Raw genomic sequence first — 144,179 nt, forward strand, 5'->3', positions numbered from 1 at the left:
TAACAGATATGACTGATTAGTTGCTGTTGTATTGGGACTTTACTTTGATAGCATTTACATAAGGTATAAGAAGGCCTTCCAACATCATTATATTCTATGTCAGTGTTGGGATTAGTAGGCCAGTGTGTTCCTAAACTCCGCTTACAGTATTTCCCCAATTCCTACTTTGAAATCAACAAAGACTCAGATGTCTGCAGAAAACTGAACCTAGGCTATGAACTTCTACAAGTTGCTGAGTTTATCCAACGGAACCCACAGAAGATGAGCAGTGGAACAGCTTGGGCAGGAGCAGGGAGGTATGAACAAGAACACTTCCCTTTTGGTGCTGATGAGCTATTAGGTTGGCTTACCACACTCTGAGCCTGCTGGTAACCTGTATATAAGGTTGCAAGCTGACACAGCATGGTTGCAAATAAAACATAGCTGTGCTGAGAACTAATTCAGGTAGTACAAAACTGTCCTGATTCTCCTTCACTGTATCTGAGAAAATTAAATCAATGTTGTTGAAGATTTAACAGCCTTTCAGCAGAAGGGGGCATACTGAGTATGTTACTTAATGTTAAAATAATCAAATCTAGTACAGTGTTTCTTCAGTTCTCCCAAAGACTGTAGTTGATCTTTTTTCCATTTTTACATTACTTTGCTGTAATGCAGCAAGAAGTAGTAGCATGGCTTTATCTTAGTCAGATAACTGTCACCTCTTTGTCTTGGGAAGAAAAAATTAACCTTTGTTTTCTTTGTTTCTTCTTTTTTCCCCTTGACTGAGAATTTGTTTATGCTGTTAAATACCACCAGTGAGCACAGTATCTGCTTCCTGTTCATTTTTGGTACCTTCCTCATCTCATAATATAGTTGTTTGTAAAAAAAAAAAAAAAACAAGTTTCATCTCTAACTTAACTTTCTCAAATCATGCTTTCACTTGAGAAAGCATTTTACCATTTTTACCTCTTAATATTTAAGCAATGTTTTGTTTACAGAAACATTGAAACAGCTTTGCTTATAGTAAATGATCTCTTTCCCTATCTCACTGACTCTCCTGCCCTTTTATTTTTCCTTGCTTCTCTAGATGATGTCTTCCAGTGTTGCAACACAATATGCTTCTGGTCCCATTCCACCATAGCTGTGTTCCTAGCAGAACTCATTCAGCTTTGGCAGTAGCTTTGGCTTCATATTCTGTGATACTCTACAAGGCTTGAACTGTAATTTTCTGCCACTTTCTCTTTCCCCAGATTACCTTGTCACTTTAACTTTAGTAGTAGCATGACACTTGGCTGCATATGTGGTATGTTTGCTTTCTTTATGTTTTTAGCAAGTCAAAAAACATCAGTTAAATGACCATTAAATCTGCAGGAAAGTTATCCTGAAATAACCTCTTTTGCCTCCTTTTTCAATGCCTACTTTCTATGTGTGTTGAGTCTTTAATGTTGAGGTTGTGCTGACCTTCAACATCCTCTCTGTAACCTCTATTATCCAGTGTTTATTTGATCAGAGCTGCTCCCTAATACTTAATTTGTTGAAAAAAATTATTTCTCACTTTGTTATGGAAGTGATTTAAATCAGACAGTTAACCCATTGCAGGACAGAGAATGTTTCATACTGAAAAGAGGAAAGTGGTAGTAGAATTGGGAGCATAGGAGCCCTAGATCTCCTTTTGAACACCAGAGCCCACTGTTGATGAAGTAAAGAAGGAAATGTACTTTCCTAAGTACATACAGTATGCCTAGTAAATATGTAGCTGAACAACCTCTTAAATCATGAAATATGAATTGACTGTATGACCTTTGATTGATTCTGCAGTAGATAGGGGGATGCCTTTCACAGCTGTAATGCCAGAGTCCCCAGAGCTCTATATATTCATGTAGAAATGGGCATGAAAGGATTCTCTTAGCCTCTAAAAGATAACTGCTGCTTGGGCACCCTTTGAGGAGAAGAAAAAAATGGCTGCTGTCAAAGAACCATTCTTCAGTCATCCTAAGCAGTCCACTCAGGAGAAGGAAATCTAATTTTAACCCAAGCACATTGTACCCCATAAAGAATATGATTATATAAATGGCAGAGAATGCAGACTGCTGCCCTCAGCCACGTACCATGAAATGCCAACATGTAACTATAAAAGACAACACTGGCTGCTAGGAAAATGAGGAATTGTATGTATTGGCACTAGATGTCAATTCTGCATATGGACAATTGAATTGGAAGGTATTTAAACTCATCTGACAAGATTTTCCATGGGTATATTTTGGAGATAGCATTCCTTCCTGTAATGATATCAGATACATATTTGCTCTGTGTAAGTAAGGAATGGAGTGACAGTTAATGACAATTTGCATATAGCACTCTATACAAAATGCGAATCAACCATTTGGAAATACCGCATGAAGAGAGTAAAGCATGTAAGAGTTTACTGAGTCACAAAAATGTATTTTGTATACTGCTACTAGCTACTGTTCTGGTTAAGAGAATGTCATTTTATACATGCTCACATTGCACCACTCTTCTGGACTTCATTTTCTAGTGTCAGCTAGATCACCACTCTTTATTTAAGACAAGAACACAGCCAGGATGCTGAAGTGCATCCAGCTTTAATTAATACTGACTGGTCTGGCAGTGAAATCTGGAGAGATGCAGGTGGCCCTGAAGAATGATCTGACCAAAGCTTGGAAAAATGCACGTTTCAGAGGACCCCCGATCTCTTTGAAGGGGAGATTTTAATGAGAATTACGCTTATTTTTTTCTTATGTGTGAATTGTGATGCAGGAGTCCTTAACAGGCAGTAGGTGGTGAAGAGGGGGAGGCAGGGGCAGCAGTCTGCCTTCCAGGACACATGGGAAAACTGCCTACACCGAATGTGTACAAAAGTTGTCAAAAGCTGAGAGCACATCTGAGGTAGTAAGATTAATAAAATAAAGAAATATTTCTGCATTGATATGTAAAAATATTTTGCTTCAAAGGCTCTAAAAATGCATACCAAACTACCACAGTTGGGGAATGAAAAGAGGGAAGGGATGGCTCCAGATACAATGAAAGTGCGAGTGAAGCCATTGCTGCATTTACATTAGCCTTTGTAGTGGGCAGAGGTAAGAAACAATTTGTAAGGAGAAAAGAAAACCACCATAAACGGGCCCCCAAAGCCCGGGGGGCTGGCGGGGAGGCTACTACCTCTTTGAAGAGAGGCGATAGGAGGCGCTTAAGCAAAGCTGTCAGTTTTGGAAAGGAGAGGCAAACTGATCCCTCCCTCCAAAAAGGGATGGGGAAGAATCGTTCCCCAAAGGGAGTCTGAGGTACCCCCAAGCTTCACACGCGTGCAGTGTTGATGGCACAGTAGTTGGGGGAACCGACCTCCCCGCATCAGTCTGGGCTGCAGCAGCCAGAAGCTACGAGATCTGCTTTAAGTAGCACATAGGAGCAGTCAAAAAAACAATTAACGGATCACGGTGCAAAAACACTGTATTGGTAACAGCAGGATCGCTGCTGTGAGTGGCTGCAGAGAGCAGCCTCACGGACCTGCTACTCTGTTCTTACATAACCCACAAGAACGGTACTTCTGGTGTAGGACTTGAAAATAAACTTGTTCTGCTGATCAAGTTATTTACAAAATACAGCAGTTCAGCAGAAGAAGAGGTTCTGTAGCTAAACGTTGTAGCGGTTAACGGCCAGCCAGAGAATGCGCAACGCAGGGTGCTTTAAAAGAGCACACAGCTGAAGACTGGGGTCCACAGCCCGCAAGACCTGCTCCACCTCCCCAGATCACCACGAGAAGCCGCCAGCCGCAGGCCCGACTGCGCCGGGGCTCGGGAGCGGGCCAAGGCAGCGGCGGCGGTGCCCTCGACCCGCGCCTCCCCCCGCCGGGGTCGCGTCCCCCCCCCCCCCCCCCAACGGCCGCGCCGCGCCGCGCGTTCCAAACCCCTGTGACGCCTCCCTACCTCACAAGGCGGCCCCGCCTACCGCGCTCATCACCAACCGCCTCCCTCGCATAATCCTTCCGCGCTCGGGCCTGCCGCACCTCTACCGGGCGTCTTCTGCTCTCCCCTCCCTCCCCCGCGCCCCTTTGCCCCGCCGCCGTCCCCAGACGCTACCAGCGGCGACCCGCGCAGCCCCTCTCACCGCGGCCCACGGCCCCCTGACGCCCGAGGCGGGGACTACTTTTCCCTCCGCCCTCCCCCGGGCGCGCCCGGCGCAGGTGGCAGTTCTCAGCGCCGTGGCAGGTCGCTGAGCGGCTATGGCGGCGGCGCCGAGGCTGCGCTAGCGCCCGTGCAGGGGGAGGGGAGCCGGAGCGCGAGCGAGGCGTCCGGCGGGGGGCGGGGGCGGCTCGCTCCCGCGCGCGGAGGGGGAGAGGGAAGGGAGGGGGGGCGGTTGGCTGGTGGGGCGCGTGGAGGAGGGGCGGCGCTGACAGGGCTATGCCGAGCCGGGCCCTGCCCGCGCCAGACGCTGCCGGAGCCCTAATCCCTGCTTTGGCAGCAGCGGCCGCCGCGAACAGCAGTTGTGCCGAGTGAGCGAACAAGCGAGCGAGCTCTAGCCGCCGGGCCGGGGCCGCCATGGCTGAGTCCTCGGCCTCTTCCAACTCCGGCGGCGGCGTGTCCCTGTCGCTCATTGAATCAGGTAAAACCGCCAGGGCGCGAGCGGCCGCGGGCCGGAGCGAGAGCAACTGCCGGTGCCGCCGCTCCCTGCCGCCATCTTCCTGATCATGATTATGAATTACAGTCACCTCGGGGGCTCCCCCCCCCCCCCGCTTTGCCCAGCCAGCCCCAGACTCATCCCCCTCTCTCTGCGTGTCTCTTGCAGAGCTCTACTTCCTCATAGCTCGGTTCCTGACCACCGGGCCCTGCAAGAGAGCACTGGAGGTGAGTACAGGGGCCCCGCACACTCACCTGGGTGCACACTCGCACACTTGGACCCCTTGGCTGCTGCAAAGCGGATTGAAGGGGAGGTGTGAACAGCCGTTGGCCCCCCCCCCCGCCGCCTTCCCTCCCCTCCTCCTCCTCCTCCCCAGCGCTCTTGCAGCAGCCGCCGCTTGAGAAGAAGCGAGAGGCTTGGTTGTCCCTAACTCTGTGTATTTTTTTTTCCTTTCCCTTGCAGGTGCTGGTGCAGGAGATGGAGCAGCACCAGGTCTGTGCGTGCGTGGACTCTCTGATGATTTCACCTCTCTTACTGTAGTCGGAAGTTTTCTTTTACTGCTTAAGTCATTCAAGTTTCTTCCACTCTCATGTCTCAACTTCTCTCCCTCAACACACATTGTTTTGGATATGATCTTTTCCTCCCTCCCCTTTAATCACTCACTTTTTTTTTCTTTCTCGATTTAGTTGCTTCCTAAAAGGTTGGATTGGGAAGGAAATGAGCATTGTAGAAGTTATGAAGAATTGGTGAGATTTTTTTTAAAAAAAATTTTTAATTAGGATGATAATGTTGATTTTAGACCGTTTAACTTTAAAACTAGGCCCAAAGCTTTAACTCCCAGTTCTATTCCGGGTCTAGTAAGAGGTAGGAATTATTTTTTGGAAAGGACCTTTAATTTCTTTACATTAGACTAACAAAAACACAAGTGGTGTCTTAAATTGAGGATATTGTTTACATAGCAGAGGTGGAGCTTGGCGTTGTGCATTGGTACTTGCCACTGCCTACATATAGGGAAGAACCAATCTGAAGCAAGGTTTCATTTCAGAGTTTTGTGAGCAAGTTTGTTAAGCACGTTTTGATTTGACAGTATTTATTTTCTGGTTGGCTTCCTTCATCAGTTCCCTTCAACAGATTAGGAAATGAAATCGCTGTTTCAGAAATCAAGGGTTGGCAATTGTGGTGCCTATGCGCGCTCTCTCTCTCTGGGTACTTACTGGTTATAGCTTGGTCTCTAAATGATAGAAGGATGCGAGTGATCTCTGAATGGTGTGGACTTGAGGACTTGTGCCACTGATACTAGCTGAACTAAATGTATTCCTTCACTTCTGGCCATCTCAGAATGGAAAGCTGTTTTTTTTTTCCTTGATGTTTTATTTTACTGCTTCTTAAGAACTGCAAAATATATTTGGCGGTTGAATCTTGTGAAGTGATGGCTTCTGGTGGTGTTTACCAAATTTGCTGATGTGCTACATTATTGTCATTATTGTTCTTGATCTCATTTTCTTTAAAGAATTGTTTGTTTTTGTTGAGTCTGCAGGGTTTTTTATTTTTTATTTTTATTTATTTATTTATTTATAAGCTTGAGGCATTCCAAGTTACCTGACTGAGTTTTCTCTTACCTGTCAGTTTGCACATTGTTGTAGTCAAGTCGTACACAAGCAAGATGAGGGGATTTTCAAATTTCAAAGTAGTATTTGCGTAGAGGAGAAAGAATGAAATTTTATTTAAAACATTTTCTTAATTATTTAAGTGCTGCTTAAAATGATAAATTGAATTCCATTTCTCTTACTTTTTGCTTGTTGGTAACTTGTTAGTATGGTCAGTTGAGCAAATGAGTTTTTAAATTAATGCTTTCAGTCAGTAGATGGAAAGTCAAGTCTTGCTGAACAGGAATTCTTTCAAGCTCTGACTTGAATTTAGTGAACAAGAGTGGTATTAAGTTTTAAAGTTTTCTTGTTTGTTTGGGTTTTTTTTTTTTTTTTTTTTGACCCCAGTTCTTCTGGAAAACAGTTGACTGTTGGGAGATGTCATGCATGGATTCTTCTGACTACAGTGCATTTTTTTTTTTCTGTGTTCATGTGTATAATGTTGTCAGATGAAGTCGGACATGTGTCTCTTCTCCCTCTTTTCCCAACATCATTTAAAAGAAATTCCTATGCATGATGCTAATATTTCAGAATATTCATAATTTATCTTCTAAAGATTATTTTTCCCCCTTTGAGGGGCTTTGGGAACTTCTTGTTGTCCAGCTGGTCTCACTTTTTTGTTTAATTTGCCAAGATTGCTGACCAGTACAATCATGTGGTGCAATTATTTCTTTTTGTTCATCACAGAATTGGAGCATGAGTTTAAAATAATTGCTTCTTCTAAAATAGTGAAACTACTTAAAAAGAATTGCTAGGTTTTGTAAACGTGCTGCCATCAAGGACTGGATTTGGAATGTGTACTTCCTGATGATAGCACACAAACAAAATGGCTTATAATACTTGATGTTGCATGTGCTGAACTCTCTGTCCTGAATGTCTTGGCTGGTACTACAGTAGGCCATTTCAAGTAGCAAGCTTTTTAAAAAGAAATGATGAAAAAATACAATCTTTAGACTACTATGAAGTATATTTTCTCATACTTAATCAGCTTAAACATCTACTCATCTGATTTATTTAAATATGTTTGGCTCTGTGGTAATATTAACTGTTTTACTGCTATAACAAAAAAACCCATCCCTCTGCACCCTCTAAGCTTTATGTACATTACTTGGTCTTCAGCTTGAATTTTTACTATTAAAACAAGCATTAGGTTCTGCATTAAATTATACTGTTCTCAGTATTCAGTGTTTTTAAACCATTTTGGCTGGAGAGGAATAGAAATTATCCTTGAGCTTTTAAGTTCCTGAGCAGTCATCAAAAGTTTTTACTTGCGTAGTTATAGCTTATATCAGCATACATTTGGGCAACTTCTTGTTGGACAGATCTTACTTGACAACATGTAGAATTTTCATTCCTACTATTCCTATTATGAGACCAACCTTATCAGGAATTTATTTGTTTAAATTCAATCAGTACACTAAGGGAATAGCATCATAAGCATGAGCTTGTTCTGCCTGTATTCCAAACTTGATGAGCAGAGGGTCACGTACCTGCGTTGATGTGACCTCTCTCTCTTGGATGCATTGGCTGGAGAGCAACTTCTTTGCTAATATAGCAATATGGCTTCTGAGTCAAACTGGCTTACATGTGTCCAGATCAGGCAGTCGGATAAGCATGGGTCTGCTTGTACCTGCTTGATTTAGACCTTCCCAGTAGTTTAAATTTATGCTGCTGATGATTTGTTTTACTTAAATCTGTGTGAACTCTACTTTGTGAATTTGAATTCTCCCTTATTGTGTCTGATAGTGTAGTTAGATAAGGATTTTTTCCATCCAACTTCCAGAAAGGAAGATGCTGAGGAATAAAACACACATCTGGTTTTGATGGAGGCATCTGAGTGTGTGGGGGTGTATTTTTTAGATTGTTACATGTAGATATTATGGAATCCTTCCTGAATGGACAGATGACTGTCTTGATCCCATTGATTTAAGGAAGTAGGGTAATCTTTTGCTATGTAGTAGTGGTTCTTCAAGGAAACTCTTTCCAAGAGGGATTGTGTGCTTATTCAAACCTATTAGACTTGAGTTTACTGAACAAGTAATGGGCAACTGAATTACTAGTTTCATAAATTCTTACGCTCGACTGCAGCAAAATTTTCCATGACATTGAGTTGTGAGAGAATGATTATTTGTTTTATGTTTTTTAATTAAAAAAAAATGGGGTGCATTGGGCAAAGACAGTGATTGTAGCATGCCATTCAGAAATGGATGCCATATGTTTGAATACTGCAGATTTTCAGTAGTAAAATGCTGGTGTTCAATAAGCAATTTTGATACAGTGCTGCCATTGTGGGAGTGTGTTCACTGCGTTCAGTAGATAAGAGCTTTATAGAATTGATTTTGGTCTGTAAGTTGAACTTAAGTATATTAAACATGTTTAAATATTGGTATGAATATTGATGCTTTTAGGCTCATCTGTTCTGAAGGTACCATATATGTGTTTAAAACTTAAATTTCTGTCAGGTGCTATCCAACAAACATGTGGCTCCAGATCATTTATTACAAATTTGCAAGCGTATTGGCCCTATCCTGGATAAGGAGATACCATCCAGCATTTTGAGAGTGAATTCCTTACTTGGTGCAGGGAGGCAGTCATTGTTACGTACAGCAAAAGGTATGAATTGTTTATTATTTGAAATGGGTATGATACATTTTAATAAGCGTGTAGTAAAGACTTTTGGAATATTGAATGGCAGTGAGCTTTCACTGAAAGTGGCCCACGCTTCTGTACTATCTTTAATCAACCAAGACACCAGTGATCTGTATTAATAGTATAACTCTATACTGATTCTTGTGAAAATGAAGTCTTAAGTTACATAGCACAAATTGTTGTTATTGTGAGTGCTGAAGTCTCCAAATGTTGCTAGTTTTTAGTATTATTACAATATAATGAACCTTTAGGACAAAAGTGCTACTTTTCTGACATCTCCTGACACTCCCAACAGTCTGAAATCAGCCCATTTTTTCTTTGAATGGGGTAGCTGTTTTACTCTATTCGATCCAAATGGCAGACAGTAGCACCAGTTTTCTGATTGGTTTTTTTGGTTAATGCAGATGGCATCAAAATTAGTACATATGAATTGTGTACTTATGCAGAAACAAAGCCTTTGTGCATAATCTGAGGTGAATGGCTACAAATTTGTAGGCACATAATTTGTTATTTGATATTTGAGTAGACTTTAGCTTTAGACTTTCCTTTTCAGTGAATTTTTTTTTAAATGTGTTTGTATGGAGTTCTGTTAGGTAGCTAGATGCCATGATATAAGACTGGTTTAGTGGATACTGCTTTTTTGGGCTGGGGGATGGGGGGTGGGGTTCCAATTATCTGTCCTATCTGTTTGAAAAAGATGCACACTGAATGATGCAGTGACTGCAATATCCTCAAAATCAGGCTTGCGCCCCCCCCCCCCCCCAATCATTCATGAAAAGTTTGGGGGCTTGTTGAGGTTCTGATTTTTCAGCTGTTAGGTTCTCATACACAATATTGAAACTTTATCAGATACCTTTGTTGCTGTGTTTTTGAACAGTAGCTAGCTTGGCATTTTTAAAAATGTACTTATGACTAACTTCAACTAATTGATTTTAAAGATTGCAGGAAGACTGTTTGGAAGGGCTCTGCTTTTGCTGCTCTTCATAGAGGAAGACCTCCTGAAATTCCTGTGAACTATGGCACGCCACCGAATTTTGGTGAGCGTGTAATGCATATCTTGATACTGATCTTGCCTATGCCACTGATAATTGCACCTCAGAACTTGGTCTGGAGGCTTGTCTGGAGAACTTCATATGAATTTGGTGGGGTTATGCACGGGTATGAAGGTCTGCTCACTGCATTAGTGACATAGCCTCTAGATTACATCTTTGTCTTTTACAAAGCCTGTGTATTAAGTAAATAAACTTACAGGAAATACAAATCAGTGGCCTTTAAATAGAAGGGCTCTTCTATGACTTAATGTATAGAAGGCCATGGGAAAATAAAGACAACATTTACCACATCATATTTACAGAAGGAAGTTTTGGTTGGAGCAAGTTTAAAATACTGTCCTGCTTCTATGTGTGCAAAAATTGCAAGTTTAAAAAAGCACAATTATCTTTATGAAATCTGAAAGTCACTTTTAGTAAATCTCTAAGTAATATATTACAGGAAGTTAGATGAAATGATGATTTATAATACACTTGTTTTACACAACAATGTGTTCATTCTTTGATCTCTTTGTGTTCTAGTGGAAGCGTATCAAGCAAAACAACTAATTGGATATGCAAAGTTTAGTACTTCATTTCCAGGAAGTATGTATCAACATATAAAGATGCACAAACGGATTCTTGGCCATCTTTCTGCTGTATATTGTGTTGCATTCGATAGGACTGGACATAGAATATTTACTGTGAGTTGATACATCTAAATATGAAAATAATTCTAGCTGGATACAGGGAAAATAACTTCAAAATGCACATTATGCTAAAACCTTTCACAGGTGGATACCAATAAAGTGTTAAAATATAGCTGATTAGCTCCATCACAGTGCTTAAGTGAAACAATTTGATGTATTTAAAGGTGAGAAGCATGTAAGACATTGTACTTGATAATAATGTCTGGTTGCATATTGTCATTGATGTAGGAATTTTCTGTAGTGATGTGGTTCTGTGTTCAGTATGTTACATATTCTTTATGAAGTGGTAGAGGAGAGGTTGCTTTTATGGCACAGTGCTTTTATTTAGCTGCCAGTACTGTAAGGAACCCTGCCAAATTTTATGCAGGTTTTCTGCATTATATGGTGTAGATTTGTGATGATTGTAGTGTAATCCTGAACTGTGATTGGACGCTTCTTTTTATTATTGGTCATATGATTTACTTTCTGCCAGCTTAAATAACATGCATAGTTTTAAATAGATGTGTCATTTGCCAAGCGTTGGAAAAAAAAACATAGCTGGGTTCTTTAAAGGAAACCTGAAACGTGGTATCCTGAATGTTTTATGAGCTCTTTGAGTTTAACACATATTTCTCTTTAGGGCTCAGATGACTGCTTGGTAAAAATTTGGTCAACTCATAATGGTCGGTTATTTGCCACATTACGAGGACATTCCGCAGAGATTTCAGATATGGCTGTCAATTATGAAAACACTATGATTGCAGCTGGAAGTTGTGATAAAATAATCAGAGTGTGGTGTCTCAGAACTTGTGCACCGGTTGCTGTCCTCCATGGACACTCAGGGTCCATTACCTCATTGCAGGTATGTTTTGAATTAATGCTTGCATCTTGCAGTCATGAGATATCTTATATACTATTAGAGGTTGTATTAAGCAGGCAGTACTTACCTTCTTTTTTTACTTTTAATATCTCATTTGCTACATAAGAAGAAAATAAAATTGCAGTCTTTAGAACTGATAATGTATGTGACTAATGTTATTTCTGTCAGAATAAGTACTTTAAGTTCCATAAATAAAAATCAGTACTTGCAGAAAATGCAAGAATGGTGAATGTGTGGAAAGAGCAGTTTATAGTGAAGCAAATTTAATAGCAGTCTGTTTCAGTAGTACAGAAGGTGAAACTTTCAACTCTGACTTAATCTATAATTTTGGTGTTTTGCACCTCTCACCGCCCCCAAAGCATGAAGAATGGAGATGCATTGTAAGAAGAAGCCAATCCCTGAAAGTTGAAAATCATAAAGTTTCACTGACAGTATGGTGTGGAAGGTTTGAAGATGTTTGATTAAAAACTGTAGAAAACATGAAATAATCTGGGTGAAAAAAGATGCTGTTGCACCCGATTTGGAAAGTTAAGAGCCAGCTTTAAATAGTGAGACTTAGGGTGATGGGATGCCCTCAGGTTAGCTGGCTATCATACTGGTGGGGAAATAACTAATTTTCTTGGTTGCTTACTGAAGTTGGAAAACAGTTAAATGAAAGCTCTAGATAAATAGTGCCTTCTGTCCTTGTGTTATAACTTCTTGAAAATGAAAATTAGTTACTTGTTTTCTGCTTGTGGAGAAAAGTACTTTGTGGTTGGTGTTACTAGGTTGAGAAGTCACTTTCCAAGTGTACATCTTACTTTTTGATGTACAAATGCAAGGAATTGATATTCTGTTTTCTGTGAAGGCTGACATGTGAACAGCAAGTAATTGTCATTGTTTATGTCACAGGTTTTCAGATGACTAAGATTTTTATGTCACTGTCTGCATATATATAAGATCATATCTATAAGATCAAAATATTTAAGTACAGGTGCTAAAAGCGAAAAACAATAGGAGAAACCAACTTACAGAAAAAGTTCCTTGCCTTCCCCAAACTCCTGAATAGTTGACTGAAGATAACGAAAGGAATTCTTTTTCCCTTTTAAAAAAAAATAGACAAATAAAAGATGATAGTACTGAAGTCCAGAAATTTTAATCTTTAATTTCAGAGGAAATACATTAACACTGAGAAACATGTCAAAATAATTAGTCAAGGTATTTTTCTTAAGAGATAGTGTGCTTGGTGGTTGCTTGGAAACAGCTATCTGTAGTTTTGAGCTGTTGGACCTGGAGAGAATTTCTGGGTGATGTTGTGCCCTCCAGTTTATTGTTGGAGATACTATGAGGTAGCCTAAGTGGGCTGGTGTTCTGATCCAGCATGTCAGTCCTTACAACTTTTGCTGTATGGGTAGGTATTTTAATCTCAAAAATATAAGTTATTTCAAAAGTGCAAAGATGTGTTTGGCATATTATGTTATGTATTTAAATTAGAAAGTATTGTGATATTATTGTGTGTGTCATTGATAGTCCTTTGGATTCAGTCCTTTGTAATTCCTTATTTAACAAATCAACTAGCAGCTCATTATCCAGACTTGCTGTGTTTGCCACTGAGTCAAACAGTCTTATATTTGAAGGGGTGAAGACTGGCTTCCTGCCAGGTTGTGCAGTTCAATACAAAAAATTTCTTAGATGCAGTTCTTTTCTCAAAAACTGCTTTCAGGAGTATTCTTCATATTTGCGGAGTTACTTTGGTATCTGTTACATTTTTCTTTTCCTGGCAAAACAGGGTTTTTTTGTTTTGTTTTGTTTTTTTTAAGATAGTGTGGTGAATTTGTCTTTATAGCCTTTAAATATTTCCATTATAGCTTTACTAAGGTTTATGGCTGATTGAGGTGGTAGTAGTAGTAATTGGAGAACGGTTTGATCACCTTAAGTCCTCTGTAGTTTTCTGAAGGAGCAGCTCCGTGCGTAGCAAGCCATCAACATCTTAAAGAAGCATGTGTGAGGAATTCCTATAAATTAGTAATTGATGCTGGGTTACACTTTTTCAAGCTACCTCATAACTGATGCTCTGTTTAAGAATTCAAAAAGTGAGCCTGTCTAGTGAAACTTCCTTCCTTTTTTTCTTCAATGCTCTGTTATGCTTGTTACTTCACTTATTGACAGTTTTCAGTGAATGATGCTTCTGAAGTTAAGACTTAAAAAAACACAGCAGTGAAAGAATTTGACATTTCTCAGCAACTGCTTTTATCTGTTTTAATGAAAATGTCCAAAATAATTCAAGATTTTATGTTAACATTTTTATAAGTTCCTACACAGATTTTAAATATCTTTTTATGCATGTGTTTGATTTTACTTCCTTTTTTCCCCCCCCAATATTTAGTTTAGTCCAATGGCTAAAGGATCCATGCGATACATGGCCTCTACTGGCGCAGATGGAACTGTTTGCTTTTGGCAGTGGGATACAGGTTCCATGAAATTCAAGTATGTAACTGGGTTGTTGATTAACTCTTTCTATGCCATACTCTTCTTGATTGAAATAAGCTGAATGTTTGGGAGAATGTATACTGAATTAACTAAAAAAATATATATATATATATTTTGTGTGATAATAAACACTGTGGAAATAATCTTATTCTGGAATTATTTTTAAGCAGCATCATTAATTGCAGTCTTCTCAAAATAATGCAGCTGGATATAAAATAATCCATTTTATATTAGAACAACTTTTTTGAAAATTTCATTACTTTAGAGGGCAGAAGATTTTATTTTTAATTCACACATGATTTTAAAAGTAATAGAATTGCAACAAAAAACATAAGAGAGAGAGTTTCATCTGAAGAACCTTTAGGGATATATGTTACAGGAAGAGAGTATTTAAATTGTATTCCTAATTATTCTCTGTATGAAATGAAGCTAGAGCACTATGAGATGCAAACACTGTTTGAATAAGTTTGTCTGGACTTAATCATCAGTAGTTCTCAATACAAAATTCTCATGATCTGAATTTCTGTACCTTCTATCATACAAACATAGATGAGAAATCATTCTTCTACTGAAATTCTAAACATTTCCTTTGGTAAACAGAAAACACTAGAATTGAAAAGCAGAAGAGTAATGAATAGAAACCTACAATACTTTTAAATGGCACAGGGTGTGCTGGATTTTCTCCCTAGTGTAGTTCTTATTCTTAAGTAGCTACTTTATATAAGATTCTAGTATGTACTCTTCCAGCTGACGTGACATCATTTTCAGAACAGGCAACCAGTCTTTTAAATCACCATTTGCACAGTGTTCTAAAACTTGTATTTAATTTTCTGCACTGCAAAATTTTACAGATTTCCAAAGCATTCTGTAATATGGTATCCAGTAGACCTTATTTTCTGTACCGTTGGAGTTTTACGATGTGAGGGTACTAGTTCTGCACTTGTGGATATGTTATGGAGGTAGTAAATCATGCTGAAGTATGAGAGAGAATACACATTCTTTAATGTGTCATGTTATCCTTGCTAGGTAATAGCAGCTTATGACTTTTTCTGCAAAATGCTGTGTATGTGAGCTTTAAATATCACTTGTGTGTGCATACACACTCATTTTGAAAAGAGGTAAACTTTACATTTGTCATCTCCCATACAAGATGTACAGATGTTACTGTATGTATTTAAGAAGTGGCTGTTATGTAAATGTTTTTGAAGAAACATACCGTTATGTTCTAAAAGGTTGATAAAAGCTAAGTTTTGTGTGGCATGTCCTGTTTCAAGCAACTTCTCTTTTTAAGCAATCGGCCAGTGAAATTCACAGAGAAACCTAGACCAGGGGTCCAGATGCTTTGTTCTTCGTTCAGTGTAGGTAAGTCATATACAAACTGATTTTTAGCATTGTGATTTCTCCTCCTTCCCCGTGAAGAGTCTATGTAACAGTCTGGTAATGGCAGCTTAAAAATATGCAAAAAACAGCCAGTGTATAGTATGTAATTGTATATATGTGAGTTGTTAGCCTATGACAAATTTAAGATAATGTGACTTGACTTAGTTTAGCCATCTTTCACTGTAAGCTAAGTGATACTATTTTCCATTTGCATTGGCTGCTTTACAGAAGTAAAAATCACCTGATGCTTGTTTACTTTTTAGCCCTCTTTACTGGATTTTTATATTTGTTTAACCCCATAGTATAATGTTACGGTTTTCCTTAGCATAACATTTAGGGTTTCCCAGAATTTATTCTCTAATATACCACAGTCAACAGGAGTGGCAGTGGCTACCAAAAATAGTTCCTGATTCTATGCCAGACTGTATACAGGAATAGTCATAAAGATACCTTCTTACTGAAAAATCTATAAATGAATCTATAAATATGCCTTTTTTTTTTAAAGTGATTTGCCTGCCACAAATAACATGTATGCTACAGTAAAAGGATCGTCTAGATAACAATGACTAGCCATATTCTCTGTAATTGCTCCTGTGCACAATTAATAATGTTAAGTGTTTCAGCATTCCCCTAATTGTGTATTTTTACATCTTTGTAACTTTGAATGTGACTCTGCATTTTTAGTATGTCTGAGAAAGCTTTTGGGAAGGAGAGAAGGGGATTTCATTCCACATCAGTATAGCAGTGGAAGACCATAAGAAATTTGACAGTCTTCAGACTTTTTTTTTTGTCTAGGTATCTGAGAAATGTTGATGATCTGTTTTAATTTCATATGTATTAGCTTAATTGCGCTTGATTTTTAGGTGGTATGTTTTTAGCAACTGGCAGTACTGACCATGTCATCAGGATGTATTTTTTTGGCTCTGAAATACCTGAGAAAATAGCTGAATTGGAAAGTCATGCTGTAAGTAAGACTGTTAACTCCAGTAGTTAGTTGCTCAAAGTAGTGTTGAAGTTGCAAGTTAATATCATTAGTGGATTTGTAATAATGTTCTTTTATTGAATATTTTTAAAACTTGTACAGAATCTTAGCCAGTAGACTCAAAATGTGACTTGGCCATTTTAATAGATGGAAGGTATTGAGGACATTTAGAATTACACTGTTTTAACTTGATATCATATACCTCTAAATTTAAGCATGTCACTTGTACAGTTGCTTTCATTTATGGCACAAGTGCATATAGCTACTTATTATATCATGTATACAGAAAGTACATATTCTGAGAAGATGGATTTTATTACTCAGATGTTTCCATTTCGACACGTTTTGTGTTAAATCTTAAATGGGAATTGAATTTCCAGAATTGTACTTCTGTTCATCTTGGCCTTTATTGAAAGTGTTCAGATAGTTGACAGTGCAAGCTACTTTATACTTTCTAAGTAGTAAGTCACCTTGCTGGTTTAGTGTCTTTCTCCCATATGCATTATGGTAATGTGTGGTATCTCTCTTTACTTGCTCTCTTGATATAACAGATACCTATTAGGGAGAGAACTTCTTAGCTAAACTACTGTCATCTTTGGGTTTTGTACCTTAGTCTAGCAGATTCTGTCTTTTTAAAAAGCTAAAGTAAACTTGGCTTATATTCATGTGCTGAAGTTTGTCACAATTTTTTCAGCATTTGATGCACAAAGTCTTTTAGGGGCGATCCTAACACATCTTTTATGCATTCAGAACAGTACAGTGAATCTTCCTGTAAATATGATCTGGGTCCTTATGTTTGCGTAATTTCGTGTTTGTTTTTTTTCCCCTGTAACTTGTCAGTTTAACTTTCTCTTACAATTTTTCTTATCACTGTATTTGGTAATGTGATATAATCTTGCTCTGAATAGTAATTTTTATCATTTAGTGAACCAGTTCTCTGCCCTCTGTATTTAGTAACGTCAGAGAACTTAAGCCAGGAAGCATACTCTTTCTTAATTTGCTGTGCTATGCAAGATTTCATTGAGTGGTACAGTAGAGTATAGAGATGATACAGGTTTGAGTTAGGGAGGGTCACACAACTAGGATACAGAAAACTGATACCTGAATGCGAGGTACGAAGTTTGTATCATGTAATGACAAAATTTAAGACCTCTGTTCATCCCTCACCTAGGGGATAACTCTTTTGATGCAGTGAATCTAGCTGTACGGCTTCTGTGGAATAGACGGCCAGTCAGATAAACATATGATTTCTAAATTCATAAATCATAGTTTTAAATTTTAAAGGTTGGACCTCTTCTAAAATTAGAGAGAAGTGTGTACTGAAGAGTGGTGTTTGTGCTTTCAGATGAAAAATCAAAGCACATAAAGTTACTTTTTGTAGGGGTCTTAGGTTACTGGATAACATACCTTATGTCTGTTACTATTGCTCTGGTCATAGGCCAGTGTGGTTTGGGGAGATGATTCCTTATATGGTATGTAAAGGCAGTTTTTCTGCCAGGTGTATATTTTTAACACAAGACTGCTTAAAGTTCTCCAGAATTTTATACTATTAGGTTGTCTTTGTTATATTGTACAGGGGCTGTCAGAGCCCTCCCCCGCTTTTTAGTTTTACTACAGAGAATTTAGATTTAAATGATTCCTTAAAGCTCTTTCAAGGGCAGCTCTTCAAACGCTCACCTTGTTTCTTAATTTTGTTTGCCTTAATACATTTTCTCTAATGTTTTCTCTCACTTTAACCATTCATGTTATAGAGTATGTATTGATTAAGCCATATCATTGTCTGTGGAGAGAACTTTCAGCACTAGATAATCTAAGCTGGGTGTGCTGTCTACTTTTCCTAGTGTTTTTACTGTGATAAAAATGAATAACTAATTGTGTATTTAAGGACTGTATAAGTAGGAGTAGGAGAAACATTCTTCTAGATTATAGTTGGCTTAAAATATTGGAAGTACGCATTCAATTAGATTCAAAAAGTAGTTAATTGCCAAGTTATTAGTAAACAGTTATTTTATCTCTCAGTACATCATGTTTAAGTGGGACGTTGTTTAAAACTTGCATTTTAAATGTGTTATTAAAGGTTAGTGAATTCTGGTAAGGCTTTGGGCTTGGTTCATCCTGCAGTTAAAACTGCTAGAAGTTACAAATTTCTTTTTCATCCTCTCGGATTTGTCAGAAACATATTTCCTGTTTAAAAATCTAAATTCTAACATGTTTTACCTTCTTCTTACAGGACAAAGTTGACAGCATTCAGTTTTCTAATAATGGTAATAGGTATGTTGAAAGATACTCAACGTAAACAAACAAATTTTGGGGGGAGTTAAGAATGTATTATTGTTCTCACCTGGAGATTTCCAGTAAGCAAAATCTACTTATGCAGACTTTTACTTATGTGGAACTCGGACTAATCCAGGAGAGTATAGTTAAATTTCAGCTGTATGCCGCAGCTTTCTATTAATCTTTGTTAGATAATCTCTTTCAACTAAGTGGCTTTTTACTATATGGAGGAATATTACCACTTTCTTTTTTATTAAAAATAGACCTGTCTTGTTAGTGGCTTCATAAACCTCCTTTTTCCCCCTCCTTCCCTCTCATTTTCAGCAAGTATTAGATCAAAAAGTGAAGCAGGAAAATCCAACACAAATGGTCTGAAATAAGTTCTAATCTTTCTTCATTTTTTAGCATACTTTATTTTATTTTTTTAAGCAAATGGATTTAACAACATTGTGCAGCTGATTTGGGGAAAAAAATAAGTGTTTGCTGTGTAGATTCATTTAAAAATCTTGACCCATACTTGAAATGCAGCCATAAGCTACAGCTTTATTTTTATTGGGTCCTTTTTTTTTTTTTTTTTTTGAAAGCAAGATAGTCATGACTGAGAACACTAACCTGTTTGGTTTGGAAGTTATAGGTGTCTTCCCTTTAAATATGTTTTTCTACAATTATACTTGTGTTTGACACCATTGTGTTGTGCTGATCCATCACGCTTGCATGGATTACCTTTTAAAGATTGTGTGAAAAATGAGCAAAACACGTCTGCACTTTTGCTTGGTAACACTTTCTATGGAAGATATTTAGGATTTTAAATTATTACTAAAATGAATCATAACAAAATCAGAGCATAGTCATGACATATCCAGCATACAACTTTTTTCTGTGGAAGGTATGTCAGCTGTATGACTGAGGATTGTGATTTGTGGACAAGGGAGACTTATCTTTGGATGTCTGATAGTATTTCAGTTCCTTTCTTAAGGAGTTTCCATTCTGTTGTACTGATAGTTCAGCAGTTTATGAAATGGAACCTGAGCCACTGTGATTTACAGCTTGTTATCTTAACAAAAACCCCTACTGGTGGTCTTTTCTATGCCCTGCTGTGGGTGGGAACCTGTCAAGCTTTACTAACCTGAGCTGTCCTTGATACTACATATGAATGATCAGTATCTGATAATCTACAATCTCAGAATGGGTTGCTTAAAAACCTTAATTAAAATATTGTAATTGAAAAAGAGTTGGTGATAAAGTTCTTGTGAAATGAGTTTAACTTTGAGACTTGCTTCTCTGATTTACCTGTTGACAACTGTGTTCAGCTTCAGTTCAGAGAAATTCCCTCTAGGCTTCTGGAAAGAAGGTTAAGCACAGGGCACTGTAAAGAACCCTCTCTTAAGCACAGATTGAAGATTTCATGTTTATCAGTCTTTCGTTGTAATGTTTTAAATTGTGTGTTTATGTATGTGTGATTGAAAATTCTTTAAAATAGAAATTCTTTTGAAGAACCTGTAACTATTTTTTTTTAATTTCTTCAAGGTTCATAAGTGGCAGCAGAGATGGAACAGCTCGAATCTGGCGTTTTGAACAAGCAGAATGGAGGAGTATTTTGTTGGATATGGCTGATCAGTTACCAGGGTAGATGAACTGTTGTCTTTTTGTCTGTTGCATAAAGTCAGAAAGTTTGAAAAAGTCATCAAGCACACTTTCTTACAATCAAATTGGAATGAGTCTTCACAATATTATGATTAAGTGGTGTGATCTTTACTTTAGGGAGAAAGAATGATGTTCCAATGATAATAATAGCTTCTTAAATTTTTGCCTGTGCTTGAATAAATATATCAGTAATACTTATTTAGCTTTCAAATGTACATTTTGCCAAATTAACTACATTATCTGTCTCTGTCAAGGAAAAAGTTAACAGAAAATGCAGTAGCTCTTCTCTATCTGGACTTTTGTAAGGCAGCTGATGTGATGTTAGAAGAGAAACTTTTTGGGTTAGCAAAAATAAGGTAGATGATAGGCTCTTTCCAGGAGAGATGATGACAGGTAATCAGTGGATTTCACCAAGGGCTGATCTTGCAAACTATTTTTATTGATTCTTTTGCACTTTTAAAAAGTATGCTAATAAAATATGCTGGTGGCATGCAGTATGAACAGTGTCATTACAGATGAAGATCGGGATTTTATATCGCACTGGATAAACATGAATGCTGGGTGAGATTCAGTAATACAAAATGCTTGGTCGTCTTTGTGGAGACTAAGCAGAAACTTTGTTATGAATTTGGAGTTGATTAGATACCTAAAAACTCATACTTAGTTGTACTAGTTGATCAGAAGATGATTGCAAGCTATTAGTGTGGTGCACCTGTGGAAAAAAACAGATGTGTTTTTAATAGAAATAAGAAAGTATAAATACTTGAAACTTTACTGTGACATCTCTCTGGGATAATATGTACAATTATAATAGTGTATACCTCAGCAAGATTCAGTGTAGAAGAGAGTACTAATTGACATGGGAAATAGTGTTACGTGAAGGCATATCTCAAAGCCTGATTCCTTTAGTTGACTAAAATGCTGAGAGGGAGTGATATGGTATCCTACAAATGTATTTTTGGGAGAGAAACAAGAGGAAATAGATTAAGGTTAATAAAAAATATTGTCATAGTATTAATGCATTTATTTTGAGAATCACAAAAAATGCCTAGGTATTGTAGAGATTAGCTTCTGAAACAGAATTATTTGGAAAGCTGTTGGCTTTAAAAAGTCCAGATTTAAGAAGGAATTATATTGTGATGCTCATTGTAGGAAGAGACAAGAATCCATGAAAAAAAGAAATACTTTTTGTCCTACATTTCAAATGGGCAGGAGGCTACAATGTCCTTTGAAATAAGTACACTAGAAATCTTCAATTCTGGATTTTTCACTTAAATTGATATTCTTGCCCCAAGTTTCTTGAGCTTCTTGGGATCAGACTTCTGGGAGTTTCAGCTTTCCTAAAGTCTAGGCTATTGATATTCTTTGAGCTGATTCCTGAGGGAAATATATTCTGTGCACTTTTGCATAGCTGACCAATTTTAGAAAAATAAAGTAGGATATCCTATTGTAGAAGTGCTTGCATAAGTATTAATTCTGTGATAGCATCATTATTCCCTTAATAATATTTTTGATGAATTTTGTTTCTTTCTAAACTATTCCTCTTTCAAAAATTGTATGTATAAATTATTCAAACCCAAGAAGTACAGATTTGCGCTATAGTTAATTATTCAAAAAAATGAAATTAATGGACAAAAGTTTCAGTGTAAATTTAATTCCTAATGTCCCTTCCTTTCGTCTGATCTTAATCCTGGAAAACAGGTTGTTTTTCTGTATTTGAGATTGAAATGGGTTAATTCAAAATATCTCATACCTGTACAACTCTTTTAAAGTAGTGATTCATCTTCGGAAGAAGACAAATTTATGAAGCCTAAAGTAACCATGATAGCTTGGAACCAGAATGATAACTATGTTGTTACGGCTGTGAATAATCATCTGCTCAAAGTTTGGAATTCCTGTACAGGGCAGTTGCTTCATCATTTGGTGGTATGTAATTTTATGTGCTTTTTAAAGTAGATAGTCTTCCTTGAATTGCAGTGACATGTGCATGCTGAGTTGATCATTAGATTTGATTTGTCTTGAAAGCTCTATGTGAATGGTAAAGTGAGTGTAGAATTTGTTTGTTTTTTTGTTTTTTTTTTGTTTTGTTTGTTTTTTTTAAACCAAAACTAACTGCTTCCTTCTGTTTTTTTTTAACAAACCTTCCCTAGATGCTGTGTTGAACTTGCCTCTCCTGAAACAAAAGTTTCATATTGCTGTAGAATAATAATACTCACCAATTTAGTAGTTTATTGTCATTTGGAAGAAAAAAAAAAAGGTCCAAATTTACAAAGTTGTTTATCTCCTTGTTTGAATCTAGGAAGTGATTAAATTTAGAATGATATGGTCTCTCTGGCTGCCTGGATTTTCACCCTACCTGTTCTGTGGCACTCTAACTGTAAAGGTAGCAATCCAGATAAATATGCTATGGAAAGCTGTGGAGTTTCTGAAAGTCCTTAGATTTTTGGAGGCAGCTTATAGGGGTCTTATTTTCCAAAAGTCTTGAGAGCGAGGAGAGGATGGTACAGTGCTTTAGGACTCTAGTGTAAATGCCCTGTTAATTTGGATTTCTCCTCTGTTTGCATGTGAATTGCAACTTTGAATTTTAGGGGCATGCAGATGAAGTATTTGTCTTGGAGACCCATCCTTTTGATTCCAGGATTATGTTGTCTGCGGGTCATGATGGCAACATCTTTATATGGGACATTACAAAAGGCACGAAAACAGAGCATTATTTTAACATGGTAAGACTACTTTCTTTTTTTTGGTAACTCTTCACTTTTTCTCAAGATGCAGCAGTATGTTCAGGTACTAGTTTAAATAATTATGATATTACTGTGTCACCAAGTGTGTATCTTTCCCTCGCCTCCTCACCCAGAAAATTTGACCAAAACCAGCAAGAGTCATGAGTTCAAAGGTAAAAGCTCAACAGACAGACTGAATTTCTTGGTTATAACAACTGTAGTTGCAGCTTAACCATGAGAGTTTAACAGCTTAGTGCTACAGAAAAAGGGGGTTCTGCTTCCCTTGTCTGCTCCCAGCCGCCTGCTTCCATACTGTGCCTTGAATCAGGTGTGTCTCACTGGACCCTTTATGAAGCTGAATCAGTTCACTAACCTGACAGAAGAGTATTTCCCCATCCTCCCATGGCTAGTTTTCTCCTGGGCTGGTGAGTCAAATCAGTTCAGCATGGTCTGATGAGCTTCTGAGACAAGGAAGATGAGTTGTGAGAGTCTGTAGTCAGGTAATGAAGAATGGGAGGGATGAAGGAAGAAAGCAGGACTTTCCTTTTGTTGTGGTCAGTATTTGAGCTAGTCTGACTTCACCTGTTGATCCAGTCTTTTTGCTGCTAAAGGCTGTTTTTTTTTTCTGCACCTAATTCATAGTAATTGTTTTTTCTTAACTGAGGTGAGGTACCAGCTAAAAAGATTGAAAGGTCCTGTTTTAGACCGTCATTTCAAGAGTCATATGGAACAGTATTTATATTCTCGAAAGTCTTAAAAATGGAAATGTTATTACAGTAAGCATTAGTGGTGTGGGGTGGTTCTTGTGGAGAGCTCCTGTATGACATTCACTCCATTTGATAGCTTATCATTTGCACTTTTAAATATAGTCAGCAGGGAAGTGATTTTTGTTTGGTTTTAAGATTCCCTGTGCTTTTTGTTTAAGGTAGTTAACAAAATCAGTATATGGTGGTTAGTGTACTGCTTAAAAGTAAATTGTGACATCTTAAAAAAAAAAAAGCCTCTTTTTTAAGTAGGTTTCCATAACCATCATAACCATTAGTGCATCTTTTAAAATCGTATGATCCAGGCCTTACATTAACATATCAAGAGAAATGAAATGAACTAAAATAATAGAAAGTACTCCAGTTAAAGCACAAAGAGGTGCATGAGTAATTAATTTTTGATGTTGCTGTATTGTTGTTTGCTCAAAAAAGTCTGAAAAAGTCATCTTGAGTTTCTTTCCTTCAATCTAGATTGAAGGCCAAGGACACGGTGCTGTTTTTGACTGTAAATTTTCACCAGATGGGCAGCATTTTGCATGTACAGATTCTCATGGGCATCTGCTGATATTTGGTTTTGGCTGTAGCCATCCTTATGAAAAGGTAAGTTCAACTTTCTATTAGAACTGTTAAAGTTTCTAAGTGAAGTTGTTAGATTAATTCACTTTGTTCCTCTAATATGTCAGGTAAAAAAGAGTTTTCTCTGAGGGAGGGGATCTAAATAAAGCTGACTTTTTGATGTTTGTGAGTTCTCTTACGCTCATGGTTCTGGCGTGGCAGGAAAAAGTGTCATAAAATTCCCCTGGGAATAGCTCGCAAGAGCTCTTCTGTAACACATTTTCATCTTCCAGCAGCTAACTTGCATGTTAATTGTTTAACCTTGTGATAAGTGACCTAATATTTAGTTTGAGATTCCCCACTCTACTAGGCTAGCATGAACTGATTTGTTTTACATTTTAATAACATATTTTAATGTCATCTGTACTAACTCTTGCAATCATTAAAGCTTTAAGACTCTAAATACATCTTTTAAAAACCTTTTCAGTGCATCAAAGTTGCTTTTATTCCTAACTTCTCAAAGTAGTTTAATGTCTTAAGATTGGAATGTATCATGAAGTTCATTGCTCTGCTACTGAATTAGCAAAAATCAGACAGTTTCTGTGTTAATAATTTGCTGTGTTTTATTTTCATTATCAGAACTTGCAGTTCTTTAGGCCTTTGCTTTTTCAAACTCAAATTCACTGTGACAGTCTTATTAAAATAAGCAAAAGTAAATATGCATACAACACTACTGATTTCAAAATGTATGGGATGTGTTTTTTTTTTTTTTTTTTTTTTTTGAATGTAGCAGCCTGTGTTTCCTTTCTGTTTAGATAAATATATGTATTTGTATGTTCTTGAAATAACTCTCAAAAGTGCAGTTCTGGTCTATGCTCTTTACTTCTCCCAGTTTTCTTTCAAGTTGCAATGGTAACTACATGTTTATTATTTTAAAGTATTTGTTTTGTTTTGTTTTGTTTTTGCCTTTTTCCTTACTAGATTCTCAGCCTAAATTGAAACTCATTCTCTTCATTTTGCTCGGCGTTGCCAGGAGCAAAGATTCTGACTATGATCTAATACTTGTGCAACACTGTTTTTCTTCGGTTGCATGGATTTAACAAATTGTTTCAGTTGCAGGAAAATTTATTTCTGATGAACATTACATAATTAAGAAAGAAATCAACTTTGAGAACTTATGTTGAACTTTAGAAATTGATTTCCTTGCATGGAAACAAAACAAATTTGCTTAATTGCATGGAAATAAGAGTAGGATGTAAAATATTCTAGTGAATTTTAAGTATAGAACAATGCTTCTGCGTTAAGTTACCTCGGTTTATTGTTTTCCAAAAACATTTGTTGCCTGATAAAAGGTCTCTCAAAGATGAGTATTCCAACACACCTACAGGTTTAGAGTAGTTACATCTCTTTCCAGTGAGAGCTTAAGCTTTCTTTTACCTTTTAAGGTGATTTCAGATACATGAATTAGTGTAACCTTTTCTTTCATGTTCTTTAGCATATTCTTTTTTTCAAGTTGACAACATACAAGCTTCATTTCTTTCTAGATTCCTGATCAGATGTTCTTCCACACTGACTATCGACCACTTATTCGAGACTCTAACAACTATGTCCTAGATGAGCAGACTCAACAGGCTCCTCATCTCATGCCCCCTCCCTTCTTAGTAGATGTGGATGGAAACCCTCATCCAACCAAATATCAAAGATTGGTGCCAGGAAGAGAGAATTTTGCAGATGAACATTTGATTCCTCAACTTGGATATGTAGCAACAAGTAAGAACAGTATCGCTAAAGACCTACATCTAGAAGTTAAAATTACTGTGGTAATTCTGAATGGGAAGACATAACTGATTTAAAACTGCCATTGTTTTCTTGTATGCTTACAGCTTTAATGCATATCTATGTCCATTAAAGATGCTGAAAGGTCACAAAGTAAATACTACTTAAACAAGAAAAAAAAAAAAAGGTGATTCAAATGAGGTGTCTTAATTTTTATTTTTTTTCTGCTGGAGCTGATATGCATAGGCTATGTTTATAGTTTTTAGACTCTGTGTCTCATTAGTAATAAGTAATTTCAGTCATTTCCAGAATTGTTCTCATTTTGTTTAATTTTTGAACACATTTCAATGTGATGAGATTGATGAGATTAAATCATTTCCTGTAGTCGATTAGATAACTTAAACCCACTCATTTTATTTGTGATTTGTATTACACTTGCAAGGTGATGGAGAAGTGGTTGAACAAGTTATAGGCCAACAGGTAATTGATCATGATGAACAAGGCTTGGAGCCTCTCATTCTTGATGGTGTGATTCAGTTACAAGAAGAAGAAGACCAAAGAACTGGAGCAGATCAAGAACCTTCTTCAAGTGGTCTACAAAATGGAGAAGGAACACCTAGAAGAGGTTAATATTTCCCAATAAATACCTTGGTGTTTATTTTATCTTGATTTTTGTTACATGGTATGAAATATTTTAAACAGGTTTTAACTCGAATGTTGTTTTGGACACTAAGATGCCCTTAAAATGGGGATGTCTGGTTAAGATTTTTTTTCTTGGTTAAAAACTGCTACTCCTGTGATTAAATTACAAAATAAACTCCTCCACTCTTTCTTTTCAAAAGCATTAATTAAATTTATTTTAGACTGCTATATATTTAAGAGTAAATGCACATTATTCAAAAATCAATGTGGTTCTTATAAATGTTATTTCTCTAAAGTCTGCAAAAATAAATATTTACCATTATTAAAACTAGGGTCCCATCTCCCTTACGGATTTAAGTCAGACACTCTTCTAGTCTGTGTCTTTGCAGTTTTGATTACATAAGCACAACTCCAGGAAAAGTGCTTTTATAACTTGATTAGCTTCAGAACTGCCTGAAAAAAATTCAGAGAAGCACCCATGATTCTATGTGTGCTTTCAGTATATTAAGGTAGCAATAGAAATAACCATTTTAAAAACATACCTGTAGTCCCAGTCTGTTTATTACAAGACAGATCATTTCCTGAATGCGATTACTGGACACATGTTTATGAACGTGAGGATAAAAATATGGAAAATTGTTACTTTTTTATTTCTCATAAGAACAAAGTTCCTGTTCTGTGTAGTCTGTTTAAAAAAAAAAACAACAACCCCCCCCCACCTTTTGTATATTTTAGGTTCTTTTAGAAGACCAAATTTAGAAGTCCAGTCTCCTCCAAATATTGGTCTGCGGCGTAGTGGGCAAGTTGAAGGTGTGCGTCAGATGCATCAGAATGCTCCACGAAGTCAGATGGCTACTGAGCGAGACCTTCAAGCTTGGAGGCGAAGAGTTGTTGTACCAGAAATACCACCAACCTTGCTAAGGTGTGTAGACAACTTATTAGATTGCAGGTAATACTACAGAGAACATATCTTACTGTTATTTTTAAAACCAGTCTTATCACACTTGAACTAAAATAGATATGTGGTACAAGTTGAAAAATAATTCACTTTATTTCAGCTGTTCTTAAAACTTAATTGAAAAGTTCATTCAACAAACATGGATGGAATGTTAGTTTAGCAGAGAGCTATTCTCACGTATTTCAGTATTCTGAGTTACCTTAAGAGAGCTAAATTCCTTAGATTCTCACTTATTCCAGAATAAAGGGATATAGGTTAAATTCATTTACATGAGGTCAGAAAGATTATGCTTTTGTGAGACTTTGTTGTGAGCTACTTCTGATTCGTTATGACCGGAAGCAACATTGAGTACTTGATAGGCTGAAGCCAAGAACTGTACTGTGAATTTGAGAACAGCAGAGGTTCTTCAGTGCAGAAGCAGTCAGCTGCTTTCAGAAGTATTATCACTACGCACCTGTTAAAAGGAGAAGCAATATGGATAGGTAAATATTTCATTTTGATCATACAGCCGTATGTGCTGCCATGTCTATGAAAAAGTTTTTACACAGCTTTCCCAGTGTTGAATTCTTGGAGGTAGAATGATTACAAAAGGAAAAATATGAATTTAAAATGTTGTTGAAAAAGTTTATTATATTCTGATGTTTGCCTGTCTTGTGAGGAAAGCCTTTTCTTTAATATTCAGCTTCTTCACTCTATCTGGAAATGAGAAGCCTTCTTTTGAATTAGTTTGTTAGGATTTTTTTATAAAGAGCTTTTAAAGAGAACAGATCTGTGGCTATTCAGTTGAACTTAAGTATCATCTAAATAGATGCAGAATTAGATTTTCATAATTTGCTTGTAGGAAGCAGGAAGAATATCGAATTGCAAAAGGAGAAGAGGAGCAAGATCTTTATGCAGCAGAGAAGAAAGGAAAGTCATTCCAGTCATCAGAAAAGGTATGTGGCAACTTCTACGAAAAGGTGAATTCTCTGCCTGTGATAGGAACAAATCATGCCTGTAAGAATCAGAACACTCTTCTGAGGATATTATCTTCAGGGGTTCTTGCTGGTTCTGCTTCTACTTCTTAGTGCAGGACAAGGTTAGATTTTTATGAATACTTGGAGTTTCAGGGAGCCTTGGCTCCTTCCATCTAAGATACTTGGTAGAACTGTTGAAGGCAGGGTCGGTTTCAGGCCATTCGGGCTCTACTGCACTGTAAGAGGTAGTTAAGGTATCAAGGACACTTTTTGAAGGTACGTGCTAAAGAATTGAGACAAGTGAAACTGTTCAAGATCCTATGTTTGAAGAAGGAAAGTTATAGGTTATTTTGCTTTTCTCTTGCACCTTCAGATGAGAATGTTTTGTGTATAGTTAACTTTTTCAGGATTGTCCCATTTTGAGTACTTCTTCCATTTTCTGTTTTTGGAAAAGATAAATTCAAAAACAAAAAATTGGATGTTGTACTGTTTATAGATAATGACCTGACTCACTCTATCTTGCAGTATAGAACAACTCAATGCAAAAACTATACTGGATGATACCCTTAACTGGGAGAAGTCAAGGACTTCAGGCCCTCTCAGAATTACATTTGTGGGCAGTTTCCTTTCATATCTTGATTCGTTAAATATTTAGTATTCGTCAGGTAATTTGAATGGACCTGTCATTAATAGTTGTTCTAAGAAATTGCTCTTCATACACTACTATTAAATCTTAAATTAGGAAATTGAAATTTAAAGCTAATGGCTTACAGTAAAATTATTTATTGTGAAAAGGAACTATGTGATAAGGCCATTTCAGTTTTTACGTTCAGCAGTGCTTTTAGACACCCTTCCACCCCTACAAAAAGAAGTTTGCTATGTGTGTATTTTTCTGTAACATTTTACTTTCGCTTTTTGTATAAATTAGAGTGACTCCGAGTCTTCATTAATACAATCTACGCGTAGACGGCGTAGACGCAAATATCCAAACTACCGAACACGGAATAACATTGAACAGCTTGATTCATCTGTTGAGGAAAGAGATGACTGCTTTGGCTTGATAGAGCAAGTAAGTTCTCTTTGAATTCTGTATTTAGAACTCAAGTTCCTGGAAAAAGTGAAGCTTCATAAAAATGTGCCTTTTCTCTTTCTCTCTCTCAAAAAAAAAAATTCTTAGCAGAGAAAGTATTTCTATAAACATCATTATTATTAGCGTAAATTGAGACACTTCTGAGACCTAGTTATCAGTAGCTTTAGTAATGACAGCAAATCTTTCCTGTCACTTTAGCAATGGCTAAACGATAGTCTGAGGCAAAAATCTAATGTACGATTGTAAAGTTAGCTTAAATGAAAATTTGAATTTTAGATGCTTTTTGTTGTTCTTTGCAAAACACTTCCAAATCTTCCTGCACACATACCTGAAATTGTGGAAAATTTGCAAATGCTTGATAAAACACTGTTACAGTCTGGTAATGCAGTTCTTTTAACAGTCTGTTTATACTGGCCTAGCCCTGGCTCAGAATTTCACAGATGAAACTTCTGCTGTGGGTATCAGGACATTTTGCCTGCTTTGGTGTCAGATGCTGTAATAGATGTGAGTGATAGGACTGCCCTGCACTTGTGTTTCTTTGCCTTGGATGCAAGGGAAGAGAGTGTCAAACTGGGAAAGGAGGAAAGGAGTGGAAGAGGTTGGGAAGGTTGCCATACATTCAGATGGGCCTGTGTATGGAAGAGGGCTTTTGTCTGTCAGACTTGTCTTTTATTTTGGTAAATAAGAATGAAGAATGCTGAATAAAATGGGAGATTTTCAAGAGTTGAGAAGGTAGTTCTGTAAGACAGTTGAAGAATGATATTCTGTGGAACTGGACTTTTTCCTCCTAGCCTCTTAATAAAGAATTTTTGCGTGTTTTTTTAAAAAAAAAAAAAAAACTTAAGAAAAAATTAATGAAAAGTTTATTTCGGGAATAGGGTGGAAGGGGAGTTGTCAGGAGACTTTTGGCACCTGACAGAAATTCAAAGCACTCAAACTGCAGTTAAGCTACGCACAGTGTCATGTAATTACTACATGTGCTTAAATAGTTTTGAAGAAGTGATTTCAGATCTTCTGACATCCATCCTTCTGTGCTTTAATTTCCCCATTTGTAATACGAGTATTATACCAGCTTCTCATGTCAGAGGAACTATAGAAATCAATTTGTGAAATTTTTTGTATCTTATGAAGGTGAGGTCCATAAAGAACAAGAAAACTAATAAGGCTGTAAGAAGTCAGGGTTTGGTGGTAAATGTAAGAAAAAAGATGCTTGGGGGGTGGAGGGGGTGTTAATCCTAAAAATGGTAATATATTAAAAAAAAAAAAAAAAAGACCTAATGAATACTGTCCATCCAATGTGCTGTATGAACAGGATGATTTGACGAGGAGGAATAGCACACAATTATTCTTAGTCAAGCTGTTAAGTTTATCAGTTTGCCAGAGTAAGTTAGTTATCAGGAGGATTAATTCAAACGGTATCAAACTTCAGGTTGCAAGCCAAATACTGTTTCATTTTAATTTTGTTTGTTTGTTTGTTTGTTTATTTGACAACATGGAACCTGAGACGTGAGCAATGTATTATATTCAGTGACTTCTTTTATGGAAAACAGGTTTTAAACATGAAGTTTAAATGAGTTGTTCAGCAACTCATTTAATGTAAATGAGTTGTAAATGTAAATGAGTTGTTCAGCAACAGCCAGGAGGAAACTAAGTTGTAATATATTTTGATATCTTGACTGCTTATTTACTTAGCTTTACATTTAAATACATGCTTGAAAATACCCAGTTACTACTTGGCCAATCAGTTGATACTAAAATCAGAAAAATTATCATATCCTCACTTGTATAAATAGTTAATGAAAATAAAAATTTGCAAAGTGTTAATTCTGTAACAGGATATACCCATGTGGGTGCACATGGAAGATGTGATAGTTTTCTTTAAATTGTTCCTTTTAGAACTTTTAGTTCTTCCTTTGCGTTCTGGTGAGCTAGGTTTTACTGTATGTTCTACGTGACTTAATCAGAGCATCATAAGTCTGCAATTCGAAGCAGTCATAAAATCACCAGTCAGTTTGTTCTGGCAAAGAATGTGAATTTAGATTAGTGAAAAACAGCACCCCCATATGATGGGGCAGGGACTGTTGCTTTGTTGACTAATAGTGCACTCCTGAAGTTAATACTAGATAAGTTGAAATCATTTACAAAAAAGAGCTAATTTGATTTTTATTTTAAAAACTTTTTTTAACCAGACAAATTTCTTCCTAACCTTGTAATATGCAGGCATGAAAAATAATGTGTTTTATGTTTAAAAATCATTAAAACTTTTATGAAAAACTTCAGGGTTGATACTGAATTATGCTTTTTAAATTCAGGAAGCTGAAGAAAGTGAAGGCTCTGGCTCACTGGATGAAGAGGAAGAATGGAAAAGTGACAAGAAAAGCAACAGGAATAGTTCTAGGTAAAGAAAAAAATGCAACTTCTGTTGTCACGAGTTTTGCTTGAATTTTGGTAAATGAAAGATATAAAGAAGTTCTAACATGATTCATAAGTAATAATATACTGTAGGTTATTTGAAAAAATCTATACTGTCACATTGCTTCATTTTAGTGTTCCATTTCACAAAAATGCTGCTGTCTTTTAATGTAGTTTTAAATACTTTATTTATTGATAGGTGACAAGGAAAAAGAAGATAGAAAATGTTTTTGGTACTGGTTTTTATTCTGTTTGTTTTTTTCTGAAGAACCCAGCAACAGTCAGTTGTTTGCCTTTATGAAAATGTTTTGATCTTAAACAGAAAAACATCTTAATTTTGATGAATAGCATTGTCTTTTTATTTAAAAATGAAGTTATAGTTAAATTTTTATAGTTTTTCAATATAGCTTTCTAGATATTTTTTCTAAAACTCCAATAGTAGAACTAATAAATACTACTAGGTAGTAGAACTAGTAAATACTACTAGGTATAAGCAAAAATGTGCCTATGAGATTTGTATAGCTGTTTTTAAAGACTTTACGTCACATGTGGCTTGTGTGTCCTTTAAGGAAGACGCCTAATTGGCCCCAAAACTTGTTGGTATAAAACATTCTTCAATAAAATTGGTGATTTTAGAATTCACTAGACTTGACTTTTCTTGGAAAAACATATACTTTGCATTATTTTGTTCTTAAAAAAGCTAGGATAAACATCAGGTGAAGTAATTGTTACAACAATTCAAAATAATTTTCCTTCTTTTGATACTTTTTTCAACAATAACCTGCAAATATTTGCCTAAGATAACTTAACATTCTGAAATATCCACAATGACCACTTGATTCCATGGTTTGTATTTTTCTTTTCTGTCTGCTTTCCCCACCACATGGACAGTGATTCTTCAAGTAAGTACTCTGACTGGATCGCTGATGCAGGGATTAATCTACAGCCTCCTGTACGGACTTCTCGAAGGAAAGCTATCAGATATTGCAGTACTTCAGAAGATGAGGTATCAGCAGAGAAATCATCTCCTCCAAGGCGAAGAAGAAGAAAAAGAAGAAAAAAGCCAAAACCAAAAAAGCAGGAGGAGGTATTATATAGTTGATTCCTTCTACTCACTTATTCCTTATAGAGTTCTCTCTAAGGCTTCAGACCTCTTTAGTGGAAACTCTTATAAACCAGTGGGCTTTGCCTTTTATTGGATAAGGATGTTGGTTTCTCTAATAATAGTTGTCATAAAATAAACCACAGGTTTCAGCTTCTTCAAAATTCCCATGTTCTGTTGATGTTTGATTTGCTAGTATTAGTCTATAGATTCTGCTTTTCCACAAATAATGTAAGATTTCTTGCTGTTTTTTTGCCTTCTTGATAGCTATTAATATACAAAAATATTTTTAACTTAGTTTAGACAATAGTTCTACTGTTTTTTATAGTTATGTAGTAGTGTTGGTAAAGAAATCTTACAAGCAAATAGATTAATTGTTATTTAATATCATCTCTACAGAGCTTTGAAAGTACAAATCTATCCAAATATAGGACTCAGTAGTTTAGCGCTCTCTTTAAATACCTCTTAGAAAACTCAGCATGCTCTGTACACCATTTGGCAGCATATTCAAAGCAACAGCAAATCTTAGTTTGGCTGAATTGTTTTGAGACTTACTTTACATACAGTGTGCCTTTATTTAATCTGAGAAGATTCCAAATCCAAGATACCTACTGATTTGTATGGAAGGATCTACACTCCCAATGAAGGCCTTTTCCATTTTCAAATAAAAAGGGTTCAAAAAGCTGTTGTTTTTGAAGGAAGAAACTTGATTATTAAATAAATGTACAGAGCATCAGACTAAAACCTTGTTATCTGGTTTTAAATAATGTATTTTTTCTGAAGACTTGTGGAATGTAATCACTGTATTTTATGATGTACGTTGATACTTGGGTTGAATTTTGTTCTTAGATCATTTAGTAAAATAAATAAAAATATTCTTGGCTGTCTTGTACCATAACTATAGACAAACAGAATGTTTTTGAGTGCTTCAGATAATTTTTGTATTTGTTTTCTCTCCACCCCACTTTCTTCCAGATATTTCATAAAACAATAGATTTGGAATTGTTTTAATATGGCTATTTACTGAAGAAGTACTTGGATTATTTGATTATGTTACCACTTTGATATTATGTTAATGTTGCTTCAAAAGAGTTTGGTTGTATCTCTATTTTAAGATGCTCTGGATGGGCAGGATTAACTTGTCTGCCTCCAGAATGGAGTGAAATGAGGATGTATGTTGTCAAGTACTTCATTTCTTAATGTGCATAATGACTATGCAATATCTTTCATAACTTTTCATCTTCAAATAGCTTCTTGCAGCTCGTTAGATTTTTAATTAGTCACTGAGAATACCGTCTAAACTCTAAGCTTTGGTTCTTGTGATCTGCATAATAGTTACCTTGCTTGCTCAGATCTTCATATGGGAAAAGAATACTTCATGTGGGTACTACAAATATAGTTAGAACCAAAACAAAGTCTTAGACGAATTTTGGTAATAGGTTTTGGAAATGTACATTAGTCTTTCATAACTTTAAATTTGTCTGGCCAATTAAAACTGAACAAGTTGTTTTGATGTCATGCCAAGAATATGTCTGATCTAATTTTACTGTTTATTAAATATGAAGGCTGATGCTCCAACACAGCCAATAAACTCGGAATTGTCATATGACTGGCATCCTCCTGTTTGGATAACAGACACAGCTCTTAGAAGATCTCCATTTGTACCTCAGATGGGCGATGAGGTAAAAATATTTATTAAATCTCTTTTAAAAGCTTGTTACTTGCACATTAGCATAGTTATTTAATACAGGAAAACATTTAAACATTTTCCTTTTTTTGTTGTTGTTTTTTTGCTTTTAAAGGTAATATATTTTCGACAAGGGCATGAAGCTTACATTGAAGCTGTTAGAAGAAATAACATTTATGAACTGAATCCACACAAGGAGCCGTGGAGAAAAGTAGTCCTTAGGGTAAGACTGCCTTGAAGACATTGTGAGTTCAATATTAGTAGTCTTCATTTACCTGTGGGAAGCCTGAATATAAATAGCTGTCTTAAAATTGCTGAGTTTGAAAGGCTGTCTTCTATTGAAATCTTGCATACGGTTTTAATATTTTTGACTTTTTGGATGTGGGTGCAATTTATGTGAAATTAAGAGTTTTGTGCATAACACAGGAGATAATACTTTCATGAAACTATTCATTTTTACCTGTAGGATCAGGAGTTGGTAAAAATTGTTGGAATTAGATATGAAGTTGGTCCTCCCACACTGTGTTGCCTCAAGCTTGCTTTTATAGATCATGCCACTGGAAAACATACGGACAAATCATTTTCCATCAAGTATGTGAATCTTTATTTTCCTGAAAAAGTATTCAGAAATGCATTCCTTTAGGGCTTTAGAAGAAGCTTTTAAAGTTACATGCATGAAAGCAATTTCTTTTTATCTAGATACCACGATATGCCGGATGTTATCGATTTCCTTATATTGCGTCAGTTCTATGATGAAGCACGGCAAAGAAACTGGCAAGCTTGTAAGTCAGTTTTCTATTCTAAGTATTTGACTAAACAATTTTGAAATCAAAAAATTGTCCTTGGCTAGTTGCTGAATATACTAAATGCTAGATGATTGTAATTTTGAAGGGCCCTCTGTTAGGTATGATCCCTTTGCCTGTTTGAAAGTTGAAACTACCAATTGCTGTACTGGGCATTTAGGAGGGATTTCCATAGATTCAAGATACAGCCTTTGAAATAGATGTTGCAATTCTAGTCTTTTCTTGTTTTATAGTTGAAGGAGCAAGCATATTTAGATTCTAGCATTTGTGGTTTTAACTTGTGGGTTTTGGGGGATTTTTGGTTTGTTTTTGCATCGTAGGTTGTCTCATATTTTATTGAATGTTAGTATTTTTAGAACTTTAAACTGAAATATCCTGATCATAAGTTTTCTGATTACATGCATAAGAAGCATAGTTACATAGCTCTTATTAGTAAAATATATGAGCGGGCTTTTTTTTGCTGTAGCTGACAGGTTCCGATCCATTATTGATGATGCGTGGTGGTTTGGAACAGTGTTGGGTCAAGAACCGTATCAGCCTCAATATCCAGATAGTCACTTTCAGTGTTACAGTGTTAAGTAAGTATAAAAGGATTTTACACTTCTAAAATTAGTAATGTGGCTAAAATTACAAATTTGGATTGTCTCTTGTACAGCTGGGCTGTTGGTATAAGAATGCTTAAGTTGTTCAAATGTTTTTATTGGTTGTAACATCACTTTCTGTTTCCAAGTCACTAATCAAGCACAATGTGAATATGTAATATTTTGAGGCAAGTTTTCAATGAATAGTAATGTAACAAAACAAATTACTGAATTTTTTTACAATCATGAATTATTTTTTTTAATTTCCATTGGTAAATCTCTTTCATGAAGCAAACAGTGCAATGAAATATACAGCTTGGTTACTATAAGCAATTTCCAGTGTATGTAAATTACTCTTCATTGGTAATTGTTTTTGGTTTGGGCATGCTGAATCTCTTCTGTTTTGTTGAGATCGTGATCCTTTTTATGCTTAAGTTTTACAATCCTGTCTTTCACATTTTTCACAGGAGCAAGCATACCTATAACATGATTGCATACAGTCACTTGAGACTCGACTAGAGGATGTTTTTTAGACCTTGCTCTCCTTTCGTGCTTGACACATGAAAGGTGAAAGCAGAACTTCAGTCTCTTAATGGCCTGGTGTAGTGTTCTGCCAGATTCTCTGTTAGGTAGATCCTGCTTGCAGTTTCACCTTCTCATTTTCTCTTTGGGTGGTATTTAGCTAAATAACTGTATTAGTCCTATGTTACCTGTGAGAGAAAAATTCCTTTGACCAGTCTACCTGTCAAATCCTGATCTTACTGCCTAGATGAAGGCATATAGTAGCAGAATGTCAATTTGCCATTTGTTTTGAACAGTGCAACTAAGGATATTAGAGTAGAAAAAAATAACTGCTTAAACAGGAAAGGCCAGGAACATTGAAGTCAAATTGACAAAAGCATGGTTGGACCCATACCTTCTTGATCCAAGGCATGTACTAACAAATGACTCACTACTATCCTTCCATGGCAGTCTGGCATTAGTACTGTTCCTGTGCATGTTCTTTCGTGTGGACAGAGATCCTTCACACAAAGGAAAGCAAAGGTAAACAAAGGTAACTCTGGACCTCTATCTTCAGAATCAGGATATTGTCCTTGTCCTGCCCTGTCCAAGCTGTCTGGGATGGCTCTGGTGTCTTTGGATGCCCTCAGCAAGGGAGGACTGCCAGGAGAATAATCAGTGAATACATAATTTTCTTATTTCTGTCATGACCAGAGATTCTTCATGTGTCTTTTACAGTATTTTTGATGTTCAGAGTTCCATTGTGTGGAGTTCTCTATCTATTTCCACTCAGAGGCTTTTGAACCTGTCATTCAACCAACAGTAAGAAGGTACTTGCAGTTAATAGACAGTTTTGGGAGACTGCCAAGATAGTCATGTATTTTTGATTCCTTGTCTCATCTGCCTTACTTGTCATCTATCCGGTTCCATTTTCCTTAAGCACAGTGGGAAAATATAAGTAATATCCAGGTAGAAATACATATTCTTGCTTTTAGCAAGTGAATTTTCACTTCTGCCTTTACAGCTGTGATTAGCAAATTAGCACTCTTGATGTGCCATAAGCGTAAGTGGCATCAAACATTGGACCTCCACAACAGGTATTCTGTCTGTGAAGGACTTCACATTCCTGATGGAGATACAACTAAGGCTGCTCTTCACAGAATCACAGAATCGCTGAGGTTGGAAGGGACCTCTGGAGATCTAGTCCAACCCCCCTGCTCAAGCAGGGTCACCTAGAGCACATTGCACAGGATTGCATCCAGGCGGGTTTTGAATATCTCCAGAGAAGGAGACTCCACCACCTCTCTGGGCAACCTGGTCCAGTGCTCTGTCACCCTCACAGTGAAAAAGTTTTTCCTCATGTTCAGATGGAAGTGTCTGTGTTTCAGTTTGTGCCCATTTCCTCGCGTCCTGTCGCTGGGCACCACTGAAAAGAGTCTGGCCCCATCCTCTTGACACCCTCCCTTCAGATACTTGTACACATTGATAAGATCTCCTCTCAGCCTTCTCTTCTCCAAGCTAAACAGGCCCAGCTCTCTCAGCCTTTCCTCATAAGAGAGATGCTCCAGTGCCCTAATCATCTTTGTAGCCCTTCGCTGGACTTGCTCCAGTAGTGCCACATCCCTCTTGTACACGTATCAGCATATGCAAATACTTGCTTTCTCTTTGGCAAACTGCTGTTTGTAGCCATCTGGTGTTGAGGAACTTTCTTTCAGTGGCTTATTCCAGTTGAATTCAAAAATGGACCAAGTTATATGTTTCAGAGGTAGGTTTAGATCCTTCTCAGAAAGAGTCTGCAGGGTGCTCCTCAGTTCCCCAGAATTGTCTCAAGCTCAAGCAGAAAAATGCAAGCTGACAGTTGTTGTAGCCACAGACCCCCCCCCCCCCCCCCAATCTGTATCCTTGGTTCACTTAGGGATGCAACTGATTCCTGAGAAATAGGAACCTCTTCAGGTTGTTGCTTCTTCACCCATTTTGAAGCAGTGTAGCTGTCTTCCATCAGATAAGGTAATAATTACTTTCCAGGCAGATACCATTCCTCTGAATGGGTCTGTGAAAGTAGGAAGAAAGAAGTAAGTTGCTTTCCATCCTGCTGGAGAGGATTCCCTGTTTTACTGTAGGTTGACTTGTCAGATGCTTCTTTTGGACAGGTATGCAGCTCAGAAGGTGTTGGCCTTCTAATGAATAGAGGTCCACGAGTACCATAATTCAGAACCACACAGAATGCCTGCTAGCACTGTTTGCTGTCTCTAGAGTTGACATCTGGTATTGCCAGAGAATGCCACTAAGTTTATAATTATGTACTAAAGAACCGTGAGCTCCCTAAACTTTCTCAGGAAGCAGGTGATACTAAGAACTGATGCTTGAAAGAACACATGATCTTTTTGGCCATCACTCTGAATTCATGGAAAATCAAGCTGTTTTATACTGTTGGGCCATTAATGAGAGAGTCATTTCACAGCTTGTGTTTTGGGAATAGTCATCCTAGCAATATGTCAGGTGTTGCCCCCCCCCCCCCCAAAAAAAAAAAAGAAAAAGAAAAAGTGTAAGACTTGCTGTTTTGAGCTTGAGATTATCCTAGGTCTCTGTGAGATGCATTCCTAGTCTAATGGCCAAACAATTTTTCTCCCAGTCCTTCTGATACTGAGGTTTCCTAAGGGTTGAGAGGAAGGATTTGTGATGATCAGTTCACTCTAATCTGGCTGAGCAGTTTTAGTGTGAAGGTCTGCAACATGTTCATATGGAGTCCAAGATTCCTGTCTGTTCTTCTAATGCAAAATGTGTGCGGTAATCTCATTTCTACAAGATATTTTGCTGGCAAAATGGATCAGGTTCTCAGCTTAGTGTTTCCCAAAGTGTTCTCTTGCCTAGGCTTCAGCCTCAGTCATTCTGGACTGCTTACTGTTTAGTCCAACTTTGAAATTGGTCAGAATTGACTTAGTCAGGTGCTGTCAGGCACTAGTCTTTTGTGAATGAATTCTTTGCATTCTTGTGAGACTGGCTTGCTTATATTGACCTATTAAGAACCTAACACTAGAACAGGATTTAAACCTTGCAGTCAAGCTGTCGTGACACTGCCTTTTGTGCTTTTAATGCACTGTGTATTGCATCACCTTTCTGTCTTGGTGTCATTCTTGGTTACTGTTACTTCTCCTGGGAGGATGTCCTTCTGGTCAAAGACAGGTTTTCCTTTCCCCCCCTCCCCTTCCCTTCCCTCTTCGTCTTATTTTTGGATAGCTTTTCTTGGTTCCTTTTTTCAAAATATTTTCCAAGTTCTGCTCCTATTAAGAAACTGGGTAAGTTGATTTCCCCTCACCCTTCCATCTTTCTTATTCATGAGCTGAGACTGTCCTTCACATTTTTGGCATGGAGGGTTTTTTCCTAACAGTATTTAATTACTGATGAGTGGATTATGTTGAAGCTTATACAACTGCTATGATGAAGCGACCTTCTGCTATCAGTTGTGGTATGTTTTTAAATCAGAGGTGCATTTCTATTGGGTGCTCCCTCTTTGAGTGTCTCCACCTCTAACTTAGGCCAAATAACTATCTGGAGTTCTAGCCATATCTTCACTGAGCACTATGCAATCCCAGGGGCATTCAGGGGTGATTCAGTAAGTACTGGGGTCCTGCAGTTATTGTTTTCTGTGAAAGGTTCAGTGATTCTGAATGTGTAGGGTTTGATGGAAGTGAGAATGTGTACGTGGACTATCAACTGAAACAAAGACTACCAATATTTTAATTTCTTGCCCTCACTCCATTCTCCCTCAGAATCTTCTCTTACCTAAAGAGAGAATCCTGACAAACTCAAATGGTACTGGGTGCTTACTGAGATCTTACTCATGTGCCAAGCATGAGTGAGGGTATACTTGGAACATATCTTCTGCAGGTGATGTAGGAGTAAACATACTCATGCCGAATGGTAACATGCGCGTGCTTACAATGCGTACTACATGCTTTGAACTGCAGTTACTGGCTAGTATCTTTTCCTTTGTTATGTAAAATGATACACTGAGTAAACATCCACTGAGTCCAGATATCACTATCAAAATAATATTAGAATTAAATCTTATTTCAGAGCACTTAGCTCAAATCCTTTTGTAAAAGATTTAAATTATCTTTATTTATGTTGCTGTAGGTAATGTATCATCCATATGTTATATCTTTCATGTGTTTCCATGTATTACCACTGTTATTCCGTAGAGTAAGTGTAGATGGGGTTTTTGGTTTCTTTCTTCGTCACTTCAGAATGACATTTTTGGTATATGGAAAAGAGCCTCTAACTTAATTTCCTACACGCCTTTTATCTGTGAATGCTAAAGGATATTTCAGTATCTTTACTACACCAACTTTTAAGAGAGGAAAGTCCAGAGCTGCTTTGAAATTAGCTTAATAGTTGAATAGATAAGGAATGCAATACTCTTAAAGGAGTGCTTTCCAGTGAGATCTTCTTAAAGATCTGTGCTGCTTATGGAGAGAATGTGAATCTGTTTCATCTCTGCTCATGAACAACTTTTCTATTGATTTCCAAGATTTCTGCATAGATTCTGTAAACTTCGTTATGTGACAGAGAGTGAAACTTTCAATTTTAAGGATTCTGAAGCATGAGATGCAAGATCTTTGAGGATTTCCAAAATATATAGGATGTAATTGCCCCTCAACTAGGTCCCTGAAATACTGTTGTCTCCCAGCTCTCATTTCATTCTCAATAGTCATCTGTTCAGAGGAAAAGAAATGCAAGTGTATGACAGTGGCTGGACTGTTTTGCAGGTATAGTTAGGTTTTGTGACTTGGCCTGGTCATTGGCTCTTTTTATAAATGTGATCCTTTGTTCAAGAATTTTAAGATTGGTTGACCCAAGTATCTTGCTGTGGAACAATGAAAGTTGCTTTTTAATTTGCATTCGTATGCTTTATAAACTGGATGCAAAGAGATATTTTTAAATTCACAATTTGTATCTCTTTAAATTAAAGAAAACAAGAAACCTAAACAAAAGTTTTTGTGACTTTGTCTTGGAAAAAACTGCAAAAAGCTACCTCTATTCTTCCGTCAGGATCTAGGTTATGGTGCTCTGTTAGATGGTATAATCCTGCTAATCCAGCTGAGTTTGGGCATCTGCAGTTGTTCTTTGTTTGTGAGACAAAGAGCTTTCTTAGAATTGAAGTGTTGCTTATTTTATAGTGGAAACAACCTTTGAAAGATGGCTTCAAAACAATAGATGGAGAGTGTTAGAAGCCTAATTTGAATGAAATGAAGGGGAATAATTGCTCCATAATTGTTAATTGCTGACTTTTCTGAGATATTCCTTTCAATACATTAAAAACCTTCTCAGTAACCAGGTCGTCGCACAATCAGAAATTGTCTCAAATTAGCACTACCACTGTTGTGTAGATAATAAATAGATGGAAGCTGTATAAGCTGAATGTTTTACCTATTTTAGGCCAACCAAAACATTATTTGTGTAGAAGCAGCTTTATGTATTGTGTAAGTTACGTTATCTGGATAAATGGAGCTTAAGCTTAACTAAACTATGTTGATATAATTCTCCCCATAGTATTATGAAATAGTGTATACATTTATTAATATCAGTAACTTCTAAGGTATTATATATTGACTGGGGAAGAAAACTCTTGGTAGACAATCCTTCAGAAACATGTAAGTTCATAAACATCAAACAGGCAGAGTATGGATTGAGCAAAGTCTTCCTGAATTTACAGGTAGTTCAAAATAATTGAGAGGTGCTCTTACCTAAGCAGTGTTTCAGTTATAAAATATTACAAGGAGGATTATTGAATTTCCAGTTTGTTTGAAGTAAATACATAGGAAGTATGAGACCAAATATGTAAATTTGGATGTATGAAGTCACAAGAACTGGATGACATTCACCCAGCAGTTTGAAGAAAACAGATTTGAAACTGCCGACAAAGTTGCAACATATCCTACAGTGGGACCCAGTACCAGATGACTGGCAGGCTGCTTTTGTACTTCTGCATACAGACAGGGCTCTAGAGGGAAACCTGTGAACTGTAGACTGATGTATCTGACTTCCATATCTGGTAAAATGTCTATAATAAAGAATAATACCATTGAGCATATGGATAAACACAGCTGTAGGAAAGAGCCAGCATTACTTCTGTACAGGGAAATTCTGCCTCACTAGCCTTTTGAAGTTCTGTGACATTGCTAGTAAGCGTATGGATAAAGTGAACAGCGTATATGTATGTATATGTGTATATATGTGTGTGTATACACACACACACACACACACACACACACGTATATACATATCCGTACATAGATATATGTATATATTTTTCAAGAAGCCCTTGACAGGGTTTCTTTCCAAGAGATGTTAAAGGAGCTAAGATGTCACAGGATTGGAGGACTCTTTAGGTATTGAAAGTTGGTTAAAGGATAAGAAACAAAAGAGTATTTCTTAACAACCATATTTCAGGCTAGAGTAATGCACTCTCCTAGGAATCGGTGCTGTGACCAGCTTTACTCAGTGTCTTTCTAAGCATCTTGGAGAGCAGGCATAGTGAAATATCCAAGTCTGCAAATGTTGTAAATCATTTCAGGTAGTCAAATGTCACTCTAAAGGCGAAGAGTTCCAGAAAACCTCATAAAACTGAAAGAGCAGGTAAAAAAAAAAAAAGTTGCAGATAAATTTCAGTGTAGGTAAATATAAGGTAGCACATGGGGGTGCAATAATCTAAATTATGCTTATGTGGAATTGAGCTTGGTGGTGGTTAACAGCTGAAGAAAGATCTTGAAGTAGTCATTGACAGTTCTCAGATCATTTCCTGTGTGCAGTGGCAGCTGTAAAAACCAACAATATGTTGGGCACTACGAGGAAGGATATCAAAAACAAAACAGCATTGTTGATGGCTCTATAGTCAGCAATATAGCAATGTACTGCTGTCTTGATGCAACTCTGGTTCCTGCATCTAAGGAAGATTTAGTGAATTTGGAAAAGGTGCAGAGAAGGGCAACTAAAAGAATTAAGCCACAAGGCGCTGGTGCATCCTCTTAAGACTAAAAAGGCTGCGATTCCTGAGTTTGAAGGAGGAAAGGGGTGTAGTTGTAGTTCACAAAATCACAAAGGTGGTGGACAAAGTTAATAGAGAATTATTATTCACCAAATCCTTCTATGTTAGAACTGGAAACAATTGTTGAAATTTGTAGGGGATTGGTTTAAAAGAAGCTTGCTTTTTTTTTTTTTTTTTTTTTTTTTAATAAACACTGCTGGAAGTGAACTTTGTAGAGATGTTCACACAGGAGTCTGGAGACTGACAATATTAGCAGACTCAGAAAGATATTAGTCAAATTCAAGGACAGCAGGCTCTTAAACAGATACGAAAGGAAATAGGCTGGGATTCATTCACTAACATCCCTAACGCAGTGATTGTCAGTATTGGGAGTATGAGTAGAATGGACTAGAACCAGGTTCATAAGGTTTCCCTAAGTCGCATTTTCTACTGATACTGTCAAAGACAGATTACTGGTCTAGCTGGACCACTAAGCTGATCCAGTAGGGCACTTTTTATGTTTGAAATACCGTAATTGATTGTTTTGCTGTTGATAAAAACACACAAAAATCAACTGAAATCTGTTGGGATTTGGAGAGATGCCACTGTTAGAGTATCCTCTAGGTTGCTGTTGTTTCCTCTAGGTTCTTACTTACCTTTAGCGTCTACATTTTATACTTATTCTTTCCTTTGTCCTAATGTGGTGTCCTCATAAAATGAAATGTTATCTACCAAATACTTCAGTTTTTGTTCTTTCTTTCTTTGAAACTTTCCATTTTTTGCTCAACAAAAAATTGTCTCCCAAATGTTTTTCTTGTATCTTGCCTTTCATGTTGGTGTCTCATTCTTCCAAGTGTCTAGCTTATTTTTCTTCTTCACCTTGATACAGGCTTTGCTTTAAAAAAAAAAAAAAAAAAAAAAAAGGTCATTTGCATATAGCCAAAATCAGGAGCATAATTTTAATTAGAAATTTATTAAGAATGGTTGCTTTATGCATTGTGACGGTCTGATAGCCGACTAATAATGCTCTTATTTATGTGCTTTCATATGGTATATTTCATTAGTGCTTAAAAATAGCTGTGATGAAGAATTGTGAAAATTTGTTTTAAATAAGCTTGAAGGAAATGCTTCCAAGTTAAGCTAACTGTAACCTTTTTTTTTCTTCCTTGGTAAATCAGATGGGACAATGGTGAAAATGAAAAGCTTAGTCCGTGGGACATGGAGCCAGTCCCTGATAATGGTATGTGGAAATTCACTTGATAAAACAGTTAATATGCTTCTCACTCTTCAGATAATTTGTTTCATGCAGCCAGTGGACCTTAAATGATTCTTCTCTGTTGTAATCCTGATCTTCTGAGCACAATATTCATTGTATATATCTACTTAACAAGTAGAATTGATATGGCAATAGTTACCTTCAAATTTAAGAGAATGTCAGCTACTCAGCTTGATGGGTTGGGTTTCTTTTTTCCTTTGTAAGCAAGAATGTTCTCTACTGTGGTCTCCCTTCTGATTTGGCAAAATACCTTAGATATCCCTATATTTTTTCCTGTTAAGTTTTCCATCCTCTAAAGCAGTTTTGAAGGAAATACCCAAAATGTGTAGCTCAAGCTTGTACAATAAAGCCTGCTTCTTCCAAATGTCATTTCTTACATTCTTGTATATTATTATAACAAAAACTAGGTTGTTCTAATACAGTACAAGGGGGGAAAATATATGTTTTTTATGCACAGACATACACGTGCAGACATACACATGCACTTAAAAAATTATTCCCAATCAGCAAATCCTTACTGCATATACTTTAAAAGCAGAACTTTATAAGGTTTATGGTCAAATTCAGATGAGCTGTAAATGAAACAATTCGATTCCTAGTTTGTCTCATTCGGTTCAGTTTTCCATCATGTGTCAGTACCTGTTGGAGGGAGGGAGGGAGGCAGATTTGCAAAATACTGAAGAGTAGTTATTGAATAATCTGTCAAAAGAATACTTATTTTCCTAATCACCTGTTAGGAGTTAGCTTGCTTCTCAAACTCCAGAAGGGCTTTTTCTTTTTTCTTTTTTCCTTAAATACCAGTATGTTGCACGCATGTGGATGTTCTCAGTAGCTGCATGACTGTCTCATCTTTGAAGTATTAGCTGGCTGCTTCAGTCATATCTTGAGATGACAAATTTTGCAAAACAGTTTGAAATCAAAATGTGAAATTGTCTTTATACATTTTAGTTTAAGATACATAAAACAAGCAACTGGCAGGATTTTTTTCCATAGATTTAATTGAAATATTCCATTCATTCTCTTGTCACCGTTGTGTGTCCCTTTCTATTGTACAGCAGCTTCTCATCTTATTTTCTTTGTTGACTGATTAGTGCTTCCCATATGTATCACTTGGAGGCAGTCATGTTATTGTCAGAGGCTCTGGAACAAGCCTTACACATGAACTTAAGTCATGTGTTGTTGTTGTTGTTTTGTTTTGTTTTTTTCTGGTAACAGGACAAATTGCATCATTTTTTTTCTGAATATTCTGTTGTACAGTTTAAGTTCCTATTTAGATTAAGTGTATTAATTATCATTTCTTCTCCCTCTGGGTTGAAATGGGAAGTTTAATGTTCTCAACTGCTTAAGTTTGCCTGTATAGCGATTTTTTGAGTTCTAGTTCCCTTACACAATGTAATAATAGAGACATCCTACAAACACCAGTTTAAATCTGGATAGTATTACATATGTAAGTCACCATGTACTGGCTCTGCCAGAGGCAAATTACAACTTGCCTGTTTGATCTAATAAGCTGTTCCTCTGCCATGTTAAAGGCTCAAGATTTGACTGATCTGAGGACCCATGACTTTACCATAGGAGAATGAAGGGAAAAATAAAAAGGATAAAAGGTTGAAAGCTTGCGCGACTTCTGGGGACAAAGTCAAAGGATGAGAAGAACATCCTCTGAGTAGGGTCAGGGAAAAGTTCCACAACAGACACTAGGCTAGAGGAAGAAAAAAAATAAAAAATTCCCTGAAGAGGATCCAGACTTCCTTGTTTTCTACCATTTTCCAGGTGGAGAATGGGTCCTCAGTGCTCTGGGGGAATAATGCTCTTACAGAAAGGTTTTATGTGTTTCTGGAAAGTATCATTATGTTTATAGTATACTGTAAAACAGGGGTTAAATCCCTTCGTTTTTGCTTTCTGTGTTCCTTCTTCAGTTGAACAACTTGCAGGTCAGTTTGAAATTGTAACTTGCATTTGCCATTCTTCTCCTCCAACTCTCTAAATGTTTCTTCTTCGTTCAGTTTGCTAAGACAGACCTGTGGAAGAGGAACAACACTTAAGTTGGATTAAATAGCAGGCCACAACTTGGTTTATTAGCCTGTTGTATCCTGCAGGCATAAATTCTTTTCAGAATTGGATGTCAAACTCTCTCTTTGTCAGGGACAATGTTGCTGAGACCAGTAAAAGGTGATGCGGCTGGACCTGAAAGTTCAGTTTTCATCAGCCTGCTTACTGAAGTGTTCTGATGTGGCCTGGCTGTTGTCTGTTCCAGTTATCTGTATCTGAAGCACTGTAACCCTTCTGCTCAGGGTTCAGCTTTCTGTGACCCCATTTACTCCTGAGGACTGGGTCATCTGATCATGCTATAGTGTGCTAGTGATTATGACAAGTCTTCTGCATCACATGTATCAGGGTGCTGTAAAGAACACAAAGCAGTGCACAAAGTCCATGCTTAGTGATAAACACTTTTTTTTTTATTCTGTCATTCTGCTTTAGTAGTTACTCTTATAGGGAAAAATCCCTCTCGAGTGCTGATGCGGTAGAAAGAATACCACACACCATATTGAGTTCTTCTTGATTTGATCCTACATAAGCGTAGAATTACTTGCTCCTTTCTACTAGTGTTGTCTCCAGGGATTTTGCTTGTGGAGTTTGTTTCAACTCAAAGATCAGTTAGAAGTATTATCCAAGTGAGACACCTCTGCCCCACCTTTTCCTAGCACTTGGAGCTTATCCATTTGTTTCCAGAATCAGAGCTGCTTCATCCTCAGTATTATCTGAGAGGCTGGCAAATACTGATAGGGCTTTGTCAGTGCAGTAACGGGCAGAGAAATAGAAAGGATTTTGAGTCATCGGGACTAATCTTGTTTGGTTGAAGGAAAAAATAGTCCTTTTCATAAACTTAAAAGGTCATCACTAAAGCTCATTTAGGTTATTTTGACTCTACAGTAATTGTAGCAAAAAATATTTTAGAATGTGTTTATGGTATAGGATAACTATATACTATATAGTATAGTGTATCTGTTTTAAGACTGTATTGATAGACTACAGTCATTGTAACACTAACAAGGACCCACCCAGTCATCTTTCTTGCTCCCATTTTTAATGGATTAAACTCTTGGATGCTAATGGGAGTTGCTACTGTTAGCTTCTAGTTGTAAGCCTATGCACTTTATACTGTTCAGTGTTAATCTACCATTTTAACTGCTATTTCATTTGTCCTAATCTCCACAAAGAAAGATGGAATGATCTTGCCTACCCACAGCGTCTGATTAGGAACCTTCATTAGCTTGTTCTTGCTGAAGTCCGCAAATGAAATGAGGGACTTAGCTTTTCAGGAATAATAAAAGTGTAAAAACTGAAACTGAAGATATGCTAGAAACAATCTGTGGTGTTGAGGGAGGAAAAATACCTAGGGATAACATATTACCTACTCAATCATTCCATGTTAGTTGGATGTCTTTTGGAAGTGTGACTCCTTGCTCAGAACCATATATCTCATCTTTATATTTCTGCAAATTTTTATTGCTTTGAAATTCAATTAATCGTCCATGTTCAAAATTAACATTCAAAAATTGCCCAAAAGGTCATGGTTAAGAATACTAGGAGGGATGTCACGATGTACATTGCCTATTCTGCGCGTTTAATGGTTGAGGGTGCAAATGAATTCATTAAACTCGGAGTAATTGTTTATATGCTTTTGTTTTGAATGCACACCCTAGACTTCACAGGTTCATAATTTAGTTTCAGTTCTCTTTTAAGATTAATGCTTATATCGAAAGACAAAGTATTCTGGAAATTCAGAACTGCAGAAAAGGACAATAAAAGATTTCTTTGGTTTGGGTTTTCTTGTATGTGTGTTTTGTGTATTTCTTTTCCCCACAGTCTTGGCATCAAACTCCATTTATGTAAGGAAAGAATTTTTTTTGTCACATATGTGCTTGTGAATATATAACAGTTTTTGTTTTGTGTTCTCTGTTCACGCTTTCCTATTTGCTATTATTCTTTAGTTGATCAGCCTGAAGAATTAGGAGCTAGTGTTTCCGTGACTTCTGATGAAATGGAGAAGCTACTATACAAACCCCAAGAAGGGGAGTGGGGAATGCAATCTCGTGATGAAGCATGTGAGCGGATTATCCGTGGTATTGATCAGCTTCTGACTCTTGGTGAGCATGGGATCTAAGCTTTAGGGGCTTTTCTGTTAGCATTACATTTATAAATGGATCCCTGGCATATACATGATATCCTCTAAAAATGACCTATGATAAAGTACTGTAAATGTTCACACATGTTTATATGCAGTTTTCTCAGTGTGCCTGTACTCAAATTTTTATGTTTTTAAGCATTGATGATTTTATCAAGAATTTTTATACGTGGTATTTGAATGCTTTGCTCAATATTTGTGTGCATACAGGCCTTCAATTAGTTTTAATCTTGCTGTTTTGTACAGACATGTCAGCAGCTTTTGCTGGTCCAGTTGACCTGTGTACATATCCCAAGTACTGTACTGTGATTGCTTATCCAACAGACCTAAACACTATTCGGACAAGATTGGCTAACCGATTTTACAGGTTAGTACTAACAGTAGAAAGGAGGGAGAATATGGCCTTGAGCTTGTACCTTGTGAAAAGACCTAAACTGTTTTGGGAAGAAGAGCAATTATGCTGCTTATAAATATTAAGAAAACCAATAGTTCAGTACGTGAATTCAGCATTACTAGTATTTTGTAGCAGGGCTCTGATATTTGACAATTAGAATATTAATATTCATTTATATTAAGCTTCTTAATTCTAAGGAAATTGATTTTAGCCTATATTGATATTGTTTTCAGAGTTGCAGTAAATATTGATATTGTTTTTATGCAAAATTTGCTAGTTGGAAATTAGTAAGCATTAAAAGAATTGGAAGATATTTTAACAATAAAGCCTTAATTCTGGTTTTGAGGTGCAGTATTTCAGGTACTTTCAACTCAGAGAGTTAATTAAGCACCTGTTAAATTTAGAAGTGGGCTTAAAAGCAGAGGTGAAACATTAAATATGACCTTCAGCATTTTAAATGAGAAGAACATATGGTAGCGAAAGAGAGAGGAAACTAAAGTGCAGAGATGATAAAATTCTAACTTCTTGGATGTGCTGGATACCAATAGCTCTAAAAGAAATTAAAGGATATTTTTCATCTGAACTTGCATTCAGCATCTCTTTAAATAAAAAGAAGAGACGATGGTTGTTTTCCTCCTACATAAGACTGGAATAATGCCTTGTGAAAAGCTTTGAAATTCTGAGGATGAAGAGTAAATGTAAATTGGGGGGGTTGCTTCATAATTACAAGGAACTGGAAAAATGAATGGTAAAATAAAGCTACACAGTTGTGCTGGCTCATTTCTATGAAGTTACAATTTGTAACAGTTTCTAAACTTACAGAGGACACTGATTTATGACTGATCAGTACCTCTCAAAGAAAGGTATTTTGAGGGAGGATGGAACAGAACCTCATAGCTGAGTTGTATTTAAAAATAAGTATTTAGATCAAGTTTCTTCTTTTAATTGCTTTTGTCTTGTGTTTATTTGTACCATCATAGTAACTCTTAAGAACAAAGGAACTCACTCATGTTCCACTTGACAAGACTTTGTCACAAGAAACTTATGTATGTGTTTACAGAATAAATAGTATAATTTACAGTGGTAATTAAATACCCATTTTTTCCTTCTTTTTGAATAGGGTGAAATGTAAGCTTTTTTTAAAATGCATGTTTTTAAAGAATGCAGGGAATCTAAGACCCTTAATAGTTATATTATTTAAATGATATTTCAGAACTTAGTGTTATCAAATGGAAGTGCTAATGTGTCCATATTTCATACAGCTAGAAGAATTTTCCTGTTGATATTATCTGGAAAACTGGTTTGGTTTTGGTTGCCTACCCAGTAGGTTCCTGGTCATCACAAGCTTTTATGCACAAAGTATCATGACTTCTAGTACAGTTACCTTGAAAAGCACACAAACATGCATACAAAATTCAGTAACTCTCCATTTCATCACACTGGAACAGTGTGTAACAATGTGAAATGGTTGGAATATGGAGAAATAGGATAAAATATTATGTTAACAAAGCTTTAAGGAAAATGAAACTAATGCTTGCTAGAACTTTGCAAAGTTCTTTAAGGTGAATTATCAATAATGAGTTGTAAAATGAGTTAGCAAAGATGTACGCTGATTTTGCTTCCTTGAACATACATATGTGTGTGTATGTGTGGGTTTTTTTTTTCTATTTTCCATATGAATGTTTGTTTTTAAATAAGGGATGTTAACAAAAAGTTTGAGACTGGTCTAATGAACTTTCCCTTTAAATGAAGGACATTCATCCCAGTCTAATGTGGACAGATAATTACTTTCTGCGGTTTTTCACCCTTTTAGCTTAATATTAAAGGTGCAATGTTTTTATAATTTTAAGGAGAATCTCTGCATTGGTTTGGGAAGTAAGATATATTGAAAGCAATGCCAGGACTTTCAATGAACCTGGGAGTGCTATTGCTAGAGCTGCAAAGAAGATCACTACGCAACTGTTAAAGTTTATCAAGTAAGCAGCATCCTAATTTAAATAGTGCTTGCACGCACATGTCCTTAAATGGTAGTGATGGTGGGCATAAACATTTTAATTTCCCTTAGTTGTGTATCTTGCTTCTTTTAATTTCTTACACTGAAGGACAATCATATATATACCAAAAAAAAAAATCTTGAGTATTACCTTAACTAGGGAAATACTTTTGTGCTCAGCATAGAGACATTTAGACTTTTTTCCTTAATAACATTCACTGGTACTTACAGTGTGAAAATATCACTTGACTTGTAAGTAGTGCAACCTATGAAGTAAGTTCTGTGCTATCTAGCACACGTGTAGAAGCTGCTGTTGCAGTGTGCTTGATCTGGTATAATTGAGAAGTTAATGCTGGAAGAACTTATAGTGTAGGTAGTCTTCCTTCAGGTAGATCAAGCTCGAAGACCCTTTTCAATTCACTAATGCTACTTTAACACTCCTTCCCTCACAGCTTCTTCTGAAATGCACAGTATAGCAGTTTTTCAGATTTAACATTGCTTTGTTAGTATTCTAATCATCTTGTGATTTATTTTTATATTTCGCTTTAATTTTTAGTTACTGTTTTCCAGTGTATTTGTAGTTATGGCAGAGTTTAATCTAGGAATTGATAGCTATGTTTTTGCTGTTCCAGTAACACACCTTTAATTGTATTACAGCGATCAGAATTGTACAAACATTTTTGAACTGTGTAGCACAACAGAAGATGAGCGAGACGATCTTGATACTGATGATCTGGTAAGGGTTTTCTGTTTGTTTTGTATTTTAGTAAATAATTGCAATAATGTATTAGCAATGATAAGGAAATACTACCAGTCTTCAAATATATATGGTAAAATTGCTCAGTTATTTTTACAGGAGAGTTTTCATGTATATTTATGTATTTACAAGATAAAGCTAATGTATAGCAATACATAGTTTGAGTATATTATGCATTTGATGTAAGTTATGTGTTGATGAAAGCATTTTGTGTTGTCATTACTTGTACAGAAATATAACAAATATGCATTTTGTACTATGACTGTGGTATCAAATAAAACAATTTTTTCTCCCATGTTTTGAGTGGCATTGTATTTCTGAACACATATTAATGTGCAGTAATGTAATATATAAACATATGAATAGCTATCTATTTGAACAGAAATATTTGTTCCTCGAGCAGCTATCCTTCACTGTGGTTGTTAATTACTTTGGTTACCTCTAAGGCCAAAATTGTCATTCATACAGTGTTAACTGTTAAAAGCTGGCAAAGTGTATGACTATTGCAGTGATACTTCGGTTTTCAGTTTATCTTTACACCACACTGAATTACGCATTGGTTTTGCATGCCTCATGGAGAATTTAAAAAGGGCATTTATCTTAAATCTGAGAGAGGTAGTAGTGTTGTTACATGTATATACTAACGTGTAGTATTGTTATGCAGTGAGTGCATAGGTATCTGCAATGCATTAACAGTGTACCCCAAACTTCCCAAACTGATGTCTTTTTCACATTTTGATTTCTAATTTAGCATTTATTCACAAGACTTCAGAAGGTTGCAAAGTGGCTGCCCTCCCTTGCTGGTTAATATATAGGAAAAAAATTGAGCCATTTTATTACTGCATCTCACTACTTTAGTGTCATCTCTTTATTTTTGCATTATAATGTGTTTCTGTGTTTTAGAAGCTTACTAAAAGTAAGTTAATCTCATGATGGCCTTTCCTAAACTCAGGACAACAAAAACAAAGTTTTATGACTTCTGTTATTTGTGAATTGAATTGCTGATGATCTTTAGTCATGAGGCTCAAAGCTAACAGAAGCATAAGTCTGACATTTTGTATAGGATGTCTTTAAATACTTAATATGGTGTTCCAGGAGTACAGTCTCTGCCTGGTGTTGGATGGTGCAAAAGTAATGCTCTGGGTAATTTCTAATTGCAATTTTTGGTGGTGTTTTCCTTTGAATTAAGGACAAGAGTTGGAGTCAGAAACGTTCAGTGGTAGCTGTTTAGAATCTTACTTTCCAAGTCTGTCAAAGGCTGTGCTATGTTTTTGGTATGCTCATTTTCTGTCTCATCAAGAAAAATGAGAATTTAAGTTGCTTTTACTACAACATAAAATACAATGCTACTTTGAGCACCCATTAGCCATTTAACTTCGTACATATTTTTGAAGATAATTGATTTTATTTTGTGCAGGATGATGAGAAATGTCTTCTGAGAACTTCATATAGAAGAGGAAAAGTGAGTTGGCTAATCTTTACCTTACATGTTCAAATCACATCTAGCAGGAAAAAAATTATTAGCAAACTGTATTGAAATTCTGTGGGAGTGGTGCTTTCTTTTATAACAATCACAGATAGATCAAAACTCTTCTGATGTTAATAAGGAACTAAATGCTTTGCCCAAATAGTTGTTGCTATTTTAACACTTTTATACTGTATAGTTGTCCAGCAAAATCTTGCTGATGAATTTGATGTAAATGTTGTTCATTGCAAGACCTTTCAGTTATCTGTATGACACTGAAATAAAAGCATTATCCTGCTGAGATACTGAGAAAATTAGAGTAATGGATATTGTTCTGCTGTTTTAAGAATAATTCTCAAGAAATTAGAAGGTATCTTTATATATGCCTTGGTTATTTTATATAAACAAAAAACATGAGGAGAGAAAAAAAGTTAAAATTTGTCAAAGCTATTAATATAGACTAGAGGGAAAAAATCTGCTAGCAGTATAGCACCTTTTTTGTTATAAAACCTTCTGCTTGGAAGCTTATTTTTCTGATACATAAATAATTACATTTTTAAGGTCAGTTTTTCAGGCTGTATTTTAGTAATGCTTTTTTCTGACTTTTTTTTAAGGGACGGATTTTAAAAAGAGGAAGAAGCGTGAAAACCAGCTATGATGAAAATAGTTGGAAGAAACAGTGTATGGAACTAGTGAACTTAATTTTCCAATGTGAAGATTCTGAACCTTTTAGGCAGCCAGTTGATTTGGATCAATATCCTGTAAGTGGTTCTTATTAATGCTGAAAGATATTTATATTATTTGTTTTTCTCTTAACATTTGGTACCGTAATAAGATCTCCACATTGCTCTTGGAGCTGTTTGTTCTTGTTACAGTTTTAGTCTAGAACTACTCAAAGGAATTTACTTTGCTGTGTGCTTAGAAGTATGAGCTATATACTCTACTGTATCAAGATACAATCCATCAAAATATTAACACAAAACAAATTATAAACTAGTATTGTAGGGACTACAAATACTGCATTACCATAAATAAGCACATAAGTTCCACTGGTTTGCCATTATCTATTAACTTTGAATATAACATTTAAATGTCTGCTTTCTCTTAAACTAATCACAGTCAAAACTGAACTCACTATCTGTATTCCCATGGCTTTGTTTTTTCTGACTGTCACTGCTGGCATTATCTTTTCTACTGGCTCACTGAATATTTTGGGGAATCTGCCCCCTCTTTGACGCTTCACATATAGATAGAATATAGATCTTGGTTGATATGTACCTCTGAAGTATAGGTTCCATCCGTCCTGTTTTATTTTCTCTGAATTCCCTGTAAAAATGCATCTCAAAACATCTTACTGTCCTGGCCATTACTTCCATTTCCATATCAATCAAATATCTTGTTTTTCCCAAGGCCTTCTGCAGCTTTGCCATGTCTCTTACTTAGAAACTTATCCTAATGTCAGGAGTCATTTGTCACTTCTCCAGAACTTACCTTCTTTGCTACAGTAGTGGGTTCACACTTTCTTTTTATTTTCTTTCCCACTATCTTTTATATGAAAGTCATCTTAGATAAATTTGCATATTCTTCATTAAAACTTGCTTCTCTGGGGCACTATAAAAAAATCTGCTGAGTCTGAGTGATAAACTTGATTTGTTCTTTTCTTTCTCTTAACGGCTTATGGTATTCTTGCTAACTCTTTCTTGTCTTTGGCTGACTTCTGTCTTGTCTTTCTTGTTTTAAAGTCCCAATAAATTCTCAAGGAAAGAAAGCTTTTTAATAACCATGCAACTGTTTTCTTTTGAGCTTCATATCTTGAGTTTGGGTCTCTTAGGGTTCAGAGAACATTTTAGGGTTCTCAAACTCCTCATTTACAGGGGAGAGAACAAGAAAGAGATTTGGTGGGGGGGAGGGGTTGGTTTTTAACCACTCCAGTTTGTTTCTCACAGTTAAAATGCATCAGTGAAAGAATTACATGCAGATTTGTCAGTCCTGTTTCTCCTTTTGATAACAATAAAATGGTTTAGTTGCATGTTATTGTTACTGGGTAGCTCTTATAGAGGTAACTCAGAAGAATTGAAACTGGAAAGCTGCATTCTTGGGCACATGACATTTCAGAATTTTTTGAAAGATAATGAACTGATGCAAAAAAACCTTGAAAATGAGCAAGAGGGTAATGTAGTGGAGACTTCAAATCAGGTAGTCTCTGTGAAAGCTAAGCTGTCTACTCTACTGGGTACTTCTGTCTTCAGATGGTAAAGATAATCCATGGTCCTCTTAGCTTACCTTTAAATGACAGAAAAAAATAAAACAACAGTTTTGAATTTTATTTCTTTATACCTTGTTGAATTACTTTTTTTTTTTTTTCCTCTCTCTCTCTGTTTTCATATCTTTAGGATTATAGGCATATTATAGACACTCCAATGGACTTTGGTACAGTGAAAGAAACACTGGAAGCTGGAAATTATGACACTCCAATGGAACTGTGCAAAGATATAAGACTAATATTTAGTAATGCAAAATCTTACACTCCAAACAAAAGATCAAAGGTAGCTGTTAATGTTGTGTTTTTATGCTTGTCATAACAACATTAGTTTTTATTTTGGAATTAGTTTATCTCTTGATCAAGTTTCTGATTGGGTAGATAGTGGCGAGAAGTGCCACAAAAATATTAAATATATTTGTTCATATGTCTTGTTTATCTAGTGTTACAGAGCATTACTTTGCCATACTTTTTCTGTCTAATATATTTCTTTACAATTTTTAATTTTAGAAATGTTATTCTTGGATAAAATGTTCTGGTTTTTAATATATAATCTTCTTTATTTAGATTTATAGTATGACCTTGAGATTGTCAGCACTATTTGAAGAGAAAATGAGAAGAATTGTTTCGGATTTTAAGAATGGTCAGAAGCAGAATGAAAGACTACGCAAAAAACGGAGATATACTAGAAGAGTTCAGAGTCAAAGCTCAGTTCAGCATCCTACCAAAACGCTCAGGTAACCAAATGAATTACAAAGATGTGGAGATTTATCACAGTGTCAGATATTCGTATGCCATCATATTTACTCTTGGAAGATGAGAACAGTTGGTTTATTAGATGGATAGCAAACTTTAGTGAGATATATTTAGAATTACCTCTCCTGCAGCAGGAAAGACATACTTGGGGGGGAAAAAAAAAGTGTTCTTTTGTAGTGTAAAACGGGTTGTGAAACAACTGAGGGACTGAAGGTAGAATAGGGCTGGTTTGGTTTTTTTGTTTCTTAATACTTTAGTCAAGGAATCAGACTTAATTGCAAAATATATGACAGAATTGTCCTATGCACAGAAGAAATTATCAGTCCTACATAAGGTTCTGAAACGACTACTGGCTGACGTGATTAATTCCATGTATTCTTCTCAATTTGTATGTGGGGTGAAGCGAGACAAAATAAAAAAGCTAAACGTGGTATACTGTGGGAACTTCGTGTGTCCCTTTTTGCTGCTATCCAGCCTTTTTTTGACTGGCAATAGAAGAATAAGAATAAGAATAAGAGCTCTAAGAATAAAATCTTAAGAATAAATTTCTTTGCCATATGTGACTATATTCTCTTACAATTCTGAAGAGCAGTGGATCACTCCTGCATTTTCAATTTTTATTGTTGTGCGTAAATGTTGGATTACACCATATGCACGTCCTGTGATGGATGTTTTGAGCATTTGGGGATATTCCTGGAGTTTGTAGTTCTTCCCAGTGAAACAATTTCATGAATGTAATAAAGAAACACATTAGGATAGGCAGGAACTCTTCTTTGAATCAGTGCTTCTTTTCCCATCTGAAGAATTGTACACAGCTTGTTTACAGTTCAGTGGTGTGTAGCAGAAATGAGGTTTAGGAATATTTGGGGGAGCATTTAGATATTAAGCCATCATGCAGGAAGTGCATACATGCGCATCTAGAAAAATATTTGAAAGCCTGTGACTAAAAGGAAACAAATGACAAAATAGTAGTTCTAAATGTAAAAAGTGACTTTCCAGTGCCTAGCAGCCTCTGAATTGCCTGTGTATAATGCATGTCCCTTCTCCATTTCCCCTCTAGATCACTTTTTTCTCTGCTGTAGGCAGATAGAATATCTGGACTGTGTGTAATACCCTAGCATCTGCGATGAAGGGTTTTATTGAAGAATTGGATCAGTGGGTTTCTACTACAAATAAGCATTTTGTTTTAGACAGTAAAATCGTTCCCCAGAGATGCACTTTCTTGGTGTCTTTGGAGCTCACGTTATCATGGAATAATGCTTGTATGCACAGCACTTAATTTGAGGCTTCCGTGCAAGAACTGGCAAGACTGTGGGATTTGGAGTTCAGAGACTGTTGCTGCAACTTGCTGTTAATAAGAGGGTATTTGTATCACGAACACATTCCATATGAACTTTTTTGATTTTTTTTTTTTTTCCAGTCAAAGAATAGAGGAAAAAAAAACTTTTTTTCATATAACTTGACTAGGAGTATAGACTATTTTTTACTGGAAGTACTTAATGCTTATCAAAATCAAAATTGTCCCAACACCTTGTTAGGTCACAAATCTTTCATAAATCTAAACTAACCATATGCCATATGATTTAAGCTGCCGGAGGAAGAATTATTGTCAGAATACTTAATTACCTATTTTTCATAGTTTTTCAACCTGTATTGCTTTTACCTCTTTTCCCCTTCCACTAGAAATCTGAAGCAGAAACCATTAAAATCTCAGGCAAAAATTGAATCTGAGCAGGAAGATTCTTTTACTCTACCTACCTCAAGCAGAGCCGCTTGTGTTACAAGCCATAAAATGAATGCTAGCAATTATGTCCGTAGTTCTTCTGGTGAATCTTCCGATTCTGCATGCCTGGTGTCCTTTGAAAGGAATGAAAAGGCTAGATCTACAACACTAACAAACTGTTCTGCTTTGTCATCAGGTAAGAAATGGAATCCGTTTCAGGTGCAGATTTTTATCTTGGTCGTGTCTATGAAGTTTACTAATGTTTCCTTGGTAATCAGTGGGAAGTTTTTTAGGCAGGATTTCTATGCAGTTTGTATTTTGAGTAATACTGAATTTTGAATATTGTGTATTTTGTTGAATTTTGAACTCTTACTACGTTATTGAAGATCTGTATACTAAATACAGGATTTTCTGCTTTAAAATTATAAAGAATGCAGTAAGGTTAGTCAGCTCCTTTATTAATGAAAAGCCTGCTCCGAAGGGCAGATTTGTCATTAGGATAGTTAGGGGCAGAACTGTCTTGGTAACATATTGCAGTCTAACAGATGGTAATTTTAGCCACTTTGTATGGGGATTCACTAAAAGGCTGAATTGACTGAGACAGAAAAAGTTGATGTACCAACATGGTTACCTGATGCTCTTAAGTCTTCTACCAAATTCAGTAATAGAATTTCTACATTTCAAACAGCAGTTTTAGGAAAGTGGTTGTGGTGAATGGAAGCCTCTGATTTGAGAGGAAAATGTAAGCTATTTGATAAATGGTGCTATGTAAAATAGAGGTCATATACCTGTATATGGTATGTTTTTTTAAAAAAAAAAAAATTAACACCTCAGACTAGCAAATGGCAGAATGGAAGTTCTCAGAGGCATAAAAACCCTAATCTCTGGCTGTTCTCCCCCACCCCACAAAAATTTTAGCTTCCTTCAGAGAGTAAGGATGCACATGCTGCTAAAAGAGATCCGTGAACACAGCTGTGTTATTTCAGTTGGAACAAAAAATACAGCTTGAAGAAGCTTCCTATCATAGAAAACGTTAGAAATGTTAAGCAGTATATGCTGTAAATATAGTTATCAATTTCATATCTATATAAGAAATCAAGTCATGATAAACAGTGCACTGTAAAATAAATATTATGAGGAAATTTGAAGACTTTTTGAATCAGTAAACTATAGCTCTTAATTGTTTAGAATTCTAATTGAAAATTTTATTTTTCAACAGAAAGTGAAATAGAAGGTTCTTTGGTTTCTTCTTCCTCTTCGTCTTCATCCCCTACAAGTAGCTCAGAAGACAGCAAAGAAGGCTCCGTTACTCTTGTGTCACCCCCGCTACACAATGGTATATCTAGAAGAAAGAATAACAATTTCAGGATAACTAGAAATCGGGCTGCTCAAAGAAAACAAATAGGTAAGATTTAATTAGTTTTCCTGTCAATGGCCAATAACACAAGGGAAGTTTTATTAATAAAAGATAATTGCTATTTTTAGTTGTTGTATATGTAAGATACTGGCTTTTGACTGTCTCTAGTTCTGTAGTTCTCAAAATACTACTTTTTGAACTTTTGAAAATACTGGTTTTGGTACTCAGGATAGGAGGCAGAAACAAATAGTCTAGTGAGAGGGAGTATCTTGCAACATTTTAAATCTTAAAGTAAAAGTAATTTGTAAAGAAGTTCTAGTTTTCACAAAACTAGAATGAATTCAAAATGTATGATATTGCTTAGTATCTCTTCCTGCCAGACAATAAAAGCACATAATGATTACTAAAAGTATATTCCATTAGTCATGTCTTTGGGTTGAACCTGTTTGAGATTAGACAAGAGTTAAGAAGTGTCTATTTCTGTATTTAAGGCTTTAATCACTCCTTTACTTTACAGGAACGCTTCCGCAGGAAAATGGGAATACGAGAAGAACTGCTGGGAAAAGGCTATATGCAAGTGACTCTGAAAATACTTCAGTGGTGACATCTGAGTCACTGAGTAATAGTACTGGTCGACATAGAAAAATTCCACGCAGAAGTGCTGCTGTGGCTGCTAATAAATTAAAGCTAATGAGTGATGTGGAGGAAGAGGTTTCAAGCTCAGAAAGTATCGGCATTGGATGCAAGAATAGAAAACTGCCTCACCGGAATGCCTCAGCTGCAGCCAGGCGCATGTTACTGGATGGGTCTGAGGATGATGTAGGTCTAAAATCTGAAAGTGAAAAAGAAGGAGAAGAACAGTTTACCAAGAGGAAAATTCTTTCTCAACCTGGTTCATCTGCTGCAAGAAGAAAATTCATTAGTGACTCTGAAAATGCAACATCAGATTCTGAGACAGACACACAAATGAAGCAGAAAAACTGGCAAAGCAATGGCCATAAACAGTTGCATGGGACAGTCCATTCTGTACCTCCGAAAACAGAAAGTCCCATACTAATATCGTCGGACGAGGACTCCAAAAGCCGTAATTCAGAGGATGGGAGCAGTCAGAAAGTTTCTGACCAGTCAATGTCTGCACATAAGCCTGCAGTGAGCAACTCTGAGGATGAAGCAGACTCTGAATCAGAGAGGTGGAACAGCAGGAAAATGACTGGTCAGCAGCCTGTTGCTCCTTTAAAAAAAGCAAAAGTCTTGAGTGATTTAGAGGACACAGCAGAATCTGAAAGAGAAGAAAGAAAGGATGGGAGAAGTTTTGTTTCAGAGAGCTTGGTGCCATCTAGAATTGCAGGGAGTTCAAAATCTGGAGCTGATGCCAGCTTCAATTGCTCTTCTGATACAGAATCTGAAACAGATTCCAATAACAGTAATTATTGTGACACTTCAAAAACAAAAAGGAGGAAAGGAAAAGGAAAAACAAAAATCGTTAGAAAAGGTAAAATTTTTAAAGCTGTTACATCTAACTGTGATACTGACTAGAAGGAGGAGACAACGTAGGATTAATATAGATAATGACTGGGAGAATTTGAACTATACAAAGTGTAATAGTATTCCTAAACATTCTAAAATAAGAACTAGAAATCGGGGAAGGAGAGCTGTAAAGTATGATGATGATAAGTGTCTAGAAGTCTGGACTGTTTTGTTTAACTGGGAGGTTACTGAACGCAACATTGAGAGAAAGCTATTCCAGTTTTATGATAATAGTATTTAGAATTCATGATGAATGTTGTTCTTGTCATACAATTCAAGTAATATATTTATTTTTCTGTAAGAAAAAATTGTCATTAAGTCTTTTCTTACTTGAATTTGCACTTGCTTATCTATGTAGCAGTTTATAGCAACTGATGCTAAAATGTCTCTTTTGAAATAATGTTACTCTGTGTAGTGACTGTTGAAAGTCAATCTTTCTCTAACTTTCAGGTTGTTGGCACAATATTAAGCAAAACTCTAAAGCGTGCTGTGAATGAGTTCTGTGATATGCAATTCAAGATACCAGAAAGTCTCAAAAGGGACTGCCTGTTCTGTTTCTTTGGCCTGCTCCTTGTTCAGAATTTCAGTAATGAAAACTTCTGGGTTGTCATTCTCTTAGCTTGAGTTTGTGGGTAAAGTAATAGTTCAGTTTATCTTCTTTTTCAGTCAATAACATTGGTGCTAAAGCAGACTGAGACACAGAGCCATTATTTTCAATTGAAGTAACTTAATTTGTGGTGCTTGAAAGATGTATTAATGATTTTTACTTCTATGCTGTGCACTGGAACCTGTAACTTGATTTGACTTGTGGATTTTACTCTGTCAGTGATATGTAGTGTCATTTTCAAGGTAAAGGAGCATCTTGATTCTGTATTAACGTTGTTTAGATGCTTGTCTGCCTTCTGCCAGATTTAAGATACAAGGGGTTTGGGTTTGGGGGTTTTGTTTGTTTTTTGTTTTTTTTCTTTCTTTTTTAAACCAATGTAGTGCTGACCCTCCACTCCTTCTTTCTTTAGTTTCATAGTCTCATGTTTCCCCTAGCAATGTTGTAACTAACTGAAGCATCATGTCACTGCTCTAACTATATTATCATACTGCTAAGGCATTACATGTAAAGATTGCTGTAAAGAATGGCAAGTTGAAGTGCAAATATTCCAGATAGTTGAAGAAGCAAGATTAGCACTCCACCTGTTTCAGAAAGTTTTTCTCTGCTGTTTTTAGTATAATTTTGTGTGTCACTCAAATGCTTGTGCATGCTGGCTGACATGTTCTGATTTGGAGATTTGGCGGGGGAGGGTTAACATCATCTGAATGATGCTGAGATTTATTAAAATAGGCTCTGTACATTCTGCATCTTCAGGTTTTTAGGGGATTGGTTCTTTCTGAGAAAACTGGTTCAGACGTTGAAGACTACCCAGAGGGTGTTTTATTGGTCTCATCCTTCCAAACCTGTCACTTGAATCACGGAAACAGATTACCTCAAAAAACTTGTTGAGATATTTTAACTGTGGCTGTTTTTTCACAAAGTTTTGAACTGCTCTTAAAAGACTTGACTTGAAGGAATACCCATAACTGGCAACAGATGCAGCTGGATTATTAGCTTTTTCTATATTTGAGTGCAAGTTGTCTGTATGCTTTACAGTGAGGAAAGCTATTTTTTCAGGCTTTAAGAGTTCTTACGAGTTACAGTTATCCTAAAAAGGGAATGGAACATATTTTATGGGATTGCAATGTGTGAACTGTTACATATACTTCTATACAGCATTTTTTATCCTCTAGACTTCATTACATAGCTTTTTTTTGGTGGTGCAAAGACTAGTCTTTCCCACCTTTTTTCCTCACCCACCTTCCTCAAACTAAGCTGTGTACATTGCTTAGCCTTAACATGTGGGTTTACTGGAATTTAGTAGCCCACAAATAGCCATCAAAAAGGCATAAGACAATTTAAAAAAGTATTCAAGCTCTAGGAATGAGTTTGTTTTTAATGCTAAACACACAGAATTAAATTTTCTGTCTCTCATAATTTTGATTGGAGTTGAAGACTGTCATACATTAGAGTAAAAATTCCTACCTGCATTTTAAGTTACTTCCTACATCATTTGATTTGGCAACTGAGAAAAGGAGGAGCCACTCTCAGTACTACATTATAAATGGTAAAAATCTCTCTGTGTCCAAGTTGCTTTCTTTCCACCCTTCAGCGTGAACTGAATGTTTTCTTGCCAAAAACTAGGTTGGGGATGGCACTGTTTCTGACAGCATATTCTAAATGCCATGTTTTTTTCTTCCACTGAATACATATATATTTTTTAGCAGCCTTGTAAATTTGATTGTTTCAAATTTGTGTCCTGTCAGGTAGGTAGCTTTTATACCACTGCACTACAAATGGATATCAGAATCTGGAAGAAAATCACTGTGTGTTAAGATGTATCTTTCTTGATAATTTTCCATAAAGAATAGGTTTTTTTCTTTTTTATTAAAGGTCTTGATATTTATTCCTGCTAAATGTACTGAATACTTCCTAACATTTTAAAACTGGTGGAGAACCAAAAGAGAACAAAAGAGCTGCTGAGCCTTGTAACTGACTACTGGACTTTAGATTTGTCAGAACTATGTTACCATAGAAGCTTATTTCTTTTAAACAACAAAAAGGAGGAAAAAGAAGAAACTTTTTCTATTAATAGCTTTCTAGGATTTAAAATCTCACTTGAATTTGTTTCATACATCAAAACCACTGAGTCCAAATAATTTGTAACATCTCCCTTACCAAATTTGCCTGAGATGTCATTTTTAAGAGAAAAACAAGACTGCTTGATTTTTAATAACTTTCCTTATACTTTTTGTGGAAAGTTTCCCCTTGAAGTATGTAGGAAGCTTCCATACTAGATAGCCAACACTGAGTTTGGGTTTGGTCTCTTTAGCTTGTCCTTTAAATGTAATGTGGATGTTTTAACTGTTTATCCTGTAGTGTTTAAAGCTTGATGAAAACCTGGTTTCTTTTTTCTTATCAGTTCTTTATCACGGTCATTAAATTTTAGCTTTTACTGTACTGTACCTTTTATGTCCTTGAGTGTGAAGTGTTAATTTGTCTTCCAGCTCTAACTTATAGCAAAACCCCTTATTCACATTTTGTCTCCTAGCGAAAAATAAGAAAACAGGAAAAAATGTTTAATTCTCAAATTAAAATGAATATACTTTTATTTTGAACATACCTTCTTTCAGTAATTAATGTTCACCTACTAGGTAAAGCTGCCAATCATAAAAGCAAATTCAGCTTTATTTTTAATTTGCAATTGGCGCCAAACGTTGGCAAGTGTCAGTATGTATTATCAGTTAGTTGTCAAGGGCTGCATCTATTTGATGATCATAATAAAATTACCAAAGATTTTACAGCGAATGAATGCATAAACATTATTTTTAATTTGCAGTCATACTCACCTTTTTGCTTTAAAGTAGCTCATTTCTTATGGAGTGATCTTACGTTATCTGAAAGTGATTGACCGTCTCTGCCATGTATAACATCCCAAATATTGAGGTGCAAACATGGCAGTGTCAGTTGTGTTTTTGTGTATATTTTTTTAACAACTTCTTAAGCTGATGGTCTTTAAAAAATGCTCTTAATCAAATGAAGGGGCCCCATCTAAAGGCAAGTGTTAAAGGTATGGTAAGTATGGGGCAGGAGTGAGTATTCCTAAATTTCCAAAAGGCCATGAGTACACTCTTTAAAAGTTAGTAAGGATAAAGTACAGTAATGAATGCTTGCATTGTTTGGGTCTCATCTCAGAGTCGTCTGCAAAGATGAGGTCTCTGTAGGCTGTTTACTTAGTTTAAAAAAAAATTAACATCATGTTTCCAATATATTCAAAACCAGTGGGGTTGAAGACATAGGGCCAAGTTTGAGACCTTCTTTCATGAGAAAGGGGAATATGTCATTTTCCTATACGGTGTTCCTCATAGGCGAGTAACTCTCAGGCATTTCTAATTTACTTGCCTTTTTGTGAGCTGTTCCCCACATTGTTCTAAGGAAAAATTAGTTGGCTGTTATATGAACTGTAGCTAGTCTTGGAAAATATTTGCTCTCAAATACAAAGTATTTATTTTCAGTTTTAATTTATCTAATCTTTAGTCTAATTTGGGATGTTATTGCAGGTAATCAAATAACAATTTTTAAATTAGCAGGTGCCTTCTTTAGCTCATTCTGTTCCTCAGCAGACAATTGATGTGACAGGTGCACTATTAGCACAACCTAATTGACTGTGGTTTGCCAAATTGCTTCATGAATTGCTCTTGTCTGAAGAAGCTGATAGTTAACAGTAAATAGGAAGCTAAACAAGTTAGTATTTCTAAAAGTTATTTTTAGGTACTGCTGGAGTATACTTGTGCTTTTGTTAATAAATAAGCAAAGTTTCCACATAAATGGAATAGTTGGTTAACTGGGCGTGAGAAACACTTTGTGGACTGTGATACAACCTGCAAAGTAGCTGACTTGGAGAGATGGCTGGATATTCCTACCCTGCCTTGCAGCCTGGACTTTCAGGTTTAGAGTTTGGTATTGTGTGGTTTCATTAAGCAGATGCAAATGTGGGTGTTCTTATTGTGGTGTGTAGGGATGTTTACTAAGTTATTCCGGCGTTAATTTTAAATCTGGTAAGAAGCTTGAATTAAAAATTAAGATCAGCTTTATACGTATTTTTCCCAGTTAAAGACTTTGTATGTAAAACATAGATTTCACATACTGGCAGTGTTGCAGGAAGACTGGACTTCTGCCTTCAGTGGGCTGTCATGCTGCTTTTATCCTTTAGCCTTGCATTCTGTCCTCTGAATTAGCTGCTGAAACTCTGAAAGTATGCGTAATCTGTTGTGATGGTCAAGCTTTTTGCTTTAAAAGCACGCACCTTTAGATATAAGTACCTAAACACCTATCTCAACTGACTAAAAGCTTTGTGGGCATTCTTTCTTTTTTATTGATTTTCTTGGAATAGTTTAAAACTTAAGGGATACCACCTGGAACAGTTATTTCTTCAGATGGCCAAATGTGATTTTGTTAGCACTCAGTATTAAGGCTGAGTAGTCCTTTAAACCTTTCCTAATTGCCCTTCTACAATGTGAGTGTAGCTCAAAACAGTTGTAAGAGGAATCTTAATCCTAAGGCTGGGTTATGCATTTCTACACTTACTAACTGGACAAAATGTCTCTGTACCAGTAATTTGTGTGCTGTTGTTTGCCACAACTAGGATACTGTGGCATGTTGTTATATCTATTTACAGTATTTTCCTGTTTCAAATATAATTTACCACTTTAAATCCCCAGGTTCCTGTCTGTTCAGGCTTGTCCCATAATAATTGTTACAGACAGCAGCTGTATGTTGCTTAAATGTTTACTTGATTGTACTGGAAGACAGTATTTAAGTTAAGCTGACCTTTTATACAGTAAATTGCAGTATTCAGCAGAAGAGTGGGTTTTTTTGCCCATAAAATGACACAGTACAAATAATAGCAGTAATAGTGTATAATTTCTGGAAACTGTTAGAAAAGACAGTAAAAGAATTGAATTAACCTTTGGAAATATCAAAATAGGTACGTTATATTGAGTTAGCACCTAAAAGGTCTACCTTGAAAGGATGACTAAGTTTGGTGTCTGAAGGCATTTTTAATATTGATACTCAAATTGGACATTTGAATTTGTGTTCAATTACTTTCTTCAACTTAAATAATAATCCGCTGTCTTTTATAATACATCTTTACTGTATTTATTCTTGCCAGAACTCAGGGAAAATGTTGCCCTATCTGTACTTCACAGGTGGGGAATCAGGGCACAGAAAGAGATCAAATGACTTGCCAGTGCTAACACAATAAGTTGAGCAGAGGTGTAAGGAACCAAATTATGGTTTTAAACCTTAGGCTAGTGTTGTAATGTCTGGGTAGTCATCATTCTCAAAAGGCATTTGGCCTTTCAGTTCACCAACAGTTCAAACAGTTTAAACAAAATCAGCAGGATAATTTTCTTTATCTGTCTGTAAAAGGAGGAGAGAAAGAGCATATCCTCTAAAAACCTCATCTCAGTTGTATGGTACATTTCCCTAAATTTTTAGTTGAAAAAATACTTAGCTGCCTACCTTTCTGCAAAGTAACATACAGCAACTGCCATTATTTTTCACTGTTTTCTCTGAGTGTAGGTAGAGAATCATTAAAGCTAACAAGTTTGAGCTGGAACAAAATTGACTGCGTGTTCTATTATGAGGAGTTAATAGACTAATGCTTTGATTATATTAGTGGATGCTTTCATGGAGCGAGTGCTTGTCCATAAAATCAGTAACGGTTCCGAAGAAATATGTGATAGACATCAAACTTGGGAAAACTAACTTTGCAAATGATGTTTCTGCTAAAATAGCAAAACGCTATTTGTTTTTTTTTATCAATTTTTTGCGGATAAATTTACTTCAAGAACTTTCACATTTAATTTGAGCAAAATCTATCAGTAATTCTGTGATTTAGAAGATGAAGGTTTAAATCATTTGTTTTGGTAATATCATTCATATTATTTAGAAACTGAATATTTATTTTAAAACCCAACATAAGAAGCAGTTGCTGTATTAAAAACACTGAGTGGAATATCCACTCTTGGAAACAATCTTACTGCTTAAGTCACTAAGGAACTGAATGGTTTAAATGCTCTCTGTGTATATGAGACAATTCTACAATGGTAAAATCCATCCAATGCTTGTGTTTGCATAAAATGTTACCGTCCAATTTTTAGAATAAAGAGAGTCTAAAATGTTTAATAATTCATTTTGAAAGGACATGTTAGGAAGAAAATAGTAGCTTTAACAATAGAAGTATTAATAATGTTAAAGTATTTGTTTGCTAAGTTAGGTAATTTGTTATTTGGAAGCTAATACTAGAGTGATGGTAAAGAGTGTTACCTTTCCACCCTTCCATTATCTCAAAGCAAAAGAGTAATGCTGAGGATTAGTGCTGAGAGTTAAAAGTATGCCTTGGACTGATTCTGAACGTTTTTAATAAAGGCTTAAGGTAAATTGCACACAACAGTTGGAGCTGAAAAATGTTTTTGTGTATTTTATTAAAAAGAGTCATGTTTGTGCTTAATAAACTAACTTTTTCAGAAATGTAAGCTTTTTAACTTTAAAATCTTTATTTTATAGAACCAGCGTCTGAGGAGATTGTCCAAAGTGGAAAAATGCTCAGGAGCAGGACATGTATAATTAACTACAAAAAACATATAAAGCTGTCTAATGTGAGTGAGAAAAAAAATCCACGCAGATGTGCTACTTTGGCAGCTAATAAGATTAAGATAATGAGTGATACAAAGGAAGAGTTATCAGGCTCAGAAAGTGATTGCACAGGAAAAAGGAACAGAAGACAGCTTCATGGCAATGGGTCAGCAGCATCCAGGAAGAAACTGATCAGCAGCTCCGAGATAGATGTTAGTTTAAAGTCTGAAAGTGAGAAAGAACAGTTTGCTGGCAGAAAAAAACTTTCTTGCTCTAATTCTACTCTTAAAAGAAAATACATCAGTGATTCTGAAAACGAAAAAACAGATTCTGAGGCAGAGATAAAAATGACTCAAAAGCAGAGTGATGATAACCACAAGCAGCCACACACAACAGTCCATGCTGCATCTCTTAAAAATGCCATATATGACTTTTCAGAGGAGAATTCCAGAAACCACAGTGTGGAAAATGGGAGGAATTGGAAAACTTCTAGTCATTCAACTTCAGCCCACAACCATTGTATAGTGAGCAGTTCTGAAGATGAGGCAGATTCTGAGTTAGCCAAATGTGAAACTAAAAATATCAGAGAGGTATCAAATAAAAAGTCTGGAACTTCTTTCAAAAGAGCAAAATTATTGAATGATTTAAAAGAAACAGCAGAATCTGAAGCAAGGGGGAGGAAAGATAAAAAAACCTCACCTTCAGAGAATGTGGAAACACCTGGGACTGCAGGAAGTTCAAAAGCCAGTTTCAATTGTTCTTCTGATTCAGGCTCTGGAACTGATAACAATAACTCTAGTGATGCCATAGAAACAAAAAAGAGGAAGAGAAAAGCAGAAGTCATTAGAAAGGACATCTCAAACTCCGATTTGCCTAAGCCTTCCAGAAGACTCCAGCGAAGGAAACGTCGTAAACTTGATCAAGAAAATGACTCTGAAGATTTGGATTACACCAAATATAGAAGAGCTAATCGGCGTTCTAAGATACAAACTCGAAATGGGGGTAAACGGACTGTGAGATACGACGATTGTGACGACGACGATGACGACGACGACGGAGGTTTAGGTGACTTAGATTGTGAAACGTAACCTTAAAAAGAAAAGCCAGCACACTTTTTTTTATGGTAATAGCACTAGAACTCATGATGGATGCTGGCTCTTCTTTGTCCTACATTTCAGGGAATATATTTATATTTTTCTACGAAAAAGTTATGAATGTGATTAGATGATGACTTTCTCCTTTTCATATTTTGACTTGCACTTGCCTGCCCATGTAGCAGCATTTAGCACAGATGCCAAAATGTGCCTCATTAGAGGGGCAATTTTTTGTCTTTACTGGTATTTTATTACATATAACAAGAGTTAAAAATGTTAAAACACTGCACAACAGGTTAATAGCAGTATGTTGAGTATTATTGTTATGGGTGCTGCAATGGAATACTACCTAGGTCATACAACATTAACACATTCAAGAACAGATTTCAAACATCTCTAATGCTGTATGAAATCGTATACAATAGTAACAGGCTTATAAATAATACTGTACACTATAAAAGTCTGGTGGATGCTGATATTGCGTCAGAAGAGTAATGAATGGTCACTAGGTTAACAACATTACAACTTTTATTAGTACAGATGTTAAATGTTCTGTACTTCCATTATTGAAAACATACAACTAGAACCAGTTACCAGTGAAAAGCATATTTGCCAGTTAAAAAGGCATAATGGTGCTGGTAAAGAGAGGGTTTATGCTGACAGGTAGTACTATCATCATTAATGTGACTTCTATACTGTAAATTTAAGAGTATGAAATGCAGGTGAACTCTTGGGCCTAAGGGTTTTTGTGTGTTTTCTTTATAAAATAGAAAAACAAACAAAACACTTGTTCTGGTTTTTTATGTGTGAAATGATTGAAGGTCAGAATCCTTACATTCCAGACCTTTTTGCTATTTCTCCATTGTTCTTCCATATTTAAACTTTAAGTGCTTTAATATTAGACTGCTGCATTGATTAAATCTTATCAGTTTCTGATTATTGTAGTACCTCATCTACCTATTTTTGGAATGCTTAAGACAGCTGTTGTTGACAACAAAAAATTATCACTTAGAAGACAGGAAAATATTTCTCCTGTTAAAATGTATAAATTCTTGGATGGCCATGTATCAGTAAGAGAATGCATAGCACCTAATTTGACTCTCAACTCTTATCCAACTCTTCTTGAGGTGTGCTTAGTTCGGTAGAGAACTGGTCAAGGAGCAGCTTTTCACTTCCTCTTGACCAGTAGAAAACTTGCTGCAATAGCTGTAGCTGCTTACTGGCTTGATGATGTACTCGTGGAGCTGTGCTGGCTGAAGCTGTAAGGTTTCTGCCTTCAGCCCAACACTAGCTTCTTGCTGATTGCTGCTCCTTTCCCACTCTCCACCATAGTTTTCCTGCCTCCGCTCTGCTGGGTCAGTTTCTCACATGGTTGATTTATGTGATTCTTGATCTTTGTTCAATAGGCAGGAGATGTGCCCGTATATTTATCCTAACCCAGCTCATTTTAACTGAAATAGCAAGTTTGTGAGTTAGTTTTCTAGCAGATGGGACAGGTAGTAACATCTGGGTGGGAACAGTTTTGAAAAACTGTAAGCAGTACAGCTGCATAATCAAGCTCTCATTACATCAGAACAGCTTGCATGAATGGAAGTGAAGTAACGGAAAATGGAATCCCAACCACTGCCTACCAGCAGTCAGTGAAAACCACTTCTCCAGCAAGTTTGCTGACATTGTGTGCCAAAATGTGCATCAGTCATCACATCATTTTTGGTATCCAGAATGGTATCTCCATATAGAGAAATAATATATTTTTTTCTTAAGACTTCTATATGAAGTCCAATCATAGCCTAGTTTATACCATTCTTGCCCCAGGAGCTTTCTTTTTTTAATTAGAGCATAGTCTTTAATATAAAAGTAGAATTTTGTAAATTCAAAGTACTTGTTTATCTGAATTCTTTAAATTGGTTTCTAAAATATGAACACAGTTGTGTTAAGTAATGAAACTTGGCTCCTTGAAGTGGCTTTGTGCATCTTACCTTTTAGGAACATCTTTGTTAAAAAAGAATAAGCAAACTGGTATTTTTATATTATCCATAAACTGAATGCATTGTTTAGCAGCTGCTTATGATCAGTGTTCTATGAAGTATAACTTCCAAAAGAGGTGTAAAAATTGGTATAATAGCTTGTAAGTGAGCTTCAGAATTTTTATTAATCCAAAGTTTAAACAGCTAAAATTGGACTGGTAGGTTTGTATTTCCAATTCAGGCTTAGATTTAAAAAGATTCTTTTCTTTCTCTTCCTTTTTCAGGTGGTGTGTTTTCTATCATACTGCATTCTTCTCTTACATGTTCATGATGATCCTAGAAAGTTGGGTGCAGGTTCTGGCCCCTATATTTGCATATCTGAGAGGGAATTACTGGCTTATGGACCGTAACATTTTGCTTTGCTGTTTAAAAAAAAAAAAAAGCATTTTATTTTATTTTATTCATATGGACAGGTTGCAGAGAGCCTGTAGGAAGGTGAATACTTGAACAGTAAATAGATTTTTTTTTTTTCCTTAACCCTCTCAGACTTTTTTTTTTTTTTAAGCAAGCACACTTACTGTTGTCACAGCTTGCTTCTTTTAAGCCTTGCAGAAAGCAGTTCTTTCATCTTTCTGGAAATTTTAATCATTCAGCACTCTGTTTGGTCTAGCTGTACTCAGGGAAGTAAAGTCATTTAGTAAACCTATAAAAGTAATACCTTTATTTAAAGCTGCTTGATGTAATGCATTTCTAAGTTTTTTTTTGTTTGTTTGTTTGTTTGTTTGTTTTTAAGCAGGACATGAATCTGGGATAGAGAATAGGCTAACAAGTAGCATGAACAGAGGAAAATACTAAAGGTGCAGGACAAAAGCATAGGAAAATAAAATTCCTAAGTAGTATTAAAGACTTTCATTATAATGTACGTGTAGAAGTGGACCAAAGTAAAGCTGCATTCTTATTTCCTTTGCAAATGTTTGGTATGTTTAATCTTGCTGTATTTGGTTTTTCTGTCTCTGTATGCCCTAAAGAGTCCCAAACAGGTGATGTATTACCTCCCTGCCCTTGAAGGAACCGTATACTCAGTTGTTGCCCATGCAGGTGGGGGAGTGGGAGCAGGCTACCTGCAGTAGACACTCTGCTGTGATGGTAATGTTGCAGCATGTAAGCCGGGGGGGCCTTCAGCTTCTGGGAGCCCTCAGCCTGTCTAGTTCTTCTCTGGACTGCTCACTTTTTAATAAGCTAGATGTTACTTTAGGTAATATACTGCCTTTGCCTGCTAAGAGAGAAATGCATGTAAATCATTGCACTGGAACCCTTCAGGGATGGTCTCCTCTTCCTTCCCCTCCTCTCCTGCTAGCTGTATCCTAACCAGGGAAGGGAGGGTGAGCGGGGCTCCGCGGTAGCCAGCGGTAGGGGCAAAGCCGGCCGCCGGGAGGAGGCAGTAGGTGCGGCTCCGACCCCCCGCTCCGCGCAGTAGGAGCGGCGCTGAGGCCGTGGCAGGCGGCGATGGCAGCGGGGTCAAGAGTGGGGGACCGGCGCCGCGCCTCTCCCCGCCGGGCCCTTCAGTGCCGCCGCTGTCCGGCCCGAGCTCCGCCGCGTGCGCGTGGCTGCGGTAACGGCTTCCCAACGGCCCCCGGGCAAGGTCCCGTGGCGCTCGCTCTATGGTCTGCAGGGCCAGAGCGGCAGCATGCGCGGCGCAACTCTATGGTGCGGCTGAGCGGCGCGCGTGCGCACTGCGTGGCCGCGACATAACTGGCTGAGCAGCGGCTGCCGGCGCGGGGGTGGGTGGGGGGTGATGGCGACGTTCTTCGGGGAGGTGGTGGTGGCGACCTCCCGCGCCGGCGTGGACGACGAGGAGTCGGCGGAGGAGACGCTTGAGGACCGGGAGATCCGCAGGGAGCTGGAGAAGAAAAGGTACCGGCCGCGGGGGGGGGAAGGGGTGCCTCAGCGCGCCGCGGACCCCGCCGTTCCCTGCGTTGCCATGGTGATGCGGTTCCCCCCCCCCCGCGAGGGGGGAGGGGGGGCTGCTCCCCGGCCCGGCCTCGCCCGGCCCCTCCCGGCGCCTGGGGGGAGAGTGCGCCCGCCGGGTCTGCAGAGGCCGGCCGAGGAGCTGGGCCTCCCTGGTAAGGGGGGGGGGGGCTGCCTTCAGGCTCCGGTGGCGGCGAAGCTTTTTGTCTGCGCCGTAGCCGGCTCGGGGTCTACTTCTCTCTGTTTCTCTTGCTAGGGAGATCGACGTGCTCTGGACCTTGAAAGTGGCAGCGCCTGCGGAAAGCGCTGCAGATGAGCCAATTTCGTGCTCTAAGTTCATAGTAGCAATAGGACATAATGCTGCAGGTAGGTGTTGCAGACTGAAAAACGGAGTGTGGGCGGCTGTTAAATAGCCACGCTCTTCTGTTCTTGCTTAATATTGAGAAAGTAGGAGCTGGAAGAAGGCGTACTCTAAGTGTGTCAGGACATTGCAAGCTCCCTTTGCCGTGGTGTGATTTAACATTGTTCTCTGTAGTAAGAATTGTTCTTAGGTGTGTCCAGCTTTTCATTTAGGGGGTAAAGTTTTAAGCCTGAGGCTGTTGAGAAGATCTGCTGAGAGAAATCCAAGGTTAGTCAACAGTCTGTACATACACAGCACAGCTCTTTTACAGCTGCTTATTATTGTCAGATCATGGCAGCAATCTCTAGATTTCAATTGGGACAGTCCTCCTTTTCCTCTGTATAACTTGTGTTTGGTAGATTCTCCTGGATTGCATGTAACTTTGCAAAAGTTTGCTTCTGAAAATAGCAGGTTGCTCTGTGTATTGTAGTGTTTTGAAATAGGGATCTATCAAAGATGTAAAATTATGGGTCAGTAAGCTATAACACTTCTGTTACAATACTTCAAAATTTCATCTGAAGTACTTCATATATGTGAGATAGCCTGGAAATACCTGAACAGTATTATATCTGCTGTTCTCAGATCATTTTATACTAACTAAACTAAATATGTTTAGAAAAACTACTGAATGAAGTAACATGAGCAATATTATTTAACTCTTTCTATTTGAGTACAGAAGGGTCTCCAAGGTTTTACTCTCCTTGTTTTGGAAGTTTCTGTGTTCTTCTCCTCAGACTATTTTGCTCTGTAGTAAATGGTGTTTTAGTTTAATATCCTTAGCAGAGTTTTAAATATGGAGATTTCTGACTTTATTCCTCCTCCTTTTTTCTTTAACATCTAATGAACAGTAACTTCTTTTATTTTTTTGCTCAGTCTCTTTTTCACATTTTTATTCTCCACTTGTTCATATTGCCCTCTTTTGAGGTGGTTATTTACTTGTCAGACCTGAAGTCTTAAGACTCCGTCTCCCCTTCGCACGCCCACTTACCTAGGTCTTGAGTAGCTCTTTCACAGCAGATATAAAGTAGTTATAAGTCTTCTCTACGTTTAGATCTCACTGACATCCTTATTCTAGTTAACTTAGCTAATTTCTTTTTTCTTGAAAAATAATTACAGATATATTTTAGATCAGTCTTCTGTTTCACTGAAATTCATTTGATTTATGATCATTTGACTCAAGATCTCTTTTGCTACCAAGTCTTGCAAACTGTTGTCACTGCTTTCTAAAGCCCATATAATAGGTTTGTCTTGTTGGCTCAGTGATTCTTTTTTTGGAGAAATCTATTAAATCCGGTATATTGAGAAGTATTAGAGACTTAATGTTTAGTAGCATTTGTTTTTAGTGTATGCTAAGTGAATCAAAGTTAACTCTAGTGATATAATTCTTAACCAAGTTATGGATGTTATCTATATCTGATGTTGCTCTTATTTTTTAAGTCTCAGGGCTGTGAGGTAATTCACATTCTTGATTTTTGCTGGATTTGCTCAGTAAAAAAATATGTAATTATTATATCTTCTGAACTTGAGGAAGAGCTTGCAAAGAAATAAACTAATATGGTTCAGGGATTTATTTGTAGAATAGAGATTTTATTTCTGTGTAAATTAATGGTAGTGTTCTTTGCAGCTTTCCTGTCTTCTTTTATTCTGGATTCTGTATGCTGGGAAGTAGTTGGAGCTGTGAAATTGTGGAACGAATGGTGTCGAACATCCAACACAACAAACATCCTCCCGACAGATTCTTTCTGTTTGTTCTATCAATTAACATCAGACCCGACAGTAAGTGACTTATGCATGAATTCATCTGTGTTGCTCTTTCTTCAGAAAGTTAAATCTCCCCTACCCCAAACTGTTAAGGTTGCAGTGTTTTGGGTTAATCCCATCAAAAATTTGAAGGGTCAGATTTCTTTCAAGTTTACTCACTAAAACTGCCTGCAGTTCTGGCATATGAAGTTTGATACAAAGAAGGTGTATGACAGGACTGAATGCTTCACATCAGCTGTGAATAAAAATTGTTGAAGTAGAGTGGAAGAAACCCAAGAATATTGAACAAGTTGTTGACTGCAATCACATCATCCTGACGCATGATTATGAGCTATTATCACTGTGCTCTTTAAACTACTTCCTTACGCATTTTTTTTACTTTTTTTTCAGGTTTTATTGTGCCAGTGCAGTTGCTACGTTGCTGAGGATCAACAGTTCCAGTGGCTTGAAAAGGTAAAATTGATAAGACAACAAATGGAGCAATGAAATCTTAGGGGCAGGGGTCCTCAACTTAATGCAAGTGCTTCCTCCTCCCTGATCTTCTAACCATAACAACCACTGTAAATAATTGTTTTCACTGGTGCTTTCTCTTCTCGGGCGCTGAACTAATGAAAAAATACCCTGTCTGCAAATTTTGTGAAATTCTTTTCTTGATCTTGCTGGTTATATGTGCTGTAACTTACCAACTTTGTGCAACTATTGGAGCAATTGGACAATTTTTATTGGAGAATATCATTTTTGTTATACTTTTCAATCCTTTTTCTTGTTAGACTTAAATTTTCTATGGCTTATTTCAACTGCATTTCAGTCCTGGGAGAATCCTTCCTTAAAAACTAGTAACATAACTCCATTTGTACAGTTGCCAAAGGATCCCCAAACAAACCTGTCTTGAAACTCGTGATAGATGGTATTTTTACTGACAGGTATGCTTAGTTTCTTTCACAAGGTGAAATTCTAAATGAAGGTGCCCCTAAAGCGCTATCAGTCCAGTTTGTTCATATATTCACTTTGCTATGTGGGTTACCCTTGCATCTTTCAAGTGCATGTATGCTGCTGGTCCTTCATATCTCTCTAAATGTCATAATGTAGATTTTAATAAGATAAAAGCAGGGGAATAATCTCGCTGTAGATTTTCTTTATGCATTTTGTTGCTGTTTAGTCTCAAAGAAGTATTGTTTATTCTGTCTTGCTCTCTATTTGCTATCCTTCCTTCTTTTAATTCTTCACTGATCTGATGAACAAATACAGATGCTAAATCTATTAAGTTATGCTTAAGTTGTGTAAATCTGTGGCTAGATGGAGGAATGAGATGCAAAGCAGTGCATTTGCTGAGAGCAGCTCCTTCGCTTGAGCCAAGTGGCATCTGCTCAGTCTAACCTGCCAGCTGGCCCAGCCAGCACACAAGAAGGTTTGCTTGGATGCAAGAGAAAACCATACAGGGTCACAGCGTGAGGGAAGCAGAAAGATTATGGGAAGGCAAAGAGGACAAAGAGCTGGGGTAACTTCACTAGGCAATATAGGGTCTTGATACCCATGTTTGTGGAAGACTAGCCTTTCGTAGTTCCATTGCTTTTTGAAGAGTTTAACTCAGTTTGTTGTAGGATGGGAATTGGGAGTTCACTTTTGTAGTTTAGAAACTTAAGATGACCTTAAGTCTCCAGTTGGATTTTCACATCTATGTGTGTCTTCTCAGTAGGTGGGCACTGAGAAAATGAGAACATACAGACTACAGTTTTGCAAGAGAAGCACAGCCCAACCACTGTTTCCAGCAAAGTAAATGTACTGGAAATTGAAAATATGTGTCCTTCTGAAGAGTTATGTCAGTTTTACATTATAGTGATAACATACTGACGTGAAGGAATAGTCAGCTCCTCTGTGTGATTGGTACCATATACAGAAACAGGCAAGTTTCTGTAATGTTTACCAAATTCCCTATTTACTTTTTGATCACAAGTCTGAAGAGGATTGTGCAAAGGAAGGTGCAGGTTTGTCATACTACTGCTCGTTTCGACTTACATTCTTTAAAAACAATGGAAGAGTGTGCAGCATCTGAATGTTCTGTGATGGTATGCAATGGATCCAAACTCGTGTTTTGTACAGTGTTTTTGAAACTCTTGAATTTGAGAAAAACTGAAAAATTAAGTTTCTCTTTTTCAATCCTCAATTCAAGTTGAATATAATCAAGTAAAAATGTGAGTATTTAAAATGAAGAATCTTAAATTCTGTAGAACATCTGGAGAGCAATATGAGCAAATGGGAATTTAAAGTGCCTTGCAAATTAGCAAGCTGCCTTCCTGTTATAAGTGGCCTCTTTTCATATGCAGTTCTTTTTCTTTCTACTTTCAACATTAGGAAAAATAGTAAGTTTTAATACATTTGCAGGTGAATTGAAAGTGCTGAAAAACTAAAGCATTTCAAGAAAATCAGAAGACTTGGTAAATGTGTTAGCTGTTCTTGGGATCTTTTTTCTTTCTATACCAGATGCATGCACATGAAACTTGTCTGAAGTTTTTGACTCAATTTTGGTTAGTCACTCAATTTTAGTTAGTCATGCAAACCTCAGTTAAACCACTCTTTGCCATCCACACCTAAATTAAAATTGATCTTTGTGTTTTTATGCTATTATTGCGATAGGATAAACTTTACTTATGTTGGAACTAACATTTTTATTTCAGGTTTTTGGCTGTATGAGAAAGGAAGGCTTGCAAGTAACTATTCTTTCAACATGTCCTCTAGCTGATTATAAAACTCAGGAATCCACTTTAACACTTCCATCTCCTTTTCTGAAAGCCTTAAAGACAAAAGAATTCAAAGAGCCAGTCTGCTGCCCACTGCTGGAACAACCTAACATTGTGCGAGATCTACCTGCTGCTGGTATTCTGCAATTTCACTTATTTACTTATTTACATGTTACTGACTACTGCTGCTCACAATAGAAAATGTGTTTTGAAGAGCATCCCATTAGAATTAGAATCTTTACTTAATTATGTGAATTAGCTAGCAAGTTAGCTTTCAAAAGTTAATTCCTAACAGTTTGACATCTTATGTGTTGCCTTGTAAAATATGAACATATTTAAAAAACACACAAAAATGCCTTTTACCCCTTAAGTACTGGACATAAGAACTAGCAATTCTGCAGTATAACTTCATGAAGTATATCATATATTGGCTGTTTGAAATGTATTTATTTGATAAGAAATTAAAATGTCCAGTAAGTGTTATTTTCATCTGAGTACCATACTTGAGGCTTATAAAGTCCTTTCTGCATGCTATGAGGGATGTAGGTTTCACCATGCTACTGATGGACCTGATATAAAAGCTATATTCAGTTTTATTTTTCTGTAATATAATAACTCCTCCAAGACTTTTCATTACACAGTACTAAAATAATAGTAGTATAATGAGTAAAAACTTGTCTATCAGGAGCTAAAGGGAGAAAATTTTCCAAGAAAAAGTTTTTATGCAATTTTTTAAGTTTTGAAATTTTATGTGTTTTTTTTTCTTTAAACAAAAGTTCTGTTATTTTTGTTTTCCAATACCATGTAATTTCTGATTAAGGTATTTGCTAGGAACAAATGCCAGCTATTATCTACTACTTTTTGATAGTTCAGTTTCTTGTGTACCTGGGGGAATGAGGGATGCTGGTCTTACAGTCAGGATCCTGAGTATTTGATAAAACTCTCAGTTTATAAACTTCCAGGCTTTTAAAGTTCTAGCCAGAACAAAATGAGATTTTACTTACAGAATTGAGATTTCTTCTCTGCTGAATTTAACATGCGTTTTCTCTTGACTTATATTTAGTTTTGAGTTATTGTCAAGTATGGCAGATTCCTGCGGTGTTGTATCAGTGTTACACTGATGTCATCAAACTGGACACGGTTACAATTGAAGCGTTCAAGCCTCTGCTTTCTTCTAAAATCCTGAAAGGTTTAGTCAAGGTAAAATTTGATATTTAAAAATTAATGGAAGGTTCTGTCTATCTTGATCTGCCTTTTCTCTCTGTTACATTCTGCCATTTATGTGCCTCTGTGAAGAGACCAACTAAAAAACCTGATATATGTAAGATACAGAAAGATACAAACTTTATTTAGCAGAGGTTCTTAGTGTAGATTGTGATTTCTGAAACAGTACCTGCTGTAACTATTTGTATCTGTTCATAAGTTGCTTAAAGTAATGAATCTATAGCTTCACTCAAAACTTCAGTTTATCTTTTCAGGCACTTGAAATGGTAGCAATATTTCAGGGAGTTACTTACTGTGATCATTTAAGCTACAGCTTCCCTTAGAGGTGTCTTGTTTTAAAATGTCAAAGTGTATTTATTTTTTGACATTCTGTGTGTATACTCGAGATGATTCTGTTCTAGCTCTGTGTCTACCTGTCTTAGGCCATACCTGAAAGTTTCTTAAGAAATGTATTTTGACTTACAACTTTTTTTTGCACTTGAAAGACTGCAAATTTATAAAGTTGATTCTTACAGTTGTGTGCTAATCAAATAGCCTTGTGGTCATCGCATTCTAGCTACTGAAGTCAATGTTTTCCTTCTTTCTGAAATGTTTTTAATTGATGTGTAGCTATTTCAAAATACTCTCCTCAGTTTTGCCAGTTGGACTTCCATTTAAATGATAGAGAGGCGTGTGTATGCTGGAATACTTATTTCAGCTGTAACCGTAGGAATTGCAAATTAGTTTTCATTACAACTTTTACTGGCCTGCTAAATAAAGCTAACAGGCTAGTATGTAAGTGTTTAAACTCTGATGGAAAAAAAAAAAAGCAGACTCTTCCTTTCTTGGGTATAACCATGCAAGGAAGGACGAATATGAATTAAAAAACCCAGGGCATGATTAAACTGCAAATTCCTTTGGAACCTTTAGCAGTACTTGGGGAATCTTCATTCGTAAGACCTGAGTTTTGTCATAGTTTACACTTTAATCAAACTGATATTCACAGTAATAAAAATTGGGATGGGAGGAAATGAAGCTTGGTTTTTTTGTTACCAGCCATGTAGGTAATGCTGATCATCTCTTCCTTTTACTAGGATATCTCTGAAAGTACAAAGATTTTGAAGAAGTTACTGACAACCAATGAAACTCACAATAATATCTATATATAAAGAGGACATTTATCACATAGACTGCATTTTTGTGAACTCCAGTTTCTTCTGTAGAGGAGATCTTGGAATTGTAGTTGTTTCCTTAAAAGTGGAATAAATCCTAATAGATTTTTACTTTTGCATTTATTTTTGTTACTCTTGAATTCATCACTACAAACATGTTTTTCTTCTGCATGGGATGGGAGACTTTCACCTGGCGCAATTTTGTGTACAAAAGATACCTTGTATATGAAAATCAGCTTTATTTTTTCTCTTCCTGAATCGGCTGACTTTTGTAAATGTATACCTTTTAGATGCAAAAGAGACAATGCAGTTAGGGAATTTAGTCATATCTAATGAGGACACCTATCTTTACTTTATCTTGAGAGATAGAAACTGCCTTAATACTCAGTCTTCTTTAAAGCTTTGTCTGTTATGGAGAAAATAAACTCTGTGTCTTTTTACATACATATATGTACATGTATGCATACATATATCATTCAGAATGAAGTGTAGTCAATATTGTCAGCAGACTTACTAGCACAAACTAAAGAATTTAAATCTGGTTTTACAAATCACTAGAAAAGCCAGAAATGTGGAGTTATTTTGAAGGACTTTTGAGTGGAAGGGTTTGACTTGGATTCACTGAGTAAAATGCCATGGCTATTTTAGATGATACTGCCTGCATAGATGGCAGGAAGGAACGTGTGCCCTCATTCAGCTGCATCAGTTCCCATTTGCAGCACCTAGTCAAAAACTCACCTCTTGTTGGCAGTTTCAACTGATACGCAAGACGACGAACTGGAGCCATAGAGTTGCAGCAGCAGGCATTCCCTGCTTTCAGCTCTCTTGACAGTGGCAGAAACCCATCCCATTGAAATTGGGTGGTAGGCTCGCAAGCTGCTTCAGCTGGATTTGCCAGCACTTGTGTGTTAGAGTAAGTTATTCCAGTTTTAAAATCAAATTTGCCATGAAACTCTAACTACTTCTTCACATGAAAAATTTCCTTTGGTTTTAATTTTACAGGTCAAAACATCTTCAAATATATTTAAATTGTTACAAGCAGACTGAATTAATCTGTCCTCATTATAATCTGCTTTAATCCTTTTAATTGCTAGCAATAGTAAGAATAGTGCATTGTCTTTTATGGTGAACATGACATTTTCAGAGAAAAGTAAATGTTCAGATTTTAGTGTTACAAAATATTCTCTCAAAATTAATGACTTAATTTCAGCAGTACTTAAAATATTTTTTGGGATTGTCATGCAGATATAACTTTTATATACTCCTTGTATAATTCAACATTTTATTTAAGAATATGATGCTAAAAATATTCTGTTGCTACCACAGGTATTGTCACTGCATGGAGATCTTTAAATTGCATGTAGCTTATTTTTTAGGACAGAAAGGACAGCAGCTTTGAAGTTCTCTACTTAGTTTAATTTTGACTTATAGTGTTGGCTTATAGTGGATGCCCAGTGGAAATTTTTGAATGGTGTATTCCTGTAATGGAACTGTCGTCCCTTCTGGTTTGAAAATGGTAAGCTTGATCAATGTCTACTGAAGCAAGTAACCACTGGCTTCAGCAGGTCTGTTACAACTTCGGTTTTTGAAATTTTTAACTGCATACTGTATGGCAGTTTCAACTGTAGTAAAATGTTATTGATGTGGATTCGAAGTTGCTTATCAGTTAGATGTTGATTTAAACTTGTGTTAAAGTTTAAAGTTAAGCAAGTAACTGTTGCTTTAAGTGATACTGTATTTTGGAACAAACTGATGAAGTGTGAAGTGCAGGATATGGGATCAGTTGTTTTTTGTTTTTGTTTTTTCCGTTTCCACATAGTGTTTTAATTAAAACGTGTTTGTACACATGATCTGAGATGAGAATTCTGTTGCTCAGAGTCATATGTTGGCTGCACCATTTTCTAAGTTATATGCTAAATATGTTTGTCCATAATAAATAATGAATTTAACAAGAAAAATTCTTATTTTGAATTAAAAATATAGAGGCTCTTACAAGAACTGTAAATACACTTCTGGTATTGGTTTTATTACCCATGCCATTTGCAACATTTCAGAACAGTTATTCACTGAAATGCATTTCAGTGTTTACTACCTGGGTTTATGTTAAGATGTGAGAGGACTCTTAATCACCATGAATAAAAGCATCAAACAGAACTCTCTAGCAATCTGGAAAATGAAATTAGGAAGATTGAAAACTGATGTATATTTTGAAGCAAAAATAATTAGCCTTTGGAACATTCTGCCAAAGGTTGTGGTAGCCTCGCAATACCTGGAAATATTTACATCAGGATGTGATATGTTTTCTGCTACATGCATTCCAGTTAGTTCACTCTATGTATCCAGGTAGACTTCTGTGGTCCACATTACAGCAAGGTCAAACTTTATGCAATAGTTCCTTATGGTGTGCAATTATAATTGGTCTGGGCACGTGCACTATACAGTCAGTAAGACTCTCACCATCAGAGTGAGCTGGTTGTGCTCTATAAACCTGAAATATCAGCCTTTTCCAGTACACAGTAGAACAGAGTAATGAAGGAAGATACTTTTATTTAAAATTCCTTCTATTTTTTTTCCATATTTTGATGTATCATATCCATATAGCTCATGTTTCTGCTTTAAAACAAGTAGCTCTGGAATCATCAGAACTAATGAAGCCTGGGTATCTAATAAGAGGTGAGCACTGCCTGAAGTTTTTCCTCATATTTGAACATTGATACGTTTCTCTGTGTGTGTTCTGTAGTGTTTAATAAGAGCCTGCAATAAGTTTTTCTCTGTTTCTAGTAACTCCCTGTTTAAGTAAGATTTGCAGGAACATACACACTTAAAACTCTCTCTCTTTTGTCAAATGTGGCTGATGGCTTCAAAAGCTTTGGGGGAAGAAGCGACTCCTGGATTCTTTTCTGCGTGTCCAGAATGTGATTGCATAAGCCTTGTTTCCTTAAGGTATTAGGCCAAAAGCGAATGACCAAACCAAACAGAGCAAACTATTAGGTTGGAAGAGCTTTTTTTTCCCTCAAGTTTTCATGTTAGGAAGCCGCTTGCTGCTTATATTTTTTCAAGTAATGCTGGGCTCTCTTCCTCTGAAGAATACAGTCTTCCAAACCAAGGACACAGCCTTAACTCAAGTCTAATCTGCTTTATAATGCTGCAGAATACATTTGGTAGACAGGCACGTTCTCTTTTTCCTAGGTGATGTGCCTGACCTAATTCATAAGTCCTGGAGTCATGGTGCCCTTTAATGAGATTCTAAGCTCTTAGCTTGTAACTTGTTGATGTCTGTACAGTTCAGAGCAAAGGTGTAGAGTACAGAACTGTATGGACATACTTAGAAGGGAATGTTCAAGCCAGGAAATATGGACTTTTTTCAGATTTGTTATGAGACCTACACATGTGAATACCTGAAGCGGCAATGTAGCTATTATTCAGCATTTGTTTTCTCTACAGTTTTTGTGATTATATACCCTGCTTTGGTTCCCGAGTATTCCTCTATCCCATTATGTTCCTTCTGGGTTTGATGTGGAGTACAAGTTTTTGAAACTTCTCCTTGTGTAACATCAGCAGAAATACTGGCATTGTGCAGAAGAATGTGAGCCTGAATGTTCCTTTTGGAGCCCAAGCACTCTGTGGCACCAAAGCAGCAGATGGTGGTGCTTGCATCGTTCTTAAAGTTGCTTTCAGGGACTGCTTGCCTCATGTCCAGTAAAGTGCTCCCTGAACTTTGTTCATGTCCTGTGTTTCCACTGCACAACACAGATAAGGTAGAAATTAGCTTTGTTTATTTATTTATTTATTTCTTCCTCATGAATCCATCCTTGAAGCCAGCAGGTGACACACATCTCTTCTCCCTTCCTACGTGAAAGTCTCCTTATCTTACTGCATGCCTCTAGCAAGCAATTTAAGCCTCCGTAGACTCCAGCTTTCTTACACTGGCAGCAAATACCTTAAGCCCTAACCATGCAGTTTGTGCTGTGTTGCTAAAACCTCAGAGGAAGAATGTGTCATGACATGTAACTTTACAATTTCTATGCCAAAAATTGTATTAAAAAATTGGGAAGTCAAGTAGGCAAAATTTAGGAAAATACTGGAAGTCTGCCTGTGCAAACTTTAATTCAGTCCCTATCCAAGACTTGAAGACATTTTGTATTTCTAACTACAGTGTTAGTTGCTTTTTCCCCATGTAAAACTGCCCTGCTAAAGGGCAGCGCTGAGTTAAAACAACATGGTGGGGGGGAGGCTCAGAATTGGAACCCAGCTTCATTTGTCCTCTGTGTTAGAGGATGTGATAACTGAGGCAAGTGAGTTTTGCAAAGAAAAGGTCTGAGGTTGAAAATAGACAAGGCCCAAAGAAGAGGAGTTTTTCTGCCTCAACTTCAGACAAGAATTTCCTTTGTAATGCTAGGCAAGCTGTGTAAATGACCATTTGACATGCAGTTGCTAACTAGGTATTTTGTGGGTGAGCAAGCTGAGGTGCCTAGGACCTGATTTGCTGACATGCTAAGTATTCACAAGATGAGCTGTAAGAACAAAGCTGGATTGGGTGCTGAAAGCAGAAAAAGAAATATAGTGAAATTTGAAGATTGTAGGTAATAAAAAAGCTTTAAAAAAAGCATTTTGTTCAACCTCAGATTTTTTTAGATGTTCTGAAATTTTGCATCTAAAACATTGTAAAATCTAAATGAACTAAGACTGAAATGAAGCCATGAGAGATTCCTGAGATTTTTTCAGTGCCATCAGGTCTGCAGTTCTTTTTCATTAAACATTTTAGACTAAAAGTTTTGCCAACTGCTGCATGCAACAGCAACCAGCATGAATAGGAAACTGGCTAGAGGAGTGAGATCAGAGTTTTGAGGTAAGACTTTCTTACTTTATGGGAAACACTGAGATGCTATGTTGATAAATATCATAGAAAAGTTCATGAGCAAAAGTACTTGAACTTCATACAATATATACTGTATATGGAAGCATTTGCCAAAAAGTACATGAATTCTTCCCCTGTGTTTTACCTGGATTACGGAGCATTTTCATATGCTATATTTCTTAAGTTCAGGATTGATACTGAATGCTTCTGCCCGGTCTAATTTGGACTTGGATCCCTTCAAAGGGAGGGCTATTTCACAGTCTACTGAAACAAAAGCTGTCTTTTTTTCTGTCAGCTCTGTAGACTTTAAAGTCAGTCTACTGCTTCATAGGGAGCTAACAAAGGAATGCACGTAGTAGTCATGATCACTGATAGCAGCAGTTTGGTTGCTGAACAGATGAACAGCAAATGAATAGCCCTACAAAAAATAAAAAATTTTTGGGTAGAAGGGTTGTATTTGGAAGATTGCATTAGAACAGAGAAAGCCAGCATGGAAAAGGTGAGAGCGCAGTAGAAAAAGCTTAGCACTGATCATCCTATAAAATTAGGATTTGTCTACATGGGACAACTGTTGTGAAATAAAAGTAGAGTTTAAGGTGTAGTAGCTATTCCCTGATGGTTCTGAGTAGCATTCTTACTGGGCAGAAAAAATGCCTTTGTGCTGTTCAGCTTAATCCTCTTCTGAATTGGTTTGAAAAAAGATATTTTTAGTGCAGAATAAGCACAGAAAGCAAATGCAAAACACCCAAGTTATTTCTATGCTTAAACCCCAGAGAACACTTCAACAGACCCTGCTGATCCTGTTAGAAACAATCAGTTCTTTTGTTTATTAATAGGAAAGTGCTAGTATAAAACACTTCAACCTGAAATCTGAATTAAGAGTGCCCAATGTGGCCATGTCAGGTTTTTTGTAGTTTTTCAAAATGGCAGGAAGCAAGCACATTTAAGAGGGACTTGCAGTACCATGTGTGAGGAGACACTCTGCAGTGTTGGATTCAGCCAAAAAGCACCTTCCCTTACAATTTTTACTTTTTCATGTTCTTCTGCTTGGCTGCAAACTGTTTGAGAGTGTACGTGGGGAATATTTACTTGAACAATTATGTAAATTTGGTAAGTTTTTTTAAATGAAAAATAATTCATTTTGTGATTTTTTTTAATATGTAGCCTTATACCCAGCAAAACATAACTGTATGTTTTGTATCTTTATGAACATGAACTTCATCTTCTACAATGCTTGTTGAAGAGACTTTATTAGTAAAAATCAAGTATAAATCATTACAGTTCCCAGCTAACATCCTAACATGGCAAATAAAGAAATTGTAGATGATGCAAATCTGTCTAGCACAATTTTCATTGAAGGTTTTTTTGGAAATTTAAAATTGTGAGTACTCTGTTGCATGTCTTACTGGACAGTGATCCTGTTACTTTTTTGAGCAGGCCAGTAGGTGACTGAGAAGTCAGATAAGCAAAACTGCAATCTTTTTAGTTTTATGTTGCTCATTCTTGGTGGCAGTACTTTCCAAGGCTTGTGTAATGAAATACTAGTCTTTCATTAACCTTTTAAATTAATTTAATAGTTGTCTTTAAAAAAATCTGTCTGGACATACTTTCCCAAGTCAGTGATGGAGATGAAATTTCATATTGGTTCAATTCTAAGACTGTTTTTGACTCAGTTCTGATTCAGGTTCAGCTGTGTCTGAAGTTATTCTACTTCAGGCAGTAAGAGTTCAGTAACTGATTTGGTAACCCTAGCATGTTCAAAATAATGTATGCTGGAAAATAAAACATTTGTAACTGGAGTGGCTCACAACAGGTGGGCCCTTGGCTAGCTGAAATCTTAGACGGAGGCATGTCAGAAAATCCTGTAGGGTGCTTCTTGAGGTAATGATGTCATGCAGTTCTGCACCACAGGACAGAGAGAATTGAGTATGGCAATTCTTCTTCCCTAGAGCAAAGTATCTAGCACTTCCCCTGAAATAAGGTGCAAAAGTTCCTTCACTAAAAACCACTTTCTGTGGTCTTAAGGATAGCCCAGTAAAACCACAAGCTGCAGAAGTGGGTTTTCATGTTACACATGCTGATGTGAATCATGTACTTTCTCCCAGCCAGGATATCAACTCTCTGGCAAGGTCTCCTGAATTCTGCACCACTTCAGAGCATGAGGCAAGAGGTTCTGCTGCAACCTTGGCTAAACTGAGAAGTGATTATCCACTCCCCCAAAATTGTACGTCCAGGTTTTGCTAGTATTGAGAGAGAAATAGCACTCCTCTACTAATTTTAAGTAAATACTAGCTCCACTTACCAGGGGTAAACTAAGATAATGGCAATTTGTCTAATATCACAGAGCAAAACAGCCACAGAAGGTTAAATTAAAATGAAAATTATGAGAATTAAATGAAAATTATGAGATTAAAAGTGAGAAATATATTCACAACCATATTTCATGTTACTTCCTTAAGAAAGAGCTCACTCAAAATAGGAATAAATACTGAGTCTTACTAGGTATGACTAGGGTTCTTTAATAGTACATTTATTTAGCTTTCTGTCATTTAGCTTTTCCAGTATTTTATGAACAAAGAAACAGGATCAAAAGCAGTTGCTGGCTATGTATGGCTTCAGTTTTCATTCTGCATTACACTTGCAGCATGCTTTTCAAGTTAGACATTTAAATTAAGATCAGTTGGTGAAGGACTTGACTTTATCAATATGGAGTAAAGTAATGCTCATAGAAATGGTCAGTTGCCTGAAAGTAAAGTAGCTTAGCTTTTTACGTCACCTCTACCTAAGGGGTGCTGCTAGTGTTTCTGCAGAGCAGCCTGCTACCACAGCTGTGATACTGAGTAGTAAGTCTATAATGTTTTGAAAGTGGCCCTTTAATGTTTGAACTTAGAGCAGGCCAGCCTTGTGTTTTCTAGTGTTGACATGTGGCTTCCAGACTTTAAAATCCAATACATGTTATGAAAATGCACAAGTGTTGAATTTAAACCATATTTTAATTTTTGGCCACCTGTACAATATCCTAATAATCTTAAAATAGAGAACTTGAGATCCTCTGTATAATTATTTTTAGCAGATGTTAAATCTTTGGTGTATTCTACACATTTACATGCTAGGAGACTGATATTAAACATCACTCTTACAAAAATAACCCAAAACATATTTATTTCAAAGAATTAGAATGGTTCATAGCAGGAAATGGATACAGGAAGCTTTGTCCATTGTTGTGGTTTGTTTTAAAGGTGTGTTCAAAATGCAATGAAAAAAGTTGCAGTCATTACTGCAGTTGGACAAAATTATTTGAGTGTTTAAAAGATAAAAAGCCTTTTTTATATTTTTTTCCAAGCAGCTTTCTCAGCTGTTAGTTTCTAGCCCAGCCTTTTTTTTTTTTTTTTCTTGTACACTTCAACTCTCTGACCTTAAAGACATAATTATGGTACACTAAATCAAAGGTGTCAAACCCATTCTCTGCTGATTGAAAAATTACCCTCTGGCCTGAATCTGAGAGCCAGAAATGAAAAACTTGCTGGTGAGAAGCAAACATTACAGTCTTATGTGATTGCGTAACGCGTCTCTTTAGTAGCAAAGTTAAGTGCTGCTTTTAAAGACAAAAACATTGTTGAGAAGCAAATGTATATATAGAATCTCCATTGATTTAGCTAGCTCCAAGTGCACAAGATTTGAATCAGCTTCAAAAACATGCCACTTCTAAAATCTGCTAACCTTTTGTGTTCTGTTTATTTGCCTCCTGAGGTTTTGAGTTTTTCCTACAACTATGAGGGTTAGATATTTTTTCTTTCTTTGTGATGAAAGGTAAGGTTCTTACAAAGTCACGTGATTCCAGGACCAACGACTTTAAGAAAATCACTGAATGTTTCTAACAATGCAATAAAACGATGACAAGCCCCTACCTAGTCCCTCAACTGTTCCTTTTTTGAAGGAACAAAACCCTAGTCTCCTGTTTTCTTTTCCAGTTGTCTCTCTTGTCTGCCTCCTATCCTGCCACTCTTTGTTGGCATCCTCCTCCTTCCCCTCCAATCCTTGCATTTCAGACATTTTCCAGCCTCATGGGTGGGGACTGCCTCTAGACTGTGACATTCTGCAGGGAGATTTTCCGCCTTTAACCTGGTTCTGCTGAGTTTATTTGTACTGGCAGCAATGACAGTAAAGGCTGGGCAGGCCTGGAGGAGAGAGAACAGCAGCCTGTCTCCTCCTCTCTCCAGACCCCTGGCCTGCAGGCTGCTGTGAGGTGTGTCTTGTTGGAGGGTGTAAGTTACAGAGGCCAAAAACTTTCAACTGCTTGCTAAATGGTTAGGCAAATTCTTGGAAGAAAAGGTTGATCGAGGGCTATTAAATTCAAAGGTTAAATGACAGATTGCCAGCAACTGGTAGGACAGACCCAGGGAGATGTCGCTGAAGGCTTTCTCTAAGCATGTTCATCTCATGTCTGCCACTGGCTGCTGTAAGAGACAAGATACTAACCAGGACCTTTACTTTGACCCACTCCAGCTGCTTTTATGTTCCCATGTGATTTGGAGTTGGAGGTGGAAGTGCTGGGGGCCACCTCTGAACTGGGAACTAAGTGGCGTCATCCCTGTTCTATTACAGCCTGTTATTAGTATTTCCTGCAGAAGGAAGCACTATACAGTCACAGAAATGGTGTTGTGGCTGTCAGACTGAGGTCATAACATAGTTTAAAAAAAAAAAAAGAAAGAAAGGTCTTGGGCAGTAAGGACCAATTTTCAAGAGCGGCCATTGGTTGTAGGGGCTTCAGTTTTGCCCGTGTTTGTCCAAATGCAGTTTCACCATAACTTTGGGAAGTGTGGAGCATGCACAGCTCTAACTGGATTCTCTCACATGCTTAAATCTCAAAGAACACAACGAAGATGAGGAGTGAAAAGTCAGATACTCAAAGTCTTTGGCCAAAGTTTGATACATCTTGCTTGAAGAGCAGGGTACAGTTACTGTGCAGAGTGGACTACTCCAGAGGTTACTGTCTAGTTAAAACTAGGAGGTTTTCTAGATTTTATGGGTTCACTAAGGAAATAGGAACACCAGTCAGTGAAATATACTAAATGATGTGTTCAGGGATGGGGATTGAAAATCTGATTTATGGAGCTGCAACTATGAATGCACTCCTGCTTGAACTCAAAAACACATGTTGGTTGGCTATTCTGCAGCAGGTGTAGTTTCAACCTGTACATGACCTTTCTGTTCCTGGGAGAGGCCAGAGCCCAAGTGTTACACAGGCAAAAAATATTTGCAGTTGGAGACAAGAGTGGAGCAACCATTGCCTCCTTTTGTAATTAATCAAGGCAACATTTTTTTCATGATTAGAATAAAAATGCATCATGTTGTAGCTTTGTGGTGCACAGCGCAATGGTGAAATATGTTATTAGTTCTGGTTTATCCTGAAATAAGCTAAAACTCAACCCAAAGTTTTTGTTTGTTCTAAACTATAATGAATGTGAACATATATGGGGACTTACATATTCATATAAATACTTTTTTTTTTGCATATGCATGTGTGCGCTTCTGCCACGTAAACGTTATTTTACAATTGCTGAGATTGTATTGAGAAGCCTGTGGACACATACAGCCTCTGGTCTTTAGAATGAAATACATGTTATTTTTCTTTTGAAGGCTGGTTTCTCTAACCATATAGATCATCGCAAGCACAAGTGTCACTGAGGTCTCTATTTTGATTTCTTGGCTATTTAATTTAGCATTAAGGGTGTCTGTTAAGGCTTGATAAATTATAGCTGTAATGGTATGGCTTATTCAAGTGTGCATGTAATTGATAAAGTTGAAGTCAATATGGTACGTAACCCACACTCCTTCATCTTCAGAATCCTAGCTAACCAAGCCCAAAAACCAGTTCTGAAGAAAAACAGCAAAGGTCCAAGGAAATGACACTGAGCAATGATTTTGAAACGCAGTCAAAGGCAATTCATTTGCTCAACTTCTGTTCATTAAAAGAAAAAAAGAAAACTGGGTGATTTGCACATTAATTCCTGCTTTGGCTAAGAACTTCCTGGATTCTGCCAGAGAAGTCAGAATTTTGGTGTTATTCTAACACAATCTTGGATCTGTGATAGATATGTGGCATGTTCAGGTTTCTCTGGATCTCTCTCTCTTATCCACTCTAAAATTTGTCCAGGTAGAATTTGAATAGTTTGTGTGTTTGTTTATGGTATCTAGCAATTCTGAATGCATTTTCTGACCATGCATCAGCCAACTCTACAGTGCAGTAAATCCAATGCATTCAAGAAGCAGTAGACTTGAAATAGAGTATGTGTGCTGTAGCTCTAATGTTTCTTAAATGTTTTGGATTTGGTGCTTATGCTCAAACCTTCTGCACAGTGCATGCATAAGGCATCTGTATCTAGAAAATATTGGACCCAAAGAGTCAGGGCCCAAAGTTCATCAGCAGAACATCTTTAGGTTCAGACAGTGCTAGGGACTTTGTATTTCAAGTAGCCTCAGCCCCTAGTATTAGCACTAGGAAATGCATGCAGACTAGGAACATGCAGCTCTTCTCACACACCAGCAGATATGCTGGTGCTGCTGGGAATGCTCCAGTGCATAGAGAGTACTGATATGATGAAGTATTTTAGGATGGGGGACAGCTCTGAAATGTCTTTTCCAGATCAAGGGAAAACTGGAGTATTCCAGACTTCTCTGTGTGGTAAAATGTAGAGATCTTCAGAACTGGCTTTAAAAATCCATCCCGATTCTCCCTTTTCCTTAGGGATTCTTTTGTTAGTTTGTTTTAGCCAAAATTAGAGATCAGGCCATTGCATATTTCAAATGGGGGCCCATTCTTCCCAACAGTTTCTCTATCCTCCCTCTTCACAACATAAACCATATGTTTTTAAAGATAAATGAAAGGCCTAGGATTTAGGCACAGCTGCATGCTGAGGCAACCTGACTTCAGGCTCTTATTAAAGCAGCTTGAAGAACTTCCTACATTGCAGATGATCCTGTAGGACTTAGTGTAACCAAGACAAATCACCAGAAACATTATTCCACGAATATTGCTACAGTGATCTTCCAAAAAGACTGAAAGGATTGTTTGAGGCTAGTCAAAACTGTAACACAATATATTATTTTCCTGAGAATATTTTTCCCATAGTCAGTGTAAATGCTGTGGGCTTTGGAACAGTTTCCTTGTGCATAAGCCATATATGATTTTAATAAATGCATAAATTGCTGCTTTGCTCCTACTGTTATTGAAGACACAAACTGAATATGTAGAAATATACAGAACCAGTGAACTAGTTCCTGAACTGTCACTTGCAAAAAGAAAAGCTGTAAATACTGAAAAGCTAACATGGAAAGGTAATACTTCTAGAGATAAAATTTGTTCCATATATTTTTTAAATTATAAACTTATGAAATGAAAAATCAGTTACTAGATCATGAGATGAGAAAACAGGGTCTCTTATCCTTAAATGAACACAGTCATATAAACTATATACAGTAATGTGTTTTAGCTCTTCAGGATACTGGTTTTGGTATGAAATACTACTGTCCTGGAAACATTTCAGCAACTAATAAGCAGCACAAAATGTGACCTTGGTGACTTTCAGGTTGCTGCATTGACTATGCTTCTGCATGTTCAATTCTTTCCTGCTTTTTTTCCTTCAGAGTTAAAACTGTGAATATTTCTTCTTTTTTGCTTTACTGACTGAACCAAAATAATCATGGAAAAGTAAGTATTTGGGGTCTATGAATAGCAAACATGCAAAAATGCATGCATGTTTCTCAGCGAAATGAAAAAAAAAAAAGTTTTCTTATTGACCAAAGTGTTTAATTTGTTTCAATACTAAATGTTCATTTTCAGTATTTTTTAATTTTAAATCCAGACAAATTTGGCCTTAATATTTTTCAAAGGTAAATGCCTCAAAGCATATCATGTTAAAATGTCAAAAACACAAGGGAGTTAATTTCTAGTTGTTTTTTCTGTCAACACAATGAATAAGTTCATGCCAAATTCAGTGAATTATTTAGGTTTCATTCATGTTCTACTTTATTTCCCCTTCTTTAAATGTCACCTTGCCTGTTTATTTGGAGTAGCATACTGCTAATAGAAAGAATTAAGGAAGAAATAAAAACAGCAATGCTTAAATAGGGGCAAAGTTCCACCTTGAGCAGGTGAACTGAAGCAGGGGGAGAGCAGGGTGACACTTTGGGGTTTAGCAGAAACCTTAGTTTTTGTTAAAATGCACTTTGGATCAGCTGAAACTGCTGAACTCGTGCTGGCATTTCATTTGCATCTTTTATGTTTGAAGCTGAAACTATGCTGTAAATACGCTGTGCGTAGATTTACAATTGCAGGAACACAGGCCTGAAGAAGTCCTTAAAGAGCAGTTTGTTAAACTTCTGTGAACCAACAGCCAAGGTACTGACTATAGGCCAGTACTCCATGAATGGTAGGTGAAGGTTGCCTGCAAGATGCTTTAACATTGCTTGTGGCCCATGGCCATACAGAGATGCAAAGCCAGCCTGACGAGGCATGTCGGGTGTGCAGTCCTCCCCAGGGAGCTGCTTGCTCCTGGGGCAGAGAAGCCCTGGGGAACAGGTTGGCCTATGAATTTGGAGGTCCAGCCTGTCAGAACCACAAGTTACTGATTTGCCACACGAGGGCAATGTTGTTTAACACAAGTTCCTCCCTATGCTTTTCAGGATACTCCAAAGTACCCTTTTAAAAATTACCATGTCCCACTTCAGCAGAAACCATATCAAATGATGTTTTGGTCCCATAGAAATCGAGTGCAGATAGAAGCCTGGCTCCAAACATATACAAAGAAGCTTTTATAAATATTTATGATAAGATTCATGAGACTGCAGATATTACGTAAGACTTTGGCCAAATATTTTTCATCCTTCTCTGCAAGGATTCTGCTAGTTACACTCCCAAATTAATGAATCTCTGAATTTTCTCGAGGGATAGTGTGTCTGTCTTTGGCATTCCAATCACTGTGATTCACTGGGCATTTTTGTTCTGGCCACAAAGTACATTTAGCTACTAATAAGAAGCGGGCATTCTGGAGCTTGATATTGTTTCCCACCAAAGGTAAATATTTGCACTTTCAGCTGGTTTTATGTGACTGTTCTCAGGGGATAAAATGGTTGCAGGTATCTTTAATAAGATCACAAGTATTTTTTGTTTTTTTTTTCTTCTTCTTCTTCTTCCCTTTTTCAGGATTTTAGAGGTCCTCATTTTTGTGGGATGAACTGTGATCTTGAACCAGAAGAACTCTGCAAATACATCTGATTAGTAATGCCATCCATCACGCTGCCACCTTTTAAAGTACAGCTCATGTTTGCATTTTCCCTGTTCAGCTCTGAGTATTTTATCTAAAACCTGCTGGTATGTTAGCTACTTTAGTTATTTATCAGTGCTATCCATCAGCAATTTGCTGTTATGATTGGCACCAATTTTACAGGACTCTGCTTTTTCTGTTGCTGTGATACATATATTGTGCCATGTTTTTAGATCCTGGTTGATTTCCCCATATGGTTTCCATATGGGAACATGTTGCTCTTGTTAGCCACCTTCGAAGCAGCCTGTCAGCCAGGTCCCTGCTCAGAAACAAATAAATTGTCTAGTGTCTACTGTATTTCCTTTCAGGCCGCACTCTCCACTTTAAACTTGGCAGTGTTTCAGAACAATCAAAATCCAATCAGCAGTCGTGCTAACTCCATATGTTTTATTTCCAGACTCTGCGAGGCAGAGGAAGCTGAAACTATTTTCAATGTGTAACAATGTTTAGGGTGACATGCCACAGATCGCTCTGTACGTTTTCCACTGACTATTACCGAAAGCTCTGTTCAGTGAAAAGAGCCGCTCGGGTTTCATGTAGAAAGCTGTGGCCAGCCAAATACTGCAGATCAAATTAGTTTTCCTGGAAAGTAGAGCACCTCTAATACAGAGTGAAACAAATGTAAACTACAATTAGTTCGATGTGTTGGAAATACGCTGGAGTCCTCTGGGTTTGAGCCTTACAACATAAGCAAACTTGACAGGTTACCTTTCTTTAAATGGTGTTTTAAACGCAGTGATTACCCCTGTCATGGGTCTTTTGGCATATTCTGTTAGGCTCTGCACTAGAAGCCATCAGTCAGCCTCCGTCTGCCTCTGCGAAAAAGGTGTAGCCTGTGTCTGGATGTCAAATAGCACGTCAGAAGGAACATGTGTACAAAGCAACGGTAGTTTCTCCTGCAGAATCGCATGGGATCCCTTGGGATCGGGTTTTTCCTTGGTGGTTTGAGTTAGTCTGTTTTGCCCTGATGCACGCTAACGGTTGTCCTGATGATTTTAGTGTCTGACCTGTGGTAGTAGGAATGCCCAGCGTTCACGGCAGCTCACCTGTCCATGTGTTATGAAGGTGGAAGCTGAATATAAAGCAGTCAAATTAATATCTGCAATCTTGGAGCACCCCACAGTCAGAGGCGGGTTTTATCTTCCAAAGCATATGAAATGTGTCATACCCAGTGGCAGATGGGGACAATAGGCTGAGGAAGCAACTTGCTTAAAAGCAAATAGCAAGTATGTGGTAGTGTCAGGTTTTGAACCTACACCTCTGGAGCATAGACACCAAGAACCAGCTCTCAGAACAAATTATTCCTGCTTGGAGAAGTGCTCAGATTATTGTGTGTGTAGGGGAGAGGAGGGGGAAAGTCAAGCAAACATGACTGTCTCTCACCTTGCACCCAGGAAAGCCAGCACTGGTCTCAGAGGGATCACAGTCCTAATTTAGGGGGATGCAAGGAGGAGAGAGAATTGAAACAAATATGAGAGAATAGTATTGGGTTGATAGCAGCTTGAACACACGTTTGCATGGGCCAGACATGTAAATAGAGTAGAAGGATGATTTTATAGAGGCTGAAAAGCAGCTGAAGTCTCATCTCCCTGGTTTTATTCTCTTAGATCATTCTGCTTTTCTCTGACTGCATGATGTGGGGGTTATAAGGTCTGGTATAGCTATAAGGAAGCTCCATTTTGAGATTTTTCATAGAGAATTCAAGCCTAGTCCGTGAGCATACGACAAACTGGAGAGAACTTGTTGCCAAAGTGCAGGAAGCACCAGCAGAGCTGTTGAATGTTAATCCAATATTTAATGTTCAGTAGATTGCCAGTAGTTATAAAACCGTTCATATGGTTTGATGGCTGTATACAGCTTTCCGTGGTTACTTTACATCTGGCTTCAAGAGTGATGGATTTGAGAATACCACTAGGATGTCTGTTAGGAAACACTGTGAGGCCTTAGGAAAGGCAATAAACCAAGATTTGTCATTGTCAGAGAGCTGGCTTGAAGGATGCTTTGAAAAAGCACTCTGCATGACCTTAGACTGCAGAACAAAGTCAAGCTCCCAGTCATCAAAGTAATGCCACATGTCAGGAAAACCTGACATATATAGAAAGCCTAGAAGGTGATAGACAGCATGAGGCAAATGTGCAGATCAATGGTAATTAAGTAAGTAGTAATGTTCAAGTGAAAATAGCTGTCTGAATGTTTAGCTATGTTTTCAGTGATGCCAAATGCACGCGAGAGCAGTTTTCTAACTTTGGCAAAGAGAAAAACAACACAAACAAAACACCCGTATCCCTACTCCTCTTCCTCAAACAATATTAAAGGAAAGCACAGTGCTGCATACACAGTTCTCCCTTTGGGCAAGAAACTTGAGAGAGAGACTGACACAGATGTGGCAGATGTTGATCACCTCCCATACTGGGCTCCTGGGGGGGAGGGGGGGTGTAGCTGTGGGGCTGGAGGAGGCACACTTCCAGATATGTCCTAGCCTGGCAGCGGGCTTGGTTCTCCCTATGCATGGAGGCAGGCGTATACGTCCTATAATGGCAGGGGCTGCACTATGGTGCTAGTGGAGAATTTGAAGATGTTAATTCCTGAATGTGCTAACTCTCAGCAGATGGAAAGGGAGGATTCCATATTCCTGTAATTTAAACAGGAAAAAGGGGTTTTAGCTGGTATGGGTTGGTAAGGTCAATGATGGGAGAAGATAAAGGAAATACGGGAGAGGAAGTTCTATCAGAGTTTAGGTCTCAGTAAACTGACAATGTTTTGGTTCAAATCGGCAGCAAACTGTGGCAGCAAAGTATACAAGACTAGTGCCTACATCTACTTTTTGTATTTTTTTTCCGCTTTTGAAGCTTAAATATCTGTCCTAAGGCATACAGCATACAGATAATTTTTACAGGGTAAACATTTACCTTTTAAATGTGAATGTTTATGTGACAGCTGAGCATAGTGAAAAGCCAGCTTTGCACTCTAGAATGAGGACAGAAGTCCAGGAGAGTTTGGGACACACAAATACCAGAGGCTTAGGTTTGTCACCAGTAATACCCAGGGGCTTGATCTGCAGGAACTTGGTAACAGAGGGTTTTTTTTCTTCTTAAGTCTCCCTTTTCTATTTTGTTAGTCAGTCTTGTTCTCCCCCCTGGGTTCAATAAGCCTTTTCAGACTTTTTTCCTGCACCTTTTCAGTCTTTCCAGTCTTTTCTAAATCCCAACCCACGCTCTCTTTGAGAAGCATTTTCTGTTCCTTCCTCATTACTGCTGCTATTTGTCTTTCACAATTGCCTTGCAAGCTGTTCCTTCCTTACCTCCAGTTTTCTTGGTTTATTTGCACATCCTGGCTTGTTTTAAATATTCTGATTTTGGAAATAAAAATGCGAAGTGAACTCATGTGAAGTGTTATCTAAAATAAAAGGTACAATTTCCATCTTCATTTTCCTGCATAGTAGTTAGAACCAATTAAATTCCTTATCATATGCTTAAATTGTCTGAGTAGTCTTGTTGATTACCTCAGGTTCACTGATTTCCTGGACTAGCACTGGAGGATCTACCTTACTGCAGGACCTGCGCTAAAGCTTTGTGGTGTCCTTGTGGAATTAAATTGAAATCAGAGCAGGATTTTTTTGTCTGTTCTTTTTACCCTTTTTATCAATAGGATGTTTGTTTCATTGGCCTGTAAAAGAAATCCATTTCTATAGGAGCAGATTGGCATAACAGGTCACAGAGATTAATAATTTTAATTGAAGAGGAGAATTTTGCTTTGTGTTCCTAGCCAGAGTTAGAGTATTGCTTGCTCTGTACCATCACCAAAACACTGACTGCAGAGAAAGCAGAATTAATCTGATAAGATCCAACCATCTTTATTTCCCCTGTTTTTATTAGCCTTCTCCATTGTGTTTAACCTAGTGAAAAGAATCAATATAAACCATTTTCAATCCTAAGATTAATTAATTATCATTTTCTTATTTATTGTTAATTCAATTATAAAGTGTTAAACTCAATTATAAAGCTTGAAGCTGAACTCAGGAGCCAAACAGTGGATTTTGAGGTGATTTTTATGGCTGAGTGTATCCCCTCCCATTATGAAACCTGAGAAAATTCTGAAATTAAAGTTCTGGGGGGGTAATATTTTCTTCTTTTCCTTAGTGAGATGTGTCTTTGCTGCTTGCACAAGGAGATTTGAGTAGATGGAAGGATAGGCAGAACAAGTCCCATAACACTTTTGTAGTTGGAGAAACTGTCCAGGACATCTCTTGGCCCAAGATATATGAGAAAAGGGCAGGAATCACTAGGAAGCCGGATGGCAGTGTTGTCACATCTCATGAGTTTAAGTGTTCTGATACTTGATGCATTCCTGAAAACTCCTGTCCCTAAAGGTATAATATTTAATGAGCTATTCAGCTTTCCTCCTTGGAAGAATGTTGGTAGTTTACACAGTCATGGAGAAAAGCCTGAAAACATGAAGCGTAAGGAATCAGGAAAATAAAAGTTGCTTGTGTGATTAGTGATTATCATTAATATGTCTTGTGACTCTGGCACTTGAGTAGCTATTTCCAAGGTGAGATGGGTTGCCAGCAGCACGCTGGGGCAGAACTGTTGGGGTTGGTGGAGGGAAGAAATACAACAAGTTCACTTTGGGCTCAGTAGCCCGAGCTGGGGCTGCTACCTCTGCTTACACTCCAGTGCTGTCACCCACTTCTGCAACCTGTGCCTCCGTGGTGTCTGCAAAGGAGAGGGGAAGAGGGGATCTTGTGTGTCATCTGCTGTGGATGCTCCCGCTGGGAGGGGCGGGACACAGGCTTGTTTAGAAATATAGATGAGTCCGAGTGTCATCTTAGCTATGGGGGCTTTGTTTCCTGTAACTGTGGTCACTTAAAATGAGGTGTGCACACTACACTGCTGGCGGGGGGGATTGCTTCTCGAGGTACCTTCAGAGAGCGATTCATCCTCCAAGGATATTCATCTGCCTAAGACGGATGGGATGAATCAACCTCTTGGAGATGCTTTTTCCTTCCTAGTGGCGTGGCTGGCAGCCCAGTATAGGCTGGGGTGAGAGGCTGGGTGAGATGGTGAGGCTGCCGGATTTGGCCTGGACTGCTTGATGGCCCTGCATCTGGGACAAACTCCCTGCAGAAGTGTTCAGGCGTGAGCGCCACTAGATGGCACTAGGCAATACAGGCTGGAAAGCCTGGGAGTCTGAGAAACGGCACTGCTGAGTGAAGCCCTACTGTGTTCCCTGCCATCTTACTGTAAATTTAGCTTGGCTGTCTGCTGTCTGATTCTTCTTGAAAATGATCTGAGCTGATAGGAAAATGAAATCCTGGTTTACGACACAGAATCACAGAATGGCTGAGGTTGGAAGGGACCTCTGGAGATCATCTAGTCCAACCCCCCTGCTCAAGCAGGGTCACCTAGAGCACATTGCACAGGATCGCGTCCAGGTGTGTTTTGAATATCTCCAGAGAAGGAGACTCCACCACCTCTCGGGGCAACCTGTTCCAGTGCTCTGTCACCCTCACAGTGAAGAAGTTTTTCCTCATGTTCAGATGGAATTGTCTGTGTTTCAGTTTGTGCCCGTTGCCTTGAGTCCTGTCGCTCGGCACCACTGAAAAGAGTCTGGCTCCATCCTCTCGACACCCTCCCTTCAGATACTTGTACACATTGATAAGATCTCCTCTCAGTCTTCTCTTCTCCAAGCTAAACAGGCCCAGCTCTCTCAGCCTTTCCTCATAAGAGAGATGCTCCAGTCCCCTAATCATCTTTGTAGCCCTTCGCTGGACTTGCTCCAGTAGTGCCACATCCCTCTTGCACTGGGGAGCCCAGAACTGGACACAGTACTCCAGATGTGGCCTCACCAGGGCTGAGGAGAGGGGGAGGATCACCTCCCTCGACCTGCTGGCAACACTCTTCCTGATGCACCCCAGGATACCATTGGCCTTCTTGGCCACAAGGGCACATTGCTGCCTCATGCTTAACTTGGTGTCCACCAGCACTCCCAGGTCCTTCTCCGCAGAGCTGCTTTCCAGCAGGTCAACCCCCAACATGTCCTGGTGCCTGGGGTTATTCCTCCCCAGGTGCAGGACCCTGCACTTGCCTTTGTTGAACTTCATGAGGTTCCTCTCCGCCCACCTCTCCAGCCTGTCCAGGTCTCTCTGAATGGCAGCACAGCCCTCTGGCGTATCGGCCACTCCTCCCAGTTTTGTATCGTCAGCAAACTTGATGAGGGTGCACTCTGTGCCTTCATCCAGGTCATTGATGAAGAAGTTGAACAAGACTGGACCCAGTACTGACCCCTGGGGGACACCGCTAGCTACAGGCCTCCAACTAGACTCTGTGCTGCTGATCACAACCCTCTGAGCTCTGCCATTCAGCCAGTTCTCAATCCACCTCACTGTCCACTCATCTAGCCCACACTTCCTGAGCTTGTCTATGAGGATGCTATGGGAGACAGTGTCAAAAGCCCTGCTGAAGTCAAGGCAGACAACGTCCACTGCTCTCCCCTCATCTACCCAGCCAGTCATTCCATCAGAGAAGGCTATCAGATTGGTTAGGCATGATTTCCCCTTGGTGAAGCCATGCTGACTACTCCTGATCACTCTCTTGTCCTCCACATGCTTGGAGATGGCCTCCAGGACGAGCTGCTCCATCACCCTTCCAGGGATGCAGGTGAGGCTGACTGGCCTGTAGTTCCCTGGGTCCTCCTTCTTGCCCTTTTTGAAGACTGGGGTGACACTGGCTTTCTTCCAGTCTTCAGGCACCTCTCCTGTTCTCCATGACCTTTCAAAGATGATGGAGAGTGGCTTAGCAATGACATCCGCCAGCTCCCTCAGCACTCGTGGGTGCATCCCATCAGGGCCCATGGATTTGTGGGTGTCAAGTTTGCTTAAATGATCTCTAACCCGATCCTCTTCCACCAAGGGAAAGTCTTCCTTTCTCCAGACTTTCTCTCTTGCCTCCAGGGTCTGGGGTTCCTGAGGGCTGGCCTGAGCAGTAAAGACTGAAGCAAAGGCGGCATTCAGTAACTCTGCCTTCTCTGCATCCTTCGTCACCAGGGCACCCACCCCATTCAGCAATGGGCCCACATTTTCCCTAGTCTTCCTCTTGCTACTGATGTATTTGAAGAAGCCCTTCTTGTTGTCCCTGACATTTCTTGCCAGATTTAATTCCAAACAGGCCTTAGCCTTCCTCGTCACATCCCTGCATACTCTGACAACGTTCCTATATTCCTCCCAAGTGGCCTGTCCCCCTTTCCACTTTCTGTAGACTTCCTTCTTCTGGTTGAGTTTTGCCAGGAGCTCCTTGCTCATCCATGCAGGTCTCCTACCTCCTTTGCTTGACTTCCTACTCATAGGGATGCACCGCTCTTGAGCCTGGAGGAGGTGATGTTTGAATATTAACCAGCTCTCTTGAATGTCCCTTCCTTCTAGGGCCCTAACCCATGGGATTCCTCCAAGCAGGTCCCTGAAGAGGCCAAAGTTTGCTCTCCTGAAGTCCAAGGTTGCGATCCTGCTTAGTGCCCTGCTGCCTCCTCGCAGGATCCTGAACTCCACCATCTCATGGTCACTGCAGCCAAGGCTGCCCCCGACCTTCACGAGTATCCACAAATCAAAGTTTTTGTGTTTGGCAGTGTTGGAAAACAGAGCCATATATTTTGTTTTCATCTATAGTAGATAATATTTTTACCAACAACTTCTTTCATGTTGGATTTTCGGTTTTACAAATGATGCTTTTGAATAATACTGCTGTTAGCATCAGTGCACTATTTCTAATTGTTCCCAAAATGAATTTGGTAAGTTCCCATGGAAAACACAGTTAAAATAGAAAAAATGAAATAGGGCCTACTTTATTTATATGCTTTTGCCAGAGGTTTCATTTGGGGGAAAAAATAAACAATCTGCTCTTCAATGACAGCATTTTTACTCACGCTAAAAATAATATATGTAAAGAATTCAAATAGCCAGTCTCTAGCCTTTGCTAACATAAGCAACCATGTGTGTACCTATTATGATAAGTCAGAATAGGCTGATTTATAGATTTATTTTCTTTTATTTCTTGTTTGCGGCGAAGTGTCAATCTTACAAAGAATCACATCCTAGAGAACTAAAGAGCCAACATTTGAAAATATCTTTGCTGTTTCCCTGCTTGAATTCCATCCAGCACCAGTGAAATCAAAAAGAATTTTTTGTTTGACCAAATTATTTAGGTTTAGGCACTCAGGCTCACATCAACTCTAACTATATTTTCCTTTTTCAAATAGGTCCATGATATATTTAATAACTAACCTTAGTGTCCCAAAAAGTTAGATGCAGAGCAGAATACACATACGTATGGAATAACAGGGGAACATGGGAAAGGCTTACAGCTGATTTAGTGCCTTCTCTGTGTGTAAGATACATATCAAGTAAAAATAGTAAACAAACAAGCAAACCTTTTTGGGGTCCTGCTGTGCAACAGCATGTGTCCTGATGTTTGAGGATGTAACAGCTATCTGCACAAACACAAAGCATGAAACTGGTGAGTGAATTTTGAGATGAATGCAAAAAATAAACTCTTAGTTGAAGTGGCAAAAGGTAATTTTCAGTGCCAGTTTTTCCCCTCTTGGGTGCTGTTGAGAAGCTCTCTCTGTGGGTGCAGGGTGGAGAGACACCTCCAGAGGCTGTGGACCTTTTGTTGTTTTGTGGACCTTTGATTGTTGCTTCCTCAGGTGTGGTGAAAAGTTTGGAGTGACTGTAGCCTGGCAGCCTGGGCTGTTAGCAAAGACCTCTAAAGGCTATGGCACTTTGGAGAATCAGGGAATTTATATACAGGATATATATGGAGAGACTGAAAGTCCATAAAAATGACAGGGTGAAGAGAGAGTGGAGGAGAGAGGGGGAGAGCCAGCCATAGCATGTGGGTTTTCTGGCCAGGACATTACTGGGTTGGCCAGGAAAAGGTCTAATGGGAAGGGCAGAATCAGCAACTGAGCTTCAGCTTTTACTTACTGGATGTTTGTGCTTCATGCATTGCCTTTCCTTCAGACAACTGGACAATATGAATTATCTGATTTTTCCCCGATTGCTTCCCTCCATTTTTAAGAACACAATCTTGATAGAAAGCCCACAGTTCCTTGCTCCCATAAGGTCCTTCCAACTCCCTTCATCTTCCCAGACTGCTGTTTAATCACGGTCTGATTGCTGAACTAGGACCTAGCTGTGGTAGGGATGACGGGCCCCTCTATGGAGTTAAAAGAGCTAGTCTGGTGAGAGGAGGTCTTGTCTGAGATATAGTAGGTAACACCTGACTCTGTGCATTTGTATATTGCTTTCTTATGCTGCACACTGGAGTAAAGTAGGTATCTACGCGTCTCCTTCCCTTGAGGGCCTGTCCAACAACAAATAACATGAACATGAACAAGTGCAAGAGAAGGAAAGTGATTCAGGGGTCCTGTGATACTCTCTTGGATATAAGGATGTAACAGTTACACTTACCGTTAATTAACCAAAACCAGAAGAAACAGATGAGTCAGTCACACAATTGTTGAATTTTTCCTTCTAAAACTTGCAAGTGAATGAAGTGTAAGTTCTAGAAAACTACAAAGCCAGCAGAGGGCTTGCTCTGGTCTTTCAGGCATTTTCTGTTAGTGTCTAAGATGTTTGGCATCTCTGGGACAAAGTAAAACAGATCCTGGAAGTATATTAATTATACCTCTTTGGATGGAAACATTTTAATTAGATCCTTAAGAACATAAACTCTTCTCTAAATCAGAAAAAAAGAATGGCTGTGGATCTCTCAATGGAGACAGTATGTTTGGTAGGCCATCCTGCCAGTGAAGAAGCACTGGACTCATTCAGAGAGACTCTGTGTACAGTACTTGTCTTGTCCTCATCTCAGTGACAATAAGGAGAAAATGGTGCTGGATCTAATTTTTTTCAAACTTTTGTTCCTGGTTGTGTTTCTATGTTTTCTGGTCACAGCATCTTCTTGCACAAGTTAAAGTGATGTATGAGTCAGAGCAGCTTTAATAAAAGAGCTATTGCCCAGATGATCTTTCTCTTTTCCTGAAGGATTTTCGACTATTAGTACAGGCAGACAAACAGCACAAAAGGACTCTAGTAGACTTGTATTATATGGTTTTATGTACTGTCACTTATGCAGTCATTTACATCATTGCCAAGTGGGTAGTAGAGACTGGGTATCTCAGACATCACTGAAAAGGAGTAGGAAACGTAACCATTTTTTGGCCCCTCTCTGAATGGGTGGAGGCATTCCTACTCTCCCTCTGAGGCTCTGTCAAGTCCTAATAAGCAGGATGGGCTGCTGTGGAGGAAGGTGGGATGGATCCTGCAAGAAGTGTGTTTCAGAGGGGCCTTGAAAGAGGAAGCTGAAGTCTTGTGGAGGAGGCTTTGGTGACTGGCAGAGGAGACAAACTCCAGCAGTACATAGTTGGGCTGTTTGTGGAGGCAGTGAGTTTTGCAGTGGTGGTTTCAACCTGCGGTCAACAGATCCCCAGGGAGCTGTGGACTACTTTTAAAAGGTCACTCGTGAAAAGTAACTAAGACAAGGAAGCCTCATGTTCGTAGAATGAACAAATGAACAGGGGTACATAGCAGCTGCAGCCATAGGGGTCTTAGCTCCTCCCAATCTATTTGCCAAAGGCCAGATCCAGTCCCTGCTCCCTGGACTGAATACTTTAGCTGTGACCTGAGGAAAGCTGTAGCCAAACTATCCCAGAAATACTTCCCCCAAAGTTTTGGGGTGATAGAGATGCTTGTTAAGGAATTGCTTTGGTTTCTGTAGTCCAGAAGCATGTGGTTTAGGGAGAGGAGGGCAAAGTCTCAAGGATGCATGCAGCAGAGAGATCCTTTTGTCCCTGATGCCCCCAGACACTCTGTACAGAGCAGGGGCTTGGGCTGTTCTTTCGCACCCATATGAGATATCTTGGTAGCCACTTTATGAGTACGGATCAGATCAGAGGATGCCTTGGGGGCGAAGCATAGGCTGCCAAGCAAGGAGGTAGGTTTCCAACCTCAGAAAAAGTTACGTTGGTGTCTTCAGTTCTCTGCTCTCACCTCAGAAAGGAAAAGATCAGAAGTGCAGGTGTTGACTTGTTTCCATTGCCACTTTCTAGGAATTGAGGACTTCCTGTCATCGAATGAGATGGCTCTGGAGATGGGGAAGGCATACAACCTGTCTGCCTCCGTGGGACAGATTTCTGCTCTCTTGGAATCAGATAACATTTTTTTCTGATGAAGGTACCTCAGCCTGTTCTTACCAACATCCTCTCTGTTTCCTTTCCCTTTATCTCAGAATAACTTGAAGTTATCTTCCCTTCATGCCATACGTGTCATTCTGCCTCCCACTCTTTCCTGCCTTCACTTGACGCTCTTCACTGGTCTCCCCTTTTTGTCATTATCACATTCAATTTTCCCTCTACTTCTCTTTCGTTTACTCCATGTTCTTTCTGTCACAGACATTCCTGATCACATTTTTTTCTCTGTCCTCTTCCTTGGTTCCTTATGTTCTTCCCAGCCCTTACAACTGTCCTTTTTGTCTTGTCTTTTTCAGCCCTTCTGCTTTGCTTGGAAAATGGGTGTGCTTGTCCTGTCTTGTCTCCAAAGCCCAGGCTCCCCTGGAGAGTTAGAAACTTATAGCCTGTCCTACAGTTTTTCTGTATTTTTTTGTGTCCAGTTCAGTGTGAGCAGCACTGGGCCAATGGGCTGTAAATAATTCAACAAGAAGAATGTATTCCACACTGTTGATTATTATTTTTTTAGTGCCTGACATACGCTATTTTTAATAACAGTGATATTTTTGAAAGTGTGTGTAAAGTGGGGTGGAGAAATATCTCTTTTTAGTGCTGTAAATTTGCCTTTCTATAGAGAGAGAAGAACAAACAGTCAAATAGTTGACTGGTTTGAATCGATGCAACTTCTTTGGCATCTGTGTCAACTCCTCTTCCACCAGAATTTATACTAGGAATAAGTACAGCAGCAGAGGTCAGGCATAGCATAAACTGGATATATTCAACACAGAAAGTAGTGAGGCTTAGCTGAGTAGTGTTCAGTGTATTGTCTGGGTAGCTTTCAACATCCCAGCTGAAAATAATTGTCAGTTGTGCTTCTCTCTTCACCACATTGAAATGCAACCTATAAAATAAACCTGGTATTTGCTGTACTGTATGACTGTGGCATACAACCTACAAGTCAGAGACACTACCTCATAGTTCAGAGGTCAGTCAGTGACAGTAAATCTGACAGAGAAATTATGAGTGGTGGCTCCAAAATGACAGCAAGCTGGCTGCCTTAGCCCTAGTAGTAAACAGACTTGGCTAACAAAGTCATATCTTTGCCAGCATGCACGGGCCAAGCATGGTAAGCATGATGCCAAATCCTTCAGGCTGATGACAGGATGATGGCTGCAGGGGCCTTCACCTTGCTGTCTGCTGAGGACAGCTGAGGTGGCAGCAGCGGAGTAGGTGGAGAGCAGTTTGTACTTTGCAATAAGCTATAGCCTTATGTCATGTACCCAGGCTGGGGAACACAGGAAAATAGGAGTGAGATGTAGTTCTTCAGAAATGAAACTGCCTGTGATAACTGGAGACTGACTCTGTATGAAGTCCTGTACAATGTCTTTTTAGGCAGAACAGAGTAGTTCTAGCACTGAGCTTTAGCTCTTGGTTGTTAAGTCTCTGCAGAGAAACATGAGTGTTTGCTACATGAGTGTTCTCAGTGAACATAATGGGACCAGTCATGTGTAAAGCTGCTCATGTGTATGTGGCTGTGTGGTTGCAGGATTTTTTCTTTTTTCCTTTTTTTTTTTGTATTTTTGGATATTTTCTTTGTAAATGTGTCCAAATGACCTAATTGTTCTGATGAAATTCAGAAACAGAAAAAATGCATGGTAAGAAACTTAAAGAGGAAACCAGGAACATTGATCTTTTAGAAATGTGAAGCATGAGCTCTAAAATCGTTGAAGCCGATGGATTGCTTTTAATCCTGAAATATCACCATCCCAAAATTCAGTTTGTCATTTGGACAGCAAAGGAACATTTTGTTTCACAGATAGTTCTTGTCACTCAAGGATTTCAAAGGCCCTACACAAAACCCGGGTGAGGGATTTAGCTATTTCTTTTTGTAATTGCAACACTTCTTTGTTATGTAGTCATTTATTGGGCATTGCTAGCACTCTGTTCCTTATTCTCAATTACTCTAAGGCTTGCCTTTTCCTTAAGCAGTGGCAGAGTCACAGAAAGAACATAAAAGTGCACTGTCTTCTGTCAAAGACAGGCTCCAAAGGAGGCTTCATACCTATGTGACAAGAAAAAGATGCCCTCCCCCTTTCAATGTCAGTGGGTTACTTTTCCAGAGGATGTTTTAGGACAGTCAGTATTTGGGAATATAATTGAAGAACAGAAGTTGCAGTAAAAGCATAAATGTTTAGGGAGAGAAAAGTGCGTGTTGCTGACAGGTTGATTATTTGTCATATAAGCAATCTATGTTTAAAGAGTTGCATAAAAAGGTGCCTTTGGAATAGTTTCCATAGAGAAAAGTGGAAACACCCACCAGTGTCAGGTGATTGGGAACAACCAGTTTATATGCGATCTAGATGGAAGAGAAACAGACAGAGTACCCTTCAGTTTTTCTAACCACCGTTTTATTTGGACCACAAGGCACACTAAATGTTGCTGTGAAAATGTAAACTTTCTCCAATGTGCTTAAGAATTCTGACCCGTGTCTTTCGTTGTCATTATTTGAGTGCACTTATTTACTTGTAAGGCACTTTTAATACAGTGTGGTGGAGACATTAAGCTCAAGTCTGGTCTAGTATTCTGAAAATAACTCACCATTTGAGAGGAGAATAAAGGGTGCTAATCTCAGTTCGTTGGCTGAAATTCCTAGTAAATTCTTTACTTCTGCATTCCCAAGAATAGGTGCAGTGTTTCTCAAGAAATAATTCATATTCAGAGTGTTACTCTGTATATAAAATTTCAGTGCACCAGTGCACAACTAATCCTTAGAAGGAAAAGTTGCCCTCAAAAATCTAGCCAACTCTGCAATACTTTATATATATGGACTTGAATGATAGGCAAAATGTTGAAAGAATTAAGTTAAATATATTTCAGGGGAAAAAACATTAAGAAAACTCTTGGGTAAATCTTTTACAGATGGTAGACAGCTTAATTGCTGTGGTAAACTTGTCTAACATTTCTGGAAAAACTTGGGTGCTACAGTAATCCATAGAACCCAATGGGCCGAAGTTTAAATGGATTGAAACAAAGACATGCATGTCTTAATCTCAACTTGGTTGCTGAAGTTTCATACAGGGTTTTGGGGTGAGTTTTTTTCTTCCTTTATTTTTTCCATTTAACTTCTTTTAACCAGTTTGGAAGTTGTACATGTATTATTTGGATGGGAAAGCAACAGAGGCCTTAAATGAAGTGAATGAGGCTACAGTATTCCTCTGTACCAGATATCTTCCTGGCAAGTTTTATGCTGTATGCAGCTGGGCAAACTTTAGAAAAAAAATTTTTTTTTTTGTATGGAGCGTTGTGCAGGACATGACTAATTGAAAGAGTGCAGATTCTGGCTTTTAATAGAAGTGTAATGATTCAGGTGAGCTTTATTATTCTGCACCCTCCGGTCCAGTTACCAAATCAGTATCAAATGAAGGCGTGTAAAGTGACCGCTTCTTCATTTTTTTGCGAAGTGCCTCATTCTTCTGTATTTTATGAATACAGAAGTCACACACTGCTTTGTCACAGATTATCACTGTATATCTAAACTGCAGTGTCTATGTTGAGCTAAATTGTGATTAAGATTTTCCTTATTTGCCTATGAGCAGGTGTAAAGAGAGGAACCCAAATTAGTATGATATTCAGTTCTTACTCTTTCCACTATATGTACTTTCTTTATCACCGAGCTACAGCTATAAGACAAACTCTTTTATCTTCCTCTACATAGTCAGCCCCTAATTCCCTTTCTTGGGAAGCTATTTATTCTAATCCCCTCTTTTTATTACCTGAGGGAGACTAGTCACAAATCAAGTTACTGGTATGTAAATGTTTGCAGGATCAGAGTTACAGGAATCAGTTTGTTTTTTGGTTTTTGAATCTTTTTGGATGCTTTCTGGATGACAGCATTAGCCAGTGTGACTTAATTGTTGGCCAATTCTTGCAGCACTTAAAAAAAAAAATCCTCAAATATCTCTCATTTTTTGCTTCTCTCAGAATGTATTGCTTTTAAAGGTTGATAAAATGTTTTGTCACAGAATGCGCTGTTGCTTTAATGGTAAGTCTGGGTCTGGTCTCTCTCACTCCACATTTCTCTCCTTTAAGAACAGTCATTCTGGGAATCAGAGATCCCCTAAAGGATAATATGGTTGCAAGATGAAAATAAACGTGGCAAGAAAGTGGGGATAGGATTATATAATAATGTCATTCCTCAAAAAACATGTTTTTTTTAAAAAAGTAAATATTTCATTCACTGCCTGGGCTTACCCTTTAAGGGGTAGCATTTTCAAGGTTTTCCTCTGCAAGTTGAGTGAGTGACACTGCTTGTTTGTAGATAAGTGTCCTGTGGTCCTGTGAATCCAGAAGGTGAGGTCTTAAGAGCAGCTTGCTCTTTCACAGGCCATTGAACCGCAGGAGTTTTCCAGGTCCCAGGTGGATGCTGCATCCAGTCTAGGAGGGACCAGTGTTAATGAAGCACTTGGTACCAGTCTTTGTACTAGATGGCCCAAGAAAGGAGCTGTGGTACTTAGTGATTTTCTGTTGGCTCTGGGGAGCATGGCGGGGGGCCCTGCAGGAGTCCTTGGGCTACAAAGGCATCGAGAAGCGGGCTGGAAGGGCAACGCTGGGGCACCGAGAAGGCCACAGGAGGCCGAAGAGAGAGAGAGACAAAGCTCCAGGTGGGGCTTCGAATCCTGAAGTCAGATCATGTGAGGGAGAGAGGGCAGGTTTCCCCAGCACAGCCAGATAGAGATGTGTGTGTAGAAAACTGATTATCTTGCGGTGAAGATAATGGGAAACCCCACTCTCAAATGGGCAGAGGAGCTTTGATGAGTTCAGGCTGAGGAAGGCTAATGGCTGACTACAGGGCCCTGCACTAGGACGTATGTGCTGTGAGCTGGGGAGAGGTCAGCATGGGTGTGGGGCAGGGCTGCAGGTACTAAGGAGACTGAGGTGGGATTAATTTCTCCATTAAGGTTTCAGAAACACCTTTTATTAAAAAGCAAACAGAAACAAAAACAAAGAGAAGATTCAGGAGAGATGCTGCTACCAGCTGTTTCCTGGGCGGATGCTGATACTAGTTGTTTCCTAGTCTAACTGGGAGCAGAATTTGATACTGTTTTTCTGGCTCTCCTCTCTTGACTTGTCTCTGCACACATTCTCTGTCTCTGAAGATATTGATTAATTTTAGTTCCCTGAACATTATGACATGATGTACCTAGAGAAGGCAGAGGCCTGCATTTGACATGTTCTGTGAAGCTCATGTGCCTCAAGAGCAGAGTTATTTTTTTCTGTACAAGCAATCTAGAATAACAAGCACCTTCTGGATGTGATTTTTAAACAACTTAACAGCCTGACATATGTCAGTGTACTTTCAAATGCTCTTTGCAAGGCTGTCTGTAACTGCAGGTTAGCTATAACCCTTATGATGGGAGAAAGGTCCTTACTGGGGAGTTTGTTCTTTGCATGTTTCAGTATGCCATTTTTTGCATTTATGCCCTGAATAGAAAGCATAAGCTTCTGCAGAGTGGTTGACAAAGCCATCTCAGCTCAGGCACCTGGAATATCCAGTATGTGATTCTACTCCTACTGGAATTTTTCCATTGCCTTAACAGGTCTAGGACTGCTAATTTCTGCTTGCCAGAAATAATAGGGATGGATCTGCACAGATTTTTTGGTGAACTACAAGCCTGTCCCTGTATGCCTGAAAAAAAAGCAGCAAGTGAAAAGTGTTTGGATGGATTAAGCATTTAATTTTGTTCTCTTCTTCCATCATCATCTCTGCTAAATGGTGGAGAATCTCTTCTGGTTGGCATTTCTCTCTCGCGCTTGAATGCTGAAAGACAAGCATTACTGCTGAGCTCGTGGGTGGTGTGAGTATCTCACAGTCTGCCTAGAAAGGAAGGCCTGGGGAGAGTGGGATGAAAAGTGCAGATTATACCCATAAAAGGATAAGGAAGGTGCCTCTTTGGCAATCAGGTTGCTGGGGAACTGCCTGATGAGCAACTCTTTGACTCAGCTGGAGTCCTGCATGAGTTCCTGCAGAAGTACAGCCATCCATGCCCCTCCTTCAAGGCTCACTGTGACATAAAACCACAGTTTCCCTGGCAGCACTGGGAGAAACCTTTTGGCCACTGCAGTAAACAAGTGTTTTGGTAGTGTCTTGAATGGGACTGCATTGTCACCTATACCCTCCACAACAAAAGACCATGATTTGCTATGATGTGTCATGTAAAAACCCCTCTCTAGTCAATGGAGAGGGCTGGGAACTTCCAGAGAGTCATTAATTCCACCTATTTTAGACACCATAGACACGTAGGATGCGATGGTTCATCCTCTACAATTTGTTTATCTCCATCAGTTGAAGGTAGAGGGAATCTAGCTTGTAGTCAGAGTCTGCAGTAAAGGTCTGTAGTTTACATGAGATGAGATAGACTGGTTACTTTATTCCACAAACATGGGGACCAGATAGATCTCATTCCCTCTAAGAGACAGTAGTCTTCCCATTGTGTGTTAATGTTATAATTCACACAGTGGGACATAAAATGAGAAGATTTTTGTATCTTAGAGGGAATCTGGTCCCATGTTTGAGGAATAAATAACAAAATCTTAATACATGGCTTTGTTCATCATTCTCCTTGAAAATACAAGCAGCAGGTACCTCCAGCAGGATACATATGGGTTTAAAAAGTTTAGCAAGTCCCTTACAGGAACCTGGGAAGGGTGGATTCCTTTTTTTGTGCAATTAGATGGATTTGCACAGATTTTTTAAGGGAGGAAAGAATGCTGAAGAATTAAGAGAAATATAAAAGTAATTCTACCTGTTTTTAAAACGTTACTTTGACATATGAGAGATAAAAGGCAACTTTTCCACTTTTTCCTCCCTCTTGTAACATGGAAGAAAATTGATCCAAGTGCAAGAGTGTTGGCTGAGAAGTTCAATGACTAAATACGATGTCAGATCTCTTCAGGATCATGACATTTCTTTCAGAGAAAGATGGGAGACCTGGACTGTGTAAGCCAGGTTTTCTTTATGCAGTGCCCTCTGATCCTCCTATTTTCTCATGGGCTCACTGATTTAAACAGCTTGTTTTACTTCAGTGTTTCAGTTTGCACAGAGCATGCGTAAGTGCAACACTCAGAGCCCAGACAATATCTATCTGTAGAGATGGCAGAAACCTGATGTCTTTGTGGCTGCTATCAGAAATGTAGTGCAGATCCTGGCAGAGGGTTGGCTGCGTTAATGATGGGATGAATGAAAGTTGAGACATGACGAGTATTTAATGGGAGATGGAGCAGCAGGCTTGGCTTGGGAATTAGAGCACTTTAGCCATAACGTTTTGGTCTGGACATTGTGACAGCCCTGGAGATGGCAGTTCTCCCATGGCTCACAACGTTACGATAGCATTGGACAGCAGTTGTGTAAGATTAGCTATCCCGCTTCATTGTGGCACCATATGCTGCTCTGCAGCTTCTCTGCTGAGCCCACTTCTGGTGTCGGTAATCTGTTCTGATAGTGTTTGCGAGGCAAATGCTGGACATTATTTGACTCGGTTCATAGCCTTGAGCTGGCAGAGTTTCCTGACTGCATTTGAACCACTGGTGACACTTGGGATTCTTTGTCACTTTAGTTCCATTCAGTAAAAAGCTTTTTTTTTTTTTTCCTTTTTGTTTTGATGCTAGATGGCAGTAATAGGGTGATAAGAGGGCTGTATAAATAGAGATGGGTTTTCTTCCCCCTGCATCTTTAGAAAAGTGTAAGGCATATAAACTACTGATTAGTAAATGAAATATTTTTTATTTGGTCATATACATGATTGACTAAGTTGATAATATATCCATTCATGCAGTCCATTGACTTAATCTGCCAAGGAAGGCCTTTGCAGCAAGTGACACAGTACATGTCATTCCTGCTCCCTGAGCATGTTATAAAAGCAGACTTGCTTAAATCTGTAAAATACTGTCTTGCAAATCTAACTACTGAGAAGCTGCTGCTCAGAGCAACTCTCATAAAGCATTCTTCATCCAGAGACCTTCAAGTGTTTTGCAAAGGAAACCCATATTCTTCTCCCTCTTTCCAGTAAGGAAGCAGAGACACAGGGGCACAGATGGACTTCCTCAGAGCCACATGTGGGCGCATGGCAGTGTGCAGAGTAGACTCCAGGTGCTGAGCTCTGCTGCTCTGTTAGTCACTTGGCACCAGTGCCATTTGTTTTAATAGCAGTGATATGAATAATCTTGTCATCATAACATTGCTATAGGTGCGTGTTACAGTCACACTGGTAAGGAGAAGTAACGCCTTTCATTACAGAATCACAGAATCACAGAATGGTTGAGGTTGATTAGAAAGATAGATGACAGGAAAAAAAACCCCAGAAGCTTCCAAGCACAAGAGCCTTTCCCCTTGCTCATATTCTATTGTGTGTCTAATCTTTTCCATGGCATTTATGCTTGAAGCCCATAGCAGTCCATTACTACAGTATCTGTAGTTGTGAAATACCTAGAAACCACAGAAATAGGATTCTTGTTCTGCAGTCCACCCTGGCCAGAGCAAAGGGGGAGGGAGTGTTTGCTCAAAGGAGGTGCTTTTATCAGCATTTTGAAGGGAATCTGATTGCCTAACAGTGAGGAAACAATGAGGTTAGTTGTGCTGTAAACAAAAACAGCTAACCTACATTTAACGCCACACTGCGTGGGAGGGGTTTAATTCTTTACTTTTGTGTATGGGTTGAATTTGATTTAATATCAAGCAGATTACAGACAGGTGGAATTCAACATGTGATTCACTGTAATCTCTAAAAGGAAATAGGAATATAGTGTGTTTAATTGACCAACAATGGTCAAAATAAGAATTTTTTGTGAATGTATTTCTGTTGCAGAAGCTCTTAAAAAAAAAACAAAAACAAACCTAAAACAAAACAGAGGTGGAAGATTTGCTTAAAGTTCTCTCTTGTTTTTTTTAATTGATTCTATGTTCATTATTTTTTCCAGTCCAACTCACTCTGCTCTATTTGCAAGTTGCAAAATGATAGCATTTTTTTCCTCATGTTTGCCCATCTAGTAAAATCTTCTTTCTTTTTAAATGTGTACTTCCTGAGCATACTTGACTATTGAAGTGAATGGGAACTTTGTAAATGGAAGCCCTCAAAGGTGTAGAAATTTCATCTTTAGATACATGGAGGAGTATGTTCTGAATTGTTTTTTCCTGTATGTACCCAAGTTGCATTTTGTTGACAGCTAACGTTTCTAGCCAGATAATGAATGTATTTCTCAGAAACTGTACACAGAGGACTCCTTGTGGGTTTTCTCCAGTTCCTTCCTATTCTTAATGTGTTACATGTAGTTCATAGTACTTCTCTCTCCATTGTAATAAGACAGCATGTGTTCAGTTAACTTAAATAATTTTTAAATGTAGCTTTCCTCATTTTTACTGGTTCAATTGAGAGACATTTTTCTAGTGTTTATTTGGCAAAAAAAAATCAGAACAGTGGAAACTGTCTTTGAATTGGGGTCAAATGTGGTTAATTGATTCAACAGAAAAGAATACAATGTTTTCATGGAATCATGGAAAGATTTAGGTTGTAAGGGACCTCTAGAAGGTCTCTAGTCCTGTCCCCTGACGCAAGTAGGGCCAGCAAAGCCAGATCAGGTTGCTCAAGCCCTTGTCCAACTGAGTTTTGAAATTCTCCAGTTTGAAGACTGGAAGCTGGAAGTTGCAGAGGAGTTTGTTACAGTAATCTAAAATTAATCCAAAATGAAATGTCCAGTTAGTGAATGCTCTTCTTGGATAGGTGCTTCAGTTAGGGTCTTTGTATGACATGAAGCCTCCGCGCCTGAGAAGTAGGCTGGCACAAACGGCTGGACCATTTCATGATTTTGTTTTCTCTTTTAATGTGAGGAGCCCCAGGAGCTCTTGTTAATGACACTGTGCTTTAGTGTGGTTTTGAATGGGCAGAGTCATCTTTGTGGTGTGTTCAGACCTAAGCTTTAGGTACTCTATCAGGTAGTTAAAATGCAAAGAAACATGGGCTTTTGCCTTTTATACTCCATGGACAGCAGAAATTGCTTTCAACCAGAATTTCAACAGACTTCTTGTTTTGACATTGAAAACATTCTTGCACAGAGCAGTAATCATGTAAAAATTGCTGTAATAAACTGTTCTATGTTATAGAAATGTAAACAACATATATGTGCTATTGGTAGTACTTTGGACAAAACTGATGTGTGGGCTTATGTTTAAAAAAATAGCAGTGGAGGAAGAACATCACACACACAGAAAGAATAATCTGTTGAATAAAACTCTTCTTGTCAAAATGGCCTAAATGGATCCATGTACTAATACGAATTTAAAATGATCTTGTATTTGAGATTTTATGGAAGATTCTGATTTTCAGCAACTTCTAAAATCATCTTCAAAAAGTGAAAAGGTGATTATTAAAGTATTTTACCCTCATCACCTCAAAACCAATGGCTTTCAAAAATACATCTTATCGACCACTTTTCTCCACAAAGCAATTAATTTATAATCTGTTTTTATTCTGTTTTAATCTCCAGTAGCTGCCTATGTATAATGTTTGATCGGAGTAAAACAATTCTTTTTTTTTTTTGCAAATGTTTCTGTATCTAGTGATTATTTTATCAGTGAAAGAACTTCTTCTTTTTACCCCTCTCTTCTTCTACCTGTCACATATTTTTACTAGATTCTTCCCTTTCCTTCTTGCTTTCATTCTCCTAGTTTTGGGGGACATTGAGCTGTGGAAAGAAATACCCTCTTTAGTGTAAAAACAAAGGTTTATTTTTAAACAGACTGATATTTTCCATTGTCTTCTTAAAGAAAGTCAGCTGTTTTATGTTTTAACTTGATGAGAAATTGTAAAATTCAGAAACCTTAGGTAGAAATATCACCCTGGCTTATTTTGCAAAGATCATCAAACCTGTAGTCCAGCTGGAAGAAGGTCTATTCCTTTTTTTTTTTTTTTTTTAAGTTATGAGTGTGTAAATATGGCAGGTTTTCTGGTCTTTCTCAGGGCTGCATGGCTCCTGTTGACTCACCATTTATACAAGAATTACAGCACTACGTAAAAATGCTGAGTAAGTCCTTGCATTCAGTAGGTTATGATAGAGGATGACGTGACGATCTGGTCAAAGGGATCTGGGGTTAGAGCCAAGGAAGAGCTGGTTCCTCTGGCGTTGTGGTTGCCAGAGGGGATATTTAAAAAATAAGCTGTGACTTGGTCAAAGGAGGGTGCTGAAGAAGCAATCTGTTCTTCAGTATTTCCTCAAGCACCTGAAGATGTTAGCTGGACTGAAAGAATGGGTTGCTCATCTTATGGATGAAAGCAGAAAGTTGCAATATGTAAAACTCAGACCCAAAGTTACGAGAAGAAAGAAGAGGAGCTCTGATAGGAGATGTAGTGAGCTGAAAGCTCAGTCAGTTAAAAAGAAATGAGAGTAGGAGAAAATCTGTGCATTAAGTTAATTGCAATTTGAGTGCAGGCTTGAAGAAGACACGTCACTGAAATAAGGTACCTTGTACATTTAGAGGGTGCTAATGGCCCTGTTACAGTCCCACCTAGCCCACAGGTGGGAGCTATAACCATCCATGTTACATGACCTAAAGACCAAGCCTGCATTAGTGAGAGGAGGAGAGTGGAAATCGTGGATGTCTGTGTTCCTTAGGAAACATGCTTTTTCAGGCTGTACAGTTAGTCAGTCCATCTTTTCAGTGGTATCTTTTCAAGGAAATTAGGATCTCATTTTAGAAAAGGCTCTGCTTCATCTCTGACATTTCTAGGTATCTAAAATCATGACGAGCCTGTAGTGAGGAATCTCTGTAAAGACAGCTGCGTATCAGCTAATTTTGCAGTGATTTTGGATAGGGAAAAGTCAGATTTTTCAGTTCTCAGCAATAACCCCTTTGTTCTGGGGCTGGTTCTTTTTGTGTTCTGGAAATAAAACGGTTATTTGTTATCCCACTTGACATGCTTGATGCATGAAAGTCTTCAGAATGATGGAGACAAATTTGGACAGTCAGTTATAACTGCTGTGAAACTATGGAGGAAATAAGGTGCTCTTTTTCTGAGATCCCAATGAAAGCACAGTGTGTTCATCTGAACTTATTTAATTTTAGAACTGGGACATAAGCTTAAAAATTACTGTGTTTCTTATCCTTTAAGTTTCATAGTTTCTGGATGTTAGCAATGATATTACTGAAAATTATCTAGATTTGGTCCTGAAACATTGATTTGACATGGTGACAGTCTTTTCACCAAAGGTTGGATTAGGCAACAAAGAGCAGTCCCATCTCCAGGTCTCTCACCTGCAGGTTAGATTAAGAGCCTCCAGACAGAGCAGAGATGTTGCTTCAAACAAAAATTTTTGCTAACTTCAGGGGCTTTAGATGCCCCTGGGCCCAAAGGGAGAGCATGACATGAGACTGGATCAAGACCTGCTGGGATCTGTGCTTCAAGGACTGATACTCCCTGTCTCATGCTTGGCTCTGGGTGACACCGGGAGTGTCTGGTTCACGAGCATCACAGAGAATCACTAACCAGCCTTCGCATAAGGCCTGTGCAAGAGACATCTGCTGTAGATAACAGCCAGGCTTGGACACATCTGATACACTTTCAGACGCTGGCTGAAAAATGGGTGGTGCAGTACGGCTTTCACAGCCTGAACAGGGCCTTCACTCTGCCCTGCCACATAACACACGCCACTGAGCTTCACCCTGACGACAGTGTGCAGACTGTAAATGTTTCTCCAAATATGAACTTTTTTCCTACTTCTTCCTGCCTGAATGTTTGACCAACCTGTCACTATTCATCAGTGTACTCTTATGTATGCCAAAGTGGAAAAGAAGACAGCATGCCACAGAGGTAAATGAGGTATTTCTTTATTAAACCCATCAGCACTTAACCCCCCTCTCTCTTTAGTATTGACACAAGAGGAGAACGTGAACAAAGAACTGGAAACAAGCCGCGGATATCAGGTCACTGTCTCTTTGGTATTCGCTGCATTGGAAGTATTGACTAGTGTCAAAATGCTGATTCTTTTTGTGAGTGAATTCTGTGAAAATGTAATAGTAGGTACTGTATGCTAACTTAAAACCTAATGTGTTATTACTGGCTTTTATATACCTGGTTACCTATGGATAAAGCTATATGATATTTATTATAGCAGGGCAGGACTGCTTTGTAATCTGAATATGCTGCATTCACACTAGTGACTTGAACAAAGTGTTTCTTCATATCTTCAGCCATTAATGGTTTTCTCATAAGAAACCGTGAAGTCAGTTTTGTTGTGTTTGTCAGCTGGGTTTTGACAGTGTGTATTTTGTTCCACAAAGGGGTTATTCAAAACCTCCCCTTCAGTCTTAATTAATTGCAGACCCTCTGGAAGGCGAGCCCTGTGGGGCTGGAGAGATTCCTGTCTGGTTTCCATTTAGCCTGTGGGCCATGTGTGGAAGCACGGCTGGCTCCAAGCACTGTGAGTTCAACTGCTCAGTATACTCTCACCAGGCTGCTACAGCAAGGAATGAGCATGAATATTAAAAGGCATTATTTACTGACCATTCTCCAACGAGGAGTGCAGTGTTCTCATCTGGGGAGTCTGTAGTCAAAAAATAAGTTTGCACTGGTAAAAGAAAACAAAAACTCCAAATGACCCCCCCCTCCCCCCCCCCCACACTACTACCTCAAACCCTATCTCTTTTGGAAGAAGGCCTGTGTAACTCCTTTGGAGACAAACTTCCTGTTCACAGCATTTAAATCTTACAGCTGTTAGCTGTGCTTTCTTTTAGCTTTCAGTCCTGTTCCAGGATTTTCTTTCTACCATCTCCAAGTGCCAAGTTCTCATACCAGAAAACCAGTCAAAACTTGTTTTTTTTTCACAACGTTCTGGCCATCTCCAAATTCCACCATATTTTTTATTGGAACTGTGAAAGTTAGACATGAAATGGTAATGTTTCCTGTCAAAAAAAGATCTGTCCCTAATAAATGTGTGTAGTATGCAAGTACCCTGGCTGACTTAAACTCTTTGGAGTCTCTACTTATCCTTTTAATTTATGCATTTGATTTGTCTGCTGTAAATATATACAAAGCCTGGAGAATACTTCTGTTTACACAGGAGAGCGTTTCATATTGAGTTTGGCTATGAAGGGCTCCCTTTTGCAGATGAATAATGAATAGTAGACTAATAAAAGCAGAAAGCTCCTCCTAACATTGCACAATAGCATGTTGGGAGGAAAGGTGGACCTGCAGTCACGCTGCCATCCAGGAAACTGCATCTCTTTGTAAAGCACGAAAATTAAAGGAAGTACTAAAGAAATAAGGCCCCCCCTTCAAAGAAGAGTTTTATGCAAATGTGTTTTCCATCAGGCAGAAAAAGGGACTTATTGAACAAAGTATGGGACTTGAATCTACCTGCTGGGTTTCCACCTCTGCCTGAGGCCTTTTGCCACTTTGGGGTCTGCTGCTGCCCTGCGAGAGCTCAGGGCTGGCTGCCAGCCCTTGCTAGCAGCTGTACGAGCTCCTGCGCAAAGGAAAATGTTTTGTGGTGGCCACCGATCAGAGGTAGAAATGAGGCCACAGAGGCTAGAGAGAAGACCCAAGGTGAAGAGGCATAGTCTGTGGCCAAGAAACCAGAGCTGAGGCCAGCTCTGGGAGATCCCTTCTCCAGCAGTGAGCGCTGCGATATGGAGAGTGGCACTGCAAAACAGGAAGGTGAGAAATCCTTTTTCCGCCAAGCACGTTCCTTCACAGTTATGCAAGAGCTTATGCTGTATTTGGTGTTGGTGTGAGAAATGAAGACAAATGGGCTTTCTGCTCTAACCAACTTTCAATCTAGTAAATTCAAAATCAGCCACAAAAATGCCTCAGTAACGCAGAGGGTCCTAGCATAGAGCATAACAACAGTAATGTGTTATTTGGCATTTTAATATCTTCACAGACAGGCAGGAGGATTTCTGAGCTTTATGGAAAAAGTGGGTGTTATAAGAGGGATGGGACTAGAAAAAGGATTAGAAATTAGCATGGCAGGCAAACAGACAGCAGAGAGACAGTGCCGAACTGAGGCAGAATTTACTGACTGCTAAGTTCAGTAATGATATCACAGTAGCATTTTCCAGGTCAGAACACTTATGCCAGTACCTTCCTCTGATAAGTAATTTCAGATGCTTTCAAGGACAGAGCAAGAAATCCTGTAGTAAAAAGGAGTGAAATGAGAACAGAGGTGAAGACATTAAGAGAAGCTTGAACAGGGTAAATAGCTTAGAGTTTCTACACAGAACATAGGAAAACTACATGTGCTGGGTAGGGTGCTACTGTCACCCATGTCACCTTGTGAGGCTGGGGTGGTAGGCAGCACCGGGGCAGAGAGCTCTTGCTCCAGGCAATTGCAGAATTAATCAGAGCCAGTAGGTTGTGGGCTATATCGGTAATGAGCGTGCTGTGAAGGATCTAAGGAGATCATCTCTTCACATGTGAAGACCAGCAGAAGATTATTCCTGCCATGTGGCAAGGTAATTGAGGGAAGTTTGACGTCCATGACTGTTTTGAGAGCTGTGTCTGTGCTTTCCCACTGTGCATCAGGAGTACCAAGCAAAAAGAGCTGGGAAAGGGTGACTGCACACTTCACTGTGGCAGGAAGAGTTCATCAGGCTGAAGGTGAAAGTGATACTGCCAGGAAGACTATGCTGATGCCACATGGAAAAAGGCATTTCTATGACCACGAGTGGTGCAACAGGTTTACAGCCTCTGTTAGTCTGCAGGCTGGGTAGAGGAGACTAGCACCTGCACTTAATGTCAGTGGAGCTGGGTTGATGCTCCTCACCATTGCAGTGCTGGGCTAGGTGCCTGGGTGCTCATTTCCGTGGGCCTCCAGCTCTGCAGTTTTGATCAGTCTGTGTTCCTCCCTGTCTGCTTATTACAGGCTCTAGGATTTTACAAGTTCGTGAAAGGCGGAGTACACAAGCATCTTTGGCAGGCACCTGTGCATCACCGCTCATAAATTTGGGCTAGTTTATTAAGAAATACAGCAGACAACAATAACAAAGGCCAAATGATGAAGCCACTAAGAAAGGCCTCATTCGATCCTTTGGCCTGCAGAGAGTCTAAATATTTTGGCAGGTGTTTAAGCATTAAAAATTCTTCCCTGCAAATGTCGCCTGACAAACCCAAACCAGAAACTTCTCAGATATATTGCTGTTCTCCTCATCAAGAAACGTCCTCAGACACTGTGTACCTGGGAGAACCCAGCTGTACTGAAAGCCATCTCTCCCAGGGAAGGAAAGGACAGACATGCTTACCACTTCCCACAGTTGGGCTGTTTGGACTAAGAGCATTTCAGGGCGTTTTGGATGTTCATGCACATCAGTTGTGGGTGTCCTGACTGCTATCTGTATTCCAAGTTCTGTCTGTGCTCTTGAAAGAAGTTGGGCCCCATCACATCAGTGCTGCATGACAAACTGTTTACTGATATGTTGGCTTTTGAGGTTAAATGGATTTCTAAAGTAAATAAACTTTCCATGTATTGTCTGCTTAAATTACTAGGCAGCTCTAATTAATTATTAGACAGCCTACTTAAGTGCCCTAATTATACCACAAACTGGTGAAAAATGAAAGAAAATCCTTCAACTAAATTTTTTCTGAAAGTAAGTAAAAAAAACAGTCTCTCAGTGCAAAAGGAGAGTGAACTCACAGAAATCGTGATAGAAACAAGATGCAGCAAACAAGCATGCAGCAGTCTTTCCTTTGAAAGGGTTACAGTAAGTGTCTGATGCTTGGTACAACAAACCCTGCAGGCTAGACACTTCAGAAAAGAAGAACCTGCTACTTTCCCACCTCCACCTTCACAAAAAAGAAAAGGTATCAAGTAGGAAAAATTACAGTCTTCAGCAAAGGAATGCTGGTTGTCTTTTTTTACATGCTGCAGAAAAACAGAGTATCTACTTGAAATTACTAAATTGGAGGGGAAAAGACACCCACAGAGTTAAGGCACATGAGCTGCATTGACTCCACCAAATGATTAACGGAGCTAAGGGTTTTGGATAGTATTTAGACTTAAACATTTTGCCAGAGTAACTACACTGGGTAGCCCTCCGGTTGCAGGCAGCACACTGACAAAAAAGGTTTTGCCAATATATATTGCACAGGCACATGAGTGAAATAAGATATACAAAAGGAAATCTTCCCTGTGTTTGAAGGGTTGATTCTATATTAAGGCTTTTACTGTCATAAAAATGTTGTAACAACAACAACAAAAAAATCACAGCATCTGTAACTGACCACAATTATTAGGCAGAAGTTCCATGTGAACAATTAGCTTAGAAAAATGTGCTTCACAGCATCAGCATCAGTTGCTGGGTTGTGTTCACAAAACAATTGTGGCAGGTGTGTTGGAAGCTGGCAGAGCTTATGGATTTGAGGTGAGAAACATGAAAAGAAGCAAAGGTTAGAATGATACTGTTAGCACCTTTTTTATTCAAATGAAATAAAATTTCTCCATTGCAAAGCTTTAGAAATGAATAATAAAAACATTACCTCCTAGCATTTTTAGGAACTTATTCCATTCACAATTTAGTATATCCTGTCTTGAATCAGGAAGACTTACAGACATGGGGGGGTCTCTCTTTGCCTGTGACTCAGCTGAGCTAGAATTCTTAGGGCATGATAAATTAGGGCTCTTCCCATCAGTTTTCTTTTATGTCAATAATTTCCTGAAAATACTTGTACCACTGTAGAAGAAGAAAAGTTTTCTGTATGAGAGGCAGATTTAATAAGATTTGGGATGCCGTTATAAGCAATTTTGTTTAATTAGTGTATGAAAATGTAGGGAAAGCATATTTAAGTCTAGGTTTCACTGTAAGAAGCACCTGTAGCTTGTAAATTCTTTTTAAAATGAGGTAAAGTACCTCCCAAGCAGGACAAAGAAGTGGTTTCAGCCTCAAATAGATCACCTTAAGGGAACAAAATAATTCCAGGACTATTACAGAATATATCTGAAACTGTTTTAAAATAGATGTCAAAGTGACAATATTTCAAACTGGATCTAAAGTCCATTGCAGTCCTGTTAACTTCTAGTAACTTCTGATCAAGTTTTTACTGCAGACCACAGCATGCAGCAGACAGCTCTGAGGAATTCTTATAAGCAGGATGAAAGATCCTGAGCGCTTGTCTATGGGGAGAAAAAAATCCATCTAGAAAAATGATAAAGCAAAATAGCCTTATGTAAATAGGACACCCAGAGTATCGAAAATAATTAAAACAGACTTCTGCAACCAGAAATGTAAACCATTTGCTAAAGCTTGTAAAAGAGAGAGCAATTACCATTTCAGATCTGTGTTTCAGGCCATAATGTCACTGGTAGTGCCAGACTGGAAGAAGAAAGAAGATTGTGGAGCTGAGACACTGAAGAGAAACCATGGCCTCATTCATCTGACCCAGTAATTGCTAGAAGATTCAGCCTTCTCTAATGCCTGAGAAGTGTCAGCACAAGCTGAACCCAAAGCCTGAGTGATGTTTTTATTGCCAACAAGCATTAGCGTCTGCTTCTTTAACAAAAGTTTAATCATCTTCTCAGGAATGATCGTACAGAGACAGCACTGAAAGCCTTGGGGAGATTTCTGTAGCAAGCTGCCCTTGAACAGGTACTGTCCTTATGGCACCAGGTCTTTCTCAGAAGCTGATGAGACACTGAAGAACATCACCTGCTCACCCAGGGGCCTTCATAAAATCAGAGCCCCATTACAGTCACAGCTTTCCCCTTATGACTTTCCCAGTCATTGCTGATTTATTGCAAGAGTGTTTGTGTGTAAATACTCAGTGTATTGTGCTATAGCCAACTCTCTTCTCCTGCTGGCCCTGTCAGTCCTCCTGTAATGACACACCAGCTGCTTTTGATGATTAATCTTGATGTCACCTGCAGAGTGGATTGTGCAGCATCTCTGATTTAATCAGGCAGAGGGAGAAATTTGGTTGAGAAAAGAGAGAAATTTTGTTTCCACACAAATCATTTGGGAAGCAGACATGATGGATGAAAAAAAATGTCAGCAGGACTTTAGGAAAATTAGGGATCTTATCCATGTGTATAAGTATCTGAAGAGAGGGTGTAAAGAGGATGGGGCCAGACTGTTTTCAGTGGTGCCCAGTGATAGGAGGAGAGGCAACGGGCACAAACTGAAACACAGGAAGCTCTGTCTGAACATGAGAGAAAACTTCTTTACTGTGAGGGTGACTGAGCACCGGCACAGGTTGCCCAGAGAGGCTGTGGAGTCTCCGTCCTTGGAGATATTCAAAAGCCATCAGGACACAATCCTGGGCAAAGTGCTCTAGGTGACCCTGCTGGAGCAGGGGGGTTGGACTAGATGATCTTCAGAGGTCCCTTCCAACCTCAACCATTCTGTGATTCTGTGAAAATATATATTTCAAAGTTTACCAGTGTGTGGCAGTGGTCCTTTAATAATTGCAGTCACATGAAGCAAAACTGTTAAGTTCCACACTTCGCTGTGGAAGCCAACTTGGAAGAGGACCCAGACAGCCACTCATAGGGCATGCACAGAATTCAAAACAATCTTTGAGACACCAATGAAATAAAAACACGCTTTAAAAATTGCTGCAAGATCTACAGTAGCTTGACCAGAGGTGTGATAAAAATGAATTGCTAATAAAATCTGCCAAGGAGGAGCAGTTTAAAAGATGCCTTTAACACTTTTCAAAATAAAATAGTTTTCATAAACAGCTCATACATCTCCCAGACTCCCATCGATGTGTTGCTGCTGAGTGATTTTGGAGTCATTAATGGATTGCAGACTCCCCCTGCTCCCCACAACCAACCTCAAATAATTAACAACTTTTAGTACCTTTCCAAGATGATAGCCTGCTTTGAAATATGCTTTGAATATGCTTTGAAATGCACCACATTTGGGTAGTGGACAGAACTGAAAGCCAATGAGGGCTGGATATCTCACTGCTTTTTGGGCCTCTGGGAAATTCCCTTGGAAAATCTGTCTTGTTTACATCTCAAGCTCTTAACTGCAGAAGCATTCCTTTGGCCAGCGGCCTCTGAAGCTGAGAGTTAAGTACTTGGACAAGCCCAGATCCATTTAAGGACTAAGCATGAAGCTATGATCTTGAAAATGTCCGTTCAGCTTCTGCCTCAACCTGGAGGTACCTGGAATTCAAAATTCACTGTGCCAGAGAAAACACAATGCTCTGCAAGTGCAGCTGGAGCTTTTATTTGGAAATGGTCCAGGCTTCTCTTCTCTGACCCAGAGACTTTCTTTGTATTTTATCCAGAGGCTGTTGCATGTAAAATAAAGACACTTCTAAGGCCTGGAAATAGGTTTCTCTTTGTCTAAGTGACTGTTCTAAGCAATAGAAACAAGAGAAGGAAGCAGAAATAGTGATTTCAAAGTGGTTGCAAAAATGATTGGAAATCAAGACAAATATTTGTCATGAGAGTCAGACAGGGAAGTGGAGAGCTCCTTGTGGAGCAAAGGAGTGAAGGATGACTAGTTCAATTGGCTCTTATCTCTGCTTCCAAGAGGTACCTATTTTGGACATCAGCTAGTGAATAGGCTGTGCTATAACAGTAAATAAGTTGAGATCTACATTTTGTTCTCTATTTTGTCACTACCCTTGAAAATGCATTGATGTCACTGCGGAGTGATAAGGAGGGGACATGACTTTCATGGTCATAAACAAGACCTTCATGCACAATCCTAAGAAGTGACATCATGGCATAAGTGGGTGTGTGTTCCCTCCTTTGGGAGAAGGCGAAGGTGAAAGTGCTGAAGGAACATCATCAAAGGCAAAGCAAAAGAATTGCTGAATTCAGAGTCAGTTCACACTGAGCCTGCTAATTTGAAAGGAAAATGATACCTAGTTGCATGCATGGTATTTACAAGTACTTCTGGATGTATGCAGAACCCTTCATTTGCCTGAAACAAAGAGCTACTCTGATGAGTGCAAACGCAGCAACTGTATTTGCAAATGGTTAGCTTGATATTTGTGTGGTATATGCCTGTAGGAAATTCTAGGTGTGTCTAAAAAGACCTGAATCACCTCTTTTTATGATGAAAACCCAGTGGAGGGCTTTCATAAGAAGGAGATATCCAAGATGGGTCTGCCGAAATCCTTTTCCTCCCCAACCCATCCTATTTGAAGGACAGTATGTACCTCTGACAAAAACAATGTTGATGCAATGATTCCTTAATCTTCAACATGGCTTTATTGAAAGTGATACTTGTTCAGCTGAAGCTGAAGCAGTGAAGAAGGCTGTGCAGAGGGGACAATATGGAGAAGAACTGGACTTCTGAAATGGAAGCACCTGACCATACAATGCCCAGCACTTAAGAAAAAGGAACATGAAACCACGCTACTTGAAAAAGCAAGTGGTGAAAAAGGTAGTGGTCTGGGGAAAAAATACTTTGAGGTGTCTCTTGTTTTTAAAGAATGACTGCCTGATTCTCCTGTCTGGTACATTCAGGACTCCCTCACTATTTTATCATGAGTTTTAGTGACTGAGCATTTTTGTTTCTCTCTTGCAAATGGCCAAATGCAGAGCCTCATGGACTTCCCTGATTTTGATCCTTGCAACTGAATGAAAATCACAGTACCAATGAGAATTGCAAGTTTGCTGAACCAAAAGTAAACACAACTGAAATGCAAAGAAGGTGCCACAAATTGGAGTCAGCCCTCAGTGCTACACAGATGTGGTCATTGCAGACAAGCCTGTGGTTAAGAATTTAAACTTCGGTGAGGGCTATCTCACTGTGCCATTTCAGAGATGATTGAGCATATTAACATAGAACTTGTCTAAACATAGAGGGCGCAACAGTTTAACTAATCATTAAACAGTTAATGTTAAAGCTGTAGCTCTTAAGCGGTGTAGCTGCTTTCCGTAAGCAATCTGTAAGTATCTGCATAGACACAACTCCACTGATTTTAAAACAGTGACAAGCAACTGGCAAGTGTCACCTCCAAATCCACAGCAGCTCAAACCAGAACAGCATGTCTGTCTGTGCCATAACACAGGAGACTGCCTGGCCAAAAGCCTGTTTATCTAACCTGGGCCTGCAGATTCAGTAGAGAAAAAAAAATCCAGCAACAGAGTCTCAGAGTCCTCAAAACTTTTCATTCCTTACAGTAATTAAGGGATTTTACCTTCATAATCACGCTCTGAGAGAGAAAGCATGCATTCTTATTTTACAAACTGTAAACAGATCTACCAGATTAATTGGCTAGATTAAAATCATGCAGGAAGTTGTGGTTGAACTGGAAATTTCAGTGCAGGTCTATGAACCCTAGTCTGGCTCCCCATTCAGCGACCAACTGCTTGCCTAAAGGTATAAAAGGCAAATTTGCATCTTATAAGTGCCTACTGTGTTACGGAGATCAGGGATTGCATTGCTATCTCAAGTTCCTGATTTCTATTATTAGGTCTGTTATATATGTCTGTGTGTTGAGCTTGCCATAATAAGAGATAATAAATGATAAAAAGAGATAATATTATATCCTCAGACACTATTTCAATATGATTGTTACAGTAAGGTATGAAAACTGTGCTTAAACTAGACTATTATTTTAATACATTTACCTTGCCAAGCTCTAAAATCCAGAAGGGGTATATAACTAGAGCTGGGAAGAACTAAGTACTGTGCCTGCATGCATGGAGTTTCACACTAAATGAATTGGTAGAAAACTGGGTAGGAGCATTGCTGAATGAATAGGAGATAAATATGGTTAGGTAACTTAATTTTTATTTCCTTTCTTTTTGTGGATACGTGCTCCTCAAACTGTGTGTCAAAATCAAGTATTTCACAATGCAAGTTTTTACTGGTGTGCAAATGTTTCTCCTTTGATAGAGCAACAACAGAGACTGCTTGCCTCATAAAGTTTATTTTGAGAGTGTCTCATTTGAATGAAGAAGAGAATGCCACAAGCTTTCACTTGTTATATGGGCAGAAAATGGAATTCTGTCGCGGTGGGGCATTCCAGGAAAAAATTGCAGTGAATGTTGATAGTTCATCATACTGACGTTTATCTGAAGGGCATTCAAGCTGCAAGTCACACCTCTTCCCTGAAGAAAAAAAATACATTCCCTTTATAGAAATATTTAACTCTCAGAATTCCTCTTACATCTTCCTCCACATTTTTCTTGCAGATATCCAGGCAAGTTTGCCAGTCTTACGTTTACAGCTGTCCCCTGTGAAATGGATAAAATAATATATAGGTATGGAAACATCAGGTAAGTGGCTACTATGCATCTAAAGATCAGCATGTACTTGTGCAGCCATGCTGAGGGCAAACAGTGAGTCCTGTGTAAAACTAGCCAGGCTGCGCAGATGTTAACCAAGTGGCAATGCAAATCATTTGGTTATGCACCGCACATCCCTTCTGCCCTGCCTTTGAACCATGCAAAAGCAGAATGGAAAGTGTAAAAGGTTTGCTGTGTTTTGTTTAATAACTTCCCCTCCCCAGTTTTCTTTCTTAGCAACCTCTGGTTTTATTAATGTGATTGTTGTCCTATTTTAGAGATAATACTTGGCTGAGGCCTTTCACAACTACTTAAAATGTTATACTAAAAGGTGTGTGAAACAAATACAAAGAAAAAAACAAGACCTATCTGAAATAAACTTTGCCAAGGAGATTAAATTTCAAGTAATAACGAGATATGTTATAGTGAATATTTGCTTAAAGGGTTATCAGGGATAAGTCATTTCTCAGAAAAGATAAAGGTTCACTAGGTAGTGGAATGAATAAAAAAAGAGATCTTATGAATATGGAAAGAAAAGGAAATGGCCACAAAATGAAGCTGAGCAGAGAAAAGAAATACTGGAAAGAGAACAGAGATATAGGAAGCCAGGCTAACAGTTGTGAAGGAGAACATGCTAAATAGTATTAAAACAAAAATCCACTCGTATTTGTGCAAATAATCAAGGCAATTTGCTTAACCATTCCTGCCTCCCGCCTGCATGTGCTTGTCATGACTGTTAGGTCAACTGAACTTTAGTATCACGGTGTTTCAAAGAATGAGAATTTCAAAGCTGTAGGTACAAGTATTTGCAGAACCAGACTTAAAATCACACAGAGTTAATATTAGCACTGAAATTACTTGCCTTGTCCTCCAGTCAGGAAGTGGAAACAATGGCATGCAACTTTATGTGACCAACAATGCTTAATTACCAGTAACAAATACTCCCAGTGAGCTATTTAAGAACAATTGATGGATGCTAACTGGAAGATTGCATCATTTTGAATCATGAAAGTGTGCATGGAAATAGACATTTGGTTATTCCAAAGATAGAAAATCATGGTGTCATTGGATAAGCTGTTTGATATAAACATAGTCATATTCAAGCAGTAGAAAGTGGGCTTAATGGTGATGTGCAGAGAGGAAGAACCAGACTCTAGCATAGTGTGAAGGCAAATGATATATGGAGGAGGAAACACGAGAATTAGGAAATCTGATAAGAAAACTGGAAGCAGAGTTTTGGTTGTGCTCTTTATAACTTTAAAAAATGCTCAGAAATTGAATAATTTGTTATTTAGCCAGTATTAGTGTTAGGCTAGCTGGTCTGCCCCTTCCTCCCTGATGGCTGAACTTTTCATTATATTTACTCTTTTCCAGCTCTGCTACATCACTGCTTCATTTTCTCTGCCTCCTCAGACAATGGATAACTAAAGCTAGTAATGCTTTCTTACGCAGTTCCTTGACGACTGGTAGTAAATGACCTGTGTCCCTGCTGATATATTTATGGTTCAGTTATTCTTTCATTTGTGTTTCACTAATCATAACTCTCATTATCTCCCAGATCCATTTATGTCTCCCAGGCTCCTGCTCTCTTCGCCTGTGCAGTAAAGACTATAGCTGTTCAGCATTTCCCTCATTCCCATATTTCCTATGAGCTGAACACTTAGAGGGGTCTTGTGCTTCTTCCTTTGTCCTTACCTCATTTGTTTAACTTCTCTGTATTTGCATTGGAGTTCTAAGGCCTTTTAAAAGCCCCTCTTTGTGATCTACATTGCAGCACTCTCTGCCAGTCCTGCTTTGGAGGCCGTGAAGAGAAATGCTGTTCCTGGGGTGTTTTTTGGATTGATTCTGCACGAAACCTTCAAGAACACCTGGTAAGCGTAGCCAAAATGGTGCTGTTTATTGGTGGTGAGTGCATACCAGCAAAACATATAATATCTCCTGCTGGTGGCAGAAGAAAAGAAAACCACTTTGATGAAGTATTAAAAGATTGTTTTACTTTTACAGGTTCCACAGAAAATTCAGTTCAGCTAGAAACTAAAATTCTGCTCTGTATACAATAGCAGTATTGATGCTGTCTTACTTTAAGCATGTAATGCAGCCACTTTGAATCACACCCCCGTATTGGTCTCTTTCTTGACTATATAGGGAATTTGGTCAGCTAACTTTGGTCTTGAATCACACCCACAGTAGATGACTAACGCTCTCCAAAACAGAGATTCGTAGTATAAGGCCTCATCATTTCCACTGAATTTATCTTTTCTGTTGACAGATGTGGCAATGGTTCCTCTAGTACCCAGAGGGGTAACATAGGTGACCTTGACCATGCAAGTGGCTCTGACCCTTCCCCACTGTTACAGGGAAATAGCTAGACAAAAAAGCCAGGCATGACTGGTTGGGCAGCCAGATGGCCAGCCACAGAGTAGACTATTAATATCCATAGATTATTTATTAGTATCCTCTCTGGTCTAGGACTCTCCAGGTGGCCCAGTGCCTGTGTGGGCTGGCTACAGTCTGGCTTTCTCTCTCCACCCTCGTTAATTTTTGGGGTACCTAACGGCGTTAATCAAGAGTGGCTCGAGATGGAGAGGATGTTGCAAGACAGAGGGGGAAGGGGCAGCTGGGCACTCCTGTGCTCTGGCAGCTGTGCTGCACACAGCCTGCAGGTATCGGTTTCAGCACAGCCCTTCACCCCTGCTGTTCATGCTGCTGAGGCAGGCTACTGCCCTCCTGTGTGCCACTTTCGTTAATATTTCTTTCGGTTTTCTTTTTCACAATCCATCTCATAGTTCTCTAATTTTCTTGCATCTGGATCGTCATCTTTTTTCTTTTTCTTTCAGTTCTCCATAGCAAGCTTAATGTTTGTGGATTCACATCCTTGGAGGGTGGAGCACTCTCTTTAGACTCTCAGGATTGGTGTAGCCCTGCCAGGGCACTCACAACCCCTTTATCCAATCCCTGAAAGCAGTTCCTGGAAGGTGCTTACAATGCCTTCCTTACACACGGCAAAACAAAGCATGAGAAGGACTTCTCTGCCGTCACATGGTTAATCAGTAGCAGTGTCTGGGCAGAACCCCTGCTTCAGTTCTCTCCGGCCCGCTGGCGGAGCAGGTCCCATCCCACGTCACACATCATGTGCCACATGCCATGTGTCACACCTGACCTGAGAGGACTGCTCCTGAGGACAGCAGTTCATTTGATGTTCCCATCCAATGCTCAGGCTGCCTGGTGGATAATAGCGGCGAGGTATTTGGGTGGCTGCTGAGAATGAGGCTGAAGCAATTTGCCTGTTTGGCAAAGATCACTGAGCAGCTCTCCGTCAAGAGTGGCTTCTAATCTCTTCTGGCCTAGTTCCCTGGCTGATCTCTTTTCCAACAATATTGTTACACCTTCCCATTCTCCTTTCACCCAGCTAGTTAGATTTTCAAGCTCTTTGTGGCAAGGATGTAATTATTTAAATTGCTCTATGTAGTTACAAGCAGGCTATAAAACTAGTAACTTGAAACAGTGCCCTAGCCTAGATACTATGCACCAGAATCTGAAACAGTAAACTGCAGTGCAGGTAAATTTGTATCTGGCACAGATATGCGAACAAATTCTGCTGAACCACCAAAATGCCTGAACTGCTCCTTAAAAACTTTAATGCACTTGGACCCATCTCCCTCTCTCTCTCTTTTTTTTGTTTTAATTGAAGGGGCTGTGGCAATGCCCTCCTTTCATATTTGCTGCAGCAACTCTTCCTAGATTTGTGTCTGAACCAGGGGCGGGTTCTGCAGGCGGATGATGTGAGGAAAGGCACGGTTGTTACTCATTAAGCACTTTTAAAAAGCTGTCTCTTGAACGTACCTCCAGACAAAGCTTCTGAATTGAAAATGAATTCAATGTAAGTTAGGTTGCTGAATCGAAACTCACATAAAGGGGGGAAAAAAAGTCACTGAAGTATGGCCTGTTCAGACTTTCCAGCTGTAAACTGCTTGGAGTTCAGAGCTTGACAGGACCAGAAAATATTTGCGTTGCCTGCTGTACAAGATGTTGTGCTGCCGGAAGGCACACCTTGCATCAGAAGTGCTCTACTCACCTGCTGTAGCAGAACTGCAGAGAAGTTTATCATAAATAAAAGCCTTATTCTTTTTCCAGCTTGTATAAATGCTAACTCCAACAGAAAAGGAATAAAGTTATCCTTTTTCCACCTATAACTGTTGGAGAAAGTCAAGGCCACCCCTTGTACAGCTGTTCACGCCGTGTTTCCCTTTGATGGCTAAATGTTCTTTGTCAGTACAGCTCTACTAAGTGACTGGCAATATTCGATGTTTAGTGTTTGAGGCTCTGGCTTTGAGATCATAGCGCTCAAAAATAAATGCAAGTGCTTAAGAATAGGCAGGACTGCAACTGTGACTTTCTTCTCATATTGTTGGGTCTCATGGCACCTGATCCTTATGTAAATAAGAATTGAAGGTTTAAGGAAGCCCTCCCATCTATTCTGTGTAATAGTGATTAAAGACCTTTGTTGGCCTGACTTTTTGGAGTAGAGTTATCTATTGCTTTGAAACATGGCTGAAGTTACACAAGACTGGAAGTTGGGAGATTATACTGTAAATTCCCCCTGAAGTCCACTCCCGACTCCGTACTCAGCCTCACTGTCCATGTCTGCATGACAGCTAAACCACCCGCGAGCTTTAAAAAGGGCTTTCACATTTTTCACATTTGCCATTTTAAAATCTGAGCTCCAGCACTTACAGTCTGGCCAACAGGGAAGGTCGGGCCTGCGCTCAAGAGTAGGGTGTTTCCAAATTATGCTTTGTGGATGTTAAAAAGTAGCCCTGACTCAAGTCTCCAGCAGGAAATGTTTCCTAACTCATGCTACATTCACATGATACTCTGTCTTGGCAGCCAAGCTCATGAAGACCAAATGACTGCCAACCATAGGGATGGGCTCCAGGTGTGAGAAAGGCTGTTGGCTGAGTGCAAATACAGTGCTCTTGCAAATGGAAAGGAGGCTTAAGAGCTACCTGGTATGTCTGTGTAGACATAACCATGTGGTCTAAGACAAGCCACTTTCACTTTGTCTCAGTCTTCCCGTTTGAAAAAGGGGAATAATATTTGCTTGCCGACCTCACCAGGGTGTTGGGAGAATGCAATGAATGTCTGCAGAGTGCTGCAAACATAGAAAGTATTATAAAAATGTGAAGCATTTAGGTGCCAAACTATATATTCGAACATTGCAGGAAGGGGAAATATGGCATTCAGACACTTGTGGGTCTAGCAAGACAGGTTTATTGCAGACAGGAATGTTTAAACTCACAAATAAAGGGGGTGCCAAAATGCATTTATTAAGAGGTGATGGACTGCAGGCACTCTGTAAAGCATGATCCTGCTTACCAACGGCACCAGGCCGCAGAGACATAAAGGTGAGTAGTTAACCTGTGCAGGCCACCACCACATTCATAATGTGGCCAGTATGGTAATCTTAGGCACCAAATATTTGGGAGGATGCAGGGCAGAGGTGAAGGAGCGCATAAAGGAGGCTGGTGTTTTCTACAAGCAGCCTATGAATAGAGTTAGAGTGATAAAAGTGAGCACTGCAAGCCCTTGCCTGCAAATACTTGTCAATGCTCTTATCAGGCATATGCGAGAAACATTTGGTTTCCTGCAAGGGTGATGAATGCTGCAAGTGTGACCACTTTACTGCTGAAAACCCTGCTCTGTGATACCCAACCATCGAATGTTGCTGCTCCCGCTGAGCTTGCTGAGTGTCATCAGGGCACATTTGGTCCATGCCTAGTGGTACCAAGGCAAGGGAAAGGGTCATGAATTCCCTGTTGTGTTTTGCCCTGGCAGAGCTGGCACACCCGTCCGCTCCCTGACACCCTGGGGAGAGCTATGGCAGCCAGGGGCACCACTAGCTTCCAGGGTTTTGTGAGGATTTCAAGCTCCTTTGAAAGCCAGAGAGAGGTGCCGAGCCTCAACCTTCACTGCCCTTGGCATGGCCAGCGTGGTGGGAATCACTGCCATGTTCACCTTCTCCTCCCTGATCTTCTCCTTACTTGAGCAATGTGGGGCCTTTCTGCCACTATCTGACTCCTGGCAGCGAGTTCATCACCCTGTGGCACTGAGGCCCAGCTCCCCGGGACTCGGAGGCTTTGCAGATGGTGGGGTTTGCTCCCCGTGCTGGTCCTGGCTTTGCAGACATAACTGTGGGTCTGAGTTAGTGCATTCACACCCATCTCGGCGAGGTGCTCGTCCTGCTGTAGTCAGTGCATTTGCTCTAGTATCAGGACGGTAGGAAGCAGCTGAGCCTTCTGCTCAGATAGCTGCAGTTGAATAACCTCACCACCCATGCTTTGGAGCCACCTTGCTTCCTTTCCCTTTGTGGTTGCTGTCATGCTGCTTTCTCTGCAAAAAATAGACTGCTTTTATAAAGCTTATTGTGGTTACACTTGTGCTATACCTGGCATTTCCAACAGTTTTTCTACTACACTGCAGTGCAGCGCAATGTTAAAAGATTGTCCTTACCTGGCTTTCATGCTAAATGGGCTGGAATGTCTTTGGACAGCTCTACGCTGCTCTAGCTGGTGTGAATTTAGAGTAACTGTGTTTTAAGAGCATTAAACAGAAAGCAGAATTTGACCCACTTTGTTTTCGGAGATATCTGGTCGGGACTTGCCATAGGCATGTTCTCTTCCTGTTAAGGGTAATGTAGTGTGGACTGCAACTTTATTAGATGGATGGCACTTGTTTTACACGGAGTACTCCACTAATTCTTTAATGCTTTGTGCATGTGCTCTCCCTAACCATTGCAGTTCTTTTAAATTAGTGGCAAATAATTTGTAAGGAGGGGAGATATCATGATGTTTTATTGTATAAAAATATGTTAAGTCAGACATTCAAAGGTAGCGGGGGAATGTCTGAGTTAATGTTTTTGCAGAGCTCTGTTAGTCTTGGGTATGTTTGTTACTGAAATGAATTTTCCCCAGCAGGGCTTTGTAACATAGCCTCTCCATAGCAACTAATACAAACAAACTGAAGATCTGCAAAGAAGTGATGACTGAAAGGAAGGGGTAAGAGAACAGCCAAACTATTTTTAAATTTCCGAACTATGCAGCAGTTATTTTTTACTTTTGCATGTTAAATTCTCATTGTGGTACATTTATTTATTGGGAGACAACCCTTTGCTTTCTGCTGGTTCTCTTTTAGCTGAAATCCCACATATTGGACTGAATAGCTTCCCACTTTTTGAGCAAATACATGTCTGTGCGCACACGCATAATATTCATTTCCCTACTCTGCATATTAATTAATATTGTGTGCGTAATATTAATTTCTCACACCAACACTCACCAGATCCCTCCTGGCAGAGCTGGGACTTATGCAAGGTGTGTGTTGAGGGAGCCAGAGCTTTGTTTGAGCCTTGGCCCCACCATACCTGGGTTACTGTGTCTCTCCAAGGATCGGGGTTTATTATTGGATGCAGCTCGATAGCTCCTGAACCTGAGCTGGGGATCCCGCATGGCTCCATGCCACCACGTGCCAGCTCAGACATTGCTGTGCCTCACTTCAGTTCAGCATGCAGACTCGCCTTGCAGTCCTTCTGCCCCTTGGAGGCTTTCTCCCCACTACCAAGCCCAGGGCACTGGTGGTCACAGTCGTGATGGAGGCAAGAAGGCTCTCTCTGAGCTGCTGAGCCATGTGGGCGAGCAAGCACCCAGCATCTGTGCTGGCTTATTGGAGGTAAAAGGATTGCTTAATAATAACCCTGAATCAATGAGACATTGACGTTGAAAGCTGAGAACAATAAGCCTGTGAACTCAAGCTAGGGTACAAAGTGGTCTGTGGCTGGTTTGGGGAGCTGAAGGTGCAGGCGGACTGGCCACAAGCGCATATGCTGGAAATCCCACTGGCGACATTGGTGCTCCCAGGCTGCAGCACCTCACACCATCAGGCAGGCAGTGGGCTTGGCAGCTGCCAGAGAGCCCCTCGGCAAACCCTGCAGTTCAATTGTGTCTTCTTCAGGTGTGAGGGGTGATGGCAGCCTGGGTTATGTGTAACAGGAGCTGGACAGGAAAGGGCTCTCCTTTTCACACTACTCCTGGAGGTGACCAAGATACTCTCTTTCAGAAACAAAGACCCTTTGACTGCTTTTTATGAAATGTAAGAAGAAAAGAGGTCAGTCACCTTTTTGCACCCAGCTGGGGGGCAGGACTTGGACCAGCACCTGCGGCTGAAGGCTCCCACGCAGGGGTGGGATTTGACTCACCTCCCCGTACATGTCTGCGCTGTGGCTGTCTCCATCAGCGCTCATCACCCCAGGCTCCCTTTGCTATCACTGGGGGCAACTGGGTGTGTTTTGGGCATGAGGAAACTGGCTTACTTTGCTTTCTGTCTTAGGATAAGGTGAATTGCAAGCTAGATTTTCCTTTTTCTTCCCACTGGCTGTAAAGGGACAATTAACACACTTGTAGATGTCTACGCTTGATGCCTACAGTGGACTAGATGAATTCTCACCCTGAGGTACTAGTTACTGAGCATCAGCTGTTTATGCACTCTCCCAGCCTAGGTGAATGTGAGGTAATTTCATTTAGCTTTACTCACAGTGTTAAGGTAGCCTGAGTTAAAAACTCCGTTAGCCTGAGTTATGGTAACTTCCTTATATTTCAGTGTGAAGTGAGAGGAGACATTCAGTGGCTCAGAGAACAAAGGGTAGCTGTGGTGAGAACAATGCTGTTATGCTATCTCCTGTTAATCTGATTTTTCTGTGAAAAGGTTCTTCGAGTATTTTGATGGGAAGAGTTTCATAGTAATCGTAAAAGCACAAAGGAAAGTGAAGGAATTTACATAAGTGGCAGCTCTCTCTCTTCTGTTTTCAATTGCTTTTATTTTTCTGCTAGCTTTAAACATCAGGCTGAAAGTCACAGGTGTTGGACAAAGAAATGATCTTGGTATCCATGCTTGCTTGTGCTACTGCAGTAGTTTTCAGACCTGTAAGCTTGCGTTAGGATGCCACTGTGTCAGGCAGTTTGTAAATGCTTCCTGTTCTAATTCACCACAAAAGTACTAGCGGTTGCTGGTGGTCATCATATGTTTTATATTTTTCTCCTGGAAACTACTAGAAGATCATCAGCTTTCTCCGGTAACTAACCATCTGGACCAGACATGAAGCACTGACCTGGAAACGAGAGTTCTCTAGTTGGTAATAGCCAAGTTTACACAGCCATCGCTGGAATATGCAATGAACATCATACCAGCTCCTGCTGCAATCATCCTGCAGAAATTTTTCTTCTTACTGGAAAATGCTTGTTTATGAAGATGCTAATCAAACCAGTACTTCTCCCTGGGCTTATAATATGCTTGGAGACCAAGTTTCAGCATGCTGTATGTTACATGCTAGCTAGGTAACTGAACAAATGAATCAAGAGAAAAATTAATGAGATTTCAAAAGTGGAGACAAGTTAGAGCTGCTTCTTTACACCTACATGCAAATTTGGCTTAAAAAAATCCCCTAGATACTTCCCAGGGGTTATAGCTGCTTGCTCAGTGCTTGTTATGCAACTTGGTAAAGTACTTTGTGTACCTGCCTGCCATGGCAGAAACATAGCAGCTGAGACATTCACAGGGTGTCTGTAGCGTGATATTCTTTATAGGAAGGGCTCATTTCTGTTTGGGTGGGTGTTTGTATGAGATAAAAGAACAATAGCGCTATTCTTCACATGTCTAGTCAATTGGACCTTTGTTCTTTCCCTCTTGATGTGTTGGAGGAAAGTCACTGCAAGTGCCATTGTTTTCCCAAAGTGTTTTTGAGGTCTTTACTGTGTTTCTTTCCTCTGCTTAATTCAATGGATGTAATTGTTTTCAGAATACGTCACATGGAAATATTCAAGGAGAAAGCTAAGATATTAATGCTGTTTTGTTGCTTGGATTAGAAACCACCTTTGAAAGCTTTCTAGACTCATTTGTTTGCATAGTAAGACATGCTTGAAAATGATTTGTTAGTGATTTCAGCCTCACAAGGCTGTAAAGAGACCAAATCAGACGGGAAAAAAGTATCCTTTTATGCCTATTAGTCTTCGCTTTGTAGGCCATGCTGAGGCAGGCTGCATGCCTGCTCTTACCTTAGCACAGTTCAGTGAATGGCCATTCAAACACAGGTTCTAATTAAGCAGTTCCTCATTTCAACCGAAGAGTGCCACTGAAGTGAAAGGGTAGTCGTGCTGGAAAGCTCACATTCATGCTTATATTGTTGATTTTTTTTTTGTCTTATGTATGCTGTACATCCTAAATCAATGTAGGAGAAAGAACCCATAAAACAGGCTGTGTGCCCAAAATCTCACCTGTGTTTTCCAGCTATGTTAGGAAACCCAAGAAAAGCTATTTCCTCTTTCCACAAACCATCTTCTTTTAAGGAAACTATGTGTGGAATAAACGATGTTTTCTTGATGCCACTATGTGGTCTTTAAGGAAGGTATTAATAATTAATATTTGCAGGTTAGCTGAAGAACCATTCAGAGAAAGTCTGCCTGCCGCCCTTGCCACACCATGGTATTATTTCAGGGAAAGTCAAGGTGTTTCCCTGGCACAAAAGCCATCTGTGCAGAAGATCACAAAGGCTGAGACAACGTTACACCTTTGGCAATATTCCTATTGACACTGTCACTAGAATGCACTCTGCTTTCCCAGCTAGTCTCACCTAGGGCAAATTTCTCTCTACTTCAGCAGCAGAATGACAGAGGTAAGTTTTAAGGGAAGAAGAATGGGGAGGAGATAGTTACTGCTCTGTGGAGCATTGGACTGGGTAGCAAAAACTGTTTTAATACCTGGAAAGTGATAGATCATTCTGTTTATGTATCTGTATAAGCCTTGGCTATCAAAATAGTATAGAAAAGTTTTTCATATAAAATCAGTAGGATCAGTAAAGTCCTGGTTGCATTCGATGTTGATGGGGCACAATAAGAGAATGGAGCTGAACTAAGTCTTTTGGGAAAGCGTGGGTCTAAGTCTGGAACCTGGTGTCCTGACCGTGTGTTGGCATGCTGGGATGTGATGTAAGGCATGGTGTGAAAGTATACCTAAGGTATTCCCCGGAAGTTTGTTAATTGTTTATTATTCTCAGCTATGATCTCAAGCAACAAGATCCATCAAGATAAGGAAGGGATTGCTTCCAAGAGAGCTGAGAGAAAAGCATGAATAAGAATGTGCTTCAAGAACTCATTGACGTATCCGTTCAAAAGCTGCAGCTCTCTGAGTGCCAGATGGTTAGCAAACTGCTAGCCTAACTACCTTGTGGTGAGAGACTGGGCCTGCAGGCTATTGTACTGGTGTAGGAAAATCTTCTCAGATGAGGTGTCAGATCTGGACTCAGACAGCCCGGGGTGAAAGAGAGGATGTCTTGGGGGAGGGAAAGAAGAGTGAGACATATGACTAGGGATGACTGGAAAGTGTAATAGCTTGCAAGGGAATAGTATATAGGTAACAGGAGACATATTTCCAGGGTATATCTATGAATGGGAACTAAATGGATAGAAAGGTCATATGGCTAAAGCTGTTATGCAAAAACACCCCCTGGCTAGGGTCAGTGCACAGCCTACCAGCTGAACTCTGTTTAATTTTTGCAAGGCTTCAGAGGGAGGGCAGGGGCAGGGTGCACAATGATGCAGGGAAGCAGAACTGTATGCAGAAAAAATGGTAGGAAAGAGGAGCCTATGAGGAGGACAGTGTTCAGATGAACTTGAGATACATGCGACTGAAATGGGAGCATAAAAGCAATTCACAGGTTCTGTGACTATTTGTTTTAAACAGAACCCTGTGAAAGAAAGATGTGGTACCCCACAAAGCTGTGCAATTCCTTCCTGTTCAGATAGCGCTGTATGCATCAGAAAATGAATGCTGTGCAAGGAGAAATGTCTTCCCTGCCAAGCCCACCAGTCCAAGAATCTCAGCTTTTGCTGATTCCAGGTGGGGAAAATTGATCTTCAGATCAAATGGGCTATATACCTATTATCACCACTGTACATCAGTAGAGCCCTGTGGAACAACAGTGACCAGACAGATGGGAAACATGGAGAGTTGCCTTATCTGAGCTACTTGCAGGTGTCTCAATGGGAAACAGGAAAAAATCTATTGTGCTCAAAAATTGCAGTAAAAGAAGAAGACAGAGGGCAGCATGCAAAATAAAAGGATTAACTGACTTTACTACTTCCACTTCTTTCTATGGGGTTTTCAAGGACCTTGTTGTAGTCAGGTTTTTGTTTTTGTTTTTCAGAACAAGTGATCTGGACATATCTTTGAAATCTTGCTTTCATATTCTGCATGCTACTTTATACTTACAAACCTGAGTCCGCATACTCTGACTGGAATACTTTGCAGGCAGAATGTAGAGTGTAGACTTACAAAACCATTGTTTTCAATTACCTTTTAAAACTTGAAAAGATGTTGAAACTTCAAAACCACACATATATCTCTCTGTTTTGTCACCTATATTAGTGATGGGTAGCACTTAGGAAAACCACTAGAGTAAAACAAGGGGATTAGAAGAGACTTCCTGAAACATCCAGTCCAGGTAACCTTGTCATATGGTCCCTTTCAGTCATCAAACTCCACCTTAAGAGTAAATAGGTTATTTGACTCCATAATCCCATAAGAAGTCTGTTCAAGAACCTGATTATCCCAATGGTTAAGACTTTTCATCTAATTTACAGTTTGCACATATTGGTGACTGGTGTATATCCATCTGTTCTTATGATGAAATTGTCCTGTAGCTTAAATAGTTCTTCTTCCCAAGTGTTTGTGCCCAGCATATTTATAGAGTTTTCCTTCTGAGCTTTTGTTTTGCTAAGTTAATAAGCCAAATTTTTCAACAAATGTTTTCTAGTAACTTAGCCTCTTTTTCTCTCATCATCTTGTTAACTCTTCTCCATCCCTATTTTGCATAGAATTCAAGTCCCTTGGGAAGAGGTAGCAAGAATCATACCTGGCATTCCAAATGAGGGCTAACCAAAACCTTGTACAGTGGCATTAGTATTTCCCTTCCTGAAGTATTGCTGTCAGAGATACCTCTTTGAATGCATTTTAGAGTTGCAGTTCTCTCTCACAGCTGCATCATATTATGGTTCATAATTGTCCTTTGCTCAGAAGAAAAGGCTTTTTTTCCTTTTCTGTTGTTGCTAGCTGATGAGTTCCTTGCCTATGGCAAAAAGTAATTAGTTCCCCAATGTATGACCTTGGACTTTGTGCTACTGCATTTCCTCCCATTTCTGTTACTTTGGTTCACAAGAACCATCAGTTCTTCCTGTATCGTATTCTACTCCTCCAAATTGATGTTGCTTTCCAGTTTTGTGTCATCAGCAAATTTTATTAGCACATGCTGACATTTTGAGCCAAGGTTATAAGAGAATACATTAAGTAAGATCAGTATTGGAAGCAGTCCTGAGGAACTAGTCCCTGTCACTCTGATTCTTCTCCTTTTGCCACTGGCTATGGCCTTATCCCCATGTCAGGGTTTTGACCATCTAAATATTCTTAAATTAATCTACTCCTTCTCCAGTTAAATTAATATCTTCCCCTGCAGCTGTTTTGGAATCCAGAGATATAAGATTCACCACATATCTAGTATCTAGAAAATCAGTTATCAGATTTGACAAGGATGATCTACCCCATGGTGAACCTGTCTTGTATTTTACTTCATTCATCTCTGTGCTTCAGCTGTGGATTTGTTTTTCTCCTTTAAAACATATGCAGGAACCTGCTTACTAGAAGATAAAGCTGACAGGCTCCCAGCTGGGTACATGTGTATTTTTACCTGGGAGGGAGGGCGTGGAACAACCAGGACACCAGCTTCCCATGAACACCCGCTGTGTGTGCAGCTCTGTTCTGGGTTGTGGCCGTGGTCACACAGCTGTGGGCTGCTCCCTTCCCCATAAATCCATGCTGCAGCAGCAGCCCACATTGCATTTTCCCTTTCCTTCATAAAGGACTTCAGTCACTGCTGTTTAACCATACAGTTCCATTCCTGGCTAGAGGGATGTACTCAAAATACTTGCTACCTGTGTTTTGCTTATTATAGTTGAATGAGGACTTATGTTAAACATTCAGAACCAGAGTTTAAACAATTCTTGTATGAAACTGTGTTTCACTGTTGCCTATAATGCCACAAGCCTCATAGCTTTCCCTTTCATTGTTTAGAATCTTCCAGAAAAATGTCAGGTAAGACCTGCCTTTTTAATTTTAAAAAACAAGACAACATGACTTTTTAATTAAAAAAAAACAACAAACAAGCAGAAATGAGACAATTAGGATGAGTAACTGCCAATTATTTCCTAGAAGACCCAAAAAAAAGAACCACAACTTTTTCAGGCAGCATCCTGCACAGTGATGTATTTCTCCATCAGTTTTTCTTGCAGGCAATCCATCAAGCGAAGGATCTAAGGAGATTCACTTTAAGAATTCTGTTGATTAAAAAACAGCAAACAAACAGTTAAAACCAGCCCCACTCT

General features: G+C 38.6%; 2 protein-coding genes across 3 annotated transcripts; both read left to right on the plus strand.

The window, feature by feature from the left end:
• Nucleotides 1–4,438: 4,438 nt before the first annotated feature.
• On the plus strand, nucleotides 4,439–72,380 carry BRWD1 (bromodomain and WD repeat domain containing 1). Of its 2 annotated transcripts, none has more exons than XM_067298558.1 (41): nucleotides 4,439–4,599; nucleotides 4,783–4,841; nucleotides 5,077–5,106; nucleotides 5,301–5,360; nucleotides 8,723–8,873; nucleotides 9,848–9,946; nucleotides 10,481–10,641; nucleotides 11,267–11,488; nucleotides 13,872–13,972; nucleotides 15,267–15,337; nucleotides 16,219–16,319; nucleotides 18,568–18,608; nucleotides 20,139–20,237; nucleotides 22,028–22,181; nucleotides 22,844–22,978; nucleotides 24,214–24,342; nucleotides 25,842–26,067; nucleotides 26,516–26,698; nucleotides 27,451–27,637; nucleotides 28,515–28,608; nucleotides 29,558–29,698; nucleotides 32,032–32,117; nucleotides 33,023–33,218; nucleotides 34,799–34,915; nucleotides 35,036–35,143; nucleotides 35,387–35,511; nucleotides 35,620–35,702; nucleotides 36,190–36,301; nucleotides 45,011–45,072; nucleotides 49,104–49,259; nucleotides 49,544–49,664; nucleotides 51,542–51,667; nucleotides 52,342–52,420; nucleotides 53,859–53,903; nucleotides 54,521–54,667; nucleotides 56,300–56,452; nucleotides 56,734–56,903; nucleotides 58,606–58,841; nucleotides 59,865–60,050; nucleotides 60,520–61,494; nucleotides 68,689–72,380. In XM_067298558.1, the coding sequence occupies exons 1-41, from the start codon at nucleotides 4,536–4,538 to the stop codon at nucleotides 69,843–69,845; spliced, it is 6,948 nt and encodes a 2,315-aa protein (XP_067154659.1). In that variant the 5' UTR covers nucleotides 4,439–4,535; the 3' UTR covers nucleotides 69,846–72,380. The 2 variants fall into 2 exon arrangements, with proteins under 2 accessions (XP_067154659.1, XP_067154665.1); XM_067298564.1 differs by having other exon boundaries at nucleotides 22,031–22,181.
• Nucleotides 72,381–73,595: 1,215 nt separating this feature from the next.
• On the plus strand, nucleotides 73,596–82,910 carry PSMG1 (proteasome assembly chaperone 1). The gene is made up of 7 exons (XM_013955363.2): nucleotides 73,596–73,732; nucleotides 74,043–74,152; nucleotides 75,811–75,962; nucleotides 76,338–76,400; nucleotides 78,623–78,821; nucleotides 79,749–79,885; nucleotides 80,983–82,910. Exons 1-7 carry the CDS (start codon nucleotides 73,614–73,616, stop codon nucleotides 81,055–81,057), a joined length of 855 nt encoding a protein of 284 aa, XP_013810817.1. The 5' UTR covers nucleotides 73,596–73,613; the 3' UTR covers nucleotides 81,058–82,910.
• Nucleotides 82,911–144,179: the final 61,269 nt, after the last annotated feature.

Source organism: Apteryx mantelli, chromosome 1 (genome assembly GCF_036417845.1).
Source record: "Apteryx mantelli isolate bAptMan1 chromosome 1, bAptMan1.hap1, whole genome shotgun sequence".
NCBI classification, from domain to species: Eukaryota; Metazoa; Chordata; class Aves; order Apterygiformes; family Apterygidae; genus Apteryx; species Apteryx mantelli.

What these genes read in the sequence shown, in the direction of transcription:
- BRWD1 (XM_067298558.1), top strand. Translation starts at nt 4,536, where the DNA reads ATGGCTGAGTCCTCGGCCTCTTCCAACTCCGGCGGCGGCGTGTCCCTG. An exon ending in ATTGTTACGTACAGCAAAAG is followed by an intron (nt 8,874 to 9,847) that starts GTATGAATTGTT and finishes TTGATTTTAAAG; the next exon opens with ATTGCAGGAAGACTGTTTGG. An exon ending in CATCCTACCAAAACGCTCAG is followed by an intron (nt 56,904 to 58,605) that starts GTAACCAAATGA and finishes CCCTTCCACTAG; the next exon opens with AAATCTGAAGCAGAAACCAT.
- PSMG1 (XM_013955363.2), top strand. Translation starts at nt 73,614, where the DNA reads ATGGCGACGTTCTTCGGGGAGGTGGTGGTGGCGACCTCCCGCGCCGGC. An exon ending in AATAGGACATAATGCTGCAG is followed by an intron (nt 74,153 to 75,810) that starts GTAGGTGTTGCA and finishes TGTTCTTTGCAG; the next exon opens with CTTTCCTGTCTTCTTTTATT. An exon ending in GCGAGATCTACCTGCTGCTG is followed by an intron (nt 78,822 to 79,748) that starts GTATTCTGCAAT and finishes ACTTATATTTAG; the next exon opens with TTTTGAGTTATTGTCAAGTA.